Source organism: Eutrigla gurnardus (genome assembly GCF_963514095.1).
Source record: "Eutrigla gurnardus genome assembly, chromosome: 18".
In the NCBI taxonomy this organism is placed as follows: Eukaryota; Metazoa; Chordata; class Actinopteri; order Perciformes; family Triglidae; genus Eutrigla; species Eutrigla gurnardus.
This window is the reverse complement of record NC_139929.1, coordinates 21,055,716-21,199,894: the sequence shown is the minus strand read 5'-3', so window position 1 is coordinate 21,199,894 and position 144,179 is coordinate 21,055,716. Positions and strand designations below refer to the sequence as shown.

Genomic DNA, 144,179 nt, shown 5'->3' with positions numbered 1-144,179 from the left:
GCATGCATGTATAAGATATCACCATAGTCAAGTATTGATACAAAAGTTGCCTGAATCAGTCTTTTTCTCGCATTAAAGGAGAAACAACTTTTGTTTCTATAATAGAAACCAAGTTTAACCCTGAGTTTCTTTGTAAGACACTCAATATGATATTTAAAAGACAGATTTTCATCCAAGTAAAATCCCAAGTACTTGTACACTGAAACTCGTTCAATCACTTTTTCATTTTGTATAACAATCTGACAAGCATCATCTGTCTTCCCTGATTTTGAAAAGCACATCAATTTAGTTTTGTCAGAATTGAGCACAAGTCTTAATTGATTAAGATTACTCTGAACGACATTAAAAGCAGATTGTAGCTTTTGTATGGCACTTGTTAATGATGAAGCAGAACAGTACAAAATAGTGTCATCTGCATAAAAGTGAAATTTGGCATCATTTACATTTTGACACAAGACATTTATATAAATAGTAAATAAAATGGGACCCAATATGGACCCCTGGGGGACACCATTTTGAATCAACAAAGGTTTGGAGGATACACCATCAACCTGAACACTTTGTGTTCTGCCGCTCAAGTAGTTTCCAAACCACATGACAGCTTTTGAAGACATTCCAATATCTCGCAGTCTCTGGCACAGGACCAAGTGGTCAACTGTGTCAAAAGCCTTTGACAGATCTAAAAACAATGCAGCACAGTATTCTTTAGAATCAATAGCACTTATGAGATCGTTTAAGACTTTCATAGTGGCAGTGACAGTACTGTGCTTTTTTCTGAAACCAGACTGCAGTTAATTTAAAATGCTATTTGTTGTCAGAAAATCTTTCAACTGGTCACGTATAAGCCCTTCTAAAACTTTGGCTAAAGCAGACAGTTTTGATATCGGCCTATAATTATTAGGATTTGATCGGTCACCACCCTTCAATAAAGGAGTGACATATGCTGACTTCCAGACACTAGGAATTATTCCAGTTTCTATAGTCAAGTTGAAAATATATGTCAAAGGTTCTGCAATATGTTCAGCAGCAATTTTCAAGAAGTATGGGTCTAACCCATCAGGACCAGAGGATTTCTTGGTATTTAACTTAATGAGAGCATTGTATACCTCCTCTTTAGTAATGAGAGCAAGATCAAAATCACAAAGTACATTTTCACCAGACAGAGAGTAATCCACTTGACTCATATCTTGTTTCATTTCCTGCTCAAACAACAAACCAGAAGATATAAAATGCTGGTTTAAGGAATCTAACATACTTTTCTTTTCTGTAATGATCTCATCATTCAGCTTTAAAGTATTCGGAAGTACAGTGTCCCTTGTGCCTGAAGACAATGATTTAATCATCTTCCAGAATTTAGAAGGGTTGTTTGTGCTATCACATATTTCATTAACATAAAAATCTGCTTTAGCTTTACGTATTTGGGAGACACACTTGTTTCTCAGGTACCTAAAATGTTGCCAGTCTGACTTATTTTTGGATTTTCTTGCAGTTGCCCAAGCAAGGTCTCGTTCATGAATTAGTTCAGACAGTTGCTGTGAGAACCACGGGTTATCACGTCCTTTAATCTTGTGTTTTCTAAGAGGAGCATGTTTATTTATAATGTCTAACAATAATGATTTAAAATACTGCAATGCTATCTCGGGCTCTGGGATCAAATTTATTTTGGTCCAATCACAGAGATAAAGGTCATTTAAAAAAGCTTGTTCACAGAACAATTTAAAATTTCTCTTTAGTATAATACGTGGTTTACACTTTGGCAACTTTGTGTCTCTCACACAAGCAATTATGCAGTGATCGCTAACATCATTTGCAAAGACAGCAATGGCTTTATATTTCTGCGGAACATTTGTTAAAATCAAATCAAGGAGCGTTGACTTCTCAGGATGTTTATTATTTGGCCTGGTTGGTGAGTCTATAATTTGGGTCAAAAGTGCTGAATCACAGAAGCATTTAAAAGAATCAGATGCAGGAGTTAACCAGTCCCAATTTAAGTCCCCCATTAAAATCAGTTCATTATACTTTATAGATGACAAACAGTCAGACAATGAGGATAAAGTATCCTTTGATGCAGAAGGGGGTCTGTAGCATCCTGCAACTGATATAACACAGCTCTTTGTGGATTCAACTTTCAAAATAAGCAGTTCAAATTGTTTAGGCACAGACTTGGATAATTGTACTGTTGCCTGAAAAGTATTTTTGATATAAATAGCCACCCCTCCACCTTTAGCACAGCGATCAGTACGGAAAATATTATACCCATCCATATATATATATATATAACTATCAGGAGTGGAACTACCCAGCCATGTCTCAGATAAAACCATAATATCAGCATTGGTTGATTTGGCCCAGATTCTAACCATATCAATTTTGGGCAAGAGACTTCTCACATTCATGTGTACAAAACCAATACCGGACCTATTTAAAAAATCAGCAGGGGTTTGCAGAGATATCACATCAGGCACAGGACCTGGGTTAGGCTGCACATTTCCTGACATCAGCAACATCAACATAATAATACATTTCAACATGCGTGTATAATAAAAATGCTTCTTGATTTTCTGAGAGTCACTGCTCATAGTGATTGACCAAGAGCTGTTTGATGGGATAAAACAGTTACTTAGGAGAAGAAGGCTTAGGAGATGTTTAAAGTTTTTGTGTTCTGAAACCAGGCTCATGCCAAACATCCAGCACCCTTGGTTGCCGACATAGTTCTGTGCACAGTCAGTAACCTTTGAGCGTGATGACATGTAAGGTGTATAAAACATGGTGTTACAGTCACTCAAAGGGGTCTCCTGGTTAACTTCATACTCTGAAAATGTTGACAGAGCAAAACTAGGAGGGCATGAATAACACTTGCCATGATGGAGTTGGCCCAGGTGTAGAGCTGGGTGGATGGAGGTAGGCCTCAGGCTGCAGGGCTGGATGGGTGGAGGTAGGCCTCAGGCTGCAGGGCTGGATGGGTGGAGGTAGGCCTCAGGCTGCAGGGCTGGGTGGATGGAGGTAGGCCTCAGGCTGCAGGGCTGGATGGGTGGAGGTAGGCCTCAGGCTGCAGGGCTGGGTGGGTGGAGGTAGGCCTCAGGCTGCAGGGCTGGATGGGTGGAGGTAGGCCTCAGGCTGCAGGGCTGGGTGGATGGAGGTAGGCCTCAGGCTGCAGGGCTGGGTGGATGGAGATAGACCTCAGGCTGCTGTACTGCTGCAGTTCTAGGCTGAAAACTAGCCACACTGCAGCAGCTCCCAAAGTCTGGGAGCAGAGCTGGGTCAATGGAGGTAGATCTCAGGCTGCAGGGCTGGGTGGGTGGAGGTAGGCCTCTGGCTCCTATACTGCTGCAGTTCTAGGCTGAAAACTAACCACACTGCAGCAGCTCCCAAAGTCTGTGAACAGGCAGAGGAGGCTATCTATGGTAGCCCATAGTAGAGGCCAATCCTAGGTACTGACTAGCTTCAGCCCCATGGAGTAGTCAGACATGGGATAGCCTCCAAAGACAGGCACAAACTTATCCAATTCCACAGCTTGTTGGAAATCAAGCAATTGCAGATCAGCAAAAGGCTTTTATGCTTAAAAGCATGAGTGAAACAGTCAAAAAAGATACTAAAAACCAGTAAAAACTCTTAAAACAGACAAACACTGAACAGAGACACCATACGTGCTGCCATCTTGGATTGTGGGTGGGACCTTTCGTCGTTGTGTCTAAACAGGTGAAAAGTGCTTATAGTTTTGCCAAAAGAGTGACTGATTCAATCAGTGGGTTCAGGCAACGGAGCATTTGGTTCAGACAATAGGGTTTAGTGTTTTAGCAATTGAGAAAAACTGTAATAAACAAACAATTGAATAATTGACACACAGCTGATTCATGTTGGGTAAATTGGGCCAACCACAGCTGATTCCAGTGTGGCTTCGACTCAGTGGCAGTGGAGTTATTTTTTTCTATTACATTGACACTTATACAGTAAAAGGAGGACTTTGAGGAGTGATGTTTTTGGAAACAGAAACAGAAAAAGACAAACTTTTTATTTGGGCTTTTTGCTGTTTTGTTCAGAATGCTCTTGTGTGTTTCATGGATATTTTGTTGTAAGCAGTGTTAGGCAAGTTACTTCAAAAGCGTAATGCATTATTTATTACTTGTTACTGTCATTTCAAAGTAATTAGTCACATTACAATATTACTGTCTTTGAATTGTAAGGCATTACACTACTTTTACATTACTTTTGCATTACTTTTCGCCAAAATAAAAGGAAATGTGGATTTTTTGTTCTCAATAGATCTTCTTGTGTTCAATGCAGCTCATTACACAGCAGGAGGTGATGTTTTTCGCTTCAAAATAAAAGAACGAAGAACGGAAAATGACTCGTATCCCGTTATTTGTAAAAACGGAAAACGAGAAACGGAAAACGACTCGTTAACTGATATTAGATATTGTGTTCATGAATGGGATTCGGGGATGAAATAACAGGGCCATTTTTCATTCCAGATCTGCCGTAGGTCTATTTTAATGACCCTGAAGGCGCTGTGTTATGCTGCGAAATTACCTGAAAGCCTACCTGAGACATTTAGGCCGGGGAGCTCTAAAACACTGTTCATAACCGCTCTGACAGCGTCTGACGCTCGCATTTTGAAGTAAACCTACTGTTTTAAACACGCACCAAAAGCGTTATGACGCGGACATAAAAGCAGTTCAAAACCGACGGGGAGAATCGGAGCCTCCGCCTCTCCGCCGCCGCCCATCAGCTGTTGATCCTCGGTGTGACTGCCGGGTCGGCTGCGCTCTGACCGACCGGGAGCCGCTCCGTGAGTCGGTGTCCAGCTCATGGAGCCTGCTAACAACAGCGCTTAATTAACATAGTGTAGAGTTACACGGACCGGCTTTCACACTTTTCCAAAAGTGGAGCGTATGCCCATCTCGCGATCGCGAATGTAGAGTCAATTGATTTCGGGTTTAAAATGCATTGTAACGCACGTTACTGAGATTTGTACCGAGTAAAATATTACCAGTTTTTCTTTTGTAATGCCTTACATTACCGCGTTACAGCAAAACGTAATGCATTACAGTAATGCATTACTTTTGTAACGCGTTACTCCCAACACTGGTTGTAAGCAATTTAAAACTTTTTCTGTTCTATCATACTGTAAACAGTATTTTTACTTTACCTCCTGCAGTAAACAGTAAAGGAAAAAAACTGATTTGCTTTTTACTGGAATGTTTTTGAATGTGAACTGTTAGTGCCATTTTCTATTTTCTGTAATTTGGTACAAGATCTGGATATTATATTATTTATATTTATATTTAGTAATTTCCCTTTAATAATTACTAAGTGTATTTTATAGTTTTGCATTTTAGTTGTGCATATGTTCGATGTGCTTATATTGTTTTGATTTATAATGGAGCGCATACAGAGCTGTGACGTAGGAGCTCGCGCAGCCAGAGAGAGGGAAAACTGTGTGTATTGAACCTTTTTGGTGAACATTCAGTAAAAGACGGAGCAAACACACTGTTTTCTCCCGTCGTTCAAATACAAACATGCATAGAGAATCGTTCTTTCCGTCTAGAGTGGTTAAATGTTTAAGAAATACTTACCGAACACATTAAGGGAACTTTAGCCACTACATGAACATTACATGTAGACATACAGTTCCCAACCAAGAAATTTAGTGTAAAAACGGTGGATTGCATGTTTTGCATGCAAATACCTGTAGAACTGAAACATAAAAGTATATGCAGTTTTTGCAATGTCAACAATAGCCAGTATTTTGAAACCTGGGGCCCGTTTCACAAAGCAGGTTCAACAAACTCTGAACCTAACCCTGAACTCTGAGTTGATCAACTCTGAGATGGGCAACTCTGAGTTTTCAGTTTCAGAACAGCGGTTTTGAATTAGTTCAGTCAACTCTGAGTATGTAAACTCTGAGTTACGCGCGTGCCTGCAGACTCTATAAAGCCATCATCAATGGAGCTCCGATACTACGATTCACCATGGCAACGGGGAGAGCGTCATTAGATATTACTGAGTGTTTATGTAGAAAACGAGCTCATCCTGAGAAAGCGGAGCAACATAACTGCAGCAAAGTAGCGATAGTTAGCGTGGCAGATTGGGTGTAATCCCCCCAGGCACAGAAAGAAAGTGGCGTCAGTTGAAAATTAAGCATAAGAATATTGCGCAAATACGTTGACTAAGGCATATGATTTTAATCATATTTCACATATTAAACAGTAAATAAGCAGATATTTCAACACAGAAATGTACTTAAACATTTCATAAATCTCCCGTTTGCAAAAACACTACCTCCGCAAAGAATCTGGTTGCGGATTATGTCCGAGATATGAAATGTTGAAAATGTCGGAGAATATTGTTTAGATAATATCTAATGTGACTGGAAGGAAAGGTAATCAAAATTGTCTCCCAACGCAAAGCTGCTAGAATCACTTTTATTTCCATATAAATTAGGTTGACGATGAAAGGACGGCACATTTTTTTCAGAGTTGGTTCAGATTCCGGAAAAAGGCGGAGACATGTAGGGAGAAACTCACGGTTTGTGGAAGCAAACCTGCTAGCGAGCAGGTTAGGTTCACGGAGTATGTTACCCGGGTAACTGACTCAGATTTATGCTGAACTGGCTTTGTGAAACCGAAAAACCAGAGTTTCCCTCATCTCAGGGTTAACTAACTCAAGGTTTTCACTAAACCTGCTTTGTGAAACGGACCCCCGTAGTTCACAACGTAGCGCACAGAATGAATTATCATTTTCATTGGGTGTAATCCCCCCAGGCACAGAAAGAAAGTGGCGTCAGTTGAAAATTAAGCATAAGAATATTGCGCAAATACATTGACTAAGGCATATGATTTTAATCATATTTCACATATTAAACAGTAAATATAAGCAGGTATGTCAACACAGAAATGTACTTAAACATTTCATAAATCTCCCGTTCGCAAAAACGCTAGCTCCGCAAAAAATCTGGTTGCGGATTATGTCGGAGAATGTCGGAGAATATGGTTTAGATAATATCTAATGTGATTGGAAGGAAAGGTAATCAAAATTGTCTCCCAACGCAAAGCTGCTAGAATCACTTTTATTTCCATATTGATTAGGGTGGAAAGGATGGCACATTTTTTTCAGAGTTGGTTCAGATTCCGGAAAAAGGCGGAGACATGTAGGGAGAAACTCACGGTTTGTTGAAGCAAACCTGCTAGCGAGCAGGTTAGGTTCACGGAGTGTGTTACCCAGCTGAACTGGTTTTGTAAAACCGAAAAACCAGAGTTTCCCTCATCTCAGGGTTAACTAACTCAAGGTTTTCACTAAACCTGCTTTGTGAAACGGACCCCTGATCCCTGTGTTGCAGGAACATGATTATTGTTGAGGTTTTATTTTTGTTTATCAGTGGTGCAGTTTATAAGTAATACCACACAGTAGAAGTTCTTACAGACAAATGTTTCCTGTTAAATGTTTTACGATCATTAGGTTCTGAATATATATCATTGTTGACTCATGTTTTAGGCCTGCAGGTCTATTTCCCTCCTGCTCTGGAGGAGAGACCCTGCTGCAGTGGTTGGCATCATGGCTGAGGAGATGGGGTGTAGTGGGGTAATAGCAGGTCTTTGCTCCATCACCTCATCCATGATCATAAACACTTCCAGTGTGCAGCAGTGACCTCTCCTCCCTCAGTGCTGTGTGGAAGAAAACTCTTCAGGTCCAATTCTGTGGCTGGTTCAAATGAGGTTTAATCACTGACAGGAAGGACAATGTCGCGTTGCCACACAGTCCATTCTAAATTATGTGAGGTGAGGGAGAACTTTATACATAGAACCAAAGGGGCAGGTCTAAACAGTGGATTTACATAGATTCAATACGCGTCTCTCCCAAGAGGAAGAGACGTCCTGAGACAACATAAAGGTGTGACTTCCCTCGGAACAGCTGGGTTCTTTCTACATAGTGTCACAACAGGGGCCATTCATGAAGGCCTTGATCAAGTATGTGAGATGAAGGTGTTTCGGAGACGGTCCAGGAAGGGGGACAGATCAAAGGGTCTTTTCATCAACATGGCAAGGGTTACATACAATGAATGCAGCTCAGCAGGACATTTGATGTTCCCGAGAGAAAGGAACATTATATGGGATACAAATAAGAAATGTAACACATTTTCTTCTACAGCTGACACCGTCAGTTCCTTTAAACAACATATACAAACACTTCTCATAATCATGATTCAGCTATCAACTATTAACCACTAGTCATATATTATAATATGTTCTGTAATACTGTACCACATGGGATCAACTTAGTGGACTCTGATGTTTTAACACATTGTAGATATAACCCAGCACTGACTTTGCCTGATTATTTATAAGAAAGACAACTTCATCTTGTTTCTTTTATGCTTCACATCAAGATTGTAGAGTTCAATACTTTAAACTGCTTACAACTCATTGATGATTTCTTGCTGTTCAACAGAAACGTTTCAGCTAGACATCTCAGGAGAGCAGTGCATCTCCCATCTATATACGCTGGTGTTCAACCTTATATCATTGAGTAGCTAAATATGCACCAGTAGTAGTTAAGCCCTGCATATGAGAATTACAACGTTTAATACCACATTTTCTTAAGTTAAGCCTCTCAGAGCAGCATTTCTCCAGCCAGTGAACTTCTCCTCACCCAATGAGGTGCTCGGTGTCTGCATCCCTCCCTTTAACGAACAACGGTGCACCGCGTTATTTACCACCGTTAGTTAATATATAACCATGTTTTAACATAAGCACTATCTTCTTAGTTAACGTCGGTAAAAACGGCACATTTGCCGCTTCGCTTACACTTGCTAACCTCTATGGTAAATTAGTGTCAGTGGGCTAGTCGGCTAGCAGGACCTTTGATTCGTAACGTTAACGTACAATTCCAACAACAATAAAGTAACGTTCATTACCAATACGATATAATAGTCAGCTGGAAACATAAAAATCATGTTACAGTTTACTTACATGTGTACGCGGTTTGTGTCGGGCTGTCGCAATCACCGCAATTGTCCGCCATTATCCAAAACTTTTTAGAAGTCAAACGAGCCGCAATGCATTTTGGGAAGTTGAGTTTATCCGTGTTTTAGGTCAGTTCCGTTGTGGGTCAGTTCCGTTGTGGCTTTTGTATTTGTGTTGTGGCTCTTGTATTTGTGTTGTGACTTTTGTATTTGTGTTGCGGCTTTTGTATTTGTGTTGTGGCTTTTGTGTTTGGCCTGACACCTCTGGGCCACCGGAGAGAAAATACTAAAGCTGCTTCACAGACCACAGGGACCACAGGGCAGATCACTGAGGAGCTGGTCGGGACCAGTACCTTTAGCGCCCCTAGTGGTTGTGACCACTCACAGAGACCATGGTCCCTGGACAGACCACGAAATCAGCTACAACCCCTTCTCCGCTTTCGAGAAACAGAGGGCCCTAGTTTCGTGGCGCAGCGCAGGGTGGCGCAGCGCAGGGTGGCGCAGCCGGCGCAATGCAAGTTTCGATCAGCGCAGCCCTGCGCACGGTCAGTTTAGCAGTTTGGTTGATCGCCTGCGCCAAGATGGGTGTGGCGGCACAGCAGGGGGAGGCATCACAGATTCAGCTTGGCGCAGCGGAAGTTTTGTGGCAAAAAGCCTCGCCGAGACTGCGCCGAAAGCCCGCCAGCTCCAACCTGGTCTACTCTCGGCGCAAGGCGAATTACAGCTGGCGGAGTGGCAGTTTGGCTGACCGGCGCGCAGTGCGCACACGTCACCAAGACCTCCCAGGCAGGTTTCCACAGTTCCACGCACATTTAAATGCAATAAATAATGACAATAAACACTATTTAATGCAACTAATTGAATCAACACGTGAATATATATCTATATAGATTGTCCCATCACATCTGACGTCAGATCAAAGGCGGATGGCACGCGTAACGGAAACTCAGCCTGACTGAATTAACACAGCTGAAACTTGGACCTTTCGGACCAAAACATCAGTTTCATCCTGGGAAAAGTTTGGCCGTCTGGCGCTGCTGCTGCTGCTGCTGTCTTCTGTCCAGCGCCGCCGCTAGCCATTTTGGTGCCCTAAGCAGAATTCCTTTATAATGCCCCCCCCCCCCCCCCCCCCCCTACACGAAAACGCCGACCCTGGTTCGAATCCCGTCTGAAGGTCTTTTGCTGCATGTCACACCTCCCTCTCTCTCTCTCCTGTTTTTCATATCTATCCACTGCTAATAAAATACATCTATGCCTGAAAAAATACAGCACTTTTGGCGATCGTGTTCTGCTTGTGCGCAGCTCGTGCCTGGTCTCGCGCCTCGGCAGCCTGTCGTCGTTGTCCGTGGAGAAACGTGCAACTTTGCCGTGAGCTGGAACCGGAGTTGGGGCTGCAGCTGGTCTGAGCGGCGCGCAAGGTCCCGGTGTCCCGCCGTTCTGGTGTTGGACGGGGAATCCGGTGCAGCTGTGGAGCAGTGATGATGATGGTGAATAGCCCGGCAGCTCTTGCAGGCACCGGGGTCTTGCCACTATTATGTCTACTGCTGTGCGCTCTGACCCTGTTTTGTGATATACATCCCTAAAATGTGCCTACAATTTCTATAGTGAAATAATATCGGCATATACAGTATAATATAATTATTATGACTATGCCGATTTTTCATAATGATATTTTTGGTGCCCTACGCAGAGCGTGGGATGCCCGTGGTGGGAGCGGCGGCGCTGGCTCCACCTGCCCGCTGTGTGACTGCTCAACTACTCCTGCTTTTTGGTCTACGGCGACATGGTTGGGATGGATCCATCTCGGCATGGCTGTGCCTGCTGCCATGGACTACTACTGTTGATATTATCTCTTCTGTTAATACCACCACTACTGTTAATGCTACTACTACTATACTACTACCAACACCAAATGCAGTTGGAACCCAAGGGCCTGGGCTGCACGAGATTTCTGCCTAAAAGCCTATTAAGGCAGTTTTTTCTCACCACTGTCGCTGTAACTCTGCCCCTGGGTGATGTTGGGACTTTGAAATTGTATTGACTCTGAATTTAATTTTGAGCGTATTCTAGTCCTGCTCAATGTGTTAAGTGTCCTGAGATGACTTCTGTTGTGATATGACATTATAAATACAATTGAATTGAATTGAATAGCAAGCTTTCAATTCCTCTTTTAAAAACCAAAGCTAGGAGGTCCAAAACAACCAAGGAAAAGAAAACACCTGTAGAATAGAAGGGAAAAAAAGAAAGATGCTGAAGTGACGGGCGTGTTCACAGAAATCGGGTGCACACGCAATGACAGGCACGAAGTTGAGGGGAGGGAGCTCAGTGGTCGTAGGGGAGGAGCGTGAGAGTTGTAAACATTCAAAATCTGAGTGCCCTCGATTCACCAGACTGGGGCTTTAAAATAGACCAAACATGCCTTGGCTCGACTTCTTGTGGTTGCCGTCCTGGTTTCCAGGAAGAAGACAGGCGATGCCCTGCTTTAATCCAGCTTCTGACGAATGGAACTGGGTCAAATTTCTCCAGAGGAGGTCCGTTAAGGTCCACAAACAGGAGTGAAGACAGGCTGTCTTCTGTTTGTCTGTGTCATTAACTGCGGGAAAGCCTTGTTCGCACTCAGCTGACGTGGGGAAATGCGCCACTTGCTATGCACATTCTTTCCAATGGTTTCCCAGTGCAGTGCCCTGTAATTCAGCCACCTTTTTGGATGAGTGTGTGAGTGAAACACTCTGGTTTAGCTTTCGCTTGCTTGCCATTTTTAGTGTGACTTCTCAACATTACATCTTCTGTTTGGCGCACATGGCTAATTTGCATACGTGCACAGGACTGGCTGGCTCCGCTTGGCAAAATATAGAACATAATTGTGAATAGTGGACATGGTGAGCTTAAACACATTGAAATTACCATTAGTGACAATAATATATATATATATATATTTTAAAAAAAAGATTTCCTTCTCACCCCTGGTGGGGTGGTATCTGTGTCATCCTCAAGCTCGGGTCCTCTACCAGAGGCCTGGGAGTTTGAGGGTTCTGCGCTGTTCCTAGGGCTGCACTCTTCTGGACTGAGGCTTCAGATGTTGTTCCTGGGATCTGTTGGAGCCACTCTACCAGTTTGGGGGTTACTGCCCCGAGTGCCCCCACTACCACGGGGACCACGCTAGCCTTGACCTTCCAGATCTGTTCCAGCTGCTCTTTCAACCCTTGGTACTTCTCAGCTGGGATCGCCACATCTATCACCACCACTGTCTTCTGCTCTTTGTCCACCACCACTATGTCCGGTTGGTTAGCCAGGAGCTGTTTGTCAGTCTGGAAGCTGAAGTCCCACAGAACCTTGGCCCTGTTGTTCTCAGTCACCTTCTGTGGTATGCCCATTGGGATTTGGGTACTTCTATTCCATACTGGTTGCAGATGTTCCTGTGTACTATCCCAGCCACTTGGTTGTGCCTCTCCATGTACGCTGATCCAGCTAGCATCTTACACCCTGCTACTATGTGCTGGACTGTCTCAGGGGCTTCTTTGCACAGTGTGCATCTTGGGTCTGATCTGCTCTGGTAGATCCTGGCCTCTATGGCTCTTGTGCTTATGACCTGTGTTGGGGTTGTAGCAGGAGCAGATTTGGTTATCAACAGTTAATTATTAATATCAATATGATTATCGGTATTAATAATTATATTTAATATATTATTCATGATATAATCATGAATAAACGGGGCACCACCCTGGGATCAGGGAAAAGATAACCTAAAACTGTATTCAGTCTCAATATAAAGGTTTTATACTCACATGCCAATCATCGTGATCATTGGCATAGGAGTACAAAACCAATCGAACAATTAAAAAGGCGTGAAATTCAAGCACTAGCCTTCACAACCCGCTGTTATCCAGTGACATATACACAACAAGCACAAGAGACCGCTAGTTATAATATAATAAGATTTATTAAAATCAGTAATAATGATCACCATCAATAACACTGCAATTAACAAAGCCTTATTACCTAACTACCTAACACACAAAGCTAAGCTTAAACAAAGGGAGAGACACACGTGGAGTGTGTGTGTGCGTATGTGTGTGCGTGCGTGCGTGTGTGTGTGCATGTGCGTGTGTGTGCGTGTCGAGAGAGAGAGAGAGAGAGAGAGAGAGAGAGAGGGAGAGATGGCTATGGGTAACGCCACTATCACGTCACGAAGCAAAAATATGAGTCCATTCTCCAACAATATCAGGCCCTGCAAGAAGGACTTGAGAAAGTCAACAAAAAGTTGTGTGATGGAGAAGAGACTAAGATACACTATCAGAAGGATCTCCAAAAGCAACATCAGGAGCTCAAAAATGTGCAGCAAAAACTCAAAGTCTCCGAAGACAACAATGACTTGATGAAGCAAAATAACAAATTGATGCTCCAACGAATCTGGCCCTTGAAGAAGGACTTGGGGAGGTCAACAAAAAGTTGCATGATGGAAAAGAGACTATGATGCAATAGCGAAAGGATTTCCAAAAGCAACACCAGCAGCTCAAAGACTCTGAACACAACACTCACGTGATGCAAAAATATGAGCTAATGCTCCAACGAAATCAGGCCCTGGAAGAAGGACTTGAGAAAGTCAACAAAAAGTTGCTTGATGGAGAAGAGACGATGATACAAAATCAGAAGGATCTGCAAAAGCCCAAACATGTTAAGAAAGAACTCAAATACTCTGAACACAACAATATTGTGATGAAGGAAAATAACAATTTGATGCACCAACGAAATCAGGTCCCTGGAAGAAGAACTTGATTAAGTCAAGGAAAAGTTGTGTAATGGAGAAGAGGCCATGAGACAAACTCAGAAGGATCTCAGAAAATAAGCCCAGGAGCTCAAAAATGTTCAGCAAGAACTCAAAGTCTCCGAACACAACAATCGCGTGATCAAGCAATAAAAAGATTTGAGGCTCTGACAAAATCTGGCCCTGGATTTACAACTTCAGGAGGCCAACAGACAGTTGTGTGATGGAAAAGAGGCCATGAGACACAAATGTGATGACTTGCAACAAGAAATTCAGAAGGCCAATGAAGTTCTGGAGGAACTTACAGCGTCTAAGCACAATTGGGTTAAAAAAAAAAAAAACATAAAAATGCTGCTCCTCTGCTGCAGCTCCTCTGCTGCTCTGCTAATCTGCTCCTCTTCTCCGCTCTTCTGCTGCTCCTCTGCTGCTCTGCTCCTCTGTTGCTCTGCTCCTCTGCTGCAGCTCCTCTGCTCTGCTCTATTCCACTGCTGCTCTGCTCCTCTGCTGTGCTGAAAAAAGATGCATAAAACATACACAATACAATACATATGTTAAAAAATATGCAAAAATACATGCAAAAATGCATTAAAAAATAAAAAATGCAAAAGACAAAAAGGTTAAAAAATTCTTAAAAATGCATTAAAAAAGAAGAAAACAATGCATAAAAGACATAATACAATACATAGGTTAAAAAAACCTACGTAAAAAAACCCATGTTAAAAAAACCTACCAAAAAAGGAAAAAAAGGAAAAAATGCAAAAGAAAAAAAAGGTTAAAAAAATACCTACAAAAATGCATGAAAAAAGAAAAAAACAATACAATACATGGGTTAAAAAAACGTACATACAAATGCTGCTCCTCTGCTGCAGCTCCTCTAGTCTGCTCCTGCTCCCTTCTGCTCTGCTCCGCTGCTTTGGTCTGCTAATCTGCTCCTGTTCTCAGCTGCTCTGCTCCTCTGCAGCCCCTTTGCTCTGCTCTATTCCACTGCTCCTCTACTCTGCTGCTCTGCTAATCTGCTCCTCTTCTCCGCTCCTCTGCTGCTCCTCTGCTGCTGCTCCTCTGCTGCTCCTCTGAAAAAAGATGCATAAAACATACATAATACAATACATACTACATAAAAATACATACAAAATGCATGAAAAAAGAAAAAAAATGCAAAAGAAAAAAAAGTAAAAAAAAATAACTACTACAATAACTACTAAAATAACTTTCTTGAATGAGTTTCTCATTCAAGAGTTATTGGATTCAAAGCAATTCAAATACATTCAATTCAAATAAAGTAATTGAAATATGTTATATTATCTAAAGTTTCTCATGCAGTAGGCCTATAACATTACAATATTTCATGGATGCAATCAGTCTAATAGCCTACATGATAAACACACAACAATTTTGGATGCACGTTGTTTTATAACAAGGAGAGGCAAAACTGAAATAAACATTTGACAAAACATCCTTTTACGGTGAAAAATCATGAAAAACACTGCACGGGAGATAGTGTGCGGACATTCCACTTTTTTATTTTAATAGTTTTTTTTTTATTAGTTTTTTTTATGTACGCACCACCAAACAACTTTTACAAAACATCCTTTTACTATAATGTAACTGTGTCAAACGTTTCACATGGATTTATTGATGTTTACATTGCAGACAATAAGTGACAATAGCCTAAATAAAAGACAATCATTAAAATAAATAAAATACAAAAATTGGCACCAATCTGCCGCACAAGGCCTACATAACCATGCAGTATGCGAAGCATGCTGATAGCCTCATTTGTCTTTCAGTGCAATGCATGATGGTAAAATTTGCTCGGCTAGTGACCATCGGTTGTACACTACTTTTCACGATGCATTGTGGGAACATTTGAGTGCACTATATAGGGACTAGTAATGCTCACTACACATTCGGACACCACTACAAAATGGCAATAATAACTGCCTAGTACACTATAGAGGGAGTTATTTCGGACACAACCTATGACATTTTGGATAGTTCCAGGCTCTACGGTGGCTCTGACAGGTCAAAAAACTCACAACTCTAACAAAACGCAGATTATTGGACCTCTCAAAGTTTCTGATTCTTTGTGCAAAGTCCTTTAATGATGTTGAAGATCAAACTGATCTTCATGCTACGCTGACTTTCAAGTGTCATGTTTTGAGAGAAACTAAACACTCCTCTTATTTTATCCAAATTCAAATTGTACAAATGGTTATCCTGTAAATCCTCAATTCACATTCACTATTCAACCACAAGATGGCAGTGTAAATCCATGCTGAGCTGCTCACATCATCCCCCAGTTTATGGCTAATCCACTTTTTGATCCAGTACCCTGGACAGACAGGTCCTCTGCTGGCAACGACTCAGCTATGGTGATTCTGTCTTTGTCCTGAGGGACACAGCTGACAAGCTGTCGTCACTTTTCATACATGGCTGGAGAGCAGCTGAGCCCGAGGCCGTTACAGGCTCACAATGCTGCCTTTGACAACAAATAACTGTAATAGACACCAGCGTCTATGTACCTTGCATGCACTGTCATGGAGCAAATCCAGATTATATGGCATGTGTGTGGGCAAGCTTCAAAAAGAAATAAACCGGGGGAATTCTCATGTTGTTGGTTCTCACTATGCATGTGAACGCATTGAAGGAAAGAATGTCTATTTGATTCATTGATCAAGAGACAGTTGTTTATGCAAATTACTTTATCTATTTCTTGTTCTCTGCATGTATTTGTATGTTTATGTATTTTTTTAAACTTTTTTTACCTTTAAAGGAGAAATCCGGTCATTTTTGACCCCATTTCCGTTGTCCTCAGGGTCATCCCGACTTGTTAGAAGCAAAAAACCCGACAAAAATTGACGTTGCCTAGCCCGAGATCTGTACCTGCCTGGCAGCCTTCCAGACTCGCTCCAATGCTAACCCATTGGGGCACGTTTTATCTGCTTTCCTGGGCCACAGAAAAAAATTCCAAGACCTATGCAACACAGGTTGGGTCCGTACGACACACCACGGCGCTCGTTTAGCTCAAATAGTGTTGCAAAACGACATAAATATGTGTGTTTTAGCATGAAGTTACTCACCTCAAATCACCCCGTAGACATTAGCAGTAGACAGCCGAGCGCCTGTCGTCCCTCCCAGTCACCACAGAAACGAAAACATTTTCCTCGTAGTTTTGATTTTGTATCCATAAAGAAACGACCGAGCTGTGCAGTCGTCCTGTCCGTAATAAATCCAGGAAGCTGTTATGTCCATATGTATGACTATGTTACACATAGCAACGATAGCTTCAGCTAGTAACGTGCCGGGCACTCGTCCCTCCCAGTCACCGCAGAAACGAAAACGTTTTCCTCGTAGTTTTGATTTTGTATCCATAAAGAATTGATCAAGCAGTGCAGTCGTCAGCTGAGCCGTCAGCTGATCTCCTCGGTTTGACAGCTACGCTGTTGCTGCTGATTTAGAGCTTGACGTCGTGGCCTGCCAGAACTAACGCTACGCTTGATTAGTGGGCTCTATTTTTCATTTCTGTACCACAATAGCGAGCTAGACAGCGTTTTCAATTCACTCGTGACGATATCCTAATGATGGAAATAAATGTAACTTATTATGAGTGCAGATCATCCCATCCTTCGTCCAGAAATTCTTGGTGCCGTACCTTTATTAGAAACAGTTTGTTCAGAGGGCCAAAATAAACCTTGTTATAGTATTATGAGGAGATATTTCCCTCACACTGCAAATCTAATTTAACTATCGGTTTTCATGCAGTTCATCAGTTCTATATTCTTTTAAAAATTCATCATCGGGGGTACATTGTTCATCAACTGTGACTATGTTTGAACACCAGGTACCATTGATGTGAACAAAGTCCCACGGGAGTCCTGCAGTCTGTCCTACAGTGCAGCTTGATCCGGGACGCCACGATGGATCAGGGCTCTGGAAAGATGTGGGCACGACTGTCACCAGCCTCTTGTTGCTGGGTCAGCCAAAGTCTTTGTTCCATCCATCTCATGTTCCTGCGACCAGACATCAAACAGCCAGGAGCATGCTGGGTAGTGGGATAGCCGAAGGTACTAGCTGGGTTAGCTTAGCTCCCATCTGAGCCCTTTTTTCCTGTTGCAATCGACTTCCATTTCGGTGGCGTTTGATCCTGCAGGTCCAGCTGGGTGATCGGCCGTAGGCGTCAATCACCTCAACGTCCACTGCACTCATTTCCTAATCTTGATGAGTGAATCTTATGATAAACATGAAACATTTTAAATCCATGGTGGCTACCGCTAGCAGTGCTATAATGTGTCGTATGTAGTTGGGAGGAAGAAGTGATAGACAGTTTTCATTGGCTCATCTCTATTAAAATAGTTACGGATTCCTTGGACTAACATAAATCAAGTTGACAAAATATGATACTAACTAACAAGGACATTGACACAGGACTAATAGCTGACAAAATGAACTGTAGTCTTTTACACATCTCCAAATGCCTGGCAAATACATTGCAACATTATAATATATGTGAACCACAAGATTTAACAAAATCACCAATGTGAGAAAAAATCTCATGACGTTCGGTGCTTTTCAACTCTGCATTGAATTTGTTTTTACGTGAGGCATTCAGAGAAAAAGAGACGTGCACGATGCTTCACTCCCAACTCCACAACTGATAATCTTGTTGTGTTTCTTACAAGCAGGTCAGTGGCAGACACTCAGAAACATCCAGGGTCTTCATGCTCCTACAGATGGAGTACAGGGCAGCTAGACAGGTCATTCACACACAGGCTGCATGTCCCGGTTAAAAGGCTGAGGTTATTAGAGGTTACGTTGAGTTAATAAAACGAATTGATGTAATCTTGTAAAATGTAGTTTTTAGTCATAAAACTTCAATAAACACAGTTGTTTGAAGGCCAGGTTATCACTGTCATGTGACTGTCCCGTCTAGATCTGACTGATTAAATGAATGTGATAAGTGCACTGATAGTTCAGTGGTAGAGTTACCTCCTACGTACCGAGGCTCCCTGCAGTGGTCCCGGGTTCGAATCCGCCCTGTGGTCCTCTCTCTCCCCTTTAACTGTCATGCTGTCCTCCGGCAATAAAGGCCAAAAATATAACTTTAAACAAATTAATGTTAATTTGAAATGTTGCTGTTTTCATGACAAAAGCCCCCCCCCTTATTTTCCTCCGGTGGTCCATACCATAAATACCGAACGGTCCCTCAGGTCAAGAATGGTTTTTAATTAAGTATTGAAATCAAAATACAATACAATAGCATTGATTACTGTGTGTTTCTCTCCCCCCTCCTTTCTGTTACACTAACAACCGATTGGGATCCACCTGTTGAGCTAGCCAATCAGAATGCCGTGGTTTTTTTCATGACTGTATTAGACATGCTGTAGTTAGATTTTTTTACTTTATTAGACATGCTATGACAAACGGTCACATTTCGGTTTAGAGAAATGAGTTCAGGATCCAAAAGCCAAAGCAAAACAAAGATATCACTGGGACTAAAGTTTATTCACTAAAAAAGATAGCAGAAAGTCAGTCAAAAATGAATGCAGGCTATAAGAGCAAAAACTGGAATCAAGACAAGAACCTGAGAATAACAAAACAACAAAAACTAAACTCATAGGTTGATTTCAAGTCGGCAGGTGGTAACCAAAGACTCAACCTCAGAAAACTGGAAGCAAGTCGTGACACTTGGCTCCTTCCGCTAACTTTGTAAATTCCCACGCTCCTCAAAATGCTCCATATGAATGTTGGCTATGACCTCACCTTTTGTTTTAAGCAGCAGAGCTCCTTTACACCCAAATGCATTGCCATACCATCTTATGGCTCTTAATGACATGCATCAGAGATAGATAGAATAATTTCCTCACAACATTAACACTATCTAATACGATTTTAATACATAATATATAATAATATAATATAATAACACTACAGTATGACTTTTTATTACCTATATGATCACAATATTGGGCTGCACGGTGGTGTAGTGGGTAGCACTGTCGCCTCACAGCAAGAGGGTCCCGGGTTCGATCCCCGGGTCGGCCCGGGTTCCTTCTGTGTGGAGTTTGCATGTTCTCCCCGTGTAAGCGTGGGTTCTCTCCGGGTTCTCCGGCTTCCTCCCACAGTCCAAAGACATGCAGGGTGGGGATAGGTTCATTGGTTACTCTAAATTGTCCGTAGGTGTGAATGTGAGTGTGAATGGTTGTCTGTCTCTACATGTCGGCCCTGTGATAGACTGGCGTCCTGTCCAGGGTGTACCCTGCCTTCGCCCAATGACAGCTGGGATCGGCTCCAGCCCCCCCGTGACCCTGAATACAGGATAAGCGGTAGAAAATGGATGGATGGATGGATCACAATATTGTATACTTTTCCATGTTGTCTATTCTATTACCTTTATGACAAAATAAGCTTAGACTGATTTAAAGTCAGCCAACTGTTTTCCTGTTTCTTGTTTCCATTTGTCTGTCGTGCAATATCAGGTGAATGAAAAGGCACCTGTCGAAAACTATGCTATTCACTTATTTTACAACACAATACGGCTGTGGTTTATTACACAAAAAAAGTAAATTACACATTAGTCAATATGACATTTAAGAAGTTATCAGAAGTGAAGTTTATTTACATATTTCACAATGTATAACTTTCATTGAGTTGAAAGAGCAGATGAAAAGGACAAGAGGAAGAGGATAAAAGGTTTGTTGATTTAACAATTACAGTACCTGTTGCATAGTTTGACATGTTTATACAGAATACCTTCTCTAATATTGTGCTATGCATTTCAAGTATCCAACAGCCTGAGACCAAAAGACTCTGCACAGGTCTCATTCAAAAATCTGCACATGCTTTTCTAAGGGAGACCAGAAACCAGATCGGGATCAGAGGAGTCTACAGAGGTGTGTGCACTACACGTGTTCTTTCACAGTGAAATATCACCAAAACTGTTTGCAGAGCTGGCTTGATCGCCTCCACACTGTCGTAAAACGAGATTTACAAGTGAAAAATCATCCTAACAAAGTGCCACTAGAGGCGTCGACATTGTACAAATCTTTCACAACACAATCTCGTGCCATAAGGGGAGTCCACTGGAGGTCTGTTCACCTTCAAGCATACCAGAACTGGGCAGAACGAAGAGAGAGACACCCAGACTAGACGGAGGAACAAAATAATAATCCTAGTAAACCTTTAACATAGGTGATGAGCTGCTGGAAATGAAGGTTGTTTTTTGTCTGGGCCCCCCAGTATCTCAAAATTCCTTAGTCAGAATCTTTTTTTTATTATTTAAACTTTTTTTCTTCAATGGCAGAATTAGGCTTCCATATTTAGCATGTCCATCAGGTCAATATCTCCATTAAGAAATTCCAAGAAAAATCCCAGAAAGAGCACATTCACCCTCCATAAAAACAGATCAACACATATGATTTTATCACACATATATTTGCAATGTAATTTTTTTCTATTATTAATTGTTTTGAACTTAATTTAGCCATGCAAGCCAAGAAGTAGCGTGACCTTCGCTTAAAAACAACAAGAATAAAAAAGATATAATGTGCTGTTAAGACAGCGATGTACAACAACAGGCCTAATGGAAGAACCAGACAAACAAGCTGTGTGACTGTAATCACATGATGCATTCATCAGACTCGAGAATCAAAACGCCTTCATCTGAATGAACTTGAAATTGAAATGACAAGAAATGGACATAAAATTGTAATATTTTGTGCAATGTATCAGTGAGATGTGCTCGTTGGCTGAAAGGTTTGACAGCGGGGTCGTGATTGAAGCATACCTGACGGGAAAGAAGAGGTTGAGAAGGAAAAGATGAAGCTATTTGTGCAGTGAGGGTATGGATGGGATGCCACTGGGGAAAAACAATGCTACAGAACGAGCTTGGCTACCTCTTTAAACTACCACGTCACCATCTTGGTATTTATTGCAGCACAAAAAGTTACTCTACTGTAGACGTCATCCTGCTCTTCAGCGAAATGACCACATCAATCTGTGCACACTGAAGCTAAAATGTCACCTTTTTACAAATACAAGCTATAAGGAACCATGAACAAGCACATGTAAATACAGTTGTGATCAGGGTTTGACTAATACACCTGTTTGGCCTTTCACGTGACCGCTAGAATGCGGTTTGTTTGATACGTTACCTCATGAGATCTACTCATAATGTGTGTTACGGGAAGAATGTTTAACACACAAACGCCATGTGAAGCAAAGAAAAGCATTACTTATTTGGACAACGCTGCCATTAGTTGTCTGACATGCAAGATTAGTGAATTTCTGCATTAGTTCAATGTAGATATATATATATATATATATATATAGCATATAAGCATATATATGTTATCTCAAAATCAGGCATGACAGGGGTATTGATATTCTTGTAACAAAAGAATAAGCAAAAATGTTCAACTCCATCATCTGGCCACTTGTGGCAGCACTGAGCCCGGTGCTGTGTCATCCCTGATTTTACATGGATTGTATTGACTTCAATGAAATAACGCACTTTGTTACCTTACAGTTTAAAGTCACTTGTTTTTTTCTTTTTGTGTTTTCCAACATTCTTCCCAAACACATGTTATGAGCAGATCTGTGATGACGTTCCAGTTGAAGGAGCTAGATGGTCATGGATGAGGGTTATTGTACGTGGAGATATTAACTGTGTGCATATTGTCATTTTTTATCATTCTACTTGAGTACAGATGAAACAAATGGATAATCAGTAACCTTGTATTGGTAGAAGTGTGTGCAGGTTTTCTGTTTTTCTTATAAAAGATGTTAGCTCTTGCTAAGCTTATAATAATTAACATAATTACCTTCCGGCTCCAGCTCATAATTTAATAGGTGAGAGAATTAACATTTTTCCAACAATGTATCTGTTTGCATTTTAGAATCAAAGCGGTTCCTTCCACACCTTAGATGACAAAAAGGTGGCAAGAAAGAGGGTAAAATGTGGACTGCTTAGTCTCACCACATTTCCAGCTACAAACCAAATCATTTGCTTTCTGGCAGGCATCCAGGTTGGCTCCTTTTCCTTTGATTATTATCAGACATTTCTAAAAAAAACACCAAACAGTCTGGAATCGTATTAATGTTTGATTAATCCAAGCTGAAACCGTGTTACCATGGCAGCTTTACTCTGTGAGACATAATTTACCAGGATTTACCTTTAAAATGTAGTGGATGTGTTTCTGGAGAAGGACCAATGGCGGCAGTCAGTCGAGATTGTACAGCTTCCGCAAACCTTTTTGATTTTTTGATACGTAGTGCCATTTTTTATATTTCCTTGTTAATCAGTGTGCCAAATCAACATTATGTTTAATTATGACACCACATCAAAAACGGGTCTGTCATATTCAAAAATGTTTCTCTCATAAGTAGGATGTTGTAATTTTATATGAGGGCACTACATGAGAAGGCTGCCATCCTGGGGAAAACATCCACATCGGGGTTGAAATCTTTAACACTAACACACTTCCACCAATCGTGTTCATCTACAGTAAACTTAAAACAAATGTGTGAAGAAGGCAACGAGTACGAGCCAATCAGAGGCGCAGTCAGGCCTTCGTGGAATATGGGTGAAAAAAAATCAACCAAATAACTGGTAAATAGTCCCCGTAACTGCCAATGGCTGTGGAAGAGGTAATTAGGCATGCAGATGAGAGGGCACCAACATTTCCATGAAACCTTCTTGTACACGTTGCTGGCGTGCCATTGGTTCAGCTACGGCGTGCCCAAGGCTGCCGACCCCTGCTCTGGAGCTGCACTAGGTTTCCATTGTGGTTGCATGGAGAGCTGACAGTCATGCTGCAGAGAGGGAGCTGAGTGCAACAGAAGAGCTTCCTAAAGTTGCCCCGAGCAACTCTGAGAAGCAGCTTGCTGCACGTCTCTCAGCACATAACAATGACTCAGCAGGAATGATGCAGCAGCTCCGACACAGCACAGTTACTACAACTACACTGTCACAGTCCGAGAGCAGAGAAATAACTGTGTGCTTCCACCGCTCCATCTTATTCTCCACAGTACACAGATTTATTTATAGAAATGCAGTATGGTCATCTATTTGCACTTTTTTGTACATTTGAACGAAATGTTTCTGCCTACAGTGCAAAGTCACATGTTGTTTGTACGTCCATGTGACAGATTGGAGAGCAGGCTGGTGGTTGGCTCATTTGACTGGATGCAGGATGTGGTGATTCACTTTCACTAGTAGAAAGTCGCTGCTGTTTTACTGGCTGATGGTACTCACAAACATTATTGATTCACGTTCCACTGCCGACTACAACTCCCACCCTGCACTAGAACCAGCCCTTTTTCTGATTCAGAGGCTCCAACTGATGGATCCTTCACGACCCAACCTTTCCCAAGATTCATTGCAGGCTTGGATTTTAATCAACACGGCGTCTACGAGCAGATCAGCAGCGGGAGATGCAGCAGAATCTCAGCCTGAAACATATCATGAGGCATATCCTCCATCATGATATGAAATAAAAAGAATCAACTGTGATCTCTGGCTCCATTTTAATCATATAACATTAGTCACCTTTTCTAGCTCTTACTTGCAAACCATGGCCGGTTGCTAGGCGATGGGAGCGGCAAAGGGGTGGGGGCCAGACCAGACAGTCCCATTTCGGACTCCCCTTGGTTCGGATGATGTGGACCGTCTGAATCTCCGTGTGAGGAGATTGTTGCTGTTTCACTAACACAGACACTACAGTATCACCTTTACATACACACAATAGTGCTTAAATAAAGAATCCAGCAACTATTTTGAGAATCTATAAATTCATAATAATAATAATAATAATAATAATTCACTAATTTTCTTGGGATTTGAGACATTTTGTTGGACAAATGAAAGGGCTCACATGGGCTTCAAAGAAAAGTCCTTCTAGTTTTTCTGGGAGGAACGACAGAACTATGCAGGCGTCAACATGCTGCATCACTAGCACTCACCTCTCAATGCAATCCAATAACACCACGAACACTGTACAACCAACTCACCTCATTTCACAAGGAGCTACAGGCAAAGACTTGCTAGTGAACTCCTCCACATGGAAACACAAGCAGCTCATTGAATGGCTTGAGACCTGCTCACATCAGTGTGAACAGGTGAACGAGTCTCTCTGGACACTTTGATTATTTCAGTCTAAAAGCCTGGTGACATAGCGACCTCGCTAGCATGGTCCGTTGGTGAACGGCTGTAGCTGCTGAGCTAACCACGAAGCTCCTCCCCCTGGCACCCCTGTACACAATCTCATTCAATAAGAAGTTACAGAAGAGGAGAAATAAAGACAACCCCCCACCCACAGCCTGTTGACCCTGCTAGTAAGTAGATCAGTATAGTTGGTATCGGCTGCCATACCACCACACTTCTAAGCAACTTCTTTTCCAGCGCGGGTGGAACCATCTGGAATAATGACCAAGCACTTCCAAGTCAGAGTCACGGGAGGTGTTGTTCATGAATGCAGCATCCGCAGCCTTTAGCTCGTGCTAACGATCAAACTTTGACGGAGCTGCTGTGCTGAAGTGCCGTTCTCACATCCCATAATAAGTCATTGAACAGCAGCACACTGACCATCATTGTGACATACCACTGAATAAAATGGAGCCGTCATTGCTGTTAACATGAGAATGAGCTGGTGAGTGTTGGAGCAGCTCATTATGTCATTACATAACTACACATACGTCATAAAAAATGTATCAAGAACTCATCACTTAGTAAAGAGCCCATCTTGCAGTAAAATGCTGGATGGAACGTAAGTCGTGTCTTCCTATCAGGAACGGTTTGTACAGGGAAGGTCCTTTTCAAAACGTCTTTTTTGAAAATGTTTCACATTTTTTCAGCTGAAAATAATTCTAAACAATTATTCAAACACTGTCCATTAAGACACTCCAGCATTTTAATACATCATGAGTCATGTCCTGTTGCATTGGGAGGGAGGGTACGCGTCCTCGCCGGTCTTCACTTCAACAAGGCTGGCACGTCACCGGACACAGAGATCCACATTAATCAAGAGGACATGAACCACTGCAGGTGAAGCAGTGTGTGCAAGTGAAGGAGTGTGTGTATATGCATCTACAGTCGGGTTACTGTGCTTCGTTTGGTCTTTTCCACCGGACAACAGATTGTGTTTTCCAAGTCTTAAGTCCAGCAACAGTTAGGTTGCAAACAACTGGCAGGCTTCCCTCGTCGTCATCGGAACTTCCTGATATTTCAGCCTCGAGCTGCCTCCCAATGTCCCTCTCTCCCTGTTGAGTTCCTGCAGGCGTTTACTTCTTGTCGCTGTTTTGAAATATTTGTTCGTAGGATGGCGGTGGGTGGTTGCAGTAGGAGGGAGGTGGAGGGTAGGAGCTCATCATCATATGGGCAGAGCCCGGCTGTGCCGGGTATGCCGGGTGTGTCATGGTAACGCTGGGGTCGCCGCCTGTCACCCCGTTGACCCCGAAGCCCTGCATACTCCCTGGCTGCTGGGAAACTGGAAAGAAAAGGAGAACATGGTTCAGTTCGTAACCTCAGACTGAATGAGTCAGTTAGTCAGCATCGAAGAAAAAGGGTCAAATTTGGGAGTTGTGCCGAAAGGAAGGGACGATATCGGAAATCACCATGAAAAAAACACTAGAAGATGATAGTGGTGAACTTCCTTTAATGGGATAATTGTAAATATCACACCACACACACACACACACACACACACACACACACACACACACACACACACAGAGAGATAGACAGAGGTTACAATTATAAAATAAATAGCCAACAGATAAGCTTTGTGTAACTGCTGTTACTAATTTATAGTTATTAAGTTCATCATTGATTTTTCATTGTGTTTGATAAACAAGCAGAAAACCTGAAATGAGCTGAAGAGACCAGAATTCAGGATCCGTCCAGTCAGCCGGTTTAATGGCTGCGTTTTGCTTTCAAAGGGTGACTAAATCTTGTTAAAAGTCAGATCTTTTTCCTACATTCCTACTCTGGCATCCTACAGCACAAGACGTGCTTTTTATAGATATCGTCTGCTGTTTTTCTGCCACCACAATGCACAACATGGGGTCCACTCCACAATGGTCCATTCTTTTAGCTTCTGCCTGAGATCGTCCAGCCGCCCCAGATTACACTCCCATCACAGGTTTACCTGTACATGTTTCATTCTTCATATTGGAGCGTGTTTGAGGGCAGACTGAGAGTTGTGTGTGCGGTACCTGGTGAGGTGGCCGGGTGCCTGGTGAAGGAGACGTTGAAGGCTGGCTCGTCTCTCAGAGCAGACGGATACATCCTCCTGCGGACAAAGAAGCCAGCGCCACAGCAGAACAGCACTCCCATCATCAGCAGCACCCTGATGGGAAACAGCCACACCATCAGCCATGACAACACCGGGGAGGACGGGGAAAGATGTTCACGTTAAACATACACAGAGAGCAGGCAGAGGCTCCTTCAGAACCCGTTCATTGTGACTTTGATTTACATTCAGCATATAGAAGCACAATGCAAGTCCCAACATAAATAGATCACATAGAGAAAGAAAACACACTTTCACATCATCAGAAAAATGAACATAAAAGCAGATTTAAAAGGTAAGTGCTGGTGCTTTCGTGTGCAATGAATTTGAAAGCTTCAATCCTGATAGATATAATAAAAGACTTTGCATGGACGCCACAGTGCAAAGGGGCAGTTGTAGAGGTCTGACATTATTTTTATTTTTTCTCTAATGCATCACAACAAAGTCACACATAAAAGCAGAAGAGGATGTGTGTCTCCTCCCCTCGATGTGAATCACACAGCAACATGCACTTCAATAATATATGTTCCCTGTGGGGATGTGCTGACACCCAGCAGATTTTTATTGCTTTAAAAATGTCGTTTGTGGTGCATCTCTAGTTTTTATTTTGCCCTGTAAGCAGCACCGAACAATCAGGCCTCCATTCTCCACTTTTATATCCACTGAGCACAAACAGTAATGTCCTTCTCTTCTCTTTTTATTCTCCTCTCTAGTCGTGTTTCTCATTTCAAGGATTCAGACTATCAACCATCTGGTCTTTATCTCTCTACTAGCATGGAGGCATCCACACACAAACACACAATACTCCACTGGAGCTCAAATTCACATGTTTGTCCCGTTTGTCTGACAAAAAATCTTTTAAAGTCAAATAAAGTCATTTCATATTCTGTGTTGTTGCCAGACAAACATGAATATACAAAGTGATCATCTGTCCTCAGAAGGGATGAGAAAACATGCCGACAGATCATTATTATCATATTACTGTTCACTGCACATCGTAACTAAGCTGTAATGGGAGGTTTTTGGCTTTAATGTGGGCATCTGATTTAACAGTAAGGTGCAAAGGGGCCTGTTGGCATTGCTTGAAGCGACTGTGATGCTAATAGTTTAGCAACTAGCCTACCTGAGGACAATAGGCTAGTTGCTAAATCATTAGCAGGCTAAAAGATACCAGATATCACTGAGTGACATCTGTAGGGGGAGGGCTTATCTGAATGAGATGCAAATGAGGAAATCGGATTTCCATGTGTTAGACATCATTGGAAAGCCTAGAAACGACACTTTCAGAATCTGTTAATAACTCAAAATGCCTCGAGGCCGACTTGTTCCTGGTTTTGCCGTGGCTGGTCACATATCATGACATCATCACTCCAAAGCAGCTCAGTGACGTGCAGCTAGCACGGCTACTCTGACTCACCAGCTATAATAGATGTTATAGAGATGAATCTCTGTGGCCTTTAGTCAGATCTCTTCCTGTCTGTAAGAGAGAACAGCAGACAAAGCCCACAGTGGAACTCACCAGAAGTACCATAGTCTCTGGATGGACAGGGCCCTCACACAGCAGCGAGTCCCACAGCAGTCCTCATAGGAGCGACATCTGCAACAACAGAAGCACACAGCGAGGCGTTAAGGTCAGCAGTAACATACACAGACACACAGGGATGGGACCGTGTGGTAAAAGGATGAGGCTACAGCCCTTTTCAACCTCTCACAGTGGCACACGTGGGAAACATGCCACGTCACAAGAGCTCATTCTCCCTATGATTGATGATGAACTATGATTGGCAAAAAAAGCACTCAAGAGAACACAAAGTCCCGTTGGATGGGTGATATGTCTATAAATAATGTTGGGCACGTAGAGGATAAAATGAATCAAGCAGTTGAGTTGGCTTTGCATTTGGATGAAATGGCCGATGTTCCTGGCCTTCATTACAAAGACGTGTCGGATAAAAATGAGCACATTCTGTTTTGCAAGAATCTTACGGGCAAGACAACTGTCGAAGACAATTTTCAGGTTATATACAGACTTTTCAAAGGCAACAATCCTGAGTGGAAATTCTGCATTCACATCTGAACAGACAGCAATGGGCTGCTTGACGATGAGGAGATGTGAGCCGTTTCCTGCTGCCTGATGTTGGCAGAAGGCCTGTGGTGAAAATGGTGAAAGCACATCTGTTCAAACTTGACAATGATTTCATCCAGTGCTACCCTGATTGAAGCAAAGTCAGAGCATCTGGATCGGGTGTGAATGAAAGCAGCAGCCTTCCTGCAGGAGAATCTGATGGATGTGTCCTCTGAATGTGAAGATGGGCTGAAGAGTCAGAGTTTTGGTGTGATGTTGAAATGGAATACTCTGAGCTGGTAAAACGTGCGTTGCATGAACTTTTGCCTTTCGGATCTCCATATATGTGTGATGTCACCTTCTCAGCTTTGACTCCATTAAACCCCAGCGGAGGAGCAGGCTGGTGACCTGCAGCCATACTGCAACCCAGTAACGATCAACGCTTATGAAAGACAAACAAGCCCAAGTGCCTCATTAACTAATTAAAGGAGATGGAACTGCAACTGGGTGAGTCTGAATGTTATTACATTCACAGTAAGTGTAAATAAGTGTATCTGTGAGGGCATTTTCTCTATACCTGAGTCCCTCAGTGTAAGATTAACACATTTCGTTTTATGAGTTAGTTCACATTTAATCTGAGTCATTAAGGGTTTTCTTCTCCAGGCAACGCAAGGTCACAAACAAGACACTATTGTGTCTCTTATGCCGAACACAAAGTTCTGACCTTTGACCTAGAGGCAGCGTCCTCCAGATAACGTGGGCTTATGCCCTGACCAGGAGGACAGTGGTCAGTCTTGCGATTGGCGCTGTTTATTTCATAACTGTTACGGCTCAAACCCTGATTCTCACCATGGCCGTCGTGCATCAAGAAGAGTTTCTGCATTAGACTTCTACCGTCTCCAGGAGTCTCCTCGCTTCTCATACGACTGTCCATCACATAATCAGCAGAGATACTAAAAGTTTAATAAGACTTCAATAGAAGATATTCAGGAGAATCATCAATACACATGATATCTTCAACGACCGTGACCTTTAGAGTTCCTGCAGGGGGTCCCCGAAATTATTTGATCCCAAATTTTATTTCTTCCAAAAATTTAAAAATGTACAAAAATACACATTAACTTGAATACAACCTATAATGAGAAAATATAAATCCTCCTATTTATTCAATGTTATGAGGTGAAATTGTGATGTAGAAATGCCAATATAGAATTAAAATTTGTTCTGTAAATGAATCAACATTTGTTTGAATGGTTTAGCATTGTAAATATACATCATTAGAAAGTACTATTATACATGGCACTACCGGCTGCACTACACATTATCATTAACCGGTTTAATAAGCAACACAATGTTATACGATATGTCGTAGGGGCTCCCTCCACCGGGTCACTATAGGCCTTGGGGGTCCTTGGTCTGAAAAACATTGAAGACCTTTGATTTGAAGGACATATGCAATGTTTAACAAGAGTTTAAATGAATCATTCTCATGGTTAAAAATAGCTAAAAATGTATTTTAGTTCATGTAAAAGAGCCAAATCATCATAATGGTTAACAAGCTAAAATTGATTCCTATTGGTTTAAGAAAGGATACAAAACTGTATAGTTAAAACGATAATTAATTCATTTCATCACTATTGTGTTGGAGTAGGATGTGAAAGATTTGGATTTGATATTCATTATGGCCATAAAGCATGGACCCACATGTGGGAAACTTGTCTTGGGCCAGAAGAGTGCTGTCACTGCAACTACACATCATACATGTGCAAGACCCCACACAACAAACATACATGCCAACAGGACAATGGAGACACACAACAGTCTGCTCAGTGCAACCTTCTCCTGTTCTTGGTGGTAAGCCCCCCCCCCCCCCCCCCAGTTCAATCATCAATACTAATTTCATGATGTTTCCTTCCTTCTCTTATTGTTGTTTTTGTTATTTTTGTTCAGGGGAGTTACTGAGGTTGGGAGAAAGGATAGCTTAAAGCTTCATGGCCCTGAACTTTCTCCCAGATGATAGTAGCTCATACTCGGTGTGAGAAGAATGTGGGACGGGTCCTCTACAATGTTATGTGCTAGATTAACAGTGGCCCTTTCAAAAATAGATTGAAGGGATGGTAATCTTTTTTACTCATCACCTTCATAGATGTTTTCACTAATTTCTCTAATTTTGATTTAAGCTGTACTGTGAGTGGGCCAAGCCAGGCAGCCATACCATTTCTATTTACACTTTCAAGGACTGCATTTTAAAAGAGTGTCATGTTCCTTGTGCTTACGCCAAACAGCCTCAGTCTACGAAGGAATAGTCTCTGACCTAGTTTGGCACATAGATCTTCAACCTGCACGTTCCATTTTAGCAGACTGTCTATGTAGATGTCGAGGTATTTGTAAGAGAACTTAAGGAACTTGAAGGAACCTTTCAACAAAATGTTTACTTTTGTGCAGAAGGACACTTTTCCCATTCCTCATGAATGGTTAGGAACATTTCATCCATCCACCGTCATGCCACTTCATTTAACCTTTAAGTGGAGAGCTGTAACTACTAAAAAGAAAGAAAAGATTGCTGGCAGAATATTGTTGTATTATTATTAATATGATTATATAAGTTGGACAAAACCAAATGACGGACCACAGCTGGACCAGGACGGTTCTAGTCGACGTCTGCTGAATAAATCTTGTTGTAAATGGAGCATTCGGTTGCAGCACTAAGATTCACAGTCGAGGAAATCAAAACGCGCTCAGCATGAGAGAGATGGAGAGCATGAAGTAAATGGCCTGCTTTATGATCAGCTTCCTCCACTAGGAACATTATTAAAGTCATTATTAAAAGTACCCATCCAGGCTCACCAACGATCCTGATCACGCTGAGTTATGTGGAGGGTTTGTAAAACTGGACAGAAGATGCTGGATGCTGGTTTGAATATTGTTTTTCATGCTGCATATAGACATGTTTATAAATGTGTCTTAACATCTTAACACGCTAATTACCATGTTCACCATCTTGGTGTCAACACTAAAACTTCCATTTCCCAGTACGGTTATCGGACCGCCGGCCTAAAACTGATAATGTCATTCTAAAATAGCTTCATGAACACAATTATAACTGTGACAATGACGATCACATGTAGAATTTAATAAAACAAAAATGTTTTTATTAAACCTTTATTTAACCACTCATTGAGACTTAAAATCTCCTACCCAAGAGAGACCTGGCCAAAAGGGCAGCATAAAACAAACAACAAACAAAATGCACAATTATCACACAATTAAAAGACGGTTTGGGGATTTCATAGTGGGAATTATTATAGGCGGGGACAATTTCCAAAACTTCCACATTCTAGATCCTTTATTAATGAGCCGAAGGCATCGAATGAAATCAGTTCTTCTTTCTGGAGGGTGTCCCTAGCAGAAGGGGGGGCAGCATAGCGCTCAGTACGAGCATGCGGAACAGACAACTGCAGAACATCTTGTGAGTGCATGTTATAATGGCCTTGGCTTCTAAGGAGATATGTACAGAAGTGAGTAGGGACCAGTCCAAGGAGTTTTATAAATAAACCCAATGTGTACGCCTGCGTACATACAGAGATGGCCGATCAGACTGCATAACATGTATGAATATAGGCTGAACGAATGTAATAACGGTGACAGTGTGTGTGTGTGTGTGTGTGATAGATGACTGGGCAGCCAGCATGGCTGCATCCTCACACTCCCAGTCCTGCATTTCAACACTAGATCAGGATGAGCAACCCGTGTCCCTGGAGACCCCCCATGCAAACAAGCAGGCTGCTGCATCCCTACCAATCCCTGCCGTGCTCTCCCCGTTTGCACAGAGTCTATACATATTCTCCAGAATTGATTATGAATTTAGGACAATCACATCCACAATATCTTGATGTCATCATCTGTTTTCCTGTAGTTATCAGATAGTAAGTCATCGTTATGAGATAAGGCATGCATTTATGTTCTTCGGTGACTGCAAAGCACTACAGTGTCCTGAGCTTTAGTGACCCAAGGAAAAACTCATCAACAAAGAAATATCAGCTGCCATGGTGCTGTTGAAGTATATTATTATACTGGGAGGATGGCGGATATTTAAATTAAAATAACTACACCCCTAACCACTTTTTTCTTGAGCTGAAAACCAATGTATGTGTGTATTTAGTCGCGTTGTTGATTGATTCAGGTCCACATCTTAATGCTAACCACAGCATACTCGTATCAGCCTATATGTCAACTCTAATTCGCTGCTCGCTGGCAGGTTTGCTTCAACAAACCCTGAGTTTCTCCTACATGTCTCCGCCTTTTTCTGGAATCTGAACCAACTCTGAAAAAATTGCCGTCCTTTCATCGTCAACCATCCATCCATCCATCCATTGTCTACCGCTTATCCTGTAATCAGGGTCACTGGGGGGGCTGGAGCCGATCCCAGCTATCATTGGGCGAAGGCAGGGTTCACCTTGGACAGGACGCCAGTTCATTGCAGCCTTTCTTCGTCAACCATCGATATGGAAATAAAAGTGATTCTAGCAGCTTTACCGCAGTAATTACCGTTTTTCTTACCAATCACATATCTAAACAATATTCTTCGACATTTTCGAAATTTCACCCTGCCTTCGCCCAATGACAGCTGGGGTTCAATCTACCCAAATTCTCCCATGTGACCCCCCTCCTCCGTGACCTCCACTGGCTCCCTGTTGCAGCACGCATCCAATTCAAGACGATGACACTGGCCTTCAGGGCCATCAATGGAACAGCACCCATCTACCTTCAAACACTGGTCAAACCTCATTCCCCAAAGCGAGCACTTCGCTCCTCTACTTCAGCTGGCCGGCTGGTACCACCATCGCTGAAATCAAACAAATGTCGCTCAGCAAAGTCCAGACTCTTCTCTGTTCTGGCGCCTCAGTGGTGGAACGAACTCCCGACTAATGTCAGGACAGCAGAGTCACTTGCCATTTTCCGAAAAAGGCTCAAGACTCACCTGTTCAGACTTCACCTCGACTAGCATGACCCACCAACACCCCCCCCCCCCAAAAAAAAAACCTTACCTATAGCACTCTGATCATAGCACTGTTGCTCTTGAAGTACTACTTTACTCAGATGAGGACCTAACACTTGTTCTATTTTTAGCTCTTACTTTATCGGCAATGATTCGTTGTGGTTTCCTTGTTTCCTTCTTTTGACAAATGTACTTATTGTAAGTCGCTTTGGACAAAAGCGTCTGCTAAATGACCTAAATGTAAATGTAAATACAAGATAAGCAGTAGACAATGGATGGATGGATGGATGGATTTTCAACATTTCATATCGCAGACATAATGCAGATTCTTTGCAGAGCTCTTTAGATTTTTTTTCCGAACAGGAGTTTTCTGAAAAAGGACATATCTTTGATGAAATAGCCGCTTATTTACTGTTTAATATGTGAAATATGATTAAAATCATATGCCTTAGTCTAGGTATTTGTGCAATATTTTTATGCTTAATTTTCAGCTGCAGCCACTTTCTTTTTGTGCCTGGGGGGATAACACCTATATGAAAATGATTATTTGTTCATTGCACTACTTTGTAAACCACGGGAGTTGAACCCCTGTCGCCTGCACCGTACGCAGCGTCGCTAACCGTTACACCACCATGTTGCGCTACAGGGCTGAAAATAAAGACTTATCACCTTTAGATCAATCGACTGTTTCATTCAGTTATACACATGAAGTCGGGCCGTAAATGTCTGCTACGCCAACTATCTCTACTTTGATGCAGTTACGAATTGGTCCGCTTTCTCAGGATGAGCTCGTTTTCTCCATAAACACTCAGTAATATCTCTAACTCTCTCCCGGTTGCCATGGTCAATCGTAGTATTCAGCTCCATTGATGATGGCTTTGTAGAGTCGGCAGGCATGCGCTTAATTCAGAGTTTACATACTCCGAGGTGATTGAACTAACTTAAAACTGCTGTTCTGGAACCCAAAACTCAAGAGTTTCAGGTTCAGAGTTGGTTGAGCCTGCTTTCTGGAATGGGCCCCAGTAATGATGTTTGATGTTGTCCTTTAGAACCGCCACTTTTTCCTTACATATCAGGCACGTGGCATTTCCACTGAACTCCACAACAAAACACTGCAACGTCCATCTTTGTTGAAGTGTGTGTGTTCCCAGTCCACCTTTCTTTCTGCTGGGAAAGACACATCTTTGCTGTTTGTGGTGAAAGAAAGGAAGCGACAGCCCTGCAAGCTTCTGCAGTCAAGGCTGGACATGCAGCACCACGACCTCTGACCTTTGCCATTGTATTGCACAAACAAATACTTTTTATTTAACATTTTGAACAAATTCAATTGGGTTTGTATTACAAGGGCTAGTTTAAATTGATATGAAACAAGTATAAAATAAAACAATTTAATGTAAAAAACTTGATGGAGAGGTATGGGGTCAGTTCAGTCTCATTAATAATGAATGCACATAGAACGATTCACAAATGTATTTTGTGATTTATATATAAATGACTCTCTTCTCACAAATATATTTCGTTTTAAATAAATGTAATATAAATCCATAAATATATTAATTAAAAAATATTTGCAATTTTCATCAAAAATGTATTATATATATATACAAACTGTTGAACTTGAATTTACAAGACGCTTTTCATTTGTGAACTTGTTTGCATTTGTTCGTGAACTGGTCTGTATTTGTTTGTGGATTTTTCAGATGCCTCCCTCGTTTTCAGCTCAACGAGCTGACAAGCTAACGTTAGCTAGCTCTTATAGTCAGCACTTTGAAACCAATGTAGTAAGCAATTTACCTATTAGTTATTATGGTTTGCTTGTAACTTATTTTTGCATGCATTAACAACAGGTAAGCTTTAGCAAGCAAATGACCGATATGGTTATGTTTTCTGATGTTAGTAGGATCATATTATGCTAGCTAAGTTAGCTTATGATCCGTTGTCTAAAAGCATTATATGGCTAACTAGTTAGCTAACGCAAATGTGCAAAATGCGCAGAGAAAAAGCTGTGCTCTGGCCATGGTGAGGTACCCCTCGTGGGAATGCAGTCATGTGATTGGCTGAAAACGAGGGAGGCATCTGATTGGCTACAGAGAGTTCCTTGTTGAAAAAAACGCATTTGTGAATCCAGCCACGTCAGGAGAGTTTCAAAAATCCACAAACAAATACAGACCAGTTCACGAACAAATGCAAACAAGTTCACAAATGAAAAGCGTCTTGTAAATTCAAGTATAACAGTTTGTATATAAATGTAACAACATACAAATACATTTTTGATGAAAATTGCAAATATTTTTTTAATTCATATATTTGTGGATTTATATTACATTTAAATTTAAAACAAAATGTATTTGTGAGAAGAGAGTCATTTATATATAAATATAAATACATTTGTGAATCCTTCTCTGTGCATTCATTATTAATGAGACTGAACTGACCCCATAGAGAGGGGGGATCGGCCGGATGGAGAGGGGGGATGGGCCGGATGTGGCCCGCGGGCCGCCAGTTTGGGACCCCTGCTCTAAAGAGTCAAAGTGAACATTGGTGATACACAACAGTGATCCTCACGACACTCTGACTTTAGAAAACGAGCCAACGGCTGATACACCGTTACATTCTTGTTCATTCTCACTTGGAAATGATGAAATGTCTCTACTTGACGAAACGTCTGTGAAGTCGGCAAACAACATCGACGCTGCAGTGCCGCTGACAGTAAGTGGTTTCACTCCTCTTTGTTTCCTTGATGCTATTACAGCAGCTCCTCACGTGTCTCCGGGCAGACATGATCTCCTCATGCAGTATTAGAGTGAGCCACCTGTGTTCAATTCTCATACAATTCCTTTCTGCAGTCGAGGCTGTTCTTTGTCACAGACTGATCTCAACATCTGGATTGTTATAAGAGACTGGATTCTGGTTTTGAAGCTGAGGAGAGACACAACACAACAAAGGAGGAAGAAAAGTGGAGGAGAAAGGAGGATTTGTTCTTCATTACTAAGGTAATCTCTCTTTGCCGGTGCTCTCAGTGTCTTTTCCTCTCCTCCTCCTCTTCCTCCTCCTCCTCACTAGTATAGCTGTGGCCAGCTGGAAAGCAGACTACATGGTTAAAAGTCTGCCTGAATCAGTAAAACAAACTCTGCTTCCTAAAACCAGATTTTAAAGCTGCAGGAAGCAACAGTAGGAATGAACATCGAACCAAACTGAATTGAATTGTGATTTTTAGCCTTTTTTTGTTGCTATTCCAGCTGACACATACATTTCCATCCCAATGCACTTTAGAGTCATCAATTAACCTATCCCCACCCTGCATGTCTTTGGACTGTGTTAGGAAGCCGGAGAACCCGGAGAGAACCCACGCTTACACGGGGAGAACATGCAAACTCCACACAGAAGGAACCCAGGGCCGACCCGAGAATCGATCCCGGGACCCTCTCACTGTGAGTGCTAAAAAAGGAATATAAAAATATCAAGAATAAGCAAACAGAAGACAAGCAGCAGAGCAACACCCCGAGCTGCACCCTTACTGGATCTGGATCCATCTGGATTCTGGTGTGAAGCTGTTAACAAGGTTGGCTTCAAAATTCAAGGTCAACTTTACAGCTAAGTGTTAAAGTCATCTTAGTAGCTAACTCGTTGCGCTGTAGCAAGCTGTCAATCACAAGGTAGCCCCGCCCCTAAAGCATCCCCTGCTTTCTGGTCTGGTGGACTCTAAATGGACCAAAATGTACTAAATGAACATCATGCTGGATTGAAGAAGACTTGAAACTAGAGATTGAGACCATAAACTCATGTTTACAATGTTTACTGAGGCAATAAATCAAGAGAGGAGTAGGACCATTTTTTCACAGACTTCTATACAACCAGACATTTTGACAGCAGAGAGAATGTTTCAGGCACATCAGCCTTGGATTCACTTTTCAGAACCAGAGCCATTTTCCCCCATGGGGACCATATGAACCAACTAGAGGTGAAACCTTTGTATGAAATACAAGCACATCTGATTCAAGCAGACTAGCGGTGATGTCGTGCATTTGGCCTTCCTTCCCAAACCTCCAGCCAAATTGTGTCAGTGATTAAATCTCTATGCAGTGGCTTTAATGGTCTGCAGAGTTTTGACTTGAAGGAGTGGAACATTGTGGTACTTACATGAAGTAGATGGGGTATCGGCCTTCAAAATACCAGCAGTACTTTTTGGCTTCTACACACTGCAAAAGAGAGACAGACTAAGTTAGTCATTAAAAAATAAACAACATATAGGAAAACGAAACGTCTTATTTGATCAAATAATACAATGACATGCAGAGCAAAATACTCAGCGAGGATTTCCCAGCATCCTTTGTGTATGAGCCCTCATTTTTCCATTAGTGGCTTCAGACGAGAAAGCACAGAGAACCGGCTGACTGGAGAACGCCTGTAATTAACTGTCTTTGAAATGCAGCCATGTTTTGTACAGAGGACGTTCCCTGTTATCAGTCCGCGCCTGCAGAGAGGAGCTGCAGGAGAGGCTGAGGGGGAGGAGAAGGGAGGGAGAAGCGGAGGGGGAAGGTGAGATCGGAGGAGAATGAGGAGGAGCAGAGAGGAAGTGAAGTGAATCCTACTGCAGAAACATGCCTTGCCTCAGGGCGGCAGGCAGGGCACGCAGCATCACTTTCCATTAAAGTTGAACAGGAGCCTCAATGCAAATGGAAATGTATATAATTGATGCGACTGTCACCCCCAATTTCCACTGCATGCGTCTCCGCTGCGTTGCGTCTCCGCCACGCCAGCGGAGCAGATACGTTTCACTTTATTCTATGGGTGAATCCCCACCAGGTCCGCTGCGCTGCGTGTCCGCTGCGTCTCGGCTCCGGCAGTCCGCAGCTCTCTGCAACAAATACGGAGGACTTCTATTTCTGGCGGATGCCGGACCACGGCGCAGCAATTCAGCACAGAGCAAATATAGCGATACAGGAAGTTCGGTACATACTCAACAATAAAACATCCGGTTACTTCAAAATAAAACACTTGTGTTAATAAAACCTCTTGACGACGGATCATATTTCAGTTAATTACGTCACAAAAACGTCAGCATGGGCGGGGCCAGGTACGGAGTCAACAGGTGAGAGGTTTTCAGAGTTCTTCAACTTGCGCGATTACGTATTAGCGCGAGGTCTCGCGACGTCACAGTCGTTCTACCGGACTGCGCCGTGGCGGACTCAAACGCATCCTGTGGGGATTGGCGGACGGCGGACTGAAGCCGGATCGGAGACGCACCGCAGCGGAGACGCTGGCAGTGGAAATTGGGCGTCAGTCGTATCACATTGTTACGAGCTGAACGCTATTAAGTCGTGGTGGTGTAGAGGAACAGCACTCTGGGAATACAACGTAACTCAGTGAAGCGGTTAACAACGTAAGGCTGCATCCTCACTCGTTTTACTACCGTGACGTATCCGTGGCAACTGGATACATACTGTAGCTCTGTGATGTCAGATAGAGCCGATTCTTTACAAAAAGTGTGTTAAATAACAGATTACAGATGCTCCACGGCACTAAAGATCTTTTACTTTACACGGCAGCTATATTCTTTCGATATCACACGATCACATGACAAACCCAGTCAGGCTTCAAGTAATGCGTAGCGTCCAGAATAATCAGCATCCTGGAGGAGCTACTAGCTACGGGCGGGTTTTTTTCATGTGTGATGTGTGCCACAGTGCGCCTTTTCCAGCAACACAACAATGGTGTTTCTGCATTCACCAGCAGGGTTTAAGGCACTTCAGCTCCGGCATCACTAGTCAGAACCGTAGGATGCTGCCTGGATGGCCGCCGTTCCATCAGAACTGGAGAGTATTTCTTCATTGAAGGAAGAGCAAAGAACGACACTTCAGGGTTTTCTTCCCTGATGTTTTTGCTCTTCTCCTCTCCAGTCGGGAGCTTTGGCGAGAGAAAAAAAAGGTTTTTGGTTTCCAAAGCTAATATCCCCATTCTTTACAACTGTACAGGGCTGAATTTAAATATAGTTCACCCATTTAGATTATATTAAGGCCTAAATTTAGGCAAAGTTGAGAGCGTGGCCTGTTTGAGTGACAGCTATGTGCTGTGTCATGTCACTAGTTGTCTGCCAGCATCAACCGGTCCCGCCTCAGATCAACTACTAATACTCTAGATCAAGGTCCCGCCTCTAGATCAACTACTATTAATAATACTAGTACTAGTACTACTACGACTACTAATACTACTACCAACACCAAATGTAGATGGAACCCAGGAGCCTGGTCTGCTCCAGATTTCTGCCTAAAACTTTATTGAAGCAGTTTTTTCTCGCCACTGTCGCTGTAACTCGTGCTGATGGGGATGTTGGGACCTGTATGTATTGACCCTGAAAATCATGAGAGTGTTCTAGTCCTGCTCGATGTGCCCTGAGATAACTTCTGTTGTGATATGACACTATAAATCAAATGTAATTGAATTGAATTGAACTAACAATCCACGTCCAAGACCCTCTTTGAGCTTCACGACCGCTGCAGCATGGATAGTGAAGGCAACAAACTCAACTTAAGGTTTTTGTTATTTATTTCTCTAATAAATTCCATAAAAAATACATTCCAAAGAAACTGAAGTAACATCTTAAAGGTCCCATATTATGAAAAACACGTTTTCTCTGGTCTCTACACCTATAAACTTGTCCTCCTTGAGCCTGTCAACTCCCAGAATGAAGAAAACAAGTGACTCCTGCATGGTCTCTGCAGCCCCCCTACTGGTACAACGGCGCTCCTACAGGCTGTCCATACGAATCCGGCATTTTCGCGGCGTGAAAACGCACTTTTTTGAAACCAGCTCTGAAGGTGGAAAAGAAAAAAACGGCACCCCTCCGTTTCGTGTTCGTTTTCGTGTGGACGGCGAAAACAAATACGCTGACGTCATCGGCCCGACCCTCGAGCCTGACTTCTTCCCCCGCGACGTCTCCTAACAACAACAACAACGGCGGCCTCGATGCTCGTAGCAGATATTCTGCTCGTCTGTACGTCGGCGTATCAGGGCCACTGTAAGAAAAAAAACGGAGCCGAGAGAGGGGGGCGATATTCCGGGAAAAAAGTCACAGATATGCTACTTTATTACGATGCTAACAAACAACCGCTAGCTAACTTCCCATAATTGTAGGCATTTATTTGTCTAATTAATCCATCCCAAGGTGTGACAACGCCTCGTCAAGGTCCTTAGGGTGACGGCTGTTGGTGCTTATTGTTGGTTTTATTTATACGGGCCAAATTGTCATCTTATGGGTGGTTATTGATCGGGTGGTCGGATGGAGATTAGCCGTAACTCTTACGTGTTGCCATAGCAATGGCAAACATCTGGTCAAGCTCCGTCTCTTCTTCTGCGTTTTTGTAGCAGAAACAGCGCCGCATAAGGGCCTGGAATATGTACTACAGCGCGCTGAGACGTTTTCAGTGGATTCGTCTGGACGCGGATTTTCTACGATGCCAAGGCAAAATGGAGAAAAAAAGTTTGTTTCGCTTCGTCTGGACGGCCCCTCAGATTCAGCTCCCGTCGTTAAGTAACAAAGGGAGTCATTTGCATCGGCCGAACTCCTCTGATGATCGGAGATATCCGAGAGGGGGCGTTCATCACCGAGGTGAAGTTCGGTGTGACCTGCGGTGAGACAGCAGTGAACTAGCGGTGTTTCACAATGTCGTCGCCCAGACACGCAGATTGCTCTGTTGTTGGTTGTACAAATCAACATGAGTGCTTATATTCTGTCCCAGCTACAGAAGAACAGAAGAGACGGTGGTTGCGTTTCATTTTTAATGACAGTGTGACGACTACGGTCCGTGTTAGCTTGTGTTGGGAGCTCACCATTAGGACTACACAATGCGGCCTACAAAAGCCTCCACATGCGGTCAGAACAAAGGGACAAAGGGGATTAAAAACTACAACCGCCATTTTAGTTTCACTTCTCACCTAGGTGCGAAGTGCAACGTCACACAACTGGCGCCCCATTGGCTGACAACCACAGGTACCCCAGGGGTTCCCCGGGAGCAGCCGTGAGCTATATAAACCGGCGCCGCCTTAAGAACTCTCTCTTCCATCGCAACACCACGTTGCAACAGGAGGTGGACTCGTCCACCGCAGCACACCGCTGCAACAGGAGGCCAGCTTATAACGTCTGCAGCGTTTCCTTTGTCCAAGGCCACAGTCTTCTCCCGAAACTCGCTGGACGAGCGACAGACTGTTTTTCCCCGTTTTCCGCGACTCGCCCCTTTTCTTTTACTCGTTTTTGGATCCTGAGAGATCGCCACAACCACGCGATCCTATGTTTACCTGCAGAAGAAGAAACACAAACGGTTTCTTTATTTCAGCGACCAACCGGAAGCCCCGCTCCTGTCTGAAGTCAGCTGACTAAATCGCCAAGCGTTCGATTATATTGTTGCCCGCGGAAGGAAGAAACATGAACTGTTTTCTTTATTCGAGCTTGATCAATGAGAGGAAAAACGCCCCGCTCTCATCTGGACTTAGCCGACTCATCACGTCCCCCGCTGACGTCGGGGACTCACGAACTACCGCCACCGCCCGTCATCGCCGGGACGGACTCGCAGCCTACGCAACGACACCAGTAACAGGCTATCAGTCTGGGCAGAGACATAAGTTTGATAGTGTAGGATATGCTTGTAATTCTTGTTAACGTGTTTTAAGTTTTGATCACGGACCGCCGAGTCCGTTGCTTTCTGTGTCTGTGTTGAATGCTGATTGTGCACCCACGCCGCTGGGTTTCATCTCGGTAACAGTGCGTGTCCAACCTCGGACACATTCACGAGCTCAGTAAGTGATCTACCATCAGTTAAAGGACCGGGGTCCCGCCGAACGAACGCCAGTTCATTCACGGATGATGGTAATAGCTTACTGATCCTTTGTGTATTACGCGCGCATTCTCTCTCTCTTTGTTCTGGCTAACACACATGTGCACACACATACACCGCCCCCACACGTGTCCTACGCCAGCTGTTTCCGTATCCGGATGCTAAGGACATAGCTCCATCTGGTGGCTGTACCCAGCCATCTCTCGCTCTCTCTCCCTCTCTCGTGATTCTATCTGACGTCAGTGGCTCCGCCCCTGAACACTGTGAGGAATAGCTCCATCTGGTGGTCGCGCCTGGCCATCTCTCTCTCTCTCTCTCTCTCTCTCTCTCTCCACACACACACACACAAACACGCACGCACACCCACACACACACACTCCACGTGTGTCTCTCCCTTTGTTTAGCTTAGCTTTGTGTGTTAGGTAGTTAGATAGTAAGGCTTTGTTAATTGCAGTATTATTGATTGTGATCATTATTACTGATTTTAATCAATCTTATTTAAGCAATATCACACGAGAGGGAGTGCTGTTGTACTGTATATCAGCACGGCTGTGATTCGGTCGTAGGCACGAGGCCGCAGGCCGAGTGCCGCAAATAATCACACCGTGCTGATATACAGTACAACAGCACTCCCTCTCGTGTGATATTGCTTTTATACAACAGTGCTACGAGCACATTTTATTAGTTAACAGTAATAAGAAACAAGAGATTATGATATGTTTGTTAAGTAATCATTCATTCGGCTCCGCCACACAAATAGTTCCGCAACTGAAGGGAGACAAGGCTGTTGCCAGACAACACATATACAGTACATAAACATTCCTAGACACAAGCTCGCTACTCTGTGTCAGAGCGATAGGCTCTGCTCTGTGTCCGCCGCTACTTTGTATCGGGCAGAGCGCATTTCCTCGCTCCTCGTACATAGCGCCCCTCCGGTTTTCTCTGTCTCTCTCCAGCGGGTCTTTATGATTTTTTGTTTCCTCATTGAACGACATTGTGAAATATTTTGCTCCGTTGTCGTCACTTTTCAGTATGAATGAGTCAGGTTTGAGGTCCGTAAGATAGGCTATTTAACAGCTGATGTAACGTTAGCTAATAACGGTTATTAGAACGCCCGTACAGCGGAGTGATTATGTCTGTAAAAAGTCGCAGTGCTGTTATACTGTATATCAGCACTCATGGAACGTCTCTTGTCCAATCAAATTGCTCGGTTGGGACCGGTCGGAACTACCTGTTGTATAATATATTATAACTAGCGGTCTCTTGTGCTTGTTGTGTATATGTCACTGGATAAGCAGGTTGTGAAGGCTAGTGCTCGAATTTCACGCCTTTTTAATTGTTCGATTGTTTTTATGCTTCTATGCCAATGATCACGATGATTGGCATGTGAGTATAAAACCTTTATATTGAGACTGAATACAGTTTTTGGTTATCTTTTCCCTGATCCCAGGGTGGTGCCCCGTTTATTCATGATTATATCATAATAATATCCATCCATCCATCCATCCATCAATTGCCTACCGCTTATCCTGTATTCAGGGTCACGGGGGGGCTGGAGCCGATCCCAGCTGTCATTGGGCGAAGGCAGGGTACACCCTGGACAGGTAACCAGTCTATCACAGGGCCAACATGGAGAGACAAACAACCATTCACACTCACATTCACACCTACGGGCAATTTAGAGTCATCAATGAACCTATCCCCATCCTGCATGTCTTTGGACTGTGGGAGGAAGCCGGAGAACCCGGAGAGAACCCACGCTTACACGGGGAGAACATGCAAACTCCACACAGAAGGAACCCGGGCCGACCCGGGAATCGAACCCAGGACCCTCTTGCTGTGAGGCGAGAGTGCTACCCACTACACCATCGTGCAGCCCTCACAATAATATATTAAATATAATTATTAATATCGATAATCATATTGACATTAATAATTAGCTGTTGATAACCAAATCTGCTCCTGCTACTACCCCAACACTTGTATGTGTGTGCTAACCACTTCACATCGGACTGCTTCAGTTACGAGGGTCAGAACAAAGCTGGCTTTGCCTCGACACTGACCCTCGTAAAAGGATCTGTCCCAACCATACGGGACCAGCAACTTCACCTGAGTCACATAGGCGAGCCATAGCGATACATCCATGTAAACATTTGTGCGTGCTACGGCTAGCGTAAGCGGCATCGTCTCCAAGTAGGCGATGACAGACGGAGCTCATTAGCATTTAAAGGTGCAGGCACAGAAACAGCCTGTTCTCAGCAGAGCTCATTTCTCGACTTACTCATGACTATAAGTGATAACATTTCATAAATACCTTTGTGATGAAATCTCAACTTTGTAAGTGAAGAGAGGTGATTTTTACATCTTTAATTCACTTATGTCAAAACTTCCTTTGAGCAGTTTGATAAAGACGAGCCCAGAAGGACACAACGGTCCTGGAGAGCAGCGCTGCAGTGAAGCATGGTGGAGGTTCCCAACATGGCAACACAAGAGGTGATTTGTCTGGTGGAGGAGGCGACTGTGACACCGACACAACACAAACACAGTGAGAGAGTTTAACAAAGTCACTCTCACTGACACAATCTACACCAACAATCACTCTGGTTGCTGGTGGGAAATGTTGCCCTCACAGAAAGTATGTCATCAAACCTTCAACTGTCATCTGAGGGACGGGGTGTCAGCCAACTCATGCTCCCCTCCCCACTCCTCCATAAACCCCGACAGCCGATGCATCAACCGTCCAGAAGAGTTGGAAGCTTTGAACGTAGAATTAAAACGTTCAGCAGCATCTAAATGTCTGTTTCAGGCTCAATCGTCCGACTCAGATAATCCAACACACTCAAGTTGTACAGAATCACAGTTTAAAGAGTGACCGTGTTGCTATTAGTATCTTATGTAAAGGTTTGGCGTAGATAATAAAACACAGATGAGTGTGTATTAAAAATGGATTGAAGGCTTTTACAAGGACACCTGCCTTCACTACGAGCAATTATGGACGCATGGAGTCACCAGTTAACACGGTCACTCCTCTGTTTTCTTTCTGAGTTCTTTTTTGTTCTCATAAACTCTGTTATGTACCTCACACTCTTGTAAATAGACTCTAAGTTCCCTTTGTTTTCCTGTTTTTTGTTGTTTTATTTATACCCTTTCACATACCTGTATATAGTTTCACTGGAGTGTTTTTGTGGTCTGTGACTGTCGAAAGGGCTGTTTGTAATTCACATTTCCATGAGATGTTTATTGACTGATGTTATTTTTGATAGTAAAAGATAAAAACAACACGGTCACTGGTTAAATGACTTTTATTTAACATTCAGAGTCCATGCAAAGATAATGTAGTAATGTCCACCTGAGCAGAGAGAGAAGTCACCCTCCCTGTGTGTGTTATAAATAATAATGCTCAATAAATGCTTCAGTGCATGTGAGCGTGCCCTACTGCTGTGGTTAAGTCAAACCTCTGATTGTCACTGCGACTCAGATCAGCGGATCCTCTGAATCCCGGAAAGTGACGGCCTTGTAGCCTCGGAAGGATGGACGCTGAATTGGGACACAGTATACTGTTATATGTTCTGTACATGAGCACATAGACAACTGGATCATCTAGTGACTTGTGTGCTCGTAACGTCTCGCTGGTGTCACACGTTAGGTTTCTCCACCAAACACATGGAAACTTCTAGCCACTTGCTAATGGATTCGACCCATACAGCACACACACATCTGGACATTTCTTCCCTACTTGTGTTGCCACACTGCATGTGCACACTCACACATCTCATCATTGTTCACCAACTGTAAAAGGGTCCATACATGCAGAGATATTTGACAACAGCAGCTGAAATGATGGCGATATGTTCTAAACCTGGAGGTTGGAGTTCTTCACAAATCATAATGACTTCTTCAACAAATGCAATGCCATTGGCATCTCCGTCTGTTATTTTCAACCCACTATTTTGGCATGCTGTAAACCATTTTGTACACAAACCAAATGATCTGTGGTATCATTACTTTCTCACTGACTCGTGTCCAAGTCATGTGACTTGAGTCCACACCTCTGGAGCCCCGAGAGGGAAAACACATCATCTGAGGACCCTGCATATCTGGCATGGCAATTCATCCGACAGCTGTTGGGGTATTTCAGTCTGGACCAAAGTGGTGGAACAACACTGCACTCCAAATTAGAAGGGCTCATCCTCTGGGAAACACATTCATTCAGTAAAGTATATTCCCATGGTGGGGCCGACGGCGAGCCGAGTGTTGTGCGACGGCTCCGCAAGGCCGCCTACTGATGTGTCTGCAGTGGTTTCTTTCTTTCGACAGATGTACTTATTGTAAGTCGCTGTGACTCCCGTCGCTGTGACTGAATGCTAAATGCTAACCGCTAAGTGAAGCCCATTGCCGCTGCATGCCCTCCTCCTGGCAAAACGGTCTCTGGATGACTGAATGAAAATACAAGTTGTTTTCTCATTTCTGCTGGATTTAATCCAATAAACACTAATGTCAACAGATCCTCTGCTAGGGTGGCTCCACACTAGGGGGCGTTCCATACAGCTTTTTCAGGGCCAAAACCGATTATAACCAATCTAGGAGAAGATAACCGACATTGGAAACCCATAATTGTCTGCAGTAAAAAAAAAAAAGCGTGAAAATGTGTCCAACTTAAAAATAACACAAACTCTTAACACAAAACTTTGTTGAAATTCCTTAAAGCATTTGTGTTTATCACAGAACTATTATGATCTGAACAAAGTGCAGCGAGCTCTCGGCTGCATTATTATGAAGTTGAACAAATGACATAACTTAATTTTATCATTTTAACTTCAGGGAACTAAAATAGTTCCCTGAAGTTAAAATGAATCAAATATAGACCAGAGTAGTGACTGCAGCTGCATCAGAGCCAAAGCAGCGCAAAAAAGGAATTCATTTATTGGATCAAATAACTGATGATCATAACAATGCTGAATATCGGCCTCCATACTAGAAAAAAGTGACAGTGATATTCACACAGATTAAAGTCGAATGCTCTTTAAAAACGTCTGTGCTTTCTCTGCAACACAATACTACGTCTTTGACACGTCAACACTGTAACCTCTTCACATTCTGCTGATAAAGTTTTTAAAAATGTTTCAACTGAACTTCCCACCAGATCTGACACACTGCACCAGCAGATTGCCTCAGTGCTACTGAAGCAGATCCTATAAAACAGCCAGGCTGGATCTTCCCTCTCAATCCCCCTCAGTACCTAATAGCTCCTCGCTCTCATTCCACCACATTCTGGCCAGCATTAGCCTTTATGTGACTCACTTAACAATGTCACCTCTGGCTGGCTGGATGTGAGCGTAGGCGAGATAAAGGAGGATGAGGTCATCGGCATACCAAGTACAATAGACGCTTGGAAATAGAACAAGACTGCAACGCTCATACACAATGTCACAATTCTATTTCTAATTGAGAAATACACACAATAGCTACAATGGCACAGCTTTCACTTCACAATGCTTGACTTCGTTACTTTCCGTCTCCATTAGTGTGGACCTAATTGTAAACCCGCCCCCAACACTCTGCCAGCAGTGGTCACCGTCCAGCTCTGTTCATTGTCCGTCTCCAATTAGAGCCCAGTGAAAGTGCTGAGAGCGGAGGAAAACGTCCCTAGGTTCTCCAGCGGGACAAACACGAGCGTTACGCAACCACACAATGTGCTTCCCTGCTTTAAAAGCAGCTCAGATGGGTTTGGGCTAAAAGGACATTTGGGGGGGGGGGATAGTTCAAATGGTTGGACAACACACATGAAAGCTTTGGAGGCAGGAGAGAGTGTGTGTGTGTGTGTGTGTCAGGCTGTGTTGTACCTTTGAAGTTGCAGGATACTATCGGTGAGTTTGGTAAAAGGAGAAGCGGTGAAACGTCAGACGTTATTGAACGCTGCTGGGCCTTCAAAGTCACCTGAACAGCTGCCATCACTTTCTCACTCTTTCTAGCTTCTGCAACACTTTCCTGCCGACACGTTACACACAAAGCAGGATCATGTTTTCTTATGGTCTTGAACTTCAGGTCGTTTGGTTCGTCTTCATGGTCTCAGTGCTGCTGCACAATCGTTGTGCTTCTGTAATAATGAGCGCTTTGTTGACTTATCAGGACATATCCCGGCATGAAAACACTTCCACGCCTTGATTCCACTCCTTTCTTCATTTCCTGCCGTCGGCCATCCTTCCTGTCTTATTGATCTGCACTGACCCACAGACGCCTCTGCCATTAGCTAGCAGCAACACGCCAATACGCATCATTTGATTATCAGCGTGTGGTTGGACTGAAGTGGAGGAGCGAGAAAGCAGAGCAGCAGGAAGAATGTACTTCTGTCGTTGTGTACAAGATGTACATGTATTTGTACACTGTACACTGAAACGAAAATGTACATTTTAGATGTAGGCCAAAGTAAAAGCTCCATTTAACTACATGGGTGTTGAAGACTTTTCTTGTAAACTACTTTTGTGCCCCATGAAATATCACCAGGATGGCACTGACAAAAAATAGTACAAAAAAAGGACTCAACAAAACATTTAGGTCAGGTTTGAAAAGTTAGATAGATATATTTTCATCTGCAAATGAGCAGAACCACCTTCTAGAAACCAGAATGTTTATGGAATATTTAAAGCGTCTAAATGAAGGAGTAAAATCAAATACAATACACATTGTTAGATCCATTTCTGATTCTGTATGCATTCATGTCATGATTCATGAAAAACTGCTGAGCTATTGTAACTGTAATGACTGCAGCTTTGGATGACGTGTGTTTCATCCATCCACTTATACCTTCGATGGCCAAGCCACAAATCAGATCACAGCAGAGAAGACAAAGCGGTGTATTATGTCAGTGTCGTCCAGCAGAGGGCAGAAAAGAGCCGCCCAACGCTTCACACAAAGAACATTCATCAGTCATTAGTTTTCATGGAGAGCTGCAGAGAAGCTTTGTAAAATGGAGACGCATTGTTCATGTCCAAATGAAACACAATCAGCCGTCAGCCACGGAGCGGAGCGATGGCAGGCGCTACGTGTTCAGCTGCTTTCAAGGCAACGCGGCAGAAGAAACCTCGCTTTTTCAGAGCCTGTGCACATCAGTGTGGTGTCCCGCAGCCCACAGACTGTGAAATAAGACAGCAGTCGGCTTTGAGCAGGGCTGATCAGAAAACATGTGATTCCACAAGCCTCATTAGAAAACACCGCCCTCCATCCGAGGGGGCTTATTCACCCATTCACACCTCCTTTTGCAAAGGTGCACCATATTTCTCTCACAAGCCAATCAGAGCAACCTGGGCTTTTTTTTAGGGAGGGGCTCTTAAAGAGACAATCAATGACAATTTATTTATAGTGTCATATCACAACAAAAGTAATCTCAGGACATTTTAAGAGCAGGAATAGAACAGATTGGATTTCAAGCAAAAGTTCCAAAGCTGGAATTGTCATGATTTGCATTATTAAAAATGTTTTCTTAATTCTGTAACAACAAAAAGAAGATCTGATTCGACGTCAGCTCTCTTGGAACTGGACTGAACCGTCGGTTGAATCATATTTCACATTCACTCCCTCATTCATTCATTTCACAGAGGAAAAGGCTGCAAGCTTCACACACAGCAATTACATTTTGTTTCTTTTGGTGATTAGTGAGGCTGCCGTAGCATTCTTAAATTATAAGGAAATCATATGACGTAATAAAACATTAGAATGTCATGATGCTGCTATGTGTCGTCATCCAATCTCAAAGCCTCTGTTGAATAGAGAGGAGAGAAAAACAAACCATGGTCGTACAGCTCCATGAAAATGCAATTATATTACAGGTACGGAAACCATCCTTTCAAGTGTGGGAATGGACTGCTCGTTAACTGGATGACTGCACACAACAAGCATGCGGAGGGATACGGTGGCCTGGAGAGGTCAAACAGAGAGCACGGCTTCAAGGTGAAACAAAGGCAGAAGGCAGAGGCTGTTTCACAGAGCTCTGCAGGTGAGGAATTACAATACGACTCAGCTGCTGAGGGTTTTTACTGCAGATGTATTATCTTATAGAAGATAACCTTGCTCTAAGCTTGGAACTATAAGTCCCACAATGCTTTGGGAGATACAGTAAGTGTAATAGTGTTACATAGGTTCATTTCAGGGTTATACTGTCTTGTGCCTCCAAGTGGCAGCATTAAAACCAGTAACGCTTCTTTACATCCAGGCTGTGATGATGATGATGATGATGATGGTGGGTGAGGAAGGGACGAAACCACACACCTTCCCAAAGTTACAAAATCAACACAAACAAATGAGATTCTAACACAACAACATGTGTCATATGTAGAGTTGTTCCGATTCCAGCTTCAGAAATGCCTCCGATACTGCTAATGTTAGTGCATCATGTTGGCGGTTTGGCAGTACTTCACAGTGGATGTTCCCACCAGTAAGACGGCGACATGCAACACAGGGCTCTGTGCATTGGGCGTGAGACACGCATTTCAACCTGTTCACACGCCACATCTCGTATTTCTCATGCAGACAAGAACCAGGAGAATTTTAAAAAAGTTCTCTTTTTTTACAGAAATAGTTCAACGAAATGTGTTTCTAAAGACATTTTATGCTAGATATAAACTATGCAGTTGCTGAATCTGTCTTTATTTTAGATCGACAACGGTCAGTTTAAAAGATTATCGAGAGCTTGCGGGAGGCAGCACCGTCTCTCGAAAGTCGCCACGACGCGAAGGCATTGCACGGCTTCTTACATAGACAATGAATGGGAAGCGTGGAAATAATGCTGCCTGTGGACACGTACCTTCAGCCATGTGCAACATATGCAAAGACTCAATTTCAAGGGCTGGCACGAGTGTTGCAAATTTGCACTACTGTTTTATACTGTTCTATTTAAAAATAAATGTAAAAATAAATGGCTTTGCTGTATTGATTCATGTTTTACAAAGGGTTTAACCTGAGCCAGGCCTTACCACAATGATAATCATACCACAGTCATGCAGGCTATGATCTTTTTCTTTTTTTTTTAACACACTGGTATCGGTATTGGGAGGGGAAAAATGGATCAGAACATCTCTAGTCACATGGTCCCTGACCAAGTAGTAACTCTAATATCAGGACCACACACAGGGAGCAATCTGACAAACCAAGGACGTCAACGCCTATGAACCACACACACACACACACACGCTGGAGGGAGCACACTGAAAGCAGAGAAATTAGTATTGAACACTTCTTGCCTCCAAGAGACCAAAGTCTTCACATCGAATATCAGCTTATCCATATAACCTCATCCAAATACATCAGTAACCTCCAGGTCCAAGAGGACTACATAGAGGACTACATAGAGGACTACATAGAGGACTATATAGAGCACTATATAGAGGACTACATAGAGGACAATATAGAGGACTATATAGTGGAATATATAGAGGACTACATAGTGGACTATATAGGACAATATAGAGGACTATATAGTGGAATATATGGAGGAATATATAGAGGACTATATAGAGGACTATATAGAGGACTACATAGTGGACTATATAGAAGACTACATAGTGGACAATATATATTTATTGTTGTTTTTTTTAATATACGTATTTCCCCCGTTCTGAAATAAAAAGACGCCACATCATTAATGATCTGACATTCCACAAATATACCAGCCAAACAGTATGATAATATCACAATATTTTGCCACAATAACACTGATATCACGATGCGATTCTGCGATACACCATATATCGCAAGAAATCATCTACAATATGACGATATCTGTGTCTGCAGGAGAAGAAATATCAGTGAAAAGGCAAAAGCAGGAATTAATCGTATACTGTGTTTACTCACTGCATTGTGGTGCAGTCTTAGCTTAGTCCCTCTTTAACACACACACACACACACACACACACACACACACACACACACACACACACACACACACACTGACTGAACATGTCTATGTGTGCCATCATTCAAATATAGCCATAAACTGGCAAAAGGCCAAGAGGAGTCATAAAGTTGTGACTCTGGAGAGGCAAAATGGTAACAGGCTTAATGCATGCAATCATTAAATAGTGCCTGCATATTTTAATAAAAAATAAATACAAATATTGATTTTTGGGGCCAGTGTATCAACGTATCACAGCAGGGAGTATCATGATATATCGATATATTGTCCCACCACTAATCTTAACCCACGCAACGAGGGTTTGAAAATGACACTCTGCTCGGTGCTGTTAGACCGGGGAGTTCCTGTACAGAAGACATGTTGAACCCTGAGCAGCTCAGCTCGGCTTCTGCTCTTAGAGATTGTTGTCCGCAGCAGCAGCAGCAGCAGCAGCAGCAGCATTAGGCTGCAGCAGCCGCAGAATTAACAGCAGCAGCAGCAGCAGCAGCATTAGCTGCAGCAGCCGCAGCATAAAGCCGCAGTAAGATACCTTGCAGCTAGGTAGTTTTTAAATTGGCGTCATGGCAGAGCCTGCAAAGAAAAGGAGGAGTATAATGTCCGATGAGGCGAAGAAAAGAAAACGGGAGCATGACAAAGAAAGAGCTCGTACGAGAGTGAATATCGGACCGGCTCACACTCGTTGGTGAGAGCTGAAGGAGGCTACAAAATGCAAGACGGATGGTGACTTGGCTTTGCTGCTGCTGGACTTGTAAATAATACCGGTAATCATTTTTTTCCAACAGTGTGCATCTGTGTACAATACATTGTCGATTATTTTATTGGCTCATGTTAGTTAAGGCGTTAGCTATTGTGCTAATATATATGTAACTATCGCTATGGCTCATGTTAGCTAATCTTAGCTAAGGCGTTAGCTACTCTACCTTGTCACTGGACATCGTTCAAACCGTTCATCGTTTCCAGAGCCGGTTCTGCATACAAACAAATTACGTGCGTGCAACGGAAGGCTGCGGTAGGCTAAATTATTTACAACGGCAGTAATGGACAATTCCGCTTCCAACCTGTAGGGGGACCGAAGAGGAACACTTCTTAAGTGTTGCTTTAACAGAAGCAGTAGCAGCAGCAGCAGTAACAGCAGCAGCAGCATGGGGTGTTGTGGCACGTTGACCTTGTGTATTTGTGCTCAAACACCTCCTTTAAACCGTATTGCTATACTGGTACAAACTGTTTTCACACTACACACACACCATGACTCCACCCATCCATTGTCTACCTCTTATCCTGAATTCAGGGTCGTTGGGGGCCTGGAGCCGATCCCAGCTGTCATTGGGTGAAGGCAGAGTACACCTGGACAGGAAACCAGTCTACCACAATACACCATGACTAACCATGCATTATGGTGAAAACATCACTTTTATTTGTTTACAAGACTCCACGTGGCACCTTTATGTCTGTGTGTGTCTTTTTTAAACTGGATATAGTCCTGCGTGGCTCTTTGACTCTCACATCAGTGAATGAGGAGTCCATCAGCCCCCAAACCCAACCCATGACAAGAGATCATCCAGGGATGAGGCCGAGATATAGGAGATTCTCACAATATAAAAACACTCACAACCATAAGTTGTGAGTGGTGAATTATTGGCCGAAAAAAGAGCCCGATTTATTCTCTATTCATGCAGGAAGACTGTGATTTATGATCATCATTCAAGATTATTCCATTGTTTCGCTAAAAGGGATGGTCACAGAAAAAGAAGACGCTGCTTAAGAGTTCTAAGCATATTTTGATGATAATTGCCATAATGGTGACGTGACATTTTTACAACATCCCCTTCCATCCATTTGTTGGTGTGTATAACTTTTGCCCAAGAAAGCGGACTGATCATGAGTGTTATAGAGATCATGAAACCCCAAAGAATCCAAATGAAGCTGCCTTTCCCTGAGACAGTTGAAGCTCATTCTTCATGATTGCACTGAAGTCTAATTGCTCTCTCAGACGCTCTTCCACCACCAGAGACACCAGACCACTTAAGCTTTTGTTGATCAAAGCCGCTGAAAACAAAACAAAACATTGGCCGTTTCAATGCAAATGTACAAGTTGTCAGAAGCACTTATCAAAGTGAACTCTGTGGCCCCAACTCGAGGTCCAGGGCCTCTGGTCCCCCAGGCCGCCTGCTCACATTCAAAATGGATGTGCTCTCCAAATCAGCCGAATGAAATGAAATAATAATGATGAGAATTAATAATACATGAATAGACATGAATGTCAGCGTTACTGGACCGGCAGGAAGAGTGGGGATCGTGACCACATTGTGCTCCCTTCAGAGGCCTGTAAAATAAAAGGAGAGCTCACCGGCGTCCCCTCGCTCTCCTTAAATGCTCCTTACATCCCCCCTCACATGACTGCGAGACGTCAAAGTGCACGGGTTAGGCACCAAAAGAAGGGATGAACTCTTTGATGGTGTCAAAAAAAAAGAGGATAACCCATCGAGGTCTGAATAATATGTGCGAACTTTCATAACCAGTTATTTTCATAACAGTAGCATATTTGCACATTTACATTTATAACACATTATTTCTAATGTATTCTAATGTAATATGATTGCATAGATGTATAGATAGATATCTAGTGATATCAATATATTTTATATATATATATATATATATATATATATATATGTGTGTGTGTGTGTGTGTGTGTGTGTGTGTGTGTGTGTGTGTGTGTGAGCACATCCATCTACACGTCTTCATGACAGCACTTATAAACCTGCACTGACACAAATAAGTAGACATGAATCATCGCTACATGTGGATGCTGTTGCTGCCTCCACCGAGTCCAGAGGCCCGGGGACCGGGGACCGGGGACCGGGTGAGTGGTTCCCGGGTCCGGGCACAAGGACAAAGGCTGACAGAAACGCAGGTAGACTACTTGGCATCTCAGCACTCATTCAGCGTGGTCTCATCGTCAAAATGTCCCCTCCTCTCCCCAGCCTCTCTGCATCCGGTCCTCCCACCAGGACGGAGATGCTGGAGGGAAGTTGACATTATAGTGACATTCAGGTCAGCTGCATGCCGAAGTTAGAAACCGCCATGCATGTAAACGGCTCATCGTGCCGCTACGGGGAGGACATTCAATGATATCACTTCTGAATAGCGCTCTCTAGCAGACCGATGCGCCTCCGACAACACATCAAACACGCTCAAAGGACGACGGTGTCATGTGAACCGGACCGGACCGGACCGGCTCGTCGGTCAAACGTCTGGAAACGTCACCGTGGTTCGGGAGAATAACGGCGGCGTCGCTCACCTCTAGAAAGAGCCAGAATGTCAGCGCGAACTCGGCCAGTGGATTCCTCATTTCTCCGCCGGAGGGAGAGTGGAAGCTCCGCTTGTGGAGAAGACAGAGTCGAGGAGGAGGAAGAGGAGGAGGAGGAGGAGAAGGAGATGCTCCTTTATCACAATGTCGGTTTCATCCCGTTAACGGAGACGGCCAGGGATGAGATTCAGCCGGCACGGATGAAGGTAACCGGGTGACGGTCAGACGCTCAGACATACGGAGATTAATTGCACGCTGGGAAACTGCATTAGCCTGCGATAGCCAACATTCCACGCCCCTTTACGCCCCCCCACCCCCACCCCCCCCAACAGAGAGACACACACACACACAGTGTTTTATTATTAGTGTAGGCCTATTTAAGAGAGATACATATTTGCCATATTTACACATTTAGTCATTTTGTCTCGTAAAATGCGAATAAATAAATTAAAAACGACAAAGCTCATGCAAGTGAAGCCATGAAGTAAAGTGCCTTTAACTTGCATTCTCTCTACTGGCCACCAGGGGGGGAGACTCTTCTCTGTTTGTGTAGAAGTCTGTGATATGGTCCTACTTCTCTCTTGATGTATTATCTCAGTAAACATTGTAAACATGAGTTTATGGTCTCAATCTCTAGTTTCAAGTCTTCTTCAATCCAGCATGATGTTGATTTAGTACATTATGGTCCATTTAGAGTCCAACAGACCAGAAAGCAGGGGATGCTTTGACAGGTCACTACCACGCTACCTATTCAGTTAGCTACTAAGATGACTTTAACACTTTACCACAGCTTCACACCAGAATCCAGATGGATCCAGATCCAGTAAGGGTGCTGCTCTGCCGCTTGTGTTCATCAGATCCACCCGTCGCTCCTCCACAGTCCAAATATGGTCACTTCCTTCACTGGTTGCAAACATTTCAAGATAGCAACAAGATGGTGTTGTAGTCTTGGTGACTCACTCATAGTTTGTTATAGAGGGCTCTGTGTTGTTTTCTCCACTGTCAAATTATGTTTCACTGCACCGGAGGGATGTTCCACATTCAGCACCATGGACAGTACCTGAGCTGCCCCAAGCAGCTGTGACAAAGAAGAGAATATATACAGTTTATATATACATATCTTCACAATTTAGACAGTTTTAATAAAAGAGAGAGAGAGAGAGAGAGTTCTCACTGTGTAATACAGCAGGTTGAAGTATCAATAACAGGCCTAATGTAGGACAGGGAAACAAAGAAAAAAAGCTTACAAGCAAACGTACCAAAAATACACATGAAACAACCTACACAGATGAAAGTAGCCGAGAGATTCAACTGCTCATGTAAAATGGAACCGCTGTCTCTGTAATCTCCATTTGTGTATGAAGTGATTTATGATGCTGCTTTGGAAGGAGGCAGCAGCAGCCAGCTGATGGATGAACGGCACCTCCAAGAGGATTTTGTCACTGAAGAGAATTGGCGCATTTTGTCATAACCTTCATACAAATGTTTGATTCATATCTTCACAGTTCTTTGTTGAAATGTGAACGAGACACATAACACATACAGCAGTCGTTTATAATCTGTATATGTGGCAGACACTTTGTATTTTTATCATATTTTCTTTTGTATTTGTATCCATCACACCTTTTGCAGGTGTGACTTTTATCAAGAAAATTGATTAAAACAATGAAGGAATCAATTAAAAACCTCCCCCATCAGTGAATCACTTACTGTATGGAGAAATGTCTCTTTGAAAGATGGATCTGATTTTTCTGTTCTGGGTCGATAGGAAATATGTTTTTCATCCTGCTTCATGTCACTCAAAGATAACAGCCTGTTTTTTTGGCTCATGACACACAAAAACAGTACGACCTCATCACATTTCAGATGTCTTCCTAAAAGCCAGTTTTACAGACTGGCTTTCATGTGAGTCCTTGTTTCACTGCTGCTTTTATTTAGCTATTGATTTGTATTTACTTTTGCTCTGATTGTATTGTTCATTGATTATATTGTAATTGTTTGGGTGTTTTTTTGTTGTTGTTTTATTGTATGGTCCTGTTGTTATATCGCCTATCTGGGTTTTGCTTTATTTTGTCATTGCAAACTCCGTTGCAATATAAATAAAGTTCAACAAACAAAAACAAATATATATACGTTGTGTTTTCATTGAAATATCAGTTTGAGGCCCAAATATGTAAAATTATCAGATTATTCTAAGATTATGAAAAAGATATATGCTGCAGAGCTTTGTTTTCCTCCTATCTTCTCCCATTAATCATCACACAAAGCCTCACATTTATCTTTCCAAGGACTCGACCCCGAGGTTGGGAACCATCAGCACCTGCATGCTGCTCCAACACTGATGCCTCAGTACGAACCAACACTCAGTACTTTTGTACTTTCACTTGGCTGTTAATACTTTTGTACTTTTATTTCAATATGATTTAAAATGTATTTTACATCAATTACATTTTGCATATTAATATAGTAGCTACTCTGCTGAACCACATATCTAATTTCTGACAAATCCAAATGTCAACAATCCAATTAAAATATAGAAATGTTGGATCATAAGATGTGTTGAGGACCGCTATAACTGCACCTCAGCACGCAATCAGACTGTCTGATATGCGGAGGACGCAAAGACACTTGTAATGATCATTCATCTGGATAATGTTCAGCAATAACCAGATTATGTTCCATATCATACTCTGAGTATGATTAAACCCAGAACACATGACAGGTCATGTTGTCCTCCCATCCATTATTTCTGGTCTTCAGCTCCATCGACTGTGTGTTCGGTGTCGAGCTGATTCAATCCCACTTTGGTTTTATTGTTTCTCCTCGCTCTGCAGCGTCATCCCTGGATGTTTGCTGCTGATGTCTGGAGCTCAGTGTGCTGCTGCTGGGGAAGTGTGGAAACATTCAAACTGCACAATGACCTCGTTTGTATGGAATGTAGTAACGCAACTGTGTTATTAGTCAACATCATCATTCCCAAAGAGCGGCTCCAGAACAGATGTGGCTCGTTTTAACGGGGTCGCCAAATCAAATGGAATTTCTTCCAGAGTCTTGTATTCAACGTTAGTGCAGTAACATTGAATCTAATATGAAAAGCTTGTTTTACTGAGGAGACAAAATGACCTCCCTCTCGTTTCCTAAGTATTTAACGTGCATGTTTTCAATACAAACACATGCATAAATTGAGGTTTTGATTTATTATAACGTATTAGATTTGAAAATGGGAGTAAAAATGGTTTGGGAACGTTCATTTACACACATTTTTGTCGGCCAACAGGAAGTTAGCGTCGCACTGGTTCCCTCGACGAAAATGCTGGTTGGATTTTTCCCAAAATTAAATTCAATTTGGCTATAAATCCATCCATCCATCAATTGTCTACCACTTATCCTGTATTCAGGGTCGCGGGGGGGCTGGAGCCGATCCCAGCTGTCATTGGGCGAAGGCAGGGTACACCCTGGACAGGACGCCAGTCTATCACAGGGCCTCAATTTGGCTATAAATGATCATCTATTTAATATAAATAATTATTGATACATCTTTTTACAAGGGTTATTTCTTATTTCAAAACCCATCAATAATTTGAGATGCTATAATTATAAAACTCTACACATAACAGCTTAAAATGAATATAAACAGTCAGTAGTTTCCTTTGTGCGTCTGAATGAACAGTGAAGCAGCCTGGTGTTTTACACAGTATTATATATGATTTGATACGTATGATCAGCTGCACCTCATTTGAAAGTGTTGGGTTCTCAGGTATTACAGCTTTTGGAGCTGAGACCAAGACGGAGCTCCATGACGCTGGAGGGTAATTGGTGTCAGGTTTAGTTAGTGACTCTGCACCGTGAAGTGTTGCTGAATTAGTGACACACATTACCTGCCAGCGTCTTTGTACGGTGAGATTTAAGAGGACACTTTGGGTTTTAATGGATCTGTGTCTTCACGGCTGCCTGGCAACATCACTCCTACTGACACATGGGTCTCTCAGAGAAAGTGTGTGTGCGCACGCACGCACACACACACACACACACACACACACACACACACACTTTTGGATGTTCACCATCTTGAATCAAGTGGAAAATTTAATGCTGAATGAAGTGCCACTAACTTGCATTCTCTTTGTTGGCCATCAGGGGGCGACCTTTCTGGTTGCAATTACTGTATACAGTGTAGGTCTGGTTGCATGGAAGAGAAAATGAGTCTTCTTCTCTCTTGATGTTTTATCTCAGTAAACATTGTAAACATGAGTTTATGGTCTCAATCTCTAGTTTCAAGTCTTCTTCAATCCAGCATGATGTTCATTTAGTACATTATGGTCCATTTAGAGTCCAACAGACCAGAAAGCAGGGGATGCTTTAGGGGCGGGGCTACCTGCTGATTGACAGGTCGCTACCACACTACCAATGCAGTTAGCTACTAAGATGACTTTAACATGTAGCTGTAAAGTTGACCTTGAATTGCAGATTGATCCAGATCCAGAAAGGGTGCTGCTCTGCTGCTTGTGTTCTTCAGATCCACCCGTCGCTCCTCCACAGTCCAAATATGGTCACTTCCTTCACTGGTTGCAAAAATCCAAGATGGTGATGGCTAAAATGCCAAACTCAATGCTTCTGCTCTAAGCGTGTCTATACTGCTGACTTTGCACTTTCTACTTTTTTCTGGTTAGACGCTAACTGCATTTTGTCGTCTCTGTAATCTGCACAACCACAATTAAGTTGAATCTAATCCTCATAACCTAGTCAACAGACCACGTGGAACTATGTTCACTTTTTACAGTCTGGTGGTGTAGTGGGTAGCACTGTCGCCTCACAGTGAGAGGGTCCAGGGTTCAATTCCCGGGTCGGGTTCGAGTCCCCGTGTGAGCGTGGGTTCTATCTGGGTTCTCCAGCTTCCTCCGACAGTCCAAAGATATGCAGGATGGGGATAGGTTCAATGATGACTCTTGTAGTGTTTTGAGTGCAAGAATGACACACGGAGACGGAGTACAAGTCTATTGCGTTCTTTACTTGGTAACTTCCTAGTAGATGCGCAGAGCACCCCGGTGGTCACAACAGGTACCGTATTACTCGTACAGCGTGCACACATTACCGTAGTAAATGTAATGACTTCAACTACTACACTCCTTCCCCCTAGATGATAACCTAGATAACCAAACTACATCCCACATTGCAATGACCATTCTCTGAACATTATATGAAGGGCTCAACTTATAGTAAAATACCCCTAACTTATAATCATTAACAGTAGGCAGTCTGAACACAATTGCGAAACTTATAACTCACTATCTCTACTTGAACATTTAGAGATTCAGTCTTTTTGGTGCCGTTCGCTGCCTTTCAGGATAACGCCGCTCAGGTTGAGCTTCCTGAGGTGGATGAGCAGCTGCATCTTCTGGCTCTGTGATTTCTGCTTGTTCCTCAGAATTTGCTGAGTAATCCGGGAAATCACTGTCATCCGTTCTGCTTGGAGGTGTTGAAGCTTTAGATGCACGAAGGTGATCTACATGCACCTTGACTTGACGTTGACCTATTTGCACATCATAGGTCAGAGGTCCTCTTTGTTTCAAAATTTTCCCTGCAATCCACAGTTTCTTAGGATGTCTGAAATCTCGAACCAACACCCTCTCTCCCAGAGTAAACATCCGGAGAGGCTTTGCCCGCTTGTCATGAGCCTTCTTCTGCTGTAACTGATGTTTGACCACAACTTCAGACATGTCCGGCTTCAACAATGACAGGCGAGTGCGTGGTTGTCTTTTCAGGAACAGTTCAGCTGGGGTGCGTTCAGTCACTGTGTGAGGGGTGTTTCTATATGTGAACAGGAACCGAGCAAGCCGTTGATGTGGTGACACAGACTGAGCTTCCAGTCGAGTCCAGGCTTTCTTGAATGTCTGCACAGCTCGTTCCGCTGCTCCATTAGAAGCAGGATGGTAAGGTGGTGTGAGAACATGGCGAACTCCATTCTTCTTGAGAAACTGTTCAAACTCTGTTGATGTAAAAGGAGGGCCGTTGTCAGACACGAGCACCTTTGGCAGTCCATATGATGCAAACAGGTTCCTGAGAAGATGTGTAGTCTTCTCTGCTGTTGTGAGCTGTGTAGGCAGGACTTCTAGCCATTTTGAATAAACATCAACTACCACCAGGTAGTGCTGCTTGTTAATTTCAGCAAAGTCCACATGAATCCGTTCCCAGGGTGCTGTGGCCCATGACCAAGGATGGAGAGGCGCTGCCGCAGGTCTGTTCAGTGTGGTCTCACAAACTGCACACTGACTCACATAGTTTTCTATCTCTTCATCTAGGCCTGGCCACCACAGGAAGCTTCGGGCTAAAGCCTTTATTCGTGTTATTCCTGGATGTCCATCATGCATATCTGACAACAGACGCCGCCTGAATTTCGGTGGTATGATGACCCTTGACCCCCAGAGAACACATCCCTGGTCTGAAGAGAGCTGGTCCTTCCTCATGCAAAATGGTTTGAACTCTGGATTGGGCACAAACTTTGGCCATCCTGACAATGTCAGATCCAGGACTTTAGAGAGGAGTGGGTCATGTCTTGTCTCTTCTGCAATGTCTTTGGCTGAGACAGGCAACTCATCGATGTGTGACATACAGAACACTTCACTGTCATCAGTGCTTTCATCAGTGTCATGCTGGCATGGAAGACGTGACAATGCATCAGCATTGGCATGGTCACTGGAACGTCTGTACTGAATGTCATAATCATATGCCAGTAAGATTAAACCCCAGCGTTGCATGCAGAGTGCAGCAAGAGTTGGAACAGCTGATTTAGGGCAAAGTATGGTCAGAAGTGGTTTGTGGTCAGTCAAAAGCACAAACTTCCTTCCATAAAGGTACTTATGGAATTTCTTGACGCCGAATATTATGCTCAATGCTTCTTTTTCAATTTGAGCATAATTTCGCTCACTTGATGAAAGAGTCCTGGAGGCAAAAGCGATAGGTTGCTCTTCACCAGAGGGTAGCACATGTGAAATTACTGCACCCACACCGTATGGACTGGCGTCACATGCAAGCCTAAGTGGCTTCTCTGGATCGTAGTGTGCAAGACACTTACTGTTCAGAAGATGCTGTTTGCAGGCCTTGAATGCCTCTTCACATTGCTGGGACCATTTCCACGGTGTGTCTGCATTTAGCAGCTGGTGAAGCGGATGCAGTAATGTAGACAGATTTGCCACAAACTTCCCATAATAGTTGAGCAGTCCCAGAAATGATCTCAACTCTGTAACATTCTGTGGAGCTGGTGCATTTACTATGGCTTCTACCTTGTCTGCTGTTGGGTGAAGTCCCTGTGCATCAATTCTGTACCCAAGGTACTCCACTGAGTCTTGCAGGAATGCACACTTTGATTGCTTGATCTTGATTCCTTGCTTTTCCAGTCTTTCCATGACTTCATCTAATATTGCCAAGTGTTTTTCTTTTGTAGGTGCAGAAACAAGAATGTCATCCATGAAGCACGCAACATTCTCCATGCCCTGAAGAATCTGGTCCATTGTGTATTGAAACACTGATGGAGCTGTTGAAACACCATAGGCTAGGCGGTGGTATCTGAAGAGGCCTTTGTGTGTGTTTATAATGAGGTACTGCTCTGATTCTGGATCAAGCTGCAACTGTTGATAAGCAAAGGACAGGTCGATTTTACTGAAGACTGTTCCTCCAGCCAGAGTAGCAAACAAGTCCTCAGCATTTGGTAGAGGATATTCCTCCGGGAGTATGCATCTATTCACAGTCACTTTGTAGTCGCCACACAATCTCACAGTTTTGTCTTTCTTTGGCACTACGACGATAGGTGCAGCCCAATCACTCCTTTTTACTTGAGAAATAATTCCGTTCCTCTGTAAGCGCTCAAGTTCTTTTTCCACTGCTTCCCTCAATGCATAAGGTACAGGTCGTGGCTTGTGGAAGATTGGCTTGGCGTCACTCTGCACTCTAATCTTTGCTCTGAAGTCTTTAATCTTTCCATATCCATCTGTAAACAAATATTTGTGCTTTTCCAGCGTGTCCTTGAGTGTCAGTGGATTATTTCTCTGCAAACTGAAGATCTTCCCCCAATTCAGCTTTATCTTCTGCAGCCGATTCCTTCCCAGTAATGGCGGTTTACTACCTTTAACCACCACAAGTGGCAGCTCCCACTCTTGTTCCCCATACTTCACAGGCACCAGGATCTTTCCCAGCACAGGTATGGTGTCTCCTGTGTATGATGACAGGTGAATGGCAACTGGCTCCAGTGGGCAGTTCTTCAGTTGTTCCTGATAGAGGGACTCTGGAATCAAAGATACCGAGGCACCCGTATCTACCTGCATGTGCACTTGTTTCCCAGATAACTCCATGGTGACGAAAATGCCATTTTTCTTTCCTTGTGCAGTGTACACTGTAAACAGGTCCAGTGCGTCATCGTTGCCATACTCTGAGTCATCTGTGTCTCTGGTTGCTGTCACCATTTGTGCCTTGTCACTCTGTTTTATCTTCTTGCAGACTCTTTTCAAGTGTCCAACTTTTCCACATCCATGGCATGTTTCAGTGCGATAGTAGCATTCAGTTGGCTGATGGTTATCTTTGCCACATCTATAGCACTTCTGTCTTTTGTCTGAAGATCCTTGTTTCCCTCTTGAATCATCCTGCCGGTTGTAACGTGAACCTTGACCTTTCTTGTAATAGCGTCTGTCACTTGAAGAATTTAACACTTTGTTAACTGCACCTTTTGGCTTCTCATTATGTTCTCTCAATTCTTTTGTGTCTCTGTAGGCCAATTCTAAAGCAAGTGCAATGTCACAGGCCTTTGTGAACGTCAGGTCTTTCTCCGATAGTAGTCTCTTGTGATACTGTTCCCCTGAGAGGCCACAAACAAACTGATCCCTGAGGGCATCATTCAGAAATTATCCAAATTCACAAGTGCTTGCCAATGTTTTTAGTGCAAGGATATATTCAGAGACGGTTTCATCTTGTCGTTGCTGTCTTTTGTAAAACCTGAAGCGTTCTGCAATCAGAATAGGCTTGGGCTTGAAATGCAGTGACAGAGCTTTCGTGAGGTCGGCATAGTCCACATCCGTCACTTTTTGCGGTGCAATCAGATTTTTCAGAAGTCCATACTCTGCTGGACCCAGCACACTTATGAATACATCAGCTGTCTTCTCTTGATCAATTTCATTTGCTGCCAGCCATCTTTCAAACCGCTCCAAATATGAATCAAAATCTTCTTTTGTTCTGTCAAATTCTGGAACTTTTCCAATATACGCCATTTTTACAGTTGTTTCCTTTAGAAGTTATAATTTCATGGCCTTTACCATTTCTTCTGTTGGCTTCCTTTTTCAGTTAATCTCCGGTCGTTTCTTTGTTTGTTTGTTGTTGTTTTTTTCTATTTCCTCTGCACCGATTTTCTTCTGCCGTTACAGTCACTCACCACAGGAGGGCGCTCTTGCGCTTCTTTTTAAAAAAAACACTGTTCCTTGCCGTGGCTGCACGGTGGGGTAGTGGGTAGCACTCTCGCCTCACAGCAAGAGGGTCCTGGGTTCGATTCCCGGGTCGGCCCGGGTTCCTTCTGTGTGGAGTTTGCATGTTCTCCCCGTGTAAGCGTGGGTTCTCTCCGGGTTCTCCGGCTTCCTCCCACAGTCCAAAGACATGCAGGATGGGGATAGGTTAATTGATGACTCTAAATTGCCCGTAGGTGTGAATGTGAGCGTGAATGGTTGTCTGTCTCTACATGTTGGCCCTGTGATAGACTGGCGTCCTGTCCAGGGTGTACCCTGCCTTCGCCCAATGACAGCTGGGATTGGCTCCAGCCCCCCCGTGACCCTGAATACAGGATAAGCGGTAGACAATGGATGGATGGATGGATGTTCCTTGCCGTTTCATACGGTGGCCCAGAGGTGTCAGGCGAAATACAAAAGCCGCAACACAAATACAAAAGCCGCAACACAAATACAAAAGTCGCAACACAAATACAAAAGCCACAACACAAATACAAAAGTCGCAACACAAATACAAAAGCCACAATGGAAGTGACCTCAAACACATCTCATACTACATTTTTTTTTTTTTAACTTTATTGACATCTCGTCCTCATCTACTCTCACATAACTGAATCGATTTCAGTTCTAGCTCCCGTTTAATGGACATTACTTATCAAAATATAAAGCATAATTAGTATTACACTTAATTCAATATTTCAAAAATATTTTTGTATTATTGTCAAATGTTTTCTACCATTTTTATGCGCGCTCTCACGGTTTCGCTTTCTTCCTCTTACCCGAGTAGCTGCTTTCCCTCGCCATATATCGCGACTATTAAGCAGCTTTTATCGATCATTAATTTTCATAGATTGTATTATTCCTCTGACCACGGAACACCAGCACCTTCACCGCGGAGACGACGGAGGCAATCGGCCGTCGGAGGAGCTACATTATTCACATACATGGAATTTGGATTTCCCTCTGAAGCAAGTAATATCACTTATCTGGTTTAAATAAGTTATTTGATTATCAATAGACAGGCATATGCATGCGTAAACAAAATCAACAGACATGTTGGTTAATATAAGCCGTTTTCATATCATGTATGAGTTTGGTGGGATATTATATTATTATAATATTCACTATTAGTGAACAATTTATTAGACAAATAATCCATGTTATATATACGGGTTGCAATATGTGTATGATAAGAAATAAGTACTGTTCATCAACAAATTAACAGGAAAACATTCAGAATAAATGTAATATCTTGTGTTTTCTGTTACAGGTTGGTGCCAGAGGGCTGTACTGCAGGTCAATACTCATGTTCCCCCGCTGGGGGAGGGGATTTAAGGAAGGACCTCCGTCTTTCAAGGTGTTCCAAAGAGAACCTCGTCTACTGCTTACTAACAGAACATACCTTATATATAGTTTACATTCTTTCTCCGGTGGCTGAGGAAGTTTAAGGTCTCCCCCTCCATCCTGAGGACCTTCTACTCCGCAGCCATTGAGAGCATCCTCACAGGTTGTACCTCAGCCTGCTATGGAAGCTGCACTGCACGGGACCGAGCTGCATTGCAGAGGGTATCAAGGCATCCCTCACCACGCTGGAGGAAATGTACAGCAAGAGGGTGAGGCTGAGAGCCAGGAAAATCGGGCCTGACGCCTCTCACCCAAATGCTGGACTCTTTACCCTGCTGCAGTCGGGCAGACGCCAACGCTGCATAAAGGCCAGGACAGACACTGAGGAAGAGCTTTTTCCTGCAGGCATCAGACTTCTCAACCATGATGGACTTTAATTGCAACTTTATGCACTTAAAAAAACACACACACACAAAAAAAAAACACCTGCACTTTTAAGTCATTTTTTATACTATACTTTTTTTATCAACTATTTCTCTAGCATCACCTTAGGTAGATGCCTGTTTTTTTTTTTAATACATTACTATTTATAAAAGTCTTAGTTTTTTTTGCAGTGACAGACAGATTGCTTTACCCCTTTTAATTTCACTGTATGTAAAGAATGCGTTTTTTTTACAAAACATGTGATCAATAAAACTTGAAGAAAAAAAAAAACAGATGGGTTCCATGTCGATATTTGATGGGGGTGACTGCAACAAAGCCAACAAGCCACTTCAGCAGTCCTGGTACATCCTCAGAGTCTCCAGCAGTCCTGGTACATCCTCAGAGTCTCCAGCAGTCCTGGGACATCCTCAGAGTCTCCAGCAGTCCTGGGACATCCTCAGAGGCTCGTAGCTGCAGTGTCTGCTCCAAATGTCCAGATCCCTGTGTTGCAGGAACATGATTATTGTTGAGGTTTTATTTTTGTTTATCAGTAGTGCAGTTTATAAGTAATACCACACGGTAGAAGTTCTTACAGACAAATGTTTCCTGTTAAATGTTTTAGGGATATATCTGATGGTCTGTACAAATCTAAATAATAAATATCTGAATATATATATATGATTGTTGACTCATGTTTTAGGCCTGCAGGTCTATTTCCCTCCTGCTCTGGAGGAGAGACCCTGCTGCAGTGGGTGGCATCATGGCTGAGGAGATGGGGTGTACTGGGGTAATAGCAGGTCTTTGCTCCATCACCTCATCCATGACAACAAACACTTCCAGTGTGCAGCAGTGACCTCTCCTCCCTCAGTGCTGACATCTTCAGTTCCTATAAACAACATATACATACATACAAACACTTCTCATAATCATGATTCAGCTATTCACCACTAGTCATATATTATAATATGTACTGTAATACTGTTCCACATGGGATCAACTTAATGGACTCTGATGTTTTAACACATTGTAGATATAACCCAGCACTGACTTTGCCTGGTTATTTATAAGAAAGACAACTTCATCTGGTTTCTTTTATGCTTCACATCAAGCATGTAGAGTTCAATACTTTAAACTGATTACAACTCACCTTGTATTTCTGCTTGAAGGTCTCCCACTTCTTCTTAGCTCATCCGGCTCCACCTTCCCTCCATCTAATGTTCTCCAATAAACATCCTATATGAAGAAGAGCACGTAGAAAAGTGTTACAGCTCATTGATGATTTCTTGCTGTTTAACAGAACGTTTCATGTAGACATCTCAGGAGAGCAGGACATCTCCCGTCTATATACGCTGGTGTTCAACCTTATATCATTGAGTAGCTAAATATGCAACAGTAGTACTTAAGCCCTGCATATGAGAATTATAACATTTAATACCACATTTTCTTAAGTGAAGCGTCTCAGAGCAGCATTCCGCCTGCCGGTGAACTTCTCCTTATCGTTCCCTCCACCGGATGAGGCGCTCGGTGTGTGCATCCGTCCCTTTAACGAACAACGATGCGCCGTGTTATTTACCACCGTTAGTTAATATATCACCACGTTTTAACATAAGCACTATCTTTTTAGTTAACGTCGGTAAAAACGGCACATTTGCCGCTTCGCTTAAGCTCACTAACCTCTATGGTAAATTAGCGTCAGTAGGCTAGCCGGCTAGCAGGACCTTCGATTCGTACGTTAACGTACAATTCCAACAACAATAAAGTAACGTTCATTATCAATACGATTTAAAAGTCAGCTGGAAACATAAAATCATGTTACAGTATACTTACATGTGTACGCGGTTTGTTGCTGACTGTTGCCAGAATCACCGCAATCGTCCGCCATTATCCAGAACTTTTCAGCAGTCAGACGAGCCGCAATGCATTTTGGGAAGTTGAGTTTATCCGTGTTTAAGGTCACTTACGTTTTGGCTTTTGTATTTGTGCTGTAGCTTTTGTATTTGTGTTGCGGCTTTTGTATTTGTGTTGTAGCTTTTGTATTTGTGTTGTGGCTTTTGTATTTGTGTTGTGGCTTTTGTATTTGTGTTGTAGCTTTTGTATTTGTGTTGTAGCTTTTGTATTTGTGTTGTGGCTTTTGTATTTGTGTTGTGGCTTTTGTATTTGTGTTGTAGCTTTTGTATTTGTGTTGTGGCTTTTGTATGTGTTGTAGCTTTTGTATTTGTGTTGTAGCTTTTGTATTTGTGTTGTGGCTTTTGTATTTGTGTCGTGGCTTTTGTATTTGTGTTGTGGCTTTTGTATTTGGCCTGACACCCCACCGTAGTTTCAGCCGCCAGCACTTTCAGTTTCTTCCGAACCAAAAAACAGGTGAAAACACACTTTTAGGAGAAGTTCTACTCATCCGACATCTCCCATATGCATCACGATGTGGATTCACTTCATTTCCTCGTCGCCATTGTAGTGTTTTGAGTGCAAGAATGACACACGGAGACGGAGTACAAGTCTATTGCGTTCTTTACTTGGTAACTGCCTAGTAGATGCGCAGAGCACCCCGGTGGTCACAACAGGTACCGTATTACTCGTACAGCGTGCACACATTACCGTAGTAAATGTAATGACTTCAACTACTACAACTCTAAATTGCCCGTAGGTGTGAATGTGAGTGTGAATGTTGTCTGTCTCTACATGTCAGTCCTGTGATAGACTGGTTACCTGTCTGTCTCTACATGTCTCCCTGTGATAGACTGGTTACCTGTCTGTCTCTATATGTCAGCCCTGTGATAGACTGGTTACCTGTCTGTCTCTACATGTCAGTCCTGTGATAGACTGGTTACCTGTCTGTCTCTACATGTCAGCCTGTGATAGACTGGTTACCTGTCTGTCTCTACATGTCAGCCCTGTGATAGACTGGTTACCTGTCTGTCTCATGTCTCCCTGTGATAGACTGGTTACCTGTCTGTCTCTACATGTCTCCCTGTGATAGACTGGTTACCTGTCTGTCTCATGTCTCCCTGTGATAGACTGGTTACCTGTCTGTCTCTACATGTCTCCCTGTGATAGACTGGTTACCTGTCTGTCTCTACATGTCAGCCTGTGATAGACTGGTTACCTGTCTGTCTCATGTCTCCCTGTGATAGACTGGTTACCTGTCTGTCTCTACATGTCTCCCTGTGATAGACTGGTTACCTGTCTGTCTCTACATGTCTCCCTGTGATAGACTGGTTACCTGTCTGTCTCTACATGTCTCCCTGTGATAGACTGGTTACCTGTCCAGGGTGTACACTGCCTTCGCCCAATAACAGCTGGGATCGACTCCATCCCCCCCGCGACCCTGAATACAGGATAAGCGGTAGAAAATGGATGGATGGATGGGTTGAATCCCAAGACGAGTTGTTGAGTTCTCAGAAAAAGCAGCTCCTGCTGGCGTGCCGCTGAGCACAAGCACTACAGCTGCTAACAAAAGTGGTCTGCAGTCGTACAGAACAGCTCCCAGCACATAAATACAGAGCTCTGTCGAGTTTCCGTCTTCCAGCAAACTAAAACAGAACTGAGGGATAAGTGGAGCCGGCTTCCTGCAGTGAAGGAAAAGACAGAAATAGACTTTTACTGGAAGCTAAATGTGTTTTCTCAGCATCTCCTGTTTGACTCAAAAAACACAAACAATGAAAATCATCGTTGCATTTGTGAACTCTTTTAGAACCTCCCCATATTGAAATAACCAGGTCACACAGCTACAGCATACTGCCGGTATATCTGGATTTTACAGTTGCCATCGACATTCAACTAGTGACTTTCTGTACAGTATTTATTTGCTTTATGTCATTATTACTTGTTGTAGCAATAAACCGATAAAAACGTGTTGTGATCCCAAAACAAAAAGTGCAGCTATTTAAATACTAAAACCATCAAGACTTTTTGATTTTTGAATTAATTTTTACCTCAAAGGAAAATATATTCAAACTTTTTATTATGATCACATCCTCCATATGGCCTCCAATATGGATACTGTTGCTTCCATCTAGTGGTCGCTGGAGGTATTGCTGTTTAGTGATATGTAGTGTCACTAGAGGGAGGCTGCAGTCAATTTATATATTACAAAATATCAACGAAAGAGAATATCATCATCCTGGTTGAACTTGATGAACCTTCATGATCATAGATTCAAACACATAATTCTTATAATATGGGTGGAGATGATGACTCCTTCTCTGGTCCTCCTGGTAACTCCTGGTTGAAGACCTTTGCCCTTTACCCTGTGGTTTTGGTCTGTTGTTCTCAGACAAATGAGCATTCTCTATCAGCTGATGAACACCAAGACGTCCAGCTGAAAGCTCCTTAAAATATAAAGTGAGTACCCCAACGCTACAGGCGCAGTTAAACACCATGAAAATAAAGTAGAGCTCTGAAATATAATGATGTAATGTGGAAAACAACCGCTCAATAAAAAGATACTTAAAAAGAACAAATATATAAAGTAAGTGCAAAGAATATTTTTTCTTTGATTTCATGGATGATGTGAAAAACTGTTCTCTGATCATCGACTGTAGGTTTAAATTGTGTCTGGAGCTGTTTCCATAGCAACGAGTATTTCAGTTTCAACCTGTACAAGCTGCATCAAAACTTTGCCAGGTGAAGTCCATACATGGACCCATTTTAAAATATTAACACTCATGTTTTGTATTGCATTATATGACATCTATCACTATATGGTTCTTTTTGTGTTTTTATTGTATCATGTAAATGAGAAGGTACAATATTTTGTCATTTTTTCATCATTAATTTCTTCACATACACCCACCCACCAACGCATTATACTACCACTACACATGTAACTTAGAATGTTCACACTTAAATTGCTACAGGAAAGTAATCTGACTGAACCCACACAAGAGCCCATGAAATGGTAGAATGGGCTACGGATCAGAACTGGTCTCTTCTGTGAGAACCTGGGTGATTGGTCAGGGTGACGTTCAACCTGCCAAATACTGAGCCGTGGCATCTGGCTACCATTTACGTGGAAATTATTTAAAACATTTTTTTTAAATTGAGTTTTAGATTTAAGGAGTGGTCTTAAAGTTAGATTTTGGGCTTCACCACTCAATACATGCATCTAGCCACCTAGCTGGGGTGCTAAAGTGGGGACCAAGTCCAGCGCTTGAATCTGGCCTCTGAAGCTCTTTCCTGAATGTCGTCTTCAGTTGTATTTTTATAAAGGCAGAAAAATGCCCAAAAATGTGTGCATAATAAAGGATTTATTAACCTTAATAAGGGGTTGTCCTGGCTAGTAATGTTAATAGCACCTTATATGGACTTGTAGGGGCTTTATTACCTAAAAATGATGATTACAAGATTAGTTAATAGATAGGGTTACCCTGTGTTTGTTCATCAAAGCAGTAGTAGGATAAAGATCATGTAGAGAGGAACCAAAGTGAAGCATAGCAGGAAAATAAAACAGAAGTAGGGAAAGTTTAAGATCAGTACCAACACCGGTGTACTTCAGGTGACTGATTTCAGGCCTTTTCCATCCCCCAGAAACGATTTAAAGCATCATGTGCCACAACATATGCTGTACTACACTGATTTTCAAAAGGTTTTGAACCCATTATTTGCTGCTAGATGCAAAATAACAAGCTAATGTGGACTGGTTTCAGCCAAAATAGTGTCAAGGCAAAACAAAGCCGTTTGTTGGGTAGGGAAATGACCAACGTAAAACATTTTTCAGGACAGCACTCTAAGCTTTTATTTCAATTCATTAGATATTTGCCACATTGTGGGAAAAGCTTCTGCATGGGAGAAATGGTTGCTGGCTTATGCCTTTATCATAGCAAGCTACGTAGTCAAGCTAACTGCCTAGCTTTTGGAGGAAAGAAGCTACAACTTAACAGCACAACAAAGCAACAGTCAATCTTGTCTACAATATGTGTTGGATATATCCAGGATGTTCCAACTCCTGTAAAGCCTGGTAGGTCTTTATGCACAGTTACAATCAGGAAAAAGACATTCAGTACACCTTCAGCAGCTAGCGTAGCATAGAAGTGCGTACGCTAGCTAACATGCGTTGCTTATTTAACGCCACAGGTTTTTACGTCGCGTGCCCTTTAACCTCGACTACCTTGAAATCCACAAAACCAGCCTGGAAATGACAAACGATTGCATGCCTGTGTGGAGCAGAGCCAGATAGTTGTCGGACCCTGGGCGGAGCTGGCCAAAGCTACGCTATGATTGGCCAGTCTGTATTCAAGGGGCGGGGCTTAGCGAAGGCTAATTTCAGTTTGACTTAACAGCCGATATCCTGGTTAACTTCAATTAAAACTAGCACTACACTCATTTTGAATTCTTCATGAAATGAAAGACGACTTGAGAAACTTTCGCCCACGATGTGACAAACAGCCGGAGAAGTGAAACGACACACCTACAAACATGGGAAGAAGGAAACCACGACATTGACAGGATATGAGGCATCAAGGGCCACTTACAGTGAGCATGCAGAGGCATAGTAATACCACAACCGCTAATGTTCAGGTCACACACACACCCTCCTTCTTCTATGGTATCAAAGACTGAATGTTAGACTGTTCTTCTGAGTCCATGCTGGCAATGAAAGGGGTGAGGAAGAGACATGGGGTCCATGTTGTTGCCCCAACACTGGAAGATGAAGGGAAAGCTTGGACAGTGTTGACGTGTCCATCACAAGGAACAGACACATCCATTGACATTGTCCTCTTCAGTCCAGCATCTGCTTTTATTTCACTGGATCAACAACATTCCACCAAAATGCATCGTCCCTCCACCTCTTCGTCCTGGTTGGTACGTTTGAACCCCTCTGCTCCGTTCCTGCTCACGACTCACTCATGACCACGGCCGAACGCTGCATCACACAATACGTCCTTGTCCAGCTTTTGAGCAAAGACTCAAGTTCAGTCCGAACCAGTTTGTCCCTGTTCCTCTTCATCATCCTCAGTCCCTTCAGTTGGCAGGTCAAAGTTCAAAGGCAGGGAAGCAGGAGGCTTCAGGCGTGGCTAACTCTGACAGGTAGAAGATGGCTCCTGCCATACCTGAGAGCACAAACACATCATTACTACCAGCAGCACATTTCCTTCTCTCTCATCTGGCCCATCAGGGTTTAAAAGCTGTGATTAGACCTGCTGTTTCAGTGAAGCCAGTGGTTCCTAACTCAAAGCAGCTTTTCGGCTGTTATGCTGCCAGTCCTTAATTCTTTCATTACAGCTCAGTGAAAGGCCACTCCAAGTTGACAGCGACAGAATTACACAGGGTGCTGTATAATCGGCCTTTGATGGAAGAAGCACCCTTCAGTGCCAAGTACAAGCCTGCTATTACATTGATTGAAAACATGGGCTTCCTGCAAGGAACGACAAATGTCACAGTCCTTTCCCTCAGCACGGTGGAAAGCTGATTATGAACATTACCTTCAAACAGAGAGTAGGGTCTGTCTGGGATGCGACAGCCGTGGGTCCCGTAGGCCAAACACCACTCGGCAAACTGCAGGAAGGTTAAGATCACCGTGTTTAGAGACATTCAAGCAACAATCTGCTGTAAAACCTGCTGCCCTTCCAGAAGCTCACGTTGCACCGAATACGTGGAATAAATACGCAATATTAATAAACATGATCACAAGCAGCAGTGACACTCGGCTATTACTAATAAATATAATGGATGGATTTGGAAATGTGATGTGGAAGCAGAATCAGAAGAATTGAAACTCTGAAAGAACAGCAGGGAGATGGATATTTATTATCAATTCAAAGAACAAGATCCTTTATATCATATAGAAAATATCATTTATAGTGTTCATAGTACATTTTCAGTGTATTTTCTTGCCAGATTTGCTCGCGGCATGCAAGAGAAAGTCAACCAGACGGCCAAACTATCGCTGAAGATCGCGAGTCAGACCTCAGCATCGCGACCTGTGACAACAGTCCAACAGGTTTGCATTGCTTCTCTGAAAATCGTTGGCTGGCCCAAAAGTCTGTTGTCTTTATTGTACTCCTCCACCTGCTCTTACCTTGCAGACGCGGTACAGGTACTTCTTCTCCTGGGTGAGCTTGTAGAGGGCCAGGAAGGCGTAGCCGTTGCCGGCGGTGCCGTGGCAGATACCATAGCCCTTTCTGAGCAGGCCTCGCTGCCAGATCACCTCGGCACACTCCACGGCCTCCTTCAAGTACTTCTCCTCCTTAAACACCTATGAGACACAGATGAGCCCAATGAGTCCAACCGGGGACAAAGCTCACAACAACCACTGTTAATAGAACTTCAAATTCACGACGAGATGTCAGCATTCAGGAAAATGTTGTGGAATTGTGAAAAACTTTACTTAAGTTCATCTTTTGTAATTTTGTCTTCTTTGGTGAAGGTAAGTGTCTGATCTGATTGTTTTGTTCCACTCAGGCGTGAATTATTCACAGAAGGATCTGTCATGTTTGCAGCCGATAAACCTGCTCAGATAACAATAAAAGAAACCGTGAAATTCTCAGAAGAACCCAAAAGGGTGCAAGCACTCATAACTTAACTGCTGAGCAAATAGTGTCTCGGTGCTCTCTCATTTGCATGTATTTAAATTAAGTCATATCCAGACATTTGGTACAATATTGGCCCATTTCTATGCAAATGAGCCTCAATGCAACATCAGTCAGAATGGTGCTAATTGAAGCATACTTATAAGGGGCGTCATGGCAAAACGTTCCAGTGAAGATGGAAGCAGTGATTGTAGCCGGGTGAAGACAGCATCATGCTCAGCTCATTAACTGGTGTCTGTGACAGGATGCAATCACGGCTGTTTCATTACAAATAAAATGAATACAACTCCCCTACATGTCATTTTGGAAAAAACATGACAAAACTTCCTCAAGGCGTAGATATTGTGTTCCTGAGAATGGACTGGGTGGACATACAGATGTTCAGACAACCCAAAAACATAATGCCAGTGTAGGGGTCTAAAAATCAGAACTTTACTACACAAAAGGATTGAACAAATTATATTTTCTCCTGTTACAAAATTGCACTCGGCTGCAAAACTTTATGGACACGTTTGTGCTGTAATATCATTTCCACAATATCTTTAGTGAATCTGACCTTGAGATGAGGCAGATAGTGGGCATGACATACACAAATCATGGTGCTAGCAGCAGTTGATCCCTTCTTTGTGAATTCAGCCCTCTGTAAAGTGTCAGGGCAACAATAATCCCGGGCATATTTTTTTACACAAACAGAAAGAGTGGCATCACTCACATTGTTCCCCGGAGAACAGATAAGCTTTGAGCCCACATAAAAGACTAATTGTCCCACATGCCCAGACCTCATTAGGAGCTAATGAATCTAATCCGGAGTGATGCTACTGCATTTCATAACAGAGCTGACAGATGACCTGTCAGACATGCAGCTGAGCAGACTGACTGAGAAGAGTGTGAACACGGTGGGAATCCAACACGTTTTCATGGCAGTGTGAGGCCGGCGACGATCCTTAGAATGGATGTTGATCAATGGGAAATTAAATATTGTGTATATATTAATCAATATGAAAAATGTGCCACACAATGCATGAAGTGAATGATAGAGATGTCAAGCTGTTTCTACTATCCTCTGTGCCTTTCAGTCAGCGGCAGTGAGTAGAATCAAGTGAAGAAGTGCCAGAAGCACCACAAAGAGTTTATTGCCTTATTGGACTTGGGCTGGAAGCGTAGCATGTTTCGGTGAATCACTTTTGACCAGTAAATCCTGTCAGCCCCCCCTCCCCTGGCGGTAGGCGACCATGACCCCTCCCCCCACGCCGCTGCAAGCCCCGGAGTGTTTCCCCGACAGCGGCCCCGGCTGGTATGTAGTGGACACTGGTTGGGCTTAAGGACAGAATTATCAAGGGCTTCTGGAATAATGGTGAAAATCACAATGACACTACTCTGATGCTGCCAATGGTAAGAGAAGTGGTGTAACCACGGTAACCATTTTGGGGTAAAATGGGCTCCGTTTGCTGCGGTTTGGGAAGTGTGTGACTAAACGGCCACAGTGGTGCGTAGCCAACGTTTCATTCAATTGTTTCATGATGTCGTTTCACGAAAATAGCGTTTTATGAACAGAGCGTTTCATAATAATGTTTTATGATAACATAATTTCATGATTCGTGATAATGTTTTATGATAATATTGTTTCATTGTAATATCATGGGGTCTCTGGTGATTCTCACCCCTAATATCTGATACTTTTTCTCAGCAATTAAAGACTGCAAGAATAAGCTCATATCTTCTGTAACCAAACTCATAATGCAACCTCCAGTCTACTGGAAATCACCGTTTGGGGAATAATTGCACCAAAACACATTGAAATGTTCCTCCTGCAACAACACATGAAAGATCCGTTGTGTGTTCTGTCAACAGGGAGACAGTGAAAGGCGACCACGTCTCCCATTGTGTTTGTTCTCTGGTCTCTGTGTTAGTGAGAAGAATGAGAATGCCACAATTCAGCACATTAGCTGCCAAGTGGCTCCCTAATGGGCCAAGAAAAGAAGAAATTAGCCTACAATGCATTACTACAGTGTGTGTGTGTGAGTGTGTGTGTGTGTGTGTGTGTGTGTGTGTGTGTGTGTGTGTGTGTGTGTGTGTGGCAGAAATGCGGCCTCATTTTCCGGATTTGGAGGATCCAATTGATGGATGCAGAAAACTCTTAGCCTGAAATATATCATGAGTCGATGGCAACGGCAGTGAAGCACATCCTCCATGATGAATATAAAAAGAATAACATATGATCTCTGGCTCCATTTGAAATCATAAAACGTTAGGTGCCTATTCGATGCACGTTCTTGTCAAGCTTTGCTGGTTGTTAGGTGGCGGGAGCAGCGAGGTGACACAAACAGGAAATGAATATACCTGAACAAACCGCTCAAAGACGCTACGTAGACCTCATCCTCTACAGCTTCAGCACAATGCATGAACCGGTCTCACCTTATAGGCCATGATGAACATATGGATGACACCAGGAGCACCGTGGCACCAGTGAACCAGTCGGTCACTCTCGTTACTCAGCGACGACGGGAAGTTCCCCGAACGAAACCTCTTGTGGCGGACGTAGTCGATGCTGGGACGGATCAGCTCGGACAGAACGTCTGCATGGACCTTTGCTGCTGGCTAGAGAGAGACGATGTCATTATCATCACTGGCCATCTCTTTCCCAGTTAATACAATCCTGCTGTGGAAACACATTTCATCCATTAAAAAAAAAAAAAAGTGCAATGTGCAACATGCAACCACCTGCTCCAAACAAATAGATACATAGAGGTGTTTCACCTCTACTGCCTAGTCCATACAATGTGAGCCAGTCAGTGTGTCTGCTCCTCCACCCGGCTCCGTCTGTGAATGTTTAGTAGTTGTTTTTAGAATTACAAAGCAATGCATCTCTGTCTGTTGTTTGTCTGTGTCTGCATATTTCCAGAATGGTCCATCTGATCGTATTGCTGGGGATACCGTTGAGTGTTTTGTCAAATTTGGTGCAATTTGTACACATTCAACATTAATAAACATTGACTGCATTTAACTCTGGCTGCTGGATGCTTAATGTAGTCTGCTCATGCTTGATGCTGGATAACACAACAACCAAACTCTTCTTCACCTCCCAGGAGTCAACAAGCGTGAGCAGAACACTAATAACACTGCTGCCAGCAGGATAACTCTGCTAAGCTGCGCCTGTTAGTCTCGGTCCCTTGGCAGTGTTTTGGACAATATTAATAAACTTTGCATAAACAAGCAAGCTGCATGGTTTGTATCTCCATCGCGGTTCAAATTTCCAGTGGAAGTGTTTCAGGAGAGGAGCGTCTGTTCTTCAGCTCCTTTTCTTTGCTTTTCACATTTACTTTATTAATTGTGTTTTACAACCAAACTGATTACATGCCTGTAGCATATTATGATTGACCGGTAACATACACTTTGGTTGTTATTACAACCTTCAATCAGCTGATATTCACTCTAAATAGTTCAATCGGTGGCCTCTCTAAAGGCGAATCAGAAGAGCTGATCACATAACGCATCATTATGAATCCAAATGTTTTCAGTACTCATTTGTCTGCGTTCAAGTCTGCCTTTTAATTTGTGTGTCCAGCTGTGTTGCTCGGGTCCGTGCATCCTGTCTGAATGCTGGTTAACAAATAGATGTAAATTAACCCATAGACCACATGCAATACTAGTCAAACCGAGTAATGGTTAACCATTGACATCCCAAGTCTTAAAAAGTTGGGAAGAGAGCAACAGTATGCAAAGTCATCCAACCTGCATGTTCTACCAGGTGTGTTTGCAAAGTTTCATCAACATCACAGAGAGCAGCTTATTCAACAGTCTGGTCCATAAACTACCATCTGAACAAGATTTAGCCTCTGGGAGCTCTGAGAGACAGACTTGTAGTTTATTCTCAGCTTCAAGAAAATAGAAGAATATTGAAATAATTGTCCAGGACAACACAATATTTACAGAAATATTTTAGTTTTAAATTACTGGACAATTGTATTCCAGGTTTTTCAGGAAAGATGAGAATGAAAAGAAGGAAAGATGTGAAAAGCACAGTAAAAAACCAACATGTCAGAAATGTTCCTTATTTTTATGCTGAAATCGTTTAATGTTTTTATGTAATTATGTTATCTCAGTCCCCAGCAAACGGACTGCTGTACTACCTCGCTGTGCTGAACTCACTGCAGACCGTGACGACTAGACGGAGCGTGACCCGAAGCTTGACTTCTGTGTACCATTACACTCCCAGAGTTCAGTGTTACTGAGAACATCAGCGAAAAGAAACACAACACAGTCAACTCTGTGGATCCACTTCAATGATATACACACATTGTAGAATGATAAACCAGATCCATAGTTTAATATTAATGTAAGTGGCACTATTGTGGCTGTTGAACAGGCACCGTCTAGTATTTAACAACTCCTCTTTATCCAGTGGTGGACAGTAACGGAGTAAATGTACTTAAGTACTGTACTTAAGTACATATCCAGAGGATTTGTACTTTACTTGAGTATTAGATTTCTTTGGTACTTATTACTCTTACTTGAATACATTTCCAAGACAAATACTTTTACTCAAGTTAATTTCTAGAAAGGCTGAAAAGTACTTGTTACTTTCAGGTCTGCTCTTTTTTTTTTTTCCTTTCTTTTTTTTTTTTTAAATACTATTGGACACAAGCTGTGTTTGTCAAAGAAGGAACCCTATCACAGTGCAGGCTCTCCACTGGGATCTACGTAAAAGCGGAAATACGTATCCCTCCCCATAAGGATACCGCCAAAGTAGCCACGCTCTCAACTGTGTTTGTCAACACAAAACCACAACAATGGCTGAGTCTCAGACTGAGTGTGATAATGATCCGGAGGAACTTTCAGAAAATCCTTGGCCTTATCTGGACTCCATGTTTGAGTTTTACAGAGTAAAAAACATGGACACAGACAAACAGTCATATATTTTCAAATGTGTATTGTGTTTGCCGAAGGAAAACTACATCTCTGCTTTCAACAACTCCACGTCCAACTTAAAGAAACACGTTGACCTAAGTTAACCAGACTTTCACCATGTTTTTTTTCTATTTGTCTCGGTCAATGTCATCATGTTGTGAGAATTTGAGTGTGTGTTGATCACAAAAACTACATTTTGTAGGAAGTGGCGCTGTGTGTGTGTGTGTGTGTGTGTGTGTGTGTGTGTGTGTGTGTGTTGTGGTTTGAAACGATGGCCGAATGAAACGCTCTCATAACGTAACGTTATTTGTTATTAACACTCACCAAACATTTGTCGACCCCCTTGCTTTGCTTTAGTTAATCCATTTGCCTTATTACTGAGAAATGCTGTTCTAGTATAATCCTGGGGGAACGCTGCTTTTGGGCTGAATAAGCTGGATGCATACTTTGTCGTACAACATCCTTGCATGCATTAACAGGCAGGCTCATAGCAGAAGTCAGAAGTTATGGGTTTGTGATGCCTGTAGATGGGCTATGTTCGATGCAGTTTCCTTGATAATATCACACTGTAAGATACATTATGATAATCTAGTCATGCTAGTTAAAGGTATATGTACTGTATTATATTTTACTTATCTTGTGTAACTGTATTGCGCATAGCAGTGGTTGGTATTTACTGGTGGTGCAGGAAGACATGAACCCCCAAAGACTTTTTTACACAAATATTTATTAACTATGTTAAGCCTAGAACCATTCATTTTATTTGAAATTTACTCTTACTTTTACGTAAAGTAAATTTAAAAGCATGTACTTTTGGATACTTGAGTACCTTTAAAAGCAAGTACTTTTTTACTCTTATTCGAGTACCATGTCGACTGAGCTACTTTTACTTGTAACGGAGTAAATTTTGACCAGTAGTATTTGTACTCTTACTCAAGTACTGGGGTCGGGTACTCTGTCCATCTCTGTCTTTATCCCAGACGTCTGAGACTGTAAAACACAAATATTAGTAGTGTTACCATTATTACTGTTGATTTCATATCGGTTTTTGACTTGCTTTCTGATGCTTGTTGTTGCAAAGAAATAATTAAAAGGAAACGAAAATGAATCATTTACCCCAAAGAGACGTGTGTAGATGTGATGCGAGATGTGTAAGTATGCATCGTTTTTTGGTCGTTCACCAGAGCTCAAAAGTATTGCTGTCAACAGCATGTGAAGGGGCCGCAGCCCCAGACTGCAGGCTGTTGATCAAATCTCACAAAAGGACTCATTTAGCTCAGCAGCACTTCCAGTATGTGATGTGAGGCTGGAGGAGTTATCAGCCTCAGTTACTGGCTCGGAGCCCAGGACAGCAAGACCCTTCAAAACCAGACCAACAATAAAGCTATTGATTAATGTCCACTAATCATAAGATGGTTCTCTGGCTAATAACGAAGCTGAATCACTGGAAAAACATTGACAAAGTACTAGAAAGGGAAGCGACCTCTGCAAAGAGGGCCTGACCTCTGGCTGAAGAAGATTGTTTTTACTGCAACAAGGTTTACATGAAATATGGTTCTAATTTTGCCAACATTACAAGCCAAGATATTGGTCTACTTATTTTGTCCATGTTTTACTTGTGTTTTAGATTTGTTCTGCAAGCTACGAAAACTTTTTCAATTATGAAAGAATTTAGAAGGCATCACGCAGATGAGAGACGGTCACACTGTTGGGTGAGGGAGATGAGTCCCAGAGGGCTGCCACTTTCAATTATGAAAGGATTCTCAATGTTTTTATTTATAATCGATTATAGACATTAGCGCAACGATGCAGAATTGCTCAAGAAAGCATTGCAATGCATCATAGAGTCGATTATTTCTCCCACCTCTACAAATGATACTTTTAAACTGAGGGGGATTTTGGGACCCAAGTTGACAGCATTTATAGCCACCATTTCAAGTTATTGATCATAAAGGCTTTCAGAAAATGAACAGTAGTGAGACTGGCATAAAGTCCTAATAAATCTTTAAACTAACCAGTCTGAAGCAGACTTACAGGAAGTGCTTCACCATGTTGCGCCCCCCCTGGACAGAATACCACGGACCCCATTTTGACAACCACTGGCTCAGACCATACACTGAATGTAGACGCAGACAATCAGAACGGCGTGTTGCCAGTGGACTCATCGTACCTGCATGAGCATGCAGAAGATGCCAGCCAGGCCGTGGGCAGCGCCAATGTACTGCTTCTTGTGCCACTCATAGAGCAGAGGGCAGCGGTCCGTCTTATTCTGCTCTGCCGACAGGTTCTTCCCCGACTCCACGATGGCCGTCACCACCTGAGGATTGGAGAGGCAGTGAAAGTTACGAAGGGCAGATGACTGTAATATAGCAGAATGTTGGTTCTCCTTCTGGGAGCTGCATTCCTGCAGCTTGACAGCGTTAATATTACAAATCTCCTTTTCAAACCTAAATCCTTTCGTCCTTTTTCCCTCACCAAATCTGATGGTGTTTAGTCTTAAACAATACAATAACGAGAGTTAATGTTGACAAAAAGAAAATAAGACATGCAGTCAACGTATCAGACTCATTGAAAAAACAAGTGCACTTTCACTCACTGCAGGAATGACGTATTCTATATACAGCAGTATGTGATTTAATCTCTCCAGAATGATGTCCCTCATGAACAAAGCTACTCGCTGAGAACACACACCAGCTTTCAGAGCCCACATTAACCAGACAACAGCCAAAAGTTGGATTTACAGAATTCACATTAAATCATTCTGTTGATGACGTTTGTAAAATGTAAATATAGCAAAGACCCTGAAACACAGTAAAAGACAAAGGAGAGAAAGATTCCAAGGTAACTGTCATAAGTTAAAGAGAATAAAGAACGACGGCGGGGCTTTCCATACAAAACACAGCCGGGTGTAGCTTTAAACTCAGACAACAGAACACAAAGAGAATAACTACAGTGGACGGCACATGAAATATTTAACTTTCTCATATGAGCCAGGGCTCATATGAAGTTTGAAAAGGCATAAGTGGCTGGTTGCGGAAACTGAAAATGAAGGTTGCCATGGCAGCATTGTGTGGTTCTGCCTTTAACAGCAATATTAAAATATCACTAATGCAGCAAATATAAAAACAATATTTATTTTGGGAAGCACTTTGGCTATTTGTTTATGTTTGCTGTCCTTATTTTTTTTATTATTATTTACTCCCGGCACCATTATTACTGTCTAAAATATCACAATCTACCATAAACTGTACATTAAAAGTAGACGTTGTCATCGTGAAGTCACCCATTGGTTTGTGGACTACGGTATTTTGGCCATCGCCATCTTGGATTTTGAGCAGCGAAGGAAGTGACCATATTTGGACTGTTGCGGAGCGACGGGTGGATCTGATGAACACAAGCAGCAGAGCAGCACCCTTACTGGATCCATCTGGATTCTGGTGTGAAGCTGTTGCCAAATGTATCTTCATAATTCAAGGTCAACTTTACAGCTTAGTGTTAAAGTCATCTTAGTAGCTAACTGCATTGGTAGCATGGTAGCGACCTGTCAATCAGCAGGTAGCCCCGCCCCTTAAAGCATCCCTTGCTTTCTGGTCTGGTGGACTCTAAATAGACCATAGTGTACTAAATGAACATCATGCTGGATTGAAGAAGACTTGAAACTAGAGATTGAGACCATAAACTCATGTTTACAATGTTTACTGAGATAAAACATCAAGAGAGAAGTAGGACCATTTTCTCATAGACTTCTATACAATCGGACTTCTTTTTGCAACCAGAGGACTCGCCCCCCAGGTTTAAGGCACTTCAACTTTGGCTTCTGAACCTGAGGATGACACCTGTAATCTACTAAACTGAGATGATCTAATCAAATGTAAAGATTCTTGTCTTGTCTCTAAAGGTCTTTCTTTATCTGGTATAAATCCCATTAGGATCATCAAGTGCCCACATGGTCAAAAATATGGGGTTCCAAAAGAGTCACCTCTGCCCAGGAGGGTTTTTGGACCCCCATAAAACCCCCACCAGTGGTACCATACCCTTCAAATTCATTTTGGCCAGAGCAAAGTTACCAAATATAACAAATAATCCTGTTTAGAACAAATCTGATCATTAATCATGGTGCTAGGGGCACACAAAAAGTGAAAAATCACACATGCTGTCCAAATTTTTTAGGAATTTGGTGACCCACCTCTCACCCAAACAGTAAGGAATGTTGATTCTGCCTTCAGAATTGTGGAGTAAAAACTACAATGAACTAACACACTAATCAGCCTTCTATCACTATTAGAAAATAAGTTATGGGCCTCCAAAAATGCCAACAAATGAAATGCGAAATTCCAATGTGTCAAAAAGGGGTGTGGCACTTGAAATTCAAATGGACACCACGGGCAAACCGTTTGAGATATTGACCTGAAACTTCAGATTCCTTTGTTTGGTAACATAAGGCATATTTTCACCGCTTTTCAGCAAAATCTGAGAGGTACCATGTACATGGGTGGCTGAGTTGGCACGGAATGACCCTTTTGTGTGTCTTCTGTAGCTTTCGCTACACCTGCCCAGGGACTACATTTGAAAATTAGCCAAAATGGACTGGCACATTTACAGAAATGCTCTGTCCTTGTAAGTTTAAACCATAAAAATAAATACGTACAGATGTTGTTCATTAGAATTTTGCAGGACAATGAATGGGCTGGAATATAAAACACAAATTGTAGGAGACTGGGTTGCATCAAGAAACTACAGTAATTCATCTCTATGGTAAAAAGGTTTGGTTTTCATGAGCCGTACTGTGAATGTCTGGGGACTGGAGGTTCTGACTCAGCAGTTTATATATTGTCCCGGAGCAAGATTGAGGGAGTGCAAAAGGAAGGAAACCAATTCTGCTGCAGCAGCACGCCCTCCCTCATGACAGAGCAGATTTATAGGCAGCGACCTGGTAATTTACACATCCCTTCTCTCCTATACATCTATATTGTCATTCCTGCCTCTCCTTGCAACACACACACACAAAAAATAACACTTTCAAATGCAAAAGTGCTTCTTAGCCTTGACGACGATGCAAAGGGGTAAAACTATTTCAAAAGTAAAAGTACATATTTGAAATAAACAGGTCACTGTTTTTAATAAAAATACCATTAAACATTAAGTCACCGTTTTAAATAAAAATACCTGTACTTCACTAGTATATGACGTTCATACAGGGGACGGTTTGGAGTACTACTCTTCATCTCCGACATATAGCAGACCGTCACAGTGAGATAACTCTGTTAGGTCCAACTATCCGGGTCAGTATTACACTCTGTGCTTTAGCCAGTTCCACGTCAATGCTTTTCTGTTGTTTTATAGAAATCGGGAATTACATTAGTGCTGAAAAGTGTAGCGTGAGCACATCGCTAAATACGGAAAAGCGCTGCAAATCTGCGTTTCCCCATCGCAGCACATGAACACATGCTAAAGCTCTGACAATTCAGAAAGAAACACAATGATGGAAACGTGAAATTTTATTGCAAAACCGAAAATACCTCAATTTACAAGTGCGTAGGTACGGTTCAATATTACATTGAAAACCGTGGCATGCCTACTGCAGACAGTCCTCAAAAACATAACCCTCAGCTGAATCCACTGTTTGGGCGTGGAGACAGGTATATGAGATGATGGAGGGATGAACAGCAGAGCAGTGCTGCAGGAAATGGCAGCTTTAAAGCTTCACTTTTATTTTCCTTCAGTCATAATAATACCTCTACTGTTGTTGCATCCTCCCTCAGCCCTGCTGTCACTGTGTGTGTGTGTGTGTGTGTGTGTGTGTGTGTGTGTGTGTGTGTGTGTGTGTGTGTGTGTGTAGTATATGTGTTTTGGCCTGGCACTTTACTAAAAGGGACAGCTGGTCCCACAGGTTTGTGCAGTGATGTCTGTGTGTGTGCTTAAATAAATCATTAAAATGGTGTAGGGAGATTATTAGTCCACTTTTCCCCCAGCTCGATGTCTAACAGATGGTTATTACAGCAGCCTTTCAGAAAAAAGCTAATTTGCTATACAGGGAGAGCAGAGACAGATCGAAAATTAATTTTAGATCTGGCAAATCTAAATCAAACCTATAAAATGCCATCATGATTTACTGTGAGAAACCAAGCAATTCTATGTTAACCCCCATATAGCCAGATTCAAACAAACAATCCTTTGTTTCATAACCACATATTAATGCCACTGCAATGCTTTGACTGTGAGATGGAATCGTCTAATGTCTGGAGACAAACCTGTTGTCAAGGATAGTTCAATCAAAATTGCTACTGCATAAAAAGAAGGCTTCAATAAGACCAGCGATCATTAATTTGCCCCAGAAATGTGATTGGAGAGCTGAATTCAGTATTCTGCTTGACAAAATGAGACCTGTTGCAGTCCAAGGGCAAATATGTAATATGTCCATGATTCATAACACTTCAAAGTTCTAGATATAGATATACAAACTTTGAGTAGGAAAAACTGTAAAAATGGGAATAACTAAGGGATATATCTTCTATTTTCTATGTGCGTTACCTTAGCAACGGTGCTCTCATCCACCGTGTCAGCTCCCATCTCTTTATTGACGTAGAGCAGAGCGTACAGGTAGCCGGCGCGCCCGTACAGCAGCTCATCTGGCATCTCAGAGTCTGGACTCAGCACTGAGCGCTGCAGCTGGAGAAGCCTGACAGTCAAACACACAAGCACTGATGGGATTGAGGCTATGAGACTCAAATACAGGGCAAAGGATCAGAACTCGGCGTCTTCCCACACACACTGGTCTTAAGTTCACCACAAGTATTTTAATAAATACATTTGGAGATGTTCTATATTGTAGCAAATAACAAATCCCATTAAAAAAAAAAAAAAAACTGGAATTTGAAATGACCCACTATGATTAACAATCTAATTTACAAAAACAGCAAGGCGGCTAACTCGTTTTCTTTTCACTTTCTCTCTTCCACTCTTAAAACGCCGGCTCAAAGTATCTCGTCATGGCCGATCGACTGGGAAGGAAACAATACAGGGTTTAATCTCGGATAACAAACACTCACAATATGTTGCCCATGATGATTTAGTCTGGCTCGCTATCATTGGAGAGACATGAAAATAGAGTTTGATTTAAAAAATACAGGACACAAATAAAAATGTTTCATAGGGCAGGGCTTATTTAAGGTCATCTCTTTAGATTATTTTATTCTTTTTCACTAAAAAGTAAAATCATCAGGATAAAATTGTGAACCCCAATTATTTTGGCCAGGATAATCAGAAAATGTTCACATTGGTCCATGCCTACTTTTGACTCAAAGAGATTGGTTGAAAATTTAAATTTGAGGTCATCATATTACCTTCAACCGCTTATCGGCTCACCCGAAGGGAGACACCAGCCACCCTCCTGAGGAAACTCATTTTGGCCGCTTGTACCCGCAATCTAGTTCTGTTGGTCATGACCCATCCCTCATGACCATAGGTGAGGGTAGGAACGAAGATTGACCAGTAGATCGAGAGCTTTGCCTTCCGGCTCAGCTCTCTTTTCATCACAACGGAGCGGTACAGCGAATGCAATACCACCCCTGCTGCTCCGATTCTCCGGCCAATCTCATGTTCCATTGTCCCCTCACTCGCGAACAAGACCCCAAGGTACCTGAACTCCTTCACTTGGGGTAAGGACTCATTCCCTACCCGGTAATTTGAGGTAATCAAATAAAGTACAGAAACTTCAAATGGTAAAAAACAAACAAACAAAAAATTGAAATGGGCGACTTCCTGTTGGGTTTATGGTGTACCTCCAAGAGACTTTCTTGTACATCTTAACATGTTGCATATCACTTCCACATTTCCTAAATCTAGGTGAAATGCACCATGGAGGCGCCATTGAGCTATTTTGTCACACCCAGGCTTGAGACCCGTATCAGGTACTCTAGCTATTTCACTGTTTGACGCATGTGTCAATTTTCAAGATTTTTCGAGTCGCATCTAGTTTTTGCCCTCAAAAACATATTTGAATAATAATAATCATCAGCATCATAAAAGATCCTCTGCATAAAATGTGTGTTGTGGTACACCACAACTTTTGCTACATTTAAGAAGGCCAGCATGAGATGACTGTGTTGAACCACCCCGTCCAGACCAACATCCCTCCACAGTCCCAGCCACTCACCTGGATAGACAGTCTTGGCTGTCAGCAGTGTTATTGAGTTTGTGGTGAACCACCGCCCCCACTGCCAGCGGCCCCGCATCACCACACAGGAATGTCACTTTACGGCCATTCAGGATCCTCATGGACCTCTTCACATAGTCCAATGCCCTCTGCAGGTGGGTGGCCTCATGGGACACCCGATGCAGCTGGAGGTAGAGCAAGGCAATGCCTGCAGTGAAGATGGTATGTTGGCGGTCAGTGATTAACCCGTCACATGAAGTTGGCATTTCTTTGAAGTTTTACAGTGCTGGCTACACACCTGTCCAGCCGGTGTAGGTGGAGAAGTCATGGGGGTCGGCGGTCTTCAGCCCCTCCTCCATCTGCTGGAGGAGATCCTTGATCTTATTCTCAACCTTCCTCTGGAATGATGTGCTCACCTGAAGAGAGAAAGAAGGCACAATCACAAACCCCAACCCTCTTTGTTTGTCTGTCCACTGTTCCTACAATCATGAGACTGTCGGCCCAAATGCACTAAAAGCTTCTGCAGCATTTTGAAGTACACCTATTATTTTAAATGGCCAAACACACGTTATGACCCGTGTCAAACCATTTTCACGCCTCTACACCAACCTTGTTTCGATTTTGAAACGTCAAACGTCCATACAACCAAACATTTTTTTTCTCCTGTTTGGAGAGAGCTAAAGGGAAAAATAAGCTATGATTTATAAGCTGTTATTAATAATATAATGAATGATTGAAAACCTTGGGATTTTCCCCAAAAGGACAATATTTTATTAAAGAAATTCATTTGTAACTAATAATTATACTGCTGCGGTCGCTTTCTCTGGTTAAAATGATTATCATTGCTGTGAGAACACATCTCGATCACTAGACCTGCCTAATGTAAATGCCGTTTGTAGCTTGATGGCAGATGTGTGCGCTCTCTGTAGAACGGTGTCTGTACTGTTTTATCAGGGAAGAATGTTTTGTAGTCCCAACACCTCCAACACCACGATACATCTTCCATCTAGTGGATTACATGACACCAATTTCACATCACCTCGTTAAACTTTCATGTAAAGATCGACAATTTATAAGATGTTAAGGTATCTGTGATTTACGAAAACGTTGCCTTAATAGTGACCTACTGCTGTTTCTGAGGTGTTGGCAACACTAGCAGCAGAGCGGCATCCAGACCAGCAACCTTACTGGATCTGGATCCATCTGGGTTCTGGTGTGAAGCTGGAGCCACACGGATTCCCAAACAAAAATGCAGATTGCTCAGTAACTGATGTCACCTCCACAGATTACACCTCTGCTCTGTTACTAATGGCTTGACCTGACGAGTAAAAAAGTCCGCTTTCATCTAAATAGTTTGCGCTGCATCTGCTTTGTTAATTCCAGAGGCCATAAAATGATTGAAAGTGGGTTGAGTTGGTGACATACCGTCAGTGGGGGAAAGTATAATCATTTCTCAGATATCAGCCAGTAGGTTATGACCCAGACGCTCCATCATTAGGATTCATTCCAGGAAACACGCTATGTTAATTAGGTTATTTTCCACAAGGCCCTGGGCTCTATTTTACCCTTTACAGACCTAACAGCATAGGTCAGGCCATGCTTCAAAGCCTGGTTGGATAATTTATTTTCTACAGGCTCCATTCACATTCAGCCTTCAGTGTGAACTGAATAAAAATAGGAGCTACAGAAACAGACACAGCTATTTGTTGAACTCCCATTTCTCCATTCACTGTAGAGCTGGATCGATTTTTATGTGGTGGCCGATTTGCGCAGTAATAAATGCATTGATATTTGAAGAATGTAATATACAAAGTGCTGTGAATGTAATTCTAACATGGCTTGTACAACAGGGTGCACTGCATTTACAAGATACAACATTAATATGAAGAACACAAAGCAGGTAACTGCAATGTCAACTTAAAGGACCACTTCACTCGTGGAAACATGACTTTATTGAAAGTGGGTCATATATGTAGTCGAAATGTAAAATACATTTCAACTCCCATAATGCACAGCTCTGCAGGCCACTCCCACTGATGCGGACCGACCGGCGGTGGCGATTGTGGACCGTGATGTAATGAGCAGAGAACAAGTGATTGTACTTGGATAATGTAATAATTGTGATCTGGTTCCGATACATTCGTTTCTTGCAGAAGGCATATGTCAGCTTGTACTTTATTTTAATTCTTAAAAACGCTGAGCTTCTTTAGTTTAACAGGTGATTTAGGTGAGCGAGTGAGTGAGTGAGTGAGTGAGTGAGAGAGAGGTTACCTTTAAGTGACTGCATCTCCCGACAGAACACCACAGTTAAATTCCCAGCCTGAGTGTACTTTCAATTATTACCATGAGTGAATATCATAATCACAGCTTAGCAAATGTTTCCTTGTAATAGGCCTGTCATGTTGGGGATTTGTTAAGATGCTCAGCTATGTCTATGTAAATTTTATTACTCTATTGTTCCACCCACATACAGGCCTGGAGTGCACTCATGCACATACAGGACTGATAGACTTATCAGTGTTGTGGAAAGGATTCCAACAGAAGTGATTAGTGAGACGGGACCGGTGGGAGTGGGAACTTTCTTTTGGGCTGTCCCTGCTGTTAACTGTTGGTCAATAAAGTAGTGGACGTTACCCAGCCCCGCCCACTCCCCGAGTTTCCCTTCATCAACTCACACAGAGATCATAATAGATTTACTGACATGAAAACATCAGTATAGTTTGTCAACATGGTAGAGAAGTAAAAGAAATTGGCCATTATTTAATAAAAAAATATTTATTATTTACTTAATTTTAATTTGTTATAGATTTGCATATTATATATTTATCATTTAACCTTAATTTATGCAGGAAGACACTGATTTATGACCATCTAATTTTATGAATATTTGATTGTCTTTCACAAGAAAAGATGCAAAAAACATGTGTTTCATAACAAAATGTAAAGTGAATCCAGTATGTTTTGCAGCCATTTTGAGAGTTTTAATCATATTTTGATGATCATTGGGACAATATCATAAATCACAATTATTTTTGCCAGGGTAATCTTGACATAATATTTTCAAATCATAAATGCCAACAAGGGGGCAGAGTGCAGCGGTCGCTTGCCTATTACGGGATCCAGTCCCACCATGTGTCCTGTACAGAGTTATGAGGCTGCAACAGCAGAGCGGAGCTCTCCATCTGCTCCCCGACATCCTCCCGCCACCAGTTACTAGGTAATGGATCGGGATGGGGTCGCTCTTTGGACAGATAAACCAATAAGAAATGCTAAAACAGGCTTCAACTATCCTTGGCTGGCACTCAGAGCAGTTAGGGGTTGCTCAAGTGCACCTGGGCAATGCCCAGGAGGTGAACTGGCACCTCTCCAGGCCTCCCAGCAGACTAAGCTACTGCCACCCAAAAACACATGGACAAAAGTGGATGGAACAGATTCAACAATGTGTTTTTTCTATGCAAACCTGAGCATTTGTCCAGCTAAATAGTAATCTACCAACAGTAATGCAGCATTAATTTCAAGGTCAAAGGGCAAATCAGCTTGTTGGGTTACAGGTTACGTGAAAAGAAACAATAGCAAATCCACTGTCCCAATAGAACGGTGACACCACCCCTTCCGGTGTCCCCCATGGGATATTATTTTGGAAACTATATGGTAGTCAACAGCGGGGGAAAAATATTTATTCATCCCATTTGAATTGTACCATGAATTTCACATATTTAGTCAATTTAAAAGATCAGACCTGCAAACTCCTCAGAGGAAAAAAGGTGACAGTGTCACGGGGGGATTTTTTTTTTGATGGTACTATGCAAATGACACTAGTCGTGACTTAACAAAACTCAGCATACTTACATGATGCCCCGCGGCAAACCAGGAAGTGCAACCCCCACGTCAAGTGCCGGTCCCTGTGATTCACTTATCAAAACTAAACAAACAAGTATGGATAAACACGGATGGAACAACAACGTTATAAATCCAAATATTATCTTTATGTGCCACAGCTTCACCATTTCATTAACTTTTAACTTCTATTGTCAGTAACTTAACTGCTTGGATCTACCGGAGCATAGCGTTATCGCGTTTGCTTTAACGTACAATACAGGGGAGCGGACAAAACACAGAGCGACGATACAGCATAGCGTTAGCAGACAACATGAAGCGTACAACATGAAAGCACACAAGAAAACAAGAACTTAAGAGAGCTTACCAAGTGGCTGCATACCGGGTTGAAAGTCAGTACAAAGAAACTACTCTTGCGCTTCCTTTTCACGGAGTAAACACCGGTCACATGGACCCACATTCACCCATCTCTTAAAGAGGAACTACACCATTGGGCTGCTGAACCTCGAACGGTTCTCAATGAATATTACTTGCGGGATTTTAGCTCTGGATTAACATACACAAAAATAAAAAATAAACTACACAAATGACATAACTGCACAGAAAACACAACAATAAGAATGATCCAATAATTGTTCGCAATTCTGGACCCCCCCCCCCAAAAAAGAAAACTCTCCGGTTCTACACGATCCACGTGAATGACCAAATTGACCAAGAAAACGGCGATTGTCGCCGAAAAGCGACAAGTTTGCAGCTCTGAAAAGATACATTTGAAAGTCCAGAATGTCTCAGTTTGTCATTACATCATGTAGTTTTGTGAAACTGCTCAGTGAAATACATCTCTCACCTCACACAGTCACTGCCATCTTCCGAAAAAGGCTCAAGACTCGCCTGTTCAGACTTCACCTCGACTCGAAAAAAAAAACCTTACCTAGAGCACTTTGATCATAGCACTGTTGTTCTTAAGGTATGTTTGCTGAACAGCTACTACTTTACTCAGACGAGGACCTCACACTTGTTTCTATTTTTTAGCTCTTACTTTATCGGCAATGATATGTTGTGGTTTCTTTCTTTCTTTAGACAAATGTACTTATTGTAAGTCGCTTTGGACAAAAGCCTCTGCTAAATGACCTAAATGTAAATATGGCCATAAGCATGGTTTGGCACTTTTGGGTGTATCGTCTTTCTAATAACAACACAGAATGTAAAATTAACAAACATCATATTTGAAATTTATGGCACAATTCAAAACGGATCAAGACATGATTAATCTCTTGCCGTTACCACTGCACAAGAAATAAGGCTATTGCTTTGAAGCCGGTCCTGGATGCTATCAGAAAAAAAAACACGGTCTGCTCTAGTCTGCATTCTGCTCCAAAGCAGCTGCTTGTCAGTTAGAAAATCATTTTTCCCAGTCCAGTCCAAACAGAACAGACAGTCCTAAAGGCTAAAACACAGAGTGTCCTCAAACAGGGATTGTGACCGAGCCTGTCTGCTCTCACCGCTACAGTCATCCATGGAAGAGATCAATAGTGAAGGCAAGAGAACAAAGCAGAGGCAAAGTCACGGCTTGTTTCACCAGAATTAATGTTACTGTTTAGCATAACAATGGTTTGTTCAGTCGCGCGCACACACACACACACACACACACACACACACACACACACACACACACACACACACACACACACACACACACACACACACACACACACACACACACACACACACACACACACACACACACACACACACACACACACACACACACACACAACCAAGTGCCTCTTGCAACCACCCACCATGTACTCCTGCCACAGAGTTATTGTTAAATATCTTAAGGTGGCGCAGAGTACACGAGTATTCAAAAGCCAAATCTTTAGAAACAATCATCGTTCAATATTTTTCATTAGTTCTGCACCCTGCACGGTGGTGTAGTGGGTAGCACTGTCGCCTCACAGCGAGAGGGTCTCAGGTTTGATTCCCGGGTCAGGCCCAGGTTCCTTCTGTGTGGAGTTTGCATGTTCTCCCTGTGTGAGCGTGGGTTCTCTCCGGGTTCTCCGGCTTCCTCCCACAGTCCAAAGACATGCAGGATGGGGATAGGTTAATTGATGACTCTAAATTGCCCGTAGGTGTGAATGTGAGTGTGATGGTTGTTTGCCTCTACATGTCGGCCCTGTGATAGACTGGCGAACCTGTCCAGGTGTACCCTGCCTTTACCCAATGACAGCTGGGATCGGCTCCAGCCCCCCCGCGACCCTGAATACAGGATAAGCGGTAGACGGTGGATGGATGGATGGTTCTGCACCTGTTGTAGTCATTGAGGTAAAGCCTGTATCCTTTCTGCAACACTTTATTCCATTTGTGAGAATGCAAAAAAAGGCAGACTCAATAAGACCAGCTTTCAGATCAAAAACACCATATTGAGTCTTGTCACTAAATTATCCCAGAGAAGCCAAATACTATTGGAAACACATCTAGACCACATTGGACCAGGTCCAGCTCAACACTACTTGTTTTGCAGTGAACGTATGGACTGTTCTTGCATGAAACACGATTGAGCTTTGTTCTGCAGACTTTATCAGGACACGCGGGCTGACGGCCATGGTAGTGGACTTGCCGTATGCTTTTAAAGCTTAAATGCCAGATGGTAAGCAGCGAGCCTTTACTGTTCTTTTTAAATTGCAAATGTTGCAAAGAAAGAGGAGCTGAAGAACAAGAGACTCAAAATAATTTCAACACCTTTCCTCAGCAGTACAACTCCTGTTCTCTGGTCATGATAAGGGGAGGGACATTTCTGACAAACAAGTGGTTGGCCACTCACAACAGAGTGGACCAGCAGACCAATCAGAGGAGACTGGGCTTTTTGGAAGGGAGGGGCAGGAGGTCAAACAGAACATTTTAGAGAGAGGGTGAGAAGAGCTTCTGCAGCACAGCATGATAGGAAAGTACAGTGTTTTTAAAAAAGCATTAAAGCATGTAAATGTGTTATAATTGGAAGATGAAATACAAGTATGAACCAGAAAAGGAGCCCAAATAGGTCCTCTTTAATTACATGGTGAAGTCCTCTGATCTAGTATCTTCCAGCGATTTGATGCTATAAACCCCATTATCTCTCTCAGCACTCCGAACTTACCACTATTCTCTGGAGACTTGCTCATTTATTTTATCAATAAGGTTGGAGGGCACCTTTATTCACTCCACTCACTAGTGGTTCCTCAAATCATCCATCTTAGACTCCTTTTGTCCTGTGTCCATGCATGCTTGTGAAGACAAATTAAACCTTCCCCGATCCTCTCGATGTTCGACCAAGCTCTCTGTGTTTAAAGGCTTTTAACCTCATTGAACATTGCACAGTCAATACTTTAAGCCACTCTCTTTTATCAGTGTGTGTCCCCAGTTTTGTAAGTGGGCTATAACCCTTGTTGAAGAAACCTGGTCCCCCCTGCCAAAGAATTACAGGCCTAGTTTTAAACTCCCTTTCTTTAAAAATAATAATAATTGATATCAATGTGGTTTCTGTAAACTATGCCCCACTGAAATATTTCTCCTTATGGTCTCAATTTATATTTTAATGGCTGCAGATGACGGAGATTGTTCGATTCTATTCTAATCTACAGGATAAAAACACCATGTGAGCTTTTCTGGGATTTCAGTGGAGTCATCCTCCTATCTCTTAGTCTCTGAGTTTGATGCTCACATCAGGAAGCAGACTCCATCTTGTTTCTTTGATGAAGAAACATAGCTTAACTGTGGTCCATTGTGTCAAGAAGGAGGAGAATGTAAGCTATTATTTGTAAGATGATTTTCAGCAATGTTGGTATGGGTGGAGATCATTTCTGACACAGTGCTAAAAAAAACTCATCTGGACGGATAGTTCTTGTATTAAAACGAAAACGTAGCAGTGACCCCTCAGTTTTAGAATAGTCTTCTAATGAGCTTGATGTATTTAACTTAATTTAATTTAATTTTAGTCTGAACAGCATGAGCTACTTGATATTGGTTATTTATGTATTTCCACTAAGCAATTTGTGACTGGTGTCTGTAAAAAGTGCTGTATATATTTTTCTTTGTTTGCTTAATTGCTTAATTATGACTCAAATCTAGACTATTTTATTATATACTCAACAAAAATATAAACGCACAAACTTGAAATGGTGAACAAAAATAGAATGTCAAGACATTTGCTCAGATTCTTGATGCATTTGTTTATGGAATGATTTGTTTTGCTCAAACCCAGTAGTCCAGTGTCACTTGGCCACTCCTATTGACTACAATCTCAGATTGCGTATTTCAACTCACGAGAGTCATGGAGCATGGCAGAGTGGTGGTCAATATGCGTGACCAGTACACAGACACTCCTTCTGGTCTGGTCAATAAAAGGGCACACCAAAATGTGGATTTTTGTCACTTGTCAATATGCCACAGATGTCACAAATCATGAGGGAGCGTGCCATTGGCATGCTGAGTGCTGGGTTGAGCGTTACAGCTGTGGCAACACAACTGAAAGTGCATCATTCCACTGTCAGTGATGAGTCTCGGCTCCAGCTGTACCATGCTGATGGCAGACTCCGTGTTTGGGACCGTGTTGGTGAGCGTTACGCTGACGCTAGGGCTGTAACGATACACCAAACTCACGATTCGGTTTGTATCACGATTTTTGACCCACGGTTCGATACAAATTTCGATATTATTTATTTTTTTAAATTAAACATTTGATTTATGTAAGATGCAGATTTGGCGTGGAGGGCGTGTCTATTTGATGGTCTGTTAACTGCACAGGTCCCTCACTCAACTTACTACAGAGAAATGTCCCACAAAGCAACGTTGCAGAACCAACTAGTAACTGTAACTGTCTTTGGCAACGGGGAAACAAATACCGCAGCTGTACGTGGAGAAGCGTCCTTCGTCCCGCACGTCCTACCGACTCCTCCTCACATTTCTGCCCGATAAACAGCGTCTGTCACCGGCAAAAAAAACTTTAACTTACCGAGTGTTTAGGATAAAAAAAAAAACACTGCGACAGTCAGCCCTCCGGACCGAGACTTCAGTGAACTTTAGCCTCCGTCGGGTTTTCAGTGACAGGGAGACTCCAGGGAAACCCCTTGAAAACGCACACACGTCATCATCATGACGTGTACCGGGACGTCTCTTTGCGCTGCTTTCTGTGAATTACACAGCGGTTCGTCTTTACTCCAGCGGTGCTTCACTCCGTGTGAACGAACAACGGCGGAGAATTAGCGAACGACCGCTGCGGTGTTAATGTGGTGTTACTTACAGCTCATAGTGCTGATCTGGACCGGAAGTTGTGTCGCGATTCTGCCTTCTCGTGGCGCGAGACAGGTTCGTGGATCTGAGTGTCGCGATTTCAGCTTCGATACGTGTATCGTTACATCCCTAGCTGACGCCAATGTTCTGCAACGGGTGGCTCATGGTGGCGCTAGTGTGATGGTGTGGGCAGGCATTTGCTAGGGAAAGCGCAAGTCTGCATTTCATTGATGGCAACCTGAATGGGCAACGTTAACGAGATGAAATCCTGAGACCAATTGTCGTGCCCTTTGTTGAACTCCATCATCTGACCTTCCAACAAGATAATGCCCGCCCGCACATTGCCAGGATATGCAGGGACTTCCTTGAACAGGAGGGTATTCCTGTCCTCAACTGGCCGCCGTATTCACTAGACATGTCACCTATCGAACACCTTTGGGATGTTCTGGATAGGCGTGTCCGCCAGCGGGTTCCAGTTCCCCAGAACGGCCGCCAACTTCAAGTGGCTCTGCAGGAGGAATGGGACAACATCCCCCAGGCCACGATCGACAACCATGATGTCCATGCGTTGCTGGTGTACCGCTCTGCATGAGGCTAATGGTGGACACACACGTTATTGACGTTTGTGAACTTGGATCATCGACCCCCATTGTGTTCTTCCTGCCATTACTCCAGGACTTTTGTTTTGAAATTGATCCTAATGCTCGCAAATTAAAGCCACTTTATTGATAAAGTTGTTTTTGGATAGTTACTCTGTTTTGTCACATAACAATAACTACAAGTTTTTCTTTGTGCGTTTATATTTTTGTTGAGTGTATATGCTATTTGTATCATGTGGTATTTGAAAGAGGACTGGTCAGTGAATTCTCCCCTTATACAACCCAATTAATCTAATATTCCCTTTTTTCGCACTTGTTATATGTTTGGGCTTTATTTTGAAACCGGAAGTCTTCGCACTTTGATCTTACCGCTAACTTCCACGCTCGCTCCCGCGGATCAGAACGCGCTTTACGTCTAAACAACGGCAAACGGAAGGTGCTGCGCAACGTCGTCAAACTAATAACAATACCGGACATGGTCGAATGAGGGCGTTTATTCAGAAAAAAAGAGCAGAACCGTTTTTTTCTATTCTAAATAACCGTTCTCATAATTCCAATATAAGCATCTCATTGATTCAGAAGAACAATGTCGATTTTTTTTTCAGAACATTTTTTTTCGTAATTCCGAGATAATGATGTCGTTAATTCAGAAAAACGGGGTGAATTTTATTTTTAATTCAAGTACGCTTCCGTACGCTACAAACCAAGACAACATCTAACTTCAAGACGCAGTAACTTAACTCAACTTTCCTCAACTTAAACCAGCAACTTCTACGAGTGTTCGTCAGTATAGTTTAGCCTGTGTGAGAGTCAGGAAGTATCCTCAACGTCTTCATTTGGCATAAACGTTTTGCTTTTTTATTGAGTACTCAGTTACACCATTAAAATGTCCCAGAAAGGAGTGCAGGTGCCAAGCTAGCTTTGGTTTCTGTTAGCACCGATTTGTTCTTTTAAAATGGCTGTTAAAGCAAAACCTCCCACCTTTCCTTCTGCATCAAAGGGTTCATTGTAGTCTCCGTCTGCCCCGGAGCTGGAGGTGAGGACTCCAGGGTCCCAGTCGGGGTAGGTGTTTGGGAAAGACCGCTCCTCCATCTCTGCCTCTGTAGCCGAGATCAGCTTCAGTCGCTTGGACATGTTATCTCCCATTGCTACGGCGGCTCGCCAGGGACATAAATCCTCAGGCAACACTGTACGGCCGTAAGAAGGAATAAAGAAATCGCGTTTGAGAACATTCACATTAATTGAAAGCACACCAAAGTGACGCGAATTCGTAACAAGAGAATGGAAAGTGGTCCTGACAACCTGTTAAATGGGTTCAAAGTGTGTAACAGGGAAACATGTTTGTAATCATTGTTATACAAAAAAGGCAGAACAAAATGTTTCAGTGAATTTGAGGAGAAATAGTCAAGCTTTGCTGTAGAATAACTATTCATGTTGGCTATGGGAGCAATATGCAAAAGTGACTGAATAGTGTAAAGGCTACTTTTATTTCGAAGAGAATACAGACATATTTTCATTTTGCAGATTAATCGTCTCATCTTTGTTGTGTCTTATAATATTAATGTCTATATCAGGGTAAAAAGCCTTAATAACCTCGTGGATATTCGTCATTCCAGGTTCGTTTTCGTTGTGGGCTGAACGGTTTTGTGTTTCACATATTCAGACTAAAGACTCCGGAAAGAAAAAGTTTGTTCAACGGAAACTTTCAAATACATTATTAACGAGTTCAAAATGTTAATAAAGTTAAACACTTGAGGTTAAAAAACTAACGAATGTCACCTTGAGTAGGCTGAGCTTACCACCTAGGCCCCATCAATGGTTAAAATATTAAATAAAAAAATATGCAAATCATTCAAATGCTTAATAAATTGCTGGATTTTCAACATGCCTTTGTTTTGATGGCTTTGCCTCCACTAGAACTAAATAGAGGTAACGATGATATGCAGCTCTAAATGCCTCAATGGAAACACGGAACAATTGTTGCTGCCCTGTGGTTGCTGTGAGGTGGATCATCACATTAGCAGCCTCCGCTATAATTCCCAAAACACTGCAGGTAGCGACAGGTGGGCCGGAATCAGTCTTACCGATGTGACGAGCAGGCTATCCGACCAGCAGTGCAGCAGTCCCGGGTCTCTTCAGAGTTGTGGGTGATCCTGGTCCGGTGGTTGCGGCAGCCTCCAGCCTCCCAGCAGCCTCTCAGCATGCCCGTGTCCCGCCTCTCCTGTTCCCGGTCAGCGGGGAGCGGAAGCCGCAGTCAGCGCGTGCAGGCGGTTCAGGCTGCCGTGTGTCACCGCATCACCGCGTCCCTCTCTCGGTCTCTGCATCCGTCCTCTCGGAGCTGCTGCTGCTGCTGTTTGGGCAAATCTGAACCCCCCTTCGCGTCCCTTCCACCTCCGCTCAAGCTTGAAAGGCAGACCCTGCGCGCTCTGTGCAGACCACAGGCTGCAGGAGGTGTCCTACCCCACCCAGCCCAGCCCTCCCAGTACCCGTCGGCAGCCCAGCCCTCCCAGTACCCGTCGGCAGTCCAGCCCAGTCCAGGCAGCTGACTCCAAATCGGAATGGTGACAGATGGTGTTGTTGTGCGATGCTGCCGGGATTAGGCAATATTGCAAACAAATCCGCAGCCCCCTTCCACACAACCCCCCCGTGGCTTATTTCATCCCCCTCCCCCCTGTCTGTCACTTTCTCTGTTTATATATCCTGTGATGCATTATGAGCACCAACCTTACCTGTAATTAAAAATAGTCAGAGACTGCTTCCCTTCTTCCAAACAGGCTGACCGCTATAACGATTAGTGAGATCAGACCACTAATGGCATTGGATTCTATTCTATTTCCTATCTATACCTCCTCTGATAGTATATCTCAGCAGAGCTGCAGTAATCCAGTCTAATATACAGTAGCACATCTAAACAGCAGCAGCCTGACCTGAGAGAACGGCCTCCAGTTAGGCTTGCAGTCTCTTATCTGGTCTCTTTATGTCAGTCCATCGGAGGAATGAACAAGCTCTCCATGAAAATGCTGAACCAGTGGGATCGAAATGAGAGGAAGACGGATAACGAACGCCTCCCAGTCTGTCTGTACAAGGCTGATATTCTTTTTTTTCTATTTTGAGGCAGCTGGAGGGGCTCAGGTCAAAAGCCAGAGGTAAAATCAAAGTTCTGACTGTCAATTATTAACAGTCTCTTGAACACTTTAGCCCTGTCTCCTAGAAATGAACTTCCCATACAACTTAACCTTCAATTACAATTCTTGTGGAATTATCTTTTCAATTTCAAATCATAGAACAATTCAAATGGGATCAAAAAAATGATTTGTCCCCATTGAATAGTTTTGGGACGCATCACCAGCCGGACCTCCTCCATTCGCAGACTTCCACAGACTCGTTTGAAACGAATAGTGACACGTCAACGAGTAACATAATCCACAACAAAATTGCGTTTACTTTGAAATGTCATTCACAATAGAGTTTCACTGTGTGGGAACGTCAGTTTTAGAAGACGAGGCTGTTCTGTCAGAAAGCAGAGAAGTGTTCTGTTATCAGTAAGAGGAGTCAGTGAATGAAGGGATGAACATAGCAGTCCCCTTTACTCCCACATCCGTTATCCTACATCTCTCACTGTCTGGAAGTCGGCAAAATAATATTTCTGATGCATAGTACGGTGGAACAGGGAGCTGCTGTGGTCGACCTCGTAAGAGATTGTTTCGACTGATGAGACTCCCACAGCTACACAGCATTATCACAGCATTTACATGTGTTTGGAGCCCGTCTCCAAGGGATTAGAACATCATTACTGCCCTTCATCATTTCATCAAAACGCTCCTACTGAGCCCTGGATGGCGAGGCAGGAAGCGCAGCATACAGTGATCTGGCAGTGGATATGTGTATAGTTGGATGTGCTGTATGAATTCAGCAAGTGAACCATGTTAATTGCTCAACCAGCAGATGTTTCAAAGACGTGACATGCTCTCTGTGGTCCCCCTCGTCGGCCTCCCCGGGCTAAATTCAATAGGTTAGCCTACTTGCTCTTCTGTTTTCTGGCGTCTGCTGTGTTCTCGTGAAATGTGTGCAGATGTGAGTCAGATACCAACACAGGCTCTTTAAGACCAACAGATAACGTTGGTTTGGTGGAGGGGCTTTGTCCAGACGACACCAGACGATTGTTATTGTCGTCCTATCATTTAGTTTAGTGTGACATCACTCAGTGAACTTCGTCTCACAGAACACGCTAAGCAAACCAAGCACTCATCAGTCCTATCACTAAAAGCAGAGCATTTTAATTTGACTCATTTAGAGTGACATGAGACTGCTGACACTTTGTGACATGATCATTGAATCTTTTCCTCTCTTGCCCCGAGGAAAAGGAGATCCATTCTCATCTGCTCCTCTGCCAATGACATACAATTGCTTCTCATTTCCATAACAATGTGCAGCTCTCGAGAGGCGATAGCCAGAACTGCAGCCTCAGCTTTTCCTCTGGCTGTGTGTGAGAATCCAGATGATGCTTCACCTCAGTAATTGCAAGTATTTTTCTCATTTCCCAGCGAGACGTTGTACGTGTGAGTGATTGCTGCAGTAATAGCGTGAGAAATGTTCATGTTGCTGTTGTGTTTTCAGAACCAGCACGACATTGCTTTGCAGATCAGACCGGTCATTTGAAAAAAGTCAATTCAGAATGAATGCAGGGCTACAAATTGCTCATTAACTCGCTTCATTGAAGGCTAATTCGTCATCCCGGCCTGCCTAGCACAAACACACAGCTGTCATACACACCAGGCCCACACATCAACGGCTACATGTCCTGTTAGATGGAAGCCAATGACGTAGAGTTACACACTGACACTACGTGCTGCAAAATCTGACACTTTATTAATCATCTTCACAGGGAGAGAAAATCTCATCTCTTCATGTTCACTATTGATTTGTGGTCGACGGTTTTGAAGCCTCAAGTTCTGCATTTTGGTCGCCATCTTGGATTTTTTTTTTCAACCAGTGAAGCAAGGGTTTTCTCTTGTATATATACTGGGTTTTCTCTTGTATAGACACTGGGTTTTCTCTTGTATATATACTGGGTTTTCTCTTGTATACTGGGTTTTCTCTTGTATAGATACTAGGATTTCTCTTGTATATATACTGGGTTTTCTCTTGTATACTGGGTTTTCTCTTGTATATATACTGGGTTTTCTCTTGTATAGACACTGGGTTGTCTCTTGTATACTGGGTTTCCTCTTGTACTGGGTTGTTCTCTTGTATAGATACTAGGATTTCTCTTGTATATATACTGGGTTTTCTCTAGTATACTGGGTTTTCTCTTGTATATACTGGGTTTTCTCTTGTATAGACACTGGGTTTTCTCTTGAATATATACTGGGTTTTCTCTACACTGGGTTTTCTCTTGTATATATACTGGGTTTTCTCTTGTATAGATACTAGGATTTCTCTTGTATACTGGGTTTTCTCTTGTATACTGGGTTTTCTCTTGTATATATACTGGGTTTTCTCTTGTATACTGGGTTTTCTCTTATATAGACACTGGGTTTTAGATAGACACACCCGCACCAAGCCCTGGCAACACATCACCCCAACCCTCATCCACCTCCACTGGCTTCCAATCAACTCCCACATAAAATACAAAATCCTCCTTCTCAGCTACAAATCCCTCCATTCCCTCGCCCCTCAATACCTCTCTGACCTTCTTGTTCCGTACGCCCCGTCTCGCAACCTCTGATCTTCAGACACTGGCCTGTTCTCCATCATCCCCACACCAGACTCCGTACCTTCAGTGTGACAGCCCCCCCTCCCCCTCCCCACAGTCATCCGAAATGCCTCATCCCTCCTCAAATTAAAAAAACCTCCTCACACACCATCTATTCACCACAGCCTTCAACCTACCCTAACCCTGTCACCTGTCTCAGTTTGGTTTGTTTGCCAGTTTGTTGTCTGTTTGAATTGTTTTTGGTTTTCTAGTTGTGTAACGCATCCCTGGGTTTCTTGAAAGGTGCTATATAAATAATCAGTTATTATTATTATTATTACAAAACAAATCCGGAGGGCATCATTTTAATGGAGTTGGGCTTCTTCCCCATCGGCCTCCTGACTGATCCCTCAAAATGCCACTTACCCCAGACTGACACTGGAGCTACGATCCAGATCTCAGAGAGTCCGGATGTTGTCGGGAGGATTTGGCTCAGCCGCCTTTCCATGTGATGCGTGTCCCAGGGGCTTTGTTTCATCGAGATGAGCACATCAAGCCGCTGCCTTCAGTCTGTTTGTTGTTAGTGACCTGCGGCCATATTGAGTTTTGAGGGTTAGAAAGCTCCAGCTCGAGTGACTGATCTCCTGGTGACAAGATTAGGGAGACAAGGGAGACTGCATTTTGCCTTTAAAGACACGACTCGACACCAAGTTACAAACAAGCAAAAATGAAAATGGTTATTTATATAATTTCAGGTTATACATTTATTTCATGATGAGCATTCATTGGCTGTCATTGATGATCCAGAAAGGTTAACTTGATGCCCCCGTGTATAAGATTGGAAAATGTCTGTCTTTGGCGACTCCGGCAGTTGTATCAAAAGGACACTATGCATTGCAATTCTGCATGAAGACCCAAACCTTTCTCTTTGGAATCTAGACTTTTCATTTGAAAGTCTGCATCGCATTACCAATCAACAATAACCTAATCTTTGACTTTAACAGGCAATTCATATGTCCCCTTATGCATTTTCACATCTCGTGGATAGAAAGGAAGCCGATGGCTGGCTGGAAGGAAGGAAAACAGACCCAGAATATTTAATAGAGATCAGATATACATAAGAAGTATAAATGTACTGCTGGAGAGGAGGTTGTGTGGTTTGGCAGAGCATGGGGAGTTTTTCCAACCTGCTGTCAGATTCGTATTCTGATTCATGCTGACAGCCTATCATTTAGTCACACTGATTGTCCATACTGTTATTTTATTATGTTGGTTATTCTCTATACACAAACATTACACGTCTGTCATGAAAACCTTACTTTATATTGACACTGCGAGGAAACATAATGGACAGCAATGCCAATAAGGAACTGAACAGCCCCTGAAAGTCTTTGCTGACCTCCAGTGGTGTAACTCCCCACCATGAAGGAGTCAGTTTTCTTTATATCGCCCAATATCACACATTTGCCTCAGGGGACAATCCACATGACACCTTCTCCCCTTAGAGCCTGGTAACACATGAGAAAAACAAACATGGGTCCAACTAGGAGAGGCTCATGTCCTGGAGGATGGCGATCCAGACCCATCATGTGGAAAGCACCGGCAGCCAGGTGATGTACAGATGTACACCGTGACATCACTGATGGGTGTGTTCAGGGGCGGAGCGGGCTTGAATCGTCCAACTCTCCGTAATCGCCTTCACACAGACTATCGTTGTGATAATGGCTTCGCTCCACCAGCATCCTCTCTCCACAGTGAGGGTCATGGTTTCTAGGGAGGGGTTGTTTGGAGCCAAAAGCTGCCTCCATATACAGTATGTAACCTGACCCCAGATCAGCTCTATAGGAAAATGTAATTGCAATAATAGTTGGGTTTCAACCCATAGAGGGCGGAGCTTCCATGTAAGGTGAGAGGTAGGAGGAGCCAAGGGTCAAACCATCGACCTTGAACCTTCTGTCTCTCTTTCTTTTCTCTCTGTACTGTGTCACAACCAAATAATATTAATAAAATGAACCCTCCACCCTGAGAGCACATACACTCTTACAGGTAATCTTTTTTTCTTTTTAAATGTTAAATTCAGTATTTAAGGGAAAACATGATTTAAGAGGTTTGTGTGAAGCTCCGATGTGTTGAAGCTGGAGGAGGGTTAGAACCAACCGAGCAGCACAACAGCAGTGTACGTGATTGGTCAGCAGGAATGTCAATAATTGATGAAGTATCAGGAGGAACTGGTGTAAAAACACCACGATGGAAGTGTCATGATATGATGGACAGCAGCACCCCCAAGTGGCGAGTTCATGTACCTGCAATGACAGAGTCCAGTCCACTTCCAGAACAGAACAAAGACAAGATGATGTTCATGCAGCAGTTCATCCCGGGTGGAAGAACTATGTGCTGCTGCTCAACATGTGAGGTAATACAAACTAAAACAGTCACTGACATTAAAACCCTTAAGATGAAGGAATAACAACTAAAATAATGAAGAACCAACCAGTTAGAATTTCTAAACCAACATAATACAATAAAAACAAATCAAACAGTATAAGCCCACTGGTGACATGTAGGTTGAAACCAATAAAAAAGTAAGAACAAAATAAAAATAATCACGTCAACCAGACGTCTGAAAGGAATGTTGTCAGTTTCATTTTAGGACAATAGGGAGGGACTGCAAATAGAGTGAGAATATTAGAGATGCAACGATTAGTCTATTAATCCAAAAATCATTTTCAATTTTTAATATTGATCAGCAAGCTGTCATCACTCGGGCTGAAATGAAAAACCCTTTCAGATCACATCCCGGTAATGATGTGCACGTATTTAACAACATTACAACACAAAATGTTGTCATATTTTTATGTCAAAATCCAGTCATCTTTTTATTCCTGGAAAACAAACATGAAGAAACGATCATGACGTTCATCCCTCAACCAATCAGAGATGGAGAAGGTTGTGATCTTTTCAACCATCAAATCAAATTCCTCCCAGCGTTATGGTCCTCATTTATGTCCCACCTCCTGTTTCACTGGAAATACGTCACCATGGAGGACAGATACTCTTGAAATGATGATTCAGCTCCTCTTTCAGACATTTTTAAGTAGAAAATGACTACGTCAACTGGGAATGCTTCCTGGCGTTCTCTAACAGTAAACCCAATGTTTTACTGTTTACTTCTGGACTGTTGTTGAGACAAACCCAGACATCTGAAAACGTCAACAGGCTCTGGGAAAGTTTCCTTTATTCCATCCTCACAAGACTACATAGACGTGTAAAAGAGAGGAACATTGAGCAATCACTCCTCTAATGTTTCCTCTTATTGTTTCCAGATGCAATGAGACTCATCCATTGAAGGAGGGGGATATCCATTGATTAACAGACTACGTGAAGGGATCCATGTGGTAAATATTTTGTTTGACTGTAACCTGAAAAAAAAACCCTTTCTGAAGAAGAATCATCGTTCAGCATTTCAATGTTTGGTCACTTTTTTAAGATTCCAGGTTTGGATCGAAGGCAGAAAAGGACGAGGAGGCTGCAGGAACAAGGCAGTGATTACCAAAGTAAAGGGCAGACGAGCTGAATGATGACAGGAAATCAACTGAGAACACCAGGAGAAAACATTCACAATGGGAGTGAGAAAGACACACTGAAGGAGAGCTGGTGGGAGGAATCTTTACTTTCATATTCATGAGCTTATAGTCAAAAACGTAAACTGCAGACGGAGCTGAGTGCTTTACATCCGTTTCTCTTTCACAGCACAGGAATCCATTATTAAAGGAAGATACTATCATTTCAATGACTAATGCATCAGCCTCATTGTGTTACGCATTGTGCGGCTGGCATCAGTGGTAATTACATTTACTGTGTGTTAGGTGGGAGGACCAATAAGTAAGCAGATATGCTTCTCTGGAGATGGCTTTGTCTCTTTGTCTTGGAAGTCTCCAGACACGTGGACGGGCCGAGAGCTGCAGGTGTTCCTTGTGGTTGTGTGTCTTTGTGCTCATGTTGTGTCTCTATGTAGTTGTTTCATGATGTGTTCTCATTGTTGTTTTTGTGTCGTTTTTTGTGGATGTTCTGCCTGCTTTGAGTCAACTGCTGGGGAGAATAGCGAGGAGCTGGCTAAGAAGGTGGCTAATGGGTGCACTCCTGGCTCACCAGCAGTGGTGGACAGTAACGGAGTAAATGTACTTAAGTACTGTACTTAAGTACATATCCAGAGGATTTGTACTTTACTTGAGTATTAGATTTCTTTGGTACTTATTACTCTTACTTGAATACATTTCCAAGACAAATACTTTTACTTTTACTCAAGTTAATTTCTAGAAAGGCTGAAAAGTACTCGTTACTTTCAGGTCTGCTCTTTTTTTTTAAATACTATTGGACACAAGCTGTGTTTGTCAAAGAAGGAACCCTATCACAGTGCAGGCTCTCCACTGGGATCTACGTAAAAGCGGAAATACGTATCCCTCCCCATAAGGATACCGCCAAAGTAGCCACGCTCTCGACTGTGTTTGTCAACACAAAACCACAACAATGGCTGAGTCTCAGACTGAGTGTGATAATGATCCGGAGGAACTTTCAGAAAATGTTAGAGCTATTTTCGATGCAGCATCGGACATGGCTACGACAGTGCAGTTTCCTTGCCAATATCACACTGTAAGATACATTATGCTAATCTAGTCATGCTAGTTAAAGGTATATGTACTCTATTATATTTTACTTATCTTGTGTGACTGTATAGCGCATAGCAGTGGTTGGTATTTACTGGTGGTGCAGGAAGACATGAACCCCCAAAGACTTTTTTACACAAATATTTATTAACTATGTTAAGCCTAGAACCATTCATTTTATTTGAAATTTACTCTTACTTTTACTTAAAGTACATTTAAAAGCATGTACTTTTGGATACTTGAGTACCTTTAAAAGCAAGTACTTTTTTACTCTTACTCGAGAACCATGTCGACTGAGCTATTTTTACTTGTAACGGAGTAAATTTTGACCAGGAGTATTTGTACTCTTACTCAAGTACTGGGGTCGAGTACTCTGTCCATCTCTGCTCACCAGCGAATCCCACCTGTGTCCGCGCTCCTGCATCACCTCGTACAAAGTTGACCCCGGGCGACGTGAGCATCTGTGCCGAGGCAGGTGCAGGGAGTGGGACTACACGTGTATGCCCGACTCCAGGAGGGATTGCGGATAATTCACCGAACTGGAGCCTTGCGGTGAAAAAGGGCCGGGCGCGGAGGAATCATGCCAAGGAACCTGAACGGAGGGTGTCTAAGCCTATTATCGGCACTGGAGCGCAAGGGAATATAAGAGTGATCCGAACGAAACTAGTAAGTGTTTTTGCTACCAAATTTTCACCGGAACTTGGTGCAGAGACCCTGTCGGAATACTTGAGTGGTCAACTTGGCGGCAGCGTAAACTGTCAACGCATTGTCACTGCGGGCAACAGATACAGCTCGTTTAAAGTGTCTGCAGAGTGCAATGAAGTTGAGGAGATGTACAATCCAGAACTCTGGCCGGAAGGCTCTGTTGTGAGGCGATATTACGAACCACGCAAAGCGGACGGATCGGGGGCTAGCACAATTAAGCCTCTCTCTGACTTTCTAAGTGCAAGAGCACCGATTGGGGCTGCGGCCACACTGTCCAAGTAAACTTTATGAGGGTTGGATCATATAACTGTCGGGGGCTGCGCTTGGGCAACAATGCAGGTGACAAAGCCCGACGTACTGTTGTCGACAACCTGCTGCAAAGTTGTGATATTTTATGTCTACAAGAAACGTTTCTATCTAAACAGGACCTAGGAAAATTGAACTCTTTTAGTGTCGATTTCCATGGGGCTGGTGAGTCCACTACTGACCTATCAATGGGAATAGTGAGAGGAAGAATAGCAGGGGGTGTAGCCATCATCTGGCACAAAAAGCTGGACACGATGATCAATGTCATTAGACTTGAAGCTGACTGGTGTATTGCTGTACAGATAAGAATGAATAACAAAGAGTTTATCATCCTCAATGTGTACACACCATATGAATCACAACAAAATGAAGATGAATACTTGAATAGACTTGCCTTTATAAATTATTTTATTTCTGACAATCCATCTACAAGTGTATATGTAGTGGGTGACCTGAATGCTGACCTGTCAGATCAAGGTTCCTTGTTTGCCAAGCACATGCTGCAGTTTTGTGATGATTATAATCTTGTACTATCCAGCCAAAAACTCCTACCTGCAGGAAGCTACTCCTACATAAGTGAGGCCTGGCATTCTACATCATGGCTTGACCACTGCATTAGCACTGCTGATGCTCATACTAGCTTAAGATCAATGGTGATTGTTTATGAGGCGTCCATGTCTGACCATATCCCTTTTGTTATGGTACTTGACTGTGACAGTCTCCCAGAAATGTCACAAGAAGTCAATAGTGATGTTAAGGCTAAGCTGGATTGGTCTAAGCTCACAAAGGAAGATGTAATGTTATACTTTGGTAGAACTGATGGTCTTTTACAGGATGTATATTTACCCAGAGATGCAATATTGTGTTCTGACGTGAATTGTAAGGATAGTTCCCATTGTAAGGACCTCTGTACTATGTATAATTCTATTGCAGAAGCTGTGTATGAGGCCAGTAGACCATTCTTTACTCAATCTAATAACAGACAGAGCATTAAGCCAGGGTGGAACAAGTATGTGAGTGCTTATCATGCTGAAGCTAAGAATGCATATAAAGTCTGGATCCTGGCAGGTAGACCCAGAGAGGGACCTGTCTTGGACCACAAAAAGCTTACCAACGCGAGGTATAAATATGCAGTTCGATATATCAGCAAAAATGAGCAAGAAATGAGAGCGGACTCTATGGCTGAGAAGCTTCTTGGTAACGATGTTACTGGCTTCTGGAAGGAGGTGAGAGCTCTGAACAGGGTCAGTACATCGTTACCATGTACAGTTGAGGGAGTTTCTGGAGCCGGCAAGATAGCGGAGCTGTGGAAGCAACATTACTCTGAGCTATTTAATTGTGTTAAAAGTGATCTATACAAAGTGGGCAACGTTGCCAATAGTGACACAGTGGAAATCACCTGTAGGGAGGTGCAACAAGCAATTACAAAGCTAGCTAATAACAAAGCAAGTGGCTTAGATCAGATCACTGCAAAGCACCTTAAATGTGCAAGTCTGAGGGCTGCAGCTCTTCTTGCAATCTGCTTCACAGGCTTTATGACTCATGGTCTATTGCCACACTCCATGTTGTCTGTTACCTTGGTGCCTGTCATCAAGGACAAAGCAGGCAAGGTGGGGAGCTTGGATAACTATAGACCAGTTGCCTTAGCCAGTGTGTTATCCAAGGTGCTGGAAAGAATTTTATTGGACCGACTAAGTTTTTATATTGATACTACAGACAACCAGTTTGGCTTTAAGGCTAAGCATGGAGAAGACAGAATTCTTCCGTTTTAATAGGTTTTATTGATGCTTCAAAGGCTTTTGACAGAGTCAATCATTTTGAATTGTTTTCAAAGCTCAGCCAAAGAAGTGTGCCCAATAGCATAACCAGGATCCTGGCATATTGGTATGCTAACCAGAGCATGCAGGTCAAGTGGGGAAGGCAGTATCTACACCATTTGGCGTGGGTAATGGGATTCGACAGGGGGGGTTACTTTCACCTGCCCTTTTTAATATCTATATGAATGATCTATCTGACCAACTAGGAGCCAGTAAAACAGGATGCATAGTTGGCAACATCCTGGTAAACCACCTTATGTATGCTGATGATTTGGCCATCTTTTCTCCAAGCAGTACTGGGTTTCAAGAGTTGCTGAATTATGTACTGAGTATGGTGTCAAATTTGATGTTAAATATAATAGCAAAAAGAGTGTTGTCCTGATCTGTAAAACTAAAGGAGATAAGGATTTAACCTTCCCAAGCCTTAACTGTAGGTAATCTACAACCAAATATCTAGGACACATCATCACAGATCAAATGTGTGATGATGATGACATCTATAGGCAGTGACGCATGTTATATGCACAAGCTAACATGCTGGTGAGGAAATTCCACTGGTGTTCAGATAAAGTTAAAATAAGCCTACTTAAAGCATACTGTACTCCTCTGTATACTGCCCCGTTACGCACCAAGTATAAAAAGGCTAGCATCCAGAAACTCAAAGTTGCCTATAATGATGGGTATTCTGCTTAAGAAACCCAGGTGGAGCAGTGCAAATGAGCTATTTTGTAGAGTAGGAGTCAACACATTCCATGCACTGTTGAGAAATCTAATGTATACATTTATTTGCAGATTGAATGGCTCATGCAACCTAATTATTACGCTGCTGTTAAACCCTAGTCTTAATACTGTGCGATACCAATCATCCATGTGGAAACACTGGTATCAGTGTCTTTTTTAAGTGTGCTGTTGTTGTTTGTGTATGTGTAGATGTTTGTATAGGCATGTGTATTTATTGGACCATGAGTCTGGAAATTAAGTTGATTGATTGATTGAACTTGTGTCTCTTTGGAGTTGTTTTAGCCACGTTCTCTGGGTTTTGGTGTTTTTGAAGTCACTTTTAGTCTGTGGGAGTTTGATCTGTTTTTGGAGCCTCTGTGGTTGTGGTTTTGTGTCACTTTGTGAGTCTCTTTATAGTTGCCTTGTATCCTTTTGTTCCATTATGTCTCTTTGTGGTCGATAAGTGTGTCTTTGTTGTTGTTTTCTGTCTTTTTCTATTTCTTTGTCTGTGGCTGTTTTGCCCTGTTGTAGTTATTCTGTATCTGCTTTTAGTCATTTTCAGTCTCTCTCGTTGTTTTGCATCTCTTTGTCTTTGTTTCTTTGTGCTCATTTTCAGTCTCTTCCTGGTTGTCTCTTTTTGATTGACATTTTATAGGTGGGGGGGGGGGGGGGGGGCTGACACTTTGGCCCCTGGGCCTAGAAGGTCCGTTCAGTAATACCTAATTTAACAGTTGCAAACAGATGCTGCTCTCTCTCTCTTTCTCTCTGTCAGTGTCAGGCCAACATCAATACATCACTGTCCACCTGCAGAGAGCCTGTCAAGTTATTCTTAGCCCACGCACAGGCAGAACGAGGAGAAGAATACAACACCTTGACGTGGCGGAGCTCCTCTCCTCCCTCAGGCATACTTAGTGCTGCAGTGCAATACGGATGAAATACTACCGTTACCCAGCATTCAGTGGGAATGCAGTGGATTCAGCGCGTCAGAGCTCCAATCAGACCGGTTGTGATTGATTTATGGGCGTTGCTGCAGCCAGCGCCCCGACAGGAGGAGGTGGAAATGGTTGGTTTTACCAGGCGATGATGGAGGAGGAGCATCACACAGGGACACGTGCATTTCTGCACATCATGTGTTATACATGCTTCGCTCATGAAGAAAACCTGCTGCAGCACAGCTTCCACCCGCCTCCTGGGAAATCCTCTGCAGCACAGCACACATCCTGGACAGAATATATACTGTGTGTGTGTATATATATATATATATATATGCTCCTTTTACAGCGTGAGGAGTCCTCGGCTCAGTGGCTCCTGGGCAGAGCGTTCCACCGCAGCACTGCAGTGTGTGGGGCTGCAGGCTTAATGATTCACTGCATCGATTCCCTCATTTTCTTATTGACCTTTCATTCCCACTGCTTGCTCTGAGCCTCCACTGCTGCACACGGGTGAGAGAGAGGGGAGAGACAGCGTATGCATGGACGCACCCCATGCAGAACACCGTGTGAGGCACTTCTGCACCTCGAGGTGAAAAAGTAATAAGCATGTACAACGTGTCAATATTCCATAAACCCAGCACAAATCCCATCGTTAGTCTGCTCACAGAGTCAATATTAGCCTTAAATTTTCTGCATTTCACTGATCCATATACAAATAATGCACCAAGCATGTCTGCATGATAACTCCAACAATCTGCAATCTTCCGAATTCCAAAAGCTGAGAGATGACAGATTCATGTAGAGCTGTTTCCAAATTCAGCTCTTCAACTGAAATAACACAGTCAGATCGGAATTCATGCAACATTAATGCCACATGGACATAATCCTGCACATGCGGGTCAGTTCAGGACCCAGACCAGTTCACACTGGGATCTGATGTTGGAAAAATAGTGTGAACAACCAAATAAAAGACAATAGAATCTGAGCAGTGAATCAGAATTGAGCATTAAGGCTCGTAGAGTGAACGTATCCGTAGTCATCTCATTGTTACCAACCGCCCTTTTTTAACACAGAAAAGCTTTGAATTTCAACTGATGAATTTTAAATTGTAAAACAAAATGTTAGAATATCTTAATTTTGTTTTAAACGCATTCCAAAAACACATTTCAAGGTGTGAAAATGCTGACTCATCCGGGATTGTGAGCAGATATTCCTCGTGTGTTCTTGTAAATATAGAATTATTGCTGTGAATGAGGAGTTTTTTTTACATTCAGTCTACTTTTTTCATGTCAACTGACAAAAAACAGAACTTTGTGCTGCAGAGTTCATGTGCTTTAAAGGGGTAGTTCAATTACAATTTACATTTCCTCTGCTGATGTCTCCTATGCCGATATTTATGCCCCCCCCCCCCGCCGCAAGGGAACTTGGCTCAGTCTCTGGACTGGCTGTGTGTTTCATTTTTATCTTCTTCTTTTGCTTTTTCTGTTTTAAACATTATTGATTTGCATACTTTTACAGTTTGAAAAGAAAAGAGTGAAATTCTTTCACATGAAAATGTATATTTTATAACAACCTGCCACTCTTCTCCCTCCACCAACCTGTTGATCTGATGGATCCTTCCCAATATCCATTTTCAGTGACGATTGGATTTCAATCAACATGGCGTCTGCAAGCAGATCAGCAGCAGGAGATGCTGCAGAATCATAGACTTTACATAAGAAGTGGACGTTGTCATGGTAACCTCATGTTTGAACTACATGTTTGAAGCCTCGAGTTAAGCATTTTGAAATTGCCATCTTCGATTTTTGCAGCCAGTGAAGGAAGTGACCATATTTGGACTACAGAGGAGCGACGGGTGGATCTGATGAACACAGCACCCTTACTGGATCTGGATCCATCTGGATTCTGATGTGAAGCTGCTAACAAAGTTAGCTTCATAATTCAAGGTCAGCTTTAAAGTATCTTAGTAGCTAACTGCATTGGTAGCGTTGTAGCGACTTGTCAATCAGCAGGTAGCCCCGCCCCCCATCCCCTGTTTCCTGGTCTGTTGGACTCTAAATGGACCATCATGTACTAAATGAACATCATGCTGTTTTGCTGTTGCCTCAACCAGACCACATGGATGTGAATCCTGGGATCCAGTGATGATCAAGTGTTCTACGTTGGCCTCCATCTCTCCTTTACATCCCTCTTTTCCCGATCCGTAGCAGCATTAATATTAGCAGAGATGCTCCCGTGATACTATTGTGGCTTTCTTCAATAACATTTTCATTTACTCAAATACAGTCAGATGACTTCATCCACTGCAGCCCGGCTACACAGTGCAGTACTCGAGGGCGGGGCTTGAGTGTTGATATCAGCTGACTGTGTGTATTGACACGGAGCCAAATGAGCGTCTGTAATCTTGGTGTTTTAACTAAACTACACTCTCATGCTCATGACGACGGTCATCATCATTCTAATCTCCTAATCAAACCGCACACACCCGTTGGCTGCCTGCGAGCGTTTCTCTTAACCCAGCATCCATCTGCAGGCTCTGCTCATTACATTACCCATGGGGGGGTAATGCTGATGCTTTACAGGAAGTGACAAGACACAAGAATATACTGCGTTCTGTGCGGACTGACGCGGGCACCTCTCGCCGGTGCATAGATACAGGCGTTCATAGTAATGTGGTGGATTGTGCACAGCATCTAATATGTGTTGTGATTTGGACCCGTACAAATCCTTTATCAGGCAGACTGTGATTCACTGGATCGACCTGAATCAGTCCTTCCACACGTCCACGGCTGGAACAAACGATGGAAGAGTTGGACGATGAGGAGGAGCTCCTGTGCCAAGAAAGAAGAAGGTTTTGTAACAGGATGTGGTCCCGGCCCCCAGTCCAGCAGCGTCCCGATGTCTGGTGTCTCCACAAACCTTCTCTGCACTAATCTTTCCACATCAGTTAACTCACCGTGCTTTATTGACATGGCCTTTCAGTGCATGTTAACAGTTCCCCCTCAGCTCTACAGAGCCGTTGCTGTAGTTAGCCCTGTTAGCACCGTTAGCTGCTAGCCTGTGTTGTAGCTGACAGTGTGTGGAGGCAACAGAACTGATCTGATTTCCATCTTTAGCAAAAGCACAACTTGTAGATTGTTTTGTTACTTCATACTTCCATTCAGCTAGATTTAATAAATATACTGTACAGTTTACTGCATGTATTGGAAACTTTAATCGACCCATTAGTATACAAAATATGTCAAATTGGCTCCATGTTTACATGCACACTCACACTCCAAGTCCAAATATAGCAATGTAACACATTAGATATGTATCATGCAAACGTCATATTGTGTTGTGCCCCTGAAGGCAGAGATGCCCTCCGGGGCTGTGCCAAGCTGTGGTTGGTCCTTTATTCATTTGTGCAAATAAAGACGATGTGTTACCAATATCAAGTGTGTGGATATTAACGAATATCGCAGCACCAACCTCTTCCAGCAGGTTGAAGGAAAACTTCAAAACTGTGTTAAAAAAAAAGAAAAAAAAAGCCAGATTTTGAATTCAGGACTTTTACTTTTTACACCAGTCTGGTAGACGTGACCTTGTTGGAGCATGTGGGGGCAAACTGCTGATCCTGTATGGATTCAAGCAGACAGGAGCTCCCACTGTTGGATGAGAGGAATGTTTGGCTTCACGAAACACGCTGTAGTTCATGTTCATTAAAAAGTGCTGATATCAACCTTTCATTGTTCGCTCCGACCACATGTACCGCCGTCAAACAGGAAGGACACGGTCAAGTATTGAAGCTCCGCCTCTTGCTTGGCTGCCAGTACCAACATTGACGAGCCACGGGAGTTTTGTTTAAATAACTATGTTACTCTTACTTAAAGTGGAGCTGAAATAAAAATGTTTTTAACCCTTTTAGAGCTTATCTCTGGTCATTTTGTTCACCTATTTAACAATATGCTGAAAGAATTACAGAAAAGCCCCAAACTCTTTCTTTCCAATCCAATATATTTTTCTTACTGGAAAACAAAATTTCACATGCTTACATCAGCTAGTAAATTCACTGGACCACGTCACCATACCAAACTTTAAGTGAACTTCACATCATCTTCTCGTGTGTATCAGTACACATTCAGATGACACCTTCATGACTGTAGTGTGTGTGTGTGTGTGTGTGTGTGTGTGTGACATGCTGCAGCAGTAAGAGCAGCATAGTGACAAATAAAGCAGACAAACACAGATCCTGTAGTGAAACTTTGTTTCTTTATTCACACCATTGTTCTACTCCAGCTATGTTAGAAGTTAACATAAGTGTCAATCCTCTAGTTCCTATGTTGATCTCTCATTCATAATCATCTGTACACACTATATAAAAAAGTCAAGATTATAATATGTTTAGAAATCCAAGAGGGTCAAGGCGACGAGGGTTCAGCGGTAGTTGAGGGGTTTTGTTTTGGCGTTGCAGTCCCTCCCCTCACTTCCAGCCCCCTCCGCCTCCACGCCGACTCTTTTTTCTCCATTAAACAAAAGAACAGATTGAACAAGGCATTTGTACCAGAGCTCAGAAGGGGGCTTGGACATTTTGTAAAGCGCTTTGACTGTACAGCTCACGCAGAACACGACCAACAGGTCATACACAGAGCATGGTAAAGGAGGAATAGTATACTGCTTGGGCACAACACAAATACAATACAATGCCATCTGACAAAAAAGTACAGTTGAAAAGAAGAAAAAGTGATCCTCTTCAACTTGTTTTTTTAAGCATTTCATAGAAACAAAAAGAGAAAGATAAATTGCAAACTTGGAGTAAACAAATCGAGAATATATACAGTGAGGTAAAACACATTGGTCTCTGAAAGGAGGTATTTTCTTTTTGATTTAAGTGACCTTTTTTAATATGTTAATTACGCTTTTTTTTTTAAAGATACTTCTCAGCTTTTGGATGACATCTATAAAGCAGGTAATGCAGATATCGATGCAGACACAATCACATGCAGTCTTGTCATTCAAGGGGAAAAGTAAAAGAAGTCTCGTCGAACTTAGGCACCAAATGAAACATGATAAAGCTTTCTGCTACCCTTGTTACCACAAAGGCCTCACTGTAGCGTCTGACCGGAGTGGAAACCTGAACCCTTCAGTGACCCAAACCGCATAGACCGGAACACGTTCCCTGGCTTTCGACTGTTGCAGATGCTTCCCCGGAGAGCCGGCGTCTGAGACGATGGAGGGGCAACCGTGGAGGGAGAGCATGATCATGGCCCTAAAGCGTTCCTCATCACAGTGTGTGGATCATGCTAGCATAGATAGGTCATTCGACTTGTGTGATCCAGAGGGACTGAGTGGGTAGACACCATCGGCCCTGACGTTGCATAACAAAGAAAAAGAGACACAGGTAGAAACAGACCCGGATGTTTGCTCACAAAAGTTGCTACCGCGACTTTTGGGGCTGCGAGGTTGTGCTCGGACTGGTTGGAGACTCTGAGCGGACCGATACATTCACAGCTGTGGGAATTTCTCAGTGCGTGGTTTTAAAAGCTGCTGGCATAGTTTGTGTTGCCTCCCTGTTTTGGCCCTCCATCATCTGCTTCTACGTCTCTTAAAAAAAAGAATAGCATGAAAAGGCTGCATATTGGACCAGACCTGACAAACGGCGCGTCCTCATTTCACGGGTTTGAGTCACCAAACGGTTCGCCGCTCCCGTTCACCACCGTGTCGACCAGTGAACCGCGGTTGGAAATTGCATGTTGGCTGCATATCAGCAGTGTACAGTGACCTCTGTCTGTCTTTACTCTACGCTAACGAGACAAGGCAAGGTGAGATTCTCAAAGAGGAGGTACGGCAGGTTTTCTTCGTAAAGTTGTAGTCATCTTAAAACCTACATCAAAATCCAACCCAAATAACCCCCAGAAACGAGGATTTCCTGGCCAGACATTAGGAGGCGCCGCCGACGGCGTGGCCCCTTTTGTAACCTGAAGGCCAACTTGAGTTACAAACAGATTAGTTTGTAAAACGTGTCTGCAAGTCGTCACATCTGTTTACATTTGGAGATAACGGAGTCTCACACGTCATCGTGGGGTTTACCGTCCCGAGTCCAACTGTTGGGTACATTTGAGACGGTTTAACATCCAACAAGCTCTCCGGAGAAGCCTTGAAGAAGAACCAACTTTACACATCAAGTGTTTCTATTGTATCTCTGAAGAACTTGTATGGAGCCTTAAGTGTCTCCAGACAGCTGAGAAAAGTCCTCAGATAACGCCTCTTCTGTCGGCGTCGGCTGGGCCTGAAGTCGACATGTTAAACTTAAACTACAAGAGAGAAGTAGGGTCATTCTCTCAGACTTCTTTTTACAACCAAGCGCCCCCTGATGGCCAGCAGAGAGAATGCAAGTTTAAGGCACTTCAGTATGGGCTTCACTTTTCAGAACCGGAGGTTGCTGCCTGATTTATAGACTTAAGACTACATCTTGAATCGGGTTGCTTCAGTCAGCTCCAAACTGAGTTCACTTGCTGTCTGGCCAAATTGGAATCGGGGATCGGACCGAACTGCCTGTAGTCGAGTTTGCATTGTGGGTAATGCAGGCACCAGGTTGTGACAATGAAGAATTTGCAGAATAAATCTGTGGTTCTGCTGGCAGAATTTAGAATTTGCTGAAATGTTACATTTTTTTCTTTACTGTGCATCGTAACCCGATGATATCACAGACTGCGACGCAAAAGTGATGCTACATTTCCAATAGACACCTGTATGCATCGTTTCCTCAAATGCTTTTGGTAACTTTCCAAATCCGACAATCTGAGAAGCATGCCGGCCTGCGTGTCGTTCAGGGATGCGTGAGACTCTCCGTTATCTCCATTTGTACTATTCACCTGTCCAGTTTAAAACGCACCCAGCCTCGGGATCTAAGTTTAGAGAGATAAAAGACGGCAGGAATGGATGAGAGGTGGTTCACCCGGTATGGCTGCAGTGATGTGTGGCCCTTGTAGCTCGGAGATATTTAACAATCAGAGAACATGGAATGACAAGAGAGAAAGGCAAAAATAGGACCAAGGACAGAGAGACTGCTCTTTAAAGATCACAAGAGAAAGACGGCTGGGTGCACATGTCCTTTTACAGTTAAGTCATCTTGGGTTCTGAAAAGAAAAAGTACAAGGCTGCTGGTGACTTTAAGACAGAATGAAGTTGTCCTAGTAGAGGCATACCAGAGGTGGTGTTGAGCTTTTGCTGTTGTTAATGTCCCAGAGAATGACACCACTAATGAAACACACACACTACCACAAACGGCTGCAGACTGATGAATGCTTGGCCCTGGTCCTCCCGACTAGTTTGGCTACTTCTGTACACATTTAACATTGATTTCAGCATAGTCTGTCACCGTTTTTGTATTTAATATAGCAGCAATATTCACTTTACTTTCGTCAAATATTCAAATATCAGGACAGCTTTCTTCTTTTGTTTACTCCACGAGATATTTACAACACAGGGGGGGTTACATCACAATCTGCCTGCTCCTTGTGAACCGGTTTTTCTTTTTACCAAATCACAATTTTCTTAACAGGCCAAACTTAATATAGCCTGAAACAGCTGATGTCACTTAAACCAGAACAGATATGTCACATTAGAAAAGTCTGAAAGGCTGTGGGAACTATAAATGCATTTTTTTCTCATTGTTCAATAAGCGGACAGCACTTATCAAAAAATAAAGACGCTGATTCAACAATCTAACTCGGGTCCATTTACTCTTTTGTTGTAGAGCTTTAGAAATGTTCGAGATTCCATTTTATTTTTTCCTAAATTTATTTTTTTCCGTTTTCATTTTTCTAAATTCTGTGTTTTACAATTTCAGATCACAATATGCCACCCACTTTTTCTTTCAGTTTAGTGGTGACAAATGCTTATGTGAGAGAAACCATCGATTATTATAAATTGTATCCAGATTTTGACAAAATCCACAGAATTCCACATTTTACAGTTGAATCCATTTTCATTATCAAATTCCATGATTCCATCAGTGTTTTCTACATCATGAAATCATAAGAGCCCTAAATTCATCTTATTGAGGTGTAAAAGGTTTTTTTTGGATCTGTATATTGAAGGTTGGTTAAATCTGTTTTTAGTTACATTCATTTTTAGACCGGGTGTCTTTGTTTTTATATACGACTTGTATGTATATATGTTGAATGTGTGGAAGCGAGAATAAATGGATTCTGATGAAGACCGTGTGATACAGTCGAAAGCTCCAGAACAAGTAAGTAAGTGGACCATGAGTGGAGATTGCTTGGTCGCCTGCGGTTTCCACGAATGAAGCGCTGAGCTGGTGAGATTTGTTTTCTTGGGTTCTGGAGGTTTCGTTTCATTTCGGTGACGCTGTGATTTGATTTAAATGTCAAACCACTGAAGCAAGAACTGATAAAAAGCTTTGAAATCATTTCAGATTGTGAGACTGCAAGAAACCAGTGTGAACGAAAAGTGCTGCCTGCAAAGCAACGGGCACCGGGCTTCCTCCGGCCGCCAATCGTTGCCGTAGAGGAGCGGCGTTAGTGCTGCCGCTCCATTAAATGCTCAGAAGGGTTTTAGAGGGGAAGTTCGTAAACTTTGACAAATCTGTTGTTACATTAACAGCTACTGTGAAGGGCACGCCCCTCCTCTACATTTGGGCTGCTAGTAGAGGCATTCATGCTGTTCCAGCTGTGTTGTCTGTGGGCATCAAAGTGGAGAGAACAAGCGACTGCTGCCTGTTACATTGGCACAGGGTTCAAACCGTAGTCTAGAGGCTGCAGCTTCTCATCCATAACGGAGCCCTCGAGCAGCTGAGCTGACCAGAGAAGAACTCATCAGTGAAACGAGGTGGCGCTGTGGCCGACCACAACTCTTTAGCGTATGTCAGCAGACGATGCCGAGCGACGATGGGCTGGTTCCGTGTCAGAGCGACATGGCACAGAATGATCAGATTCAGGAGATCTGAGGGGTTTGTACACCCAACAGCAGCTCTCACCTCCGCTCGGACAGCGAGGTGGACGACTACGTAGCAGCACATCAATTACATTATGGATCCGTGAAGAAAAACAATGGAGGCAGACTGACACGCTGACATCCAAATTGCCACACAGGTAAACGCCACGGAGGTTCAGAAGTGCACTTATTACCTATAACTTATTAACAATCAAGAGACGACGTGGGATTTGGCAGATCCATTTTGTTGACTGGATGTATTCACTATTGAATTCTTAACACTTTCTGCATTTAACGAGTGCTTCTGGTGCAACTTGGACTGAAATCTGTTAAAGGTGGGATGGGTTTAGATGTGTGGCAATTTGGTCAACAGGACGAACACTTGACTGAAACAAACTGTTAAATCAGGTGCTACATATATTTTTTTTGTCCTTTAGATAGAATAATGACACTACCTTTAGCATAGTAAATCAATTATATATATATATATATTTTTTTTTTTTTCATTAAAAAAACAAAAATAAAGAAATAAAAATAATAAGAGCAGATCCTGACTCTTTGTTGGTCCCTTAAGGCTTGCTAAGCTGAAATGACAAAATTGTCCTTTTTACACATTTTTTCATCTTTTGTTTTTCGTAAATGTACATTCTAGTAGAAAAAGACATTGCCACAAAAAAAAAATAAAAATTATACACGACCTGGAAAATCTATGGCTTAGTAAATCTCTGTTTGCTAGATTTAAATGAATGTACCTCATTGTTGGCGATTATCCTACAGAGAAGAAAACGCTTGAAAGGTTGATTTGAGCTGCTGCGCTGTCAGCGGCGCAAACATGTGAAAAGAACAAAATCCAAGAGTTTAAATGTATAGGGCAACATCAGTAATGCTTACACGTCTGTCTTTTTTGTTGTTTTTTCCCCCAAAGCCGGCGGGACCTTTTGTGGCATCATTTTTCCAACTAAACACAGTTTGAGGTGCTGAAGCTCAGTTTCCTGGGAGGAGAAGCTGTACAATGAGTCGCTGCTGAGGTGGTGGGTGTTCAGGTGGTGGGGGCGGGGCTTGACCAAATGGCACCAGAGAGAGTCGGCTGGCGTGTGGTGCTGTGGCGGCGGTGTGCATGTCCCTCCTTGCTTTCCGTCCAGTGTGCATAGTACGAGCTGGCTGTATGCTCGGCATGGCTCCTGCTGGCCTCCTCCACACACACACACACACACACACTCACACACACACGCAACGCTGCAGAAACGCAAACACGCCACAGCAGCCGACATGAGAGGAGTTGGGTTGCACTGGCACTTTCCGGTTACAGCTGGCTTGGAAGGCATGATGGCGGCTGATTGTTGTTGGTGGTGTTCTTGCCGGTTGTGGTTTTAGCAGAGCAGAGTATAGAAAATAGACACATATCTACTGTATATTGCATATGTTGCAGCATGTTTGCCAAAAAAAAATGAATGAGGTCATCATGTCCAGTTTAGTTTTGCAAAAAAAAGATCCCCTGCCACCAGAAAAAAAAAAAAATCACAATAAATTAAACTGACCTGTCCGAGTCCCTGACCATACAGAGGGAGACGGGGATATACAACAGTAACAGATGAAGAAAAGAAACAAACAAAAAAACAGTCTGGGAGATGCTCACAACTGGACTAGATGAAGAACAGGTGAAGCCATTGTGCGTTTGGACCCAGCAGAGCGGCTTACAGGGGGTCCCGTGAGCCCCGGGTCCAAGCATCACTTCCCAATGCTACTGTGACGCGACTCAAGAGTAGGGCTGCAAACAACTTCACATCAACATTCCTCTTTGCTGAATCAGTGTTCTAGTGATCATGGCCGAGTCACTGTTGGCTCGGAGACTGGGGGGTAATGTGTCCCACCGAAATCTCCACTGCTCTGGATATTTGCCAAACCATGTTGAACCAAATGTGCAAACTGGTAAATAACTTCCCTAAATCCTTGTCTTTCGATTAAAACCCAAAGCCACAACAAATCCACTGTCCAGTCCCTGAATGCGAGTCCGTCCCTCACCATGATAAGGACTGGAATAATTCACTAAACACTCGTGCACTGCTGCCACTACATGACACTTCACACAGCTTGGATCGATCCAATACTTCCACTTGGATTTTTAAACATGTTTTCTTATGTTTTGTAAAATTTTCCATGATTCACAAAGGGGTCAGTGAGCAGCTTGCAGCCCTAATGAAGAGTAGCTCTGGAGAGAAGAATAAAAAGCTAATATATAAATGATGAGGGGGTGATGATGAAGATGTGAGGAGATGAGAGCGAAGCTCCGGCAGCTCTGAGGCCTCCCAGGTGATTTCCGGCTGCCTTTCATTTACCGCTCTGAGCTCGTATGGGTTGGTGGTGTGATGAGTGGTGGAGATGGGACTCGACACGGACACCAGATGCCCTAATGGGTCTTTCAGAAACTTGGTGTGGAGATGGAGGATGACTTAATGCCTCTGTAATGCCATTCAGGCACAACCATCCCTTGTAACATCCATCCATCTATCGAATGATCCATCCATCCATCCATCTACACACACGGACACACGGCTGCTCGGTTTCCGGTTCAAGACTCAGCAGTTTGTCAATGAATGAAATGAGATGAGAAACAAACGAGCAAAAAGGGGAAAAGACGTCTTCGCTTCCCTCCAAAGCAAAGGGAAGGAACAGTCGATGAATAATAATGAAGATATTAATGCTGTCATGCTAATGACATGGATGCCAGTCAGAGGTGTGTGTGTGTGTGTGTGTGTGTGTGTTTGGTAAATATGTCTACATCTTGATTCCCTCCTGTTGGCTGAGCTGAGACAGAGTTTTCTTGATTCGGAGAGCGGTGAGTCGGGCGGCGCTGTTGGCATACCAACACTCCCTCATTATCTTCGCCATCACCCGCAAGGCCTGCAGAGGAGAGAGAAGACGGGAGTTCACAAGACTTCATTACTACACGATGACAGGACGGTCCAACGTCTGGAGAAATACATAGAAATACATTTTGTACATATAAACAAGACTTGTCAAAGTGGATTCTTGTTTTGCAGGCTAAACCTGGACTGATTTTAAGGAGGTAATTGGGTTGAGGACAAAATCATGATCTATGGGGTTCCTCTCGGTTCAATTCTTGGTCCCATTAGATCTGCAATCTAAATGCTTCCTAGGGCACAATACAATTCAGTTTGATGATGAAATCCAGCTGTGAAGTCCCTTTACAACTGCAGAAACTTTCCCCTAGGGACCAGCAACCTTTTGCGGAACTCATTGTTTTTCAACCTTAGGGACCAGCATCTAAATGAGGTCCGGGGGCATTTTTGCGCCCTAAAAAAGGTTCTGAAAGTACAGCAACCTCCGGGCATGATTTGCAGCAGATTGATCAAACCAACGAGTCATTTCCAAAACAAGGAAGTACTTTAGTATCGACATCGGACCATTTTAGGATGACGGGGGAGCGTTTCTCTTTGTTTATGACATTAAAAGTAGAGTAAAGCATTGCTCTCTGCTTCCGGACTCATTTTAAAAAAGACAAGGAGAGAGATTGTGAGGGTGAGCTGTTGAAGAGAGAGAAAGCGCATAAGGGCTTTGAACGAGCAAATAAAAAGTTAGTTTATGATTGGTTCACGGTGGTTACACTCAAAAGCAATAAAAAGCAATCAAACATGATGATTTATTGTGGAGACGGATGCTGTTAGCTTCATTTTCCTCCCCTGCTTTTCATTCACACGCAGCACTTAATACAATGCAGCAGAAAATGCCGCCACACGGAGACAAAACATACGCTACAGTATATTTTTTCCAATGTGCTTTCAGATGAAACACAATGAACTGCAGCCTGCAGTTAGTTTTCTGCTGCAACCCTGAGCAGCCTTCCTCCGTCTCCAGGTCTTTAGATTGCTATGAAAGGCATCAACAACGGGCTGAAGGAACCTTTTAGTTGACCAGTTGCTTTTCCTTGGTTGCATAGAATTTTTTATTTTACTATTACTATTTCGGCTAGGTCTTCCATCGGGGAATTGGTGATTTTGGGTTTGTTTTCTGGCACCTTAATATGTTGAAACAATCAATTTTTGTGTTTTTTTTAAATAACCTGTTGGTATAAAATGACGAGGACTCGAGTCTTGTGGCTTGAGATAAAAGATCCAACTAGGGTTGGGATGATAAACGATTTTATCACGAATCGAGATTAAAACACTCAATAAATGGATCGCGGTGACTTTCTATTTCCAGGATAATTGTAAATATTGTGATGAGTAACTTGAAAAAGCCGTCTAGCTCACATGGTAGTGAGACAGGTAAAAAAGAATAGAGGCATGGAAAATCCTGTATGGTCCCATCGTTATGTGACACAACGCTGTCAAGCATCATAGGTTGCTGCTAAAAAATGTCTGTCAAAAAGGTGAAAAGTGGACAGGCACTGTAAAAAGGGAGGCTAATGGGAAAACCAGTGTGGTCAGAGCTCATGAATATAATATTCAGCGCCACGATCAGACTCATCACGATGGGAAATAAAAGAACGTGCAAGGGTATAAGAGAACAGAGAAGATAAATTAATTGTTGCCAGGAAAACAGTTTCAGCAAGCCATCTCGTATTGTAAATGTGTTTTAAATTCATTGTGAACATTTTAAGAATGTACTCACAGAAAGAGAAAGATTTGGAAGGGTGGTTATTTATAGGTTATTATGCAATGCTTTTACTGATCCGGCCCACTTGAGATGAAATTGGGCTGTTTGTGGTCCATGAACTACAATGACTTTCACAGCCCTGGGGTTTGGCCTCCAGAGTGTACACTAATTCCTTCCCGTCTCCGTTAGCGGCGCCGTGAACAGCATCTGGTACGTATGAGTTGACGTGTCTCAGCCTCGCTCCCTCGCTGCGTCAGTCTGGAGACTCCATCTATGGACCGTCCTCCGGTGCTCATTAAGACAGCCAACACATTCCATTCATCTGGTGAGTTGGTGCCAAATCTACAAACGCATTACCACCGTCTCCTTCAGCAGAGCTGGCCCAAGCTCATATCTTACGTTGGGGCTTTCAAATTCAAAGGCTTTCGGATGCGGCTTCAGTTCATGTAACCTGTCGGTCTGATTTATGGGCAGAATGGTTTCGAATGGTGAGCCAACTTCCCATGAACAGCGACGCAGACTAACATCTCCTAAACCTGGCACTGTTCTTACACCAGGGGATCTTTATTTCCTGTCAAGGATCATCACACTTTACACCCAACGGGTGCTTGATCACATTTAGTCACGAGGTCCCAACTGGGAACATTTCAGTTGTACAAGTGGCTGCACAGTGAAAGGAGGGAAAGCAGCAGAAACTGAGACCGAACTGAAACAGTGATTCAGGAGCAGCACCCGACCCTCTTACATGGCTCATGGTTGGGATCATGTGCTAAATAATAATAAGTCCTGCTAAATAAATGACTCCTCATTTATTGGGAGCACCTAGTTCTCTGAGGCCACTGGTAAATGTGCCAACTCTTGGCAGTTGGACACTGGGGTGCATGTTGGGTTCTTGCATGTTAGGTTGGCTTATCTTTTCAACAATCAGATCAAATTCCTCCCAACGTTATGTCCCACCTGCTATCCTGTTTCACTCTGAAATACTCCATACGGAGGATAGATGCTCTGGAGATGCTGTTTGAGCTCCACTTTAAGAAGTATTGGCAATTTACAAAAATATTGCAATTAGACCTTTTCCTGAAATACTGCTGGTTCTGTAGTGCTGGGATTTTAAATGGGATGCCTGGGGTGCACCTTAGGTGCATCAATTGGTATGCACCATTTATCAATAACAGTTTGGCTGTTGAGCTCTGTCAACACCCAAATCAAGCTGATGGTCAAACTAAAGTTGGATTTGCTCCAAAGACAGGCTAACTAAAGGTAGACTGACCTTTAAGTTGGACCAGCTATTCACATTTTAGTGACAAGCTGTTCCTCAGAGTTTTGCTCAGCAAATGTAATTGAGGAAAAATTAAGAAAACATCTACAATCATTATTGATGTTTGATTATATATCCATCATGTCCTTCAGCAAGGAGCACGTTATGACATTGTGCGCTGGTCTGCAACTCCACTGATGTGAAAGTATCTATATGAAGACATTATAAAGCGTTGGGGCTGTCTGCACATAACCAAATTCTTCCTTGTTAAAATTTGGAACATGCTATTCTTAGAATGAATGCATGACAGGCACCAACTATACTTCTTCTACATTCTGGCTAAAGTCTGGCAGCTCATTAAGACCGTTCTTCTTGCAAAAGGTCACACTTGTGTTTTTGGTCGACAAACAACAAGCAGAAAACAAGTAGTAAATACGCGTCAACACAGCACTACAGGTAAAGAGACCTAAAGAAATGAAGAAGAAAACTCAGTAATGTCAAACTCTGCGGTTCCTATTAGGGTTGCACGGTATACCGGTACTAATTTGGTACCGGGGTACTGAGGCATTTAAAACGGTACCATATTGCATTTGGACGGGACCGGTACTTGCAGCGCCGCCGGCAGCGCCCGCAACAGCGCGGCGAACTCGCCGTGTGACGTCACCGCGTTGTAACTACAGCTGAGAGGACGAGGAGCGAGCCGCAGCTTGGGGAGATAAAGGCAAGCCGGAGGAAACCGCTAGCAAGTTAGCGAGCAGCGTAGACTGGAACAACAAACGGAGCAGGAGGAAAGCTTGGAGAGCGCGCGCGAGAGAGCGAGAGAGCGAAGCACGGAGAGGAGAATGGCTGCTGCAACCGTCACCACGCCGCAACTTGCGGACAAACCAGCGCCGCGAAGTGCGATACGGCCGTACTTTAGCTTAAAACAAATGCGCAAAGCGAGGCAGTTAACGCCGAAGCACCACTGTGTAAACGGTGTTTAAAACATGCATGGCTAACGGCGGAAACACCTCCGACTTAGCCAAACACCTAAAGGACAAGCACCCAGACCTGCACACTGAGCTCAGGGAAAAAAAACACATTCAGTGCTAGAGCTGGTTTATTTATATTATTATATTTTATATTATATTATTGTATTTATATTTTAACATTTTTAAAATTGTGTGCATTAGAAAAGCTTGTCTTTGTGGTATTTTATTTTATTTGCTGATTAATATGTTATTGTTACTGAAATAAAGTCAGTAATGACATTTTTTGCTTTCACTTTTTATTTGAAAAAGTATCGAAAAGTACCGAAACACATGTTGGTACCGGTACCGGTACCAAAATGTTGGTACCGGTACCGGTACCAAAATGTTGGTATCGTGACAACACTAGTTCCTATATATTATACGTATATTGGTAGAGGCAGACAGAGTCATTCTTCAACAGACTGAGCTGGTCTGCTGGTTCTGCCTAGTTTCAGCTTGCTACACCTGTTCTGTCTGGATAAGTTTCATAACTACACTCAATGGTGCAGTGGTTCAATGTGCTCATTGTAGTCGTGTGTGTCGGAGATGTTGTCTGATGTCACACAACAATGGAAGTGCTCACTGTAAATGGTAAACCATTGTGAACGGTCTTTTGTGTCTTTTTAATTATTGATTTTAATTGTTGATTTCAGAGTTTTGGTTAGATGTATTCAGATGTCAGCAGTAACTATAACATCTTGCATTAATGGTATCTTACATATTCTGTGTCATTTGGATGCCGGCTCTGCTCAGCCTAGAGTTACCTGTGCACGTGGTATGTTCCAGATAGATGAATGCCATTCACCAGAGGAAGGGGGAATAGAGCAGCGGGCAGTTTGCTGTGAAGATGCAATTTCTTTCATTTGGTGTTTTTTATTTCTCCCTTTCTTTTTATTTAGTTTTACTGGAATTCCTTGGTTTCATTTTGGCCCTTTGTTTCAGTAAACTATTTTGTTAGTAAAACAACAGTATTTTTGCATTATTCTATTGTACATGCCATTTTAAAAATATACAGTGCCAAGCAACCTCATTTGCCCTTTATATTAGGTGGCGTCACTACATAGTCCTAAAGTAAAACCTGTTCTGCTGTCAAAGTATGCCACCATGTTATTAGGTTTCTACTTATAATAAATCATCTCTGAAGAAAGCCCCTTCTTTCTCCATAAGTTATTCAGTTGAACATTAAAAATAACCCCACAATGTTGAGGCCGCACTGCTCGGAGTTCAATTGCCAAAGAAACACTGGTGTGTCACCGACAGCCGGGGTTTTTGTTTACATTTGGGATCTCGCACTGGAACGCTCGGAGGTCTGAAGTTGGACATTTTTACTGGGAAAGTAGATACCTCCCAGTTGTCTGGAAAGCAGCATTAGACTGGATACAGTGACGCGTGTCCTACCTCACAGCTCTGCCAGCGGTTGGGAATGTTGGGACGAAGCTTCTGCTCGCAAACCACCTTCCTCATCTCCTCCACTGAAGGATCTGACTGAACCAGGTCGTAGTAGGGCAGCTGGTAGTCCTCATGGATGCCTGACAGACAAGCACAGTTTTAAAGAAAATACTCCATAATCTTTCTTCCATCACTCAGCCTCTCATTTGATCCTTACCTCCCATAGAGCAGCGGCTGGCGATCTCCCAGAAGACCAGGCCCATGGCGTAGATGTCAGCTCGCTTGAAAGACTCAAAGTGTTTCATGTTTATGGAGTCGTCCAGGACCTCCGGAGCCATGTACCTGGGCAGAAAGGTGATATAATGTGGTCAAACTACTGCTTGCTCATGCAGTCATTTTTCTTCCATTGCACTCTCACAGGCAATGCAAACTTTATTTAGAATCGCAATCGCCTGAAAGAACTCCCAACAACATCTGGGCTCCTGATGAGACAGCAGATGGACCCACTGCACCAGGAGGAACCCAGAGCCCACTGTACCAGGAGGAACCCAGGTCCCACTGTACCAGGAGGAACCCAGGTCCCACTGCACCAGGAGGAACCCAGAGCCCACTGTACCAGGAGGAACCCAGGTCCCACCTGCACCAGGAGGAACCTAGGACCCACTGCACCAGGAGGAACCCAGAGCCCACTGTACCAGGAGGAACCCAGAGCCCACTGTACCAGGAGGAACCCAGGACCCACTGTACTAGGAGGAACCCAGGGCCCACTGTACCAGGAGGAACCCAGGTCCCACCTGCACCAGGAGGAACCTAGGACCCACTGCACCAGGAGGAACCCAGAGCCCACTATACCAGGAGGAACCCAGGTCCCACTGCACCAGGAGGAACCTAGGACCCACTGCACCAGGAGGAACCCAGGACCCACTGTACTAGGAGGAACCCAGAGCCCACTGCACCAGGAGGAACCCAGAGCCCACTGCACCAGGAGGAACCCAGGTCCCACTGTACCAGGAGGAACCCAGGACCCACTGCACCGGGAGGAACCCAGGACCCACTGTACTAGGAGGAACCCAGGGCCCACTGTACCAGGAGGAACCCAGAGCCCACTGCACCAGGAGGAACCCAGGTCCCACTGCACCAGGAGGAACCCAGAGCCCACTGCACCAGGAGGAACCCAGAGCCCACTGCACCAGGAGGAACCCAGGTCCCACTGCACCAGGAGGAACCCAGGACCCACTGTACTAGGAGGAACCCAGGGCCCACTGTACCGGGAGGAACCCAGAGCCCACTGTACCAGGAGGAACCCAGGTCCCACTGTACCGGGAGGAACCCAGGACCCACTGCACCGGGAGGAACCCAGGACCCACTGTACTAGGAGGAACCCAGGGCCCACTGTACCAGGAGGAACCCAGAGCCCACTGCACCAGGAGGAACCCAGGTCCCACTGCACCAGGAGGAACCCAGAGCCCACTGCACCAGGAGGAACCCAGGTCCCACTGCACCAGGAGGAACCCAGAGCCCACTGCACCAGGAGGAACCCAGAGCCCACTGTACTAGGAGGAACCCAGAGCCCACTGCACCAGGAGGAACCCAGAGCCCACTGCACCAGGAGGAACCCAGGTCCCACTGTACCAGGAGGAACCCAGGACCCACTGCACCGGGAGGAACCCAGGACCCACTGTACTAGGAGGAACCCAGGGCCCACTGTACCAGGAGGAACCCAGAGCCCACTGCACCAGGAGGAACCCAGGTCCCACTGCACCAGGAGGAACCCAGAGCCCACTGCACCAGGAGGAACCCAGAGCCCACTGCACCAGGAGGAACCCAGGTCCCACTGCACCAGGAGGAACCCAGAGCCCACTGCACCAGGAGGAACCCAGGTCCCACTGTACCAGGAGGAACCCAGGACCCACTGTACTAGGAGGAACCCAGGGCCCACTGTACCAGGAGGAACCCAGGTCCCACTGCACCAGGAGGAACCCAGGACCCACTGTACCAGGAGGAACCCAGGACCCACTGTACCAGGAGGAACCCAGAGCCCACTGCACCAGGAGGAACCCAGAGCCCACTGCACCAGCAGGAACCCAGAGCCCACTGCACCAGGAGGAACCCAGAGCCCACTGCACCAGGAGGAACCCAGAGCCCACTGCACCAGGAGGAACCCAGGTCCCACTGTACCAGGAGGAACCCAGGACCCACTGCACCGGGAGGAACCCAGGACCCACTGTACTAGGAGGAACCCAGGGCCCACTGTACCAGGAGGAACCCAGAGCCCACTGCACCAGGAGGAACCCAGGTCCCACTGCACCAGGAGGAACCCAGAGCCCACTGCACCAGGAGGAACCCAGAGCCCACTGCACCAGGAGGAACCCAGGTCCCACTGCACCAGGAGGAACCCAGAGCCCACTGCACCAGGAGGAACCCAGGTCCCACTGTACCAGGAGGAACCCAGGACCCACTGTACTAGGAGGAACCCAGGGCCCACTGTACCAGGAGGAACCCAGGTCCCACTGCACCAGGAGGAACCCAGGACCCACTGTACCAGGAGGAACCCAGGACCCACTGTACCAGGAGGAACCCAGAGCCCACTGCACCAGGAGGAACCCAGAGCCCACTGCACCAGCAGGAACCCAGAGCCCACTGCACCAGCAGGAACCCAGGACCCACTGTACTAGGAGGAACCCAGGTCCCACTGCACCAGGAGGAACCCAGAGCCCACTGCACCAGGAGGAACCCAGAGCCCAGAGCCCACTGCACCAGGAGGAACCCAGGTCCCACTGCACCAGGAGGAACCCAGGTCCCACTGCACCAGGAGGAACCCAGAGCCCACTGCACCAGGAGGAACCCAGGGCCCACTGTACCAGGAGGAACCCAGGACCCACTGTACTAGGAGGAACCCAGGGCCCACTGTACCAGGAGGAACCCAGAGCCCACTGTACCAGGAGGAACCCAGGTCCCACTGCACCAGGAGGAACCTAGGACCCACTGCACCAGGAGGAACCCAGGACCCACTGTACTAGGAGGAACCCAGAGCCCACTGCACCAGGAGGAACCCAGAGCCCACTGCACCAGGAGGAACCCAGAGCCCACTGCACCAGGAGGAACCCAGGTCCCACTGTACCGGGAGGAACCCAGGACCCACTGCACCGGGAGGAACCCAGGACCCACTGTACTAGGAGGAACCCAGGGCCCACTGTACCAGGAGGAACCCAGAGCCCACTGCACCAGGAGGAACCCAGGTCCCACTGCACCAGGAGGAACCCAGAGCCCACTGCACCAGGAGGAACCCAGGTCCCACTGCACCAGGAGGAACCCAGAGCCCACTGCACCAGGAGGAACCCAGAGCCCACTGCACCAGGAGGAACCCAGGTCCCACTGCACCAGGAGGAACCCAGAGCCCACTGCACCAGGAGGAACCCAGGTCCCACTGTACCAGGAGGAACCCAGGACCCACTGTACTAGGAGGAACCCAGAGCCCACTGCACCAGGAGGAACCCAGGTCCCACTGCACCAGGAGGAACCCAGAGCCCACTGCACCAGGAGGAACCCAGAGCCCACTGCACCAGGAGGAACCTAGGACCCACTGCACCAGGAGGAACCCAGGACCCACTGTACTAGGAGGAACCCAGAGCCCACTGCACTAGGAGGAACCCAGGGCCCACTGTACCAGGAGGAACACAGAGCCCACTGCACCAGGAGGAACCCAGGTCCCACTGCACCAGGAGGAACCCAGGTCCCACTGCACCAGGAGGAACCCAGAGCCCACTGCACCAGGAGGAACCCAGGGCCCACTGTACCAGGAGGAACCCAGGACCCACTGTACCAGGAGGAACCCAGGTCCCACTGCACCAGGAGGAACCCAGAGCCCACTGCACCAGGAGGAACCCAGGACCCACTGTACCAGGAGGAACCCAGAGCCCACTGCACCAGGAGGAACCCAGGTCCCACTGCACCAGGAGGAACCCAGAGCCCACTGCACCAGGAGGAACCCAGGTCCCACTGCACCAGGAGGAACCCAGGTCCCACTGCACCAGGAGGAACCCAGAGCCCACTGCACCAGGAGGAACCCAGGTCCCACTGTACCAGGAGGAACCCAGGACCCACTGTACTAGGAGGAACCCAGAGCCCACTGCACCAGGAGGAACCCAGGTCCCACTGCACCAGGAGGAACCCAGAGCCCACTGCACCAGGAGGAACCCAGAGCCCACTGCACCAGGAGGAACCTAGGACCCACTGCACCAGGAGGAACCCAGGACCCACTGTACTAGGAGGAACCCAGGTCCCACTGCACTAGGAGGAATCCAGGGCCCACTGTACCAGGAGGAACACAGAGCCCACTGCACCAGGAGGAACCCAGGTCCCACTGCACCAGGAGGAACCCAGGTCCCACTGCACCAGGAGGAACCCAGAGCCCACTGCACCAGGAGGAACCCAGAGCCCACTGCACCAGGAGGAACCTAGGACCCACTGCACCAGGAGGAACCCAGGACCCACTGTACTAGGAGGAACCCAGGTCCCACTGCACTAGGAGGAATCCAGGGCCCACTGTACCAGGAGGAACACAGAGCCCACTGCACCAGGAGGAACCCAGGTCCCACTGCACCAGGAGGAACCCAGGTCCCACTGCACCAGGAGGAACCCAGAGCCCACTGCACCAGGAGGAACCCAGGGCCCACTGTACCAGGAGGAACCCAGGACCCACTGTACCAGGAGGAACCCAGGTCCCACTGCACCAGGAGGAACCCAGAGCCCACTGCACCAGGAGGAACCCAGGACCCACTGTACCAGGAGGAACCCAGAGCCCACTGCACCAGGAGGAACCCAGAGCCCACTGCACCAGGAGGAACCCAGGTCCCACTGTACCAGGAGGAACCCAGGACCCACTGTACTAGGAGGAACCCAGGGCCCACTGTGCAAGTCTTTTTAATTTTAGCTCATGAAAAATTGCAGCAAAAACAAAAGTGTTGCGGTTATATTTTTGTTCAGCATAATTCCCTTTAGCTCTCTGCCAACAGACACTGTGGCTTCAGGATCAAAAGGCTTCGGGTGCTGGGTTCTCATTTGACGCTTCGCTCATCGTGCCTTTGGTGATTGCTTGGCCATTTAAAAACACTTCAGTGGTATTGGACCTTTATGCCAGCCGTGAGAGAACCTTTCTGTTAAACAGATGACCTGAAACTAAGTGGCGATGAGAGTGCGAGCAAAAAGTTACAAAATCTGGCACCACCATGTCATGACAAGTTGGTATTTTCCAAGCCTGGAGTTCACTTCTCCAGTGTGTCTGGCTGCGTAGAGTGCAGAGCAACACGTAGGTGTACTGTAGGCAGTTTGGCCAGGACACAGTCTGATAGGCCACTTTCTTGTTTTCCATTCATGTCAAAACACGTGGCCGGTCTTAGAAAACATCTTCATTTCTCATATTCATAGTTAAAGGGAAACGCAACTAAAACTTTCTTAAATACTTGAAACTAATTGGAAAATCAAATTCAACAAGTAGACACATTTCCATTGATGCCACTCAAAAAAAAAAATCTATAACTATAAGTGTCAGTTTTTGCCTTATCAGCTCCTTCATCTACGATATGAAAACAAAGCCTTCCTTTCAGTTCATTAAATCCCTGCAGTCATGTGAAGGCAGCAGGACAGATGTGACTGATGACTCTACAGCCTCCAATTTGCAAAACCCCATTGGGACCCATTCCACACTGCCCTGATTGAATCATGTGGATATAACACCAGGGTGCTGCAAAAAAACAAACTCTGATAGCTGAGTTCCTGTCTCTGCTAAACCTGTGAGCTGCTGATGATCTGTAAGAGATGGAATCAACAGTGTAATCAAATACTGTAGCTCCCACTCCGGCCATAAGAGAGCAACGCTTAATTGAATTCTCCCTGTACAAATAATGAATGGAGGGTCTCTGCTGGCAAACTGCTGCTGCTTCCCATAACTTACATACTTTCCTTTTGATCAAGATTTTGTTTTGGCCGGAACATTATAGTGTATAACACTGAATCCCTCATGCTTGAGATGAATGGAGAGTATTTATCAGCAAACAGTTCTCAGTCAGGTCACTCTCTTTTTCTTCAATTAAGTGTCAATAATGTTTCCCATCAAAAGAATAATGTAGGAGATATGTTGGTGCTAATGCAATAGATAAAACGTTAACCTGTAAGAGACTGAAACATCTCTGTAGCTACACAAGAAAACACAGCCCAGATGGAGAGACTACTTCTATCAAAGTGCAGGGGACGTAAGTGCTCTTACTCCAAACAGTGGAAGGCATCAGTGTGTCTGTTCAATGTCAATCAGCTTTACAAAAGGTGGAACGGTCCAAAAGCAGGACTGATGTCTGCTAAAAGCAGATGCATGAATAAAGTACAAGTCCAAGTGTCCGCCGGGTGTGTCTGCAAGAAGACGTCTGTATTGTGTGAATATCTACCAACAAGAGGCCAACCGACCATACAGACAGCGCTGTCTTCATAATAACAAGCAGTGCTGAATGCAGGTAATCAGCTAAAAGTGCTTGTACAAGACATGTCATGTGATCTAGCCCCCCCTTATAGCGGTGTGTGTACTGTTAGCTGTCGATGTGGGTGCAGAGTAGCAGCTGGGGGTCGGGGAGGCACTCAGCTGTGATATCACTAGCATGTGTGGTTATTTGCATCACTTCGAGTCATCATGACCAAAAGAACAACTATTACTCCTTTGTACGTTGTGAAGTCCATAAGGCGGGAAACCCAACGTCGTCCTGTCACCAAGCTGGATTTACTGGACATACTTCGGCTGGTTTACTGCAGCTGGATGAACCCAAAATAAACTGTTTAGCTGTGATTTAATAGCAATAACCAGATGAAAAGGATGCTGAAATAACTCTATAATGATGGTGATCAGTAAACAGTCTGAAGTCATGCTTTGTTAGGTCTGTCTGCAAGGCAACCTCTGGGGGACCACAGACAGTCTCTGGTTCCTCCACATAGTCTGGTCTGGTCTCTGGACTAATGTGAGCTACTATCATAGACCTCTGGGGGACCACAGACCCAGGAGACAACATTTTCTTGAGTCTCAAAGCTGATGGGCTTGTGCAACACAGTGTCACTCAAATTTTTTAATGATGCGAAATTTGGGGTTTTCGCCTGATTCATGTCTTTATATTGACTTTGGATGCAATAGTGCCTTTCAACAGGCAAGAAAAATAAAAGGTGTGAGTACCGCAAGGTTCTTCAGCACTCAGCCATAACTGGCCACCCAAAATATTATGCAGTCTGCTGCAGCATGAGTGCAAGCAAAAAAAAATGACACTGTAACTTTTGGGATGGATGGATTCTATGCTGGTAGTTTGGTATTATGATAAGAAAGTTTTTTTTTTTAAAAAGAGAAAAAAAAAATCACTGGTAGGATCAGATCATCAATATGTAACATGGATTTCAGTTAAGGCCAGAGCTCTAGTCTCCACTGACCGGAGGCTTACTGAATCATTCAGTGGTACTGGAATACGCCTGCAGCATCAAACCAAACACAGAGGCAGAAGAGTCGTAAACAGAGCGATATGAAAGCTATGCTGATATCACAGTGGGAAGCAGGAAGGGAAGGAGCGCATGCCATGCCCTCAGTGTACTGCTCACTTTCCAGCCCTGCAGCAAGACAAGTCCACATAACAGAACAAGAGACAAGTGGAGGGAGAGACACACAGGGAAAGTGAAAGTGAGACACCACATGTAGTCTGGAGACGGTAGAGAGGAAGTCATGACCTTTTATCAGCTTCCATATATATAAACACTGTATATAAAAGTTTTAAAACAAGAGGCAGAAATTCCCTCTTGATAGGAACAAGGCCAAACATAGGGTTTGTTATTTTATTTTAAATAATTAAAACAGCTTCGATGCAATGCGTTCAATAGTCAAGCATATACGTACAGGGACTACGGCAACAGAAGCCTGCAAGACATGCATGGCCGGCCCGGCCCGGCCCGGCCCGGCTATCTCAACAAAACAAACAGATGCTCAAATAACAACACACACAGAGGGAAATCAGCTTCTTTCTCTGGTCAGGTAGACACAACTAAATACTTGATACTATCCAATACTGGATTGATAGAATCAATCCAGTATGATAGTATGAATAATTGTGACAAGCTGGTTGAGTGACAAGCTGGTTGAGTATACGCTGGCGCGTTTAGCTGCCGCTGCTCTCCGGCTCTTTTGCGATTTAACTGTGGAATTGTTTTTTGGACTCTCGCTCATCATGTGGATGATTTACCTGACTGTGAGGTTTGTGCTCCTCTGGACTATCCTGTCCATCGTATTGAACCCATCGTCAGCCTTGCTCCAATACACCGCTGCTGAGCTCCTCCAGCTCCGGTTCCATCCATCCGATCCTCCACCGCAGCGCTTCTGCCCGGACATCGCTCGCCCACCGTATCGGAAATACACCAACCGTGGTTCCCGACGAAGCTACAACATCGATGACTCCACTGCCATAAACTCCATCTGGTCCACGACCCGCCACCGACCGAGAAACTCCGGCCACAGAGTGAACCGCAGTGTGTTTGCTCGCTTACCCAGAGCGGCGGCTAACGTTGGCTCATCCAAGGAGCGTAGCAATATCAAAGTGGGATTACTTAACATCCGTTCCCTGACAGGCAAAGGACATCTGCTGCAGGACCTCCTTCTCGACCGCAAGTACGACTTTTTATGCCTAACTCAGACGTGGCAACAACCCAATGACTTTTCCCAGCTCAACGAAGCTATTCCACCTGGGTTTGTTTACACCTGTCAACCACGTCTCACCGGGAGAGGAGGAGGTCTTGCGATAATCTATCGCAACGCCTGGAAGATCTCATCTGTCACAGTGACTGCATATTCATCTTTTGAATCCTTGGCTCTTCAACTGAATGGTCCAACTCCTACTGTTTTACTCACTGTCTATCGACCACCTAAGCCAAATAAGGATTTCATAAATGACTTTTCTGCTCTTCTCACTCATCTCTCCTCACTCTCCTCCAATATAATTCTGCTCTGTGATTTTAATATCCATATGGACAATGTCAATCAAGCCCTCTCCAAGGATTTTACTTCCTGCCTGGATAGTTTTGATTTTAAACAGTATATCAACTTCCCTACCCACTATAAAGGCCATATTTTAGATCTTGTTTGCTGCTCTGGTATTACTCCTTTTAACTGTTCTGCTGATGACCTTCCCATCTCTGATCACATGTTAATATCATTCAATGCTAGCTTAACTCTATCCAAAGTTAAGCAGTCACGGCTCATTTTTTTCCCGCAACATCAAAAACATTAATATTGCCGCTCTCACCACAGGCATTAACAGCCTCCCCATTCTCAGTTATGCATCCACTCCTGATCAACTGCTTACCCACTACAACGACAGCCTCCATTCCCTGTTGAATTCACTTGCTCCTGTTAAAACTCGGACTGTGTCATTCACCAACTCTGCTCCCTGGTTCACACCCCACCTACGACAACTCAAAGCCAAGGGACGTCAATTAGAGCGGCTCTTCAAAAGAAACAGTTGTTCACAAACAAATGTACCACACCCACATTCTTCTCTACAAAGGCACCCTCTCCTCAGCTAAATCACAATATTATGCAGGTCTAATCAGTGCTGGTGATGGGAATACTCAAGCCCTTTTCTCAGTGCTCAACAACACACTACGTCCCCCAACCGCACTTCCTCCACAGTTTTACTCCTCAGATCACTGAAATTCCCTAATGTCATTCTTCACTGAAAAAATACACAGGATTCACCAGCAACTGTCCACTCAAACCCCCTGCATTCCCTCCCCTCCGGTTTCCCACGCCCCCTTCTCTCAAGCATTCTCTAGCTTCCAACTGCCCTCTGCTGCTGACATTTCGAACCTCATTCGGAAAAATCTAAAACATCTACATGTCAGCTCGACCCCCTGCCTACTCTCTTAGTCACTGCCTGTCTCCCCCTCCTTGTTACCCCTGATAACTGCCATCATTCACTCCTCCCTCACCTCTGGTACTGTACCATCCACTCTTAAATCTGCTGCTGTCACACCTATACTCAAGAAAACTGGTTCAGACCCCAGTGACTTCAATAACCTACGACCGATCTCTAACCTACCATTTCTCTCCAAGATTCTGGAAAAAGCAGTAGCTTCACAGGTACACACACATGTTCATAACAATAACCTTTACGAACAGTTCCAATCTGGATTCCGCCCACGTCACAGCACAGAAACAGCCCTCCTCAAAATCACTAACGACCTCCTGATGGCAGCTGACTCCGGACTATTATCCATCCTCATCCTCCTCGATCTGAGTGCGGCCTTCGACACCATCTCCCACACCACCCTCATTGACAGATTAGCATCTATTGGCATCTCCGACACACCCCTGGTCTGGTTTAAATCTTATCTCTCTGGCCGAACTCAGTTCATCCAGTTGAAAACCTTCACATCCCAACCATCTCCTCTCTCCTCTGGTGTTCCCCAAGGCTCTGTACTTGGCCCCATCCTGTTCATCATCTATCTCCTCCCCCTTGGTCAGATCGTCCGTAGATGCAACATCCATTTCCACTGTTATGCGGACGACACCCAGCTCTACTTTTCTTCCTGTCTGCCCCTCCCTACAGGTTAAGAGTCTGGGTGTCGTCCTTGACAGTACTCTCTTATTCCAAACCCACATCAATTATTTACTTCTCCTACACTGGACTATATTTTTTATCTTTATTTTTTATTTATTTATTTATTTTATTTTTTTTTATTCTTCTATTTTTTATTTTTTACTTCTCTTTTCCCTCGGACTTGTCTACATGTTGAGACTGTTGCTCTATTGTGATGAATAAATATGGACAAGTGTGCAAACACACACGTAATCTGTATGCACTGGACTTCAGCTCTCTGTACCACCGTCTGCTGTAACATGTTGTGTCAAATGTCACTAGGAAAAGGAAAAGTTATGTCAAATGAAAAATGCAATGAAAAGAAAAGATTATGATGATGATTTTATCCTGTGTGTAATGGGGGCGGGACTAGATAAGCCTTGGCTTCTCCCGCTTTCCCTTTCGGCCATGTGTATTTTTTACTATGTGAAAATGATGTGTGATGATGATTTAACTGACATGCCCGAAATAAACAAATAAACTAAACTAAACTAAACTAATAACATCACTCGGTCTGCCTATTTCCATCTACGCAACATCAACCGTCTCCGCCCTTCCCTTACTCCCAACTCCACTGCCATCCTGGTCCATACCCTGGTCACATCCCGTCTGGACTACTGCAACTCCCTTCTCTTTGGTCTTCCCCACAAGTACATCCATAAACTCCAATTGGTTCAGAACTCTGCCGCCCGCATCATCACCAGGATCCCATCCATCAATCACATCACACCTGTTCTGCAACAGCTTCACTGGCTTCCGGTCAAATCCCGTATTGAATTCAAAATTCTGCTCCACACCTTCAAAGCCAATCGTAACCTCTCTCCCCCATACCTCTCTGACCTTCTCCACATTAACAATCCCTCCCGGTCACTCAGATCTGCCTCATCTATCAGCCTCATTGTGCCCCTTGCCCGTCTGACCACCATGGGGGCCAGAGCCTTCAGCCGCTCTGCCCCCCGTCTCTGGAATTCCCTCCCACCCAGCATCAGGAACATTGACTCACTCTCCACCTTCAAATCCCATCTGAAAACCCACCTTTTTAAACAGGCCTACTCCCTCTAACTCTCTATGCCCCCCCCCCCCCCCATGCATCTCTCATTATTGTCTATTGCAGATTTGTTTTTAGTGATTTAGCATTCTTTTATTGTTATTGTTTTGTTATTGTTTTTTTGTAACTACACTTTTATAATTGTTTTTTTATAACTACACTTTATATTTACGATATTAATAAAGCATAGGGAATATTTAACATATTTGAACTGTGCTGCTGTATTATCTAGGAAAATAGAACCATCAGATGGGCACGCAGCAGATGCTTAATATTGAATGACTCAGACCGGGATCACCATCACAAAATACAGGTTAGCCAACAGAAACTAACACATACCTGATTATACCCTGTTTTTATGTCCTTGAGTTGCACAATGGGAAATAAGCAAAGATTCAAGGCCACAGTGCGGCTGCCTTGGAAGATTGTTTGGGAAGCTGGCAGGAGATTTAGCTCAAGGTCCATGCCGTCCTCCTGTCTTCCACTGTAAACACAATGCTATCTCTGCTAGTATGAGCACCAACTTTTCCAGCCTCTGCAACTACAGGCGAGCTAAATCTATTTTTCACTCGTCTATCATGATAGTGAGCTAGACAGCTTTTTCAAGTCACAATGTTTACAACTCCCTATAAATTCACCAAGATCAAGGTATTGAGGGGGAGCCAACGAAACCAAAATGGCAGAACCCGGGAACTCCAGTTATGTCCTGACAGGTCGCCAGATGGAGAGGAACCCCGAGTTAAATCTCTGTACAGCATGCGCTTACCTTTTGGTTCCCACTCTGTGGTTTGGAGCGATGTCGATGGTGTCGGTGGCGGAGTCGTGGCGGACAGCTAAACCCAAGTCAGCGATGCAGCAGGTCCCGTTCTTCTTCACCAGAATGTTCTTGGACTTCAGGTCTCTGTGTGCAATAGCTGGCTTCCCTGGAGACGGAGAGGAGTACATTCAGGACACATGAGCCAAGAAAGAAAAAGTACACACCCGATGTACATCACATCATCAGAGCAAGACCGATATTAGATTTTGGGGCTGATGATACTCTTTTCTATATATACACACTGTACTGTATGTTCTTCAAAAAACATACTTTATTGGAAATTTATGACAGAGATATGTAATGGAGGCTGGGCTCTACTATACGTCACCATATAGTACATGCCGGCTCACTGTAGGCCAACTGTCAATGTCTCTCTCACATAATGCATGCATAATGGAGGAAGGAGTGCAGTGTATGTGTCTGGGACAAATCTCAGTGTGTGTGTGTTTGTGTGTGTGTGTGTGTGTGTGTGTGTGTGAGAGAGAGAGAGAGAGAGACACTCACCTTGTGTTCCCACGATCTCCATGTGAAGGTGGGCGAGTCCGCTGGCTGTGGACAGGGACAGTTTGATCATGCCCTCCACAGTGACGGTGTAGCGGTTCAGGTAGTCGAACAGGGAGCCGTGTTCATGATAATCGGACACCAGCCACAGCTGAGTCCACGTCCCGTTATCTACACAGGCAGGGAGGTGAGCGAGGAGACAGGGTTAAACATGAGGATGGTTTTGTTCTTGTTTTGCTCTTCCACAAAGAACTGCTGTCCACTCGAGTCCGACTGATTTATGGCCATGCAACTTTTGGGATTGGTTGGGACAAGATCTTTAGCCCCTTTTAGAAAGACGATTCCGCCGTAATGGCAGAAAGGCGAGTCAAAATTTGCTGCGAACCCGAGCGTTTAGATAGAACTTTGTTGGCGGCGTAATGCCACAACGGTGTGTGTGTGTTTAGAT

General features: G+C 43.6%; 3 protein-coding genes and 1 long non-coding RNA gene across 4 annotated transcripts in view; all 4 read right to left on the bottom strand.

The window, feature by feature from the left end:
- Positions 1-24,038: 24,038 nt before the first annotated feature.
- vopp1b (VOPP1 WW domain binding protein b) lies at positions 24,039-56,396 on the bottom strand. The gene is made up of 5 exons (XM_084033835.1): positions 56,114-56,396; positions 38,215-38,273; positions 28,533-28,610; positions 26,937-27,070; positions 24,039-26,209 (listed from the first exon to the last, which is right to left on the bottom strand). The coding sequence occupies exons 1-5, from the start codon at positions 56,162-56,164 to the stop codon at positions 26,004-26,006; spliced, it is 528 nt and encodes a 175-aa protein (XP_083889961.1). The 5' UTR covers positions 56,165-56,396; the 3' UTR covers positions 24,039-26,003.
- An 11,046-nt stretch (positions 56,397-67,442) lies between these two features.
- On the bottom strand, positions 67,443-69,267 carry LOC311028790. Its single transcript, XR_014598794.1, has 4 exons — positions 69,199-69,267; positions 68,807-68,911; positions 68,519-68,604; positions 67,443-67,872 (listed from the first exon to the last, which is right to left on the bottom strand). It is a non-coding gene; the product is annotated as an uncharacterized lncRNA (long non-coding RNA).
- A 4,821-nt stretch (positions 69,268-74,088) lies between these two features.
- Positions 74,089-101,059, bottom strand: lancl2 (LanC lantibiotic synthetase component C-like 2 (bacterial)). The gene is made up of 10 exons (XM_084033820.1): positions 100,751-101,059; positions 99,648-99,853; positions 89,261-89,378; positions 88,963-89,170; positions 87,339-87,486; positions 82,978-83,124; positions 78,315-78,497; positions 75,389-75,565; positions 74,793-74,865; positions 74,089-74,420 (listed from the first exon to the last, which is right to left on the bottom strand). The coding sequence occupies exons 2-10, from the start codon at positions 99,810-99,812 to the stop codon at positions 74,344-74,346; spliced, it is 1,296 nt and encodes a 431-aa protein (XP_083889946.1). The 5' UTR covers positions 99,813-99,853; positions 100,751-101,059; the 3' UTR covers positions 74,089-74,343.
- A 16,678-nt stretch (positions 101,060-117,737) lies between these two features.
- Positions 117,738-144,179, bottom strand: part of tgfbr1b (transforming growth factor, beta receptor 1 b) — an 80,041-nt gene continuing 53,599 nt past the window's right edge. The window contains exons 5-9 of the mRNA XM_084033819.1: positions 143,735-143,902; positions 143,180-143,336; positions 130,934-131,058; positions 130,726-130,856; positions 117,738-125,343 (exon numbers count right to left, since the gene is read on the bottom strand). Of these exons, the coding sequence (XP_083889945.1) occupies positions 125,218-125,343; positions 130,726-130,856; positions 130,934-131,058; positions 143,180-143,336; positions 143,735-143,902 (707 nt within the window). The 3' untranslated portion in view covers positions 117,738-125,217. The remainder of the gene's footprint in view (positions 125,344-130,725; positions 130,857-130,933; positions 131,059-143,179; positions 143,337-143,734; positions 143,903-144,179) is intronic.

Excerpts from the sequence above, each read along its gene's own strand:
- vopp1b (XM_084033835.1), bottom strand. The coding sequence starts at position 56,164 with ATGAGGAATCCACTGGCCGAGTTCGCGCTGACATTCTGGCTCTTTCTA. Across the intron at positions 27,071-28,532 it reads CAGAGACTATGGTACTTCTG|GGTGCTGCTGATGATGGGAG; the intron begins GTGAGTTCCACT and ends GTTTCCCATCAG. Across the intron at positions 26,210-26,936 it reads GCACCCGGCCACCTCACCAG|TTTCCCAGCAGCCAGGGAGT; the intron begins GTACCGCACACA and ends TTTTCTTTCCAG.
- lancl2 (XM_084033820.1), bottom strand. The coding sequence starts at position 99,812 with ATGGGAGATAACATGTCCAAGCGACTGAAGCTGATCTCGGCTACAGAG. Across the intron at positions 89,171-89,260 it reads CACCTACACCGGCTGGACAG|GCATTGCCTTGCTCTACCTC; the intron begins GTGTGTAGCCAG and ends TCTTCACTGCAG. Across the intron at positions 74,866-75,388 it reads ACCTGTACCGCGTCTGCAAG|TTTGCCGAGTGGTGTTTGGC; the intron begins GTAAGAGCAGGT and ends ACCTTCCTGCAG.